This window comes from Varanus komodoensis, unplaced genomic scaffold, assembly GCF_004798865.1.
Source record: "Varanus komodoensis strain SLA01 unplaced genomic scaffold, ASM479886v1 scaffold1, whole genome shotgun sequence".
In the NCBI taxonomy this organism is placed as follows: Eukaryota; Metazoa; Chordata; class Lepidosauria; order Squamata; family Varanidae; genus Varanus; species Varanus komodoensis.
In genome coordinates, this window is record NW_025335268.1 from 85,280,264 (window position 1) to 85,418,477 (window position 138,214).

Sequence of the window (138,214 nt, forward strand, 5' to 3'; positions counted from 1 at the left end):
AACCCTGACTGCTCTTTAGAAGGCCAGATATTTGAGTTTCATCTTCAGTACTTTGGCTACCTAATGAGAAGGAAGGACTCCCTGGAGAAGAGTCTAATGCTGGGAACCATAGATGGCAAAAGAAGAAGGGGACGGCAGAGGATGAGGTGGCTGGATGGAGTCACTGAAGCAGTTGGTGTGAGCTTGGGTGGACTCCGGGAGATGGTGGAGGACAGGAAGGCCTGGAGGAATGTTGTCCATGGGGTCGCGATGGGTCTGACACGACTTCGCGACTAACAACAACAAGGCTAAAGCAAAGATCAGCTTCTGGGAAGAGAGAAGGGGAAAAGAAGAAAAGTACATGGGTAAGATACAGGTGTACGGCCCATCTTTGAATTTCAGGTGAAGAATTATATCTTGAAGAGACTGCCAAATTTCATTCTGGTATCTCATGCCCTGAAAAGGATCACCTTCTATTCCAATATTTCAATCTTCAGAAAAAATAGATTCAATGTTAGTCTGTTTTGCTAGCCATTCTCCTTGGTGAAGCTTCGGAAGAATGCAATTAGTTTTGCATCTTTCCTTGAACCTTTGCAACTGGGGTAGAGTCACACTGTGTTTCCAAATAGATCACATTGTGCTGTCCTAAACATGTACAGTAAACGTTATTTTGAAGAGTCATCATAATACAACCTAAGATTGCACTTTGTTCAGCCAATTCACCTTTCTATGTTTATTTGGAGCTTTCATCCATCCTTGAACATGCAATTATTTCTTGCCCTTTGTTAGGAGGTGACAGATTCCAACTCTCTTGATCCACCATTTCAATTTAATTGAATTATCATCCCATTTCTCTTTGACTTTCAGCTGGTTCTTCAGAAAAGTATGGCTGTATTATTAGTAGTAGTATTAGTAATGATAATTTTCCTGCTATCTCCACTTTCTTACCATTAAGTTTTCATTCTGGCCTCAGCTGTCTTCAATGTGCTGCAATTTAATACAATTGCTTATCTCCTCTTGGCAAAAGAATCAAGTGCTTCGGTCTTTCCTTATTCTTTTCTTGTGCTTTTAGATTATTTTGCTGCTTTTAACACTGTTTCTTTCATTCTTGGTAACTGGGGTTCTCTTTTAGACTGAGTTTATTTGCATTTTTCTGCTCAGTCTGTTAAGGCTTGATCTGTAGAATTTTCAGAGTTATGTTTATTTATTTGTATCCCACCTTTTTGCCACAAGCAGTGCTGAAGGCAGCTAATAAGAATAAAATGCAGATTGGAAACAATAGGCAGTATCCTATTGTGCCCATTGATCTGCGTGACCCGCTCCTTGTGAAGTAGGGCCCTGGAGCTTCTAGAAATAATCTGCAAAGAGCGGAAATGAGCAGGTCAATGCAGCTCACTGTGCACAGGCCCAAAGTTGGTGCTCATCACTACTTCGCCTCAGGACATGGGTCCTGAAGGCCCCCCCCCCCCCTTTGGGACAAGTTTTGGACTGCAGATAAATCAGATTCACAGCCCTATTTAAGTTGCCTCTTTCCTCACTGTTGTATGCATTACTTTTCATTTCTGTAAACAAATTTATCATGTATGGAATATTTAGAATGCCTGATATTCATCAGGGTCATTCGTAGGCTGAAGACAATGTTCAGCATACTTTGGGTGGTGTTCGGCTTGTGCTCAGAGATTTTTCACTTCTGTTTTCCACTTAGAACTTCCTGCATATCCTCTGCCACTCCCCACCCCTCACCAAAAAAAAAAAAAAAAGCCCCTGGCTGAGTTTTTAGTTGTTGTAATCTTTTTTAAAAATGTTCCCTTTAATGGTTCTGAACTGTCTTTGATTACCAATTCAAAGTATGTCAAAGAAATCTAGAACAGTTTCAAATGACTTCATATTCTATGACTCTGGCCTTTTGATTCTGTAGCAAGCAGAGTTGCACAGATTCTGCAGAATTACAGACTGGACTCTCTTTAGCTTTCTCAATTTTACATAAAGTTAGTTGTAGAAAAATATTAAAAATGTAAAAAGATAAAACAGCAATATGCTAACATATGAAAATATATGTAGGGAGATTTGTGCTTTTTCAAAAATGCAAATTTGCAAATAAAAATGTACACAGGTGCAGGATATCGGGAAAAAATCTGATTCCATCCATGAGCAGACAGCAAAACAAAAGGGACCTGTCAGTCTGCAAAATGCAGACAGAACAGATTTAATAAAATCTGTACATTCCTACTGGAAGCTTTCCTGAAGATCCAACTGGACATAAAAGAGAGATATAAATAAATAAATGTACTGTGATGTAATGCATTTAAAAGTGCTATGTTCAATATGCTTCTAAGCAAAAGTTTGAAAAATGAAAAGAGACTTTTCTGCTTTAAAATACTTCTTCTATACATCTGAATCCCTGCTTAAAATGCATGTTTTGCTGCTAGCTTTTTGTTTCATTTTGAGAAAATGTGCAATTCATAACCCCATATCTTTTTGCTACCATTTATTTCTTTTCTCTCCTGTTACCATGATATACTGTGTACAAACTTTCCACAACCCAAATTATTGAAAATTACAGCTACTACACTTGGGAATATTCCTTCTGTAGTGAAAAGGAAAGTAGATTTGGCTGTTCCACATGGTAGCTTATTTGTATTAAAAGCAAGCCCACGGAGCAGAGAGATTTCTCCCCATTAGCACAATTGTGTGTGTGTTTGTTTACTCAGAAGTGTTCAGTGGGGATTAACCCATGGAAGTGTGCATAGGGTTGTAGCAAGGAAAATTAATAAATGGCCTGCTATTTTCAAGGGACCTTTCTTGGTATTTTGGTTCTGGTGCTGGGGTGCTGTTAGCTGTGCAAACAGTACTACACTGACACCTAGTGACATAAACCAAGTAGTACAAGTAATCCTTAGCATAGCATAGGTTCGCACCTCTTGTGTCATGAGCATCCAGAAAGGTGTTTTGGATTACTCCCCCTCCCCCATGGTTACACCCACAAATTTCCTTTCGAAATATCATTTGCATCCAAAGTGCATGTTATTTTAAAGATCATTGTTTGGCAATATATATACACAGCATGATCCTCCCCACCATACCAATGTGGATTTGGGTTGCAGCAAGGGTGAAAGAATTAAAGACACAGTGCCTTCTGAACTTACTCTAGCATGAAGAAGAAAAAAGACACTGTTGCTTGCTACATCTTTAAGAGAAAAAAGGTCCTACAAATCCCAGCATTCCCCAGTATCACTGGTTAGGAAATGCTTAAGTTGTAGGGCTTGTTTCTGTCTAACCATGCATAAGATTACACCCTAAACTACTATGTGTTGGTCTTACATCTCATCAGTGGTTTTCCATGGAACATGGTCAGTTGTTAATTAGCAAACACCACTCAAAGACATTGTGGTGCTTTTTCCATGGGTCTTTAGATCCTGCACAAAATATTGAAGGGGTTCCCATATATTCCAGAATGGGTACAGTTAAAAAGGGGTCTATAGGTTAACCAGAGTAATCAAAAATAACCACATGTATGTTTAAGTTTGACTCATCCATATGTTGCTTTCAAAACAACTCCCATGCACACAAAGAGAATTCTGGTTGAATTTAGATGGTACTTAAGTCATAGCTTTTAAAACTAGAGAATTTCTCTATTACAATGTGCAAAATTTAGCTCTATTTGGTGAGCAGCTGAATGATGCTTGGTTTAACATGTGATCCTGATTCTTTGCATGACCTCTGCTAAAGCTGGGATTTCACAGCCAATGTAAGTTTCCTAACCTCAAAAACAATAACATGGAAAAAAAAACCCTAAAAGATACAGCGCACCAAACTAAAATAGAGAAAATAAATCTAGTTGGACATTTTAACCACTCTGGTCATGCATTCTCTTCCTTTTCCTAATGCTTCCTAGAACAATATTTCTTTTATTTCAAACCAGAAAGATGGAGGGGAGCTCCAAAACCTAAAATTTACTGCTAAGAAGCTCCTGTCTCCAGTAGTTACCTGTCCAAGTTTGATGGCAGGAAGTGCCTGGAGCAAGGCCTCCCCTGGCAAATGCCGCATTGATATGGGCTGATATGGGAAAGGCTACCAAACCAGACCATTCAGAGGTGGATCAGTCAATACTGCAGTTTGAACTGAGTACAGAAAAATGTTGGAAGTCAGGTCTTTAAGCACTTGGCATATTGCTCACAGATGGGTAAGTTACAGATAATAACACTGGAAATCAATTGTTGCCTCGAGGCATTTTTCAAAGGCAGTCTCGTGTGAGCAATCTAACCTGGATGTTACGAGGGCTTAAACAACAGTGGCAGAATTAGCAGGTTTGCGAGGAAGTGATGGCAAATGAGTTAGGGATGGGTGAACAAGCAATGTTGGAGATCATCAAGATTCTCCAGACATTGTCTACCACTTGCCTCAAGCTTGGTTCCTGTTCACATTTGTGATTGCTGTTTGCTCTGCATGAATGGAAAACTGAGCAGTGAACAAACGAGAAATTTCTCCAAATTCCCTCCAACAAACTGAAGCGGGGCTAGTTTGGTTCTACTGGGGAAACTCACACAAATTTAAAAACTTGTACAAATTGAGCATGAGCATGTGTTCAGCAATTTGCAAATATTTTTAGTTACTATAAGCTTGTGCTCAGGAATTCAAAAGGCTCCTGTCTTGGAATGGGATGGGGATGCTCATAACATCCCTAGGTCTAGCACAAGTTCAGACTCCTCCTGAGTTTTTCTCCACTGGGGCTCTAGCAATCATCCCCACCCTTGCATTACCTGAAGCCCCCTTGAATACTAGCTCCCTAGTATACACCTTGTCAATCAGAGAGCAAGCCTCACAGCAGTCACGCCCACCACCCACATCGTTTCCCTTCCCCACAGCTCCTTGTGGACTTCAACACAAGTGAGAAGCGTATCATCAGGGAATTCTCCTACCACCATCAGGAACCCATCAAGCACCTCTGGGCGCCAGGCCAACTTACATGGTCGCCCATTCCTTGTATAACTGTAACTCCCAGCATTCCTGACCATTGCCCAAGGCTGCCCAGCACTAGCTGGAGTTGGAAGTCCAAACTATCTGGAGGGCACTAGGTTGGAAAGTTGGTCTAAGCCTTATTGGCTAACCATTTATCCATGAAAAGAAGGCTGCTGACATGTGCGCCCCCCCCCATGCCCATCACTGGCATCTTTGCCAGCGATGCTGCCAAATCCAGCATAGGCCAGCCATGCAAATATTATCAGCCCATGTTTTCCATGGAGCTGTGAATTCCTGAGCCATGCCTGACAAAAAGGCCTCATTGTGGAAGCTGCAGTAACCTAATTTCAAAAACGTGGGGATCTACAGCACTAGGTCCATCTCTGCCAGCTAAGGCAAGAAGTTAATTGAGCAGTGGAACGGGTGGTACCAAATCTTAATATCTCTCTCATCCATTCACTAAGCCTCAGAGCATCCTTCTCCTGTGGCAACTGAGATCACAGGGGATGAGAAAGATGATGGAGATGTCATGCGCGCCAGGACTTTTCCTGCACTCTCCCACTTCAAGTCCAAGCCTGACTCCTTCTCTGTCCCCCTCTGTGAAAGGACACTCTCACACACTCACATTCATGCATGAGATGTCCAGCTAGGCTAGTCTGATGCAAGGCTTGAAGATGGGCTAGAGATGGCACATGCACCATTACACCAATATGTAACAGGGAGATTTTCATACCCTTCCCTACTCCTATCAGACAAACAAATTATTACCGATCAGACAGATGACTGCCAGTCCAAAAGAAAAAGGAGAAACTGAGCTGTGGGAGGAAGAGTTGTACCAAGAGTTGAGTTCAAACTCAAACATCAACCAGATGAAATCAAACAGCTGGATAGAGCTGGCTCATTAGTTCCGTGCATTAGAAGGTTTCTCTTCTTTCTTTATGTTCTGCAGTTTTTAAGGATAAGTACCTCACAAAAATGCAGCACCATATTGTAGTCTATTGGAATTATTCAAGAATTTTGATATACTCCAGAAGTAACTGGTCTTCTCCCACCCCATCTGTTGTAATATATGAAATGTCAAATAATTTGACTCCTTGATCTAAGCCAAGATTTATAAATGCATATTGAGAGGTAATGGGAATTTATTTGCCAATGGACAGTGCTCCAGTGCCGGGAATAATATGTGGCCATAGCTGATCTTATGCAAAGTCACTGTATGATTAGATTGTTTCCCTATAGAAATATAATCTAATTTCACCTGTTCATTCAGAGTCTGTGTGAGAGAAACAATTTATTTCCAGAGTTACTGACCTGAGGACAGGGTGTAAAGGATAAAATGAAATATCACTCCTGAAATTTTGTTGCAGGTATAGCTATTACCTGTGAACCATGTTACTATCAGATGTTAAAAAGCCTCTTCTGTTAGGTGTTAAATAATTTCTAGGCTTGGCATTTCATATCAATGAATTCAGACTATCAACTGATTTTGTTTGAAATACTGTGCGTTTGGCTAAGATGGCCTGTTGTCTTGTCTGGACCCTGCTGTGGTATTCCAGCATACGTTTGGTTATGAGAAAAAATGATAGAAGATAATTGTCTGTTCTGTTGCTTCCACACTTCACTGTGGTTGCTCTGGTCATCTGAACCTGGCATCATGGTTTCTATGGTTCTGTTATACAGCTACCACAGAAATGTCTGGAAAGAGTAACAGGTGTAGGAGCCACTCTAGCCATCCAATGTGAAATTGAATTTCAGGTGCAGTGGTTGTTTGGGTATTATTATTATTATCCATTACATTTCGATACTACCTATAACCAAAGCTCTCTGGGCAGTTCACACATTAAGTCACCCATCCAGATATCAAGCAGGCCTGACCCTGCTTAGCTTCCAAGATTAGGCAGAATCAGGCACTTCAGGCTAGATGTAAGCTTGTGTTAACAGTAGGAGGACTAAACAAGGAAAGGTAGAAACCACACTAGTATGGAAACCACATGATACCCTGAAAGGCACAATCAGGCAAAAACACCCCCAGATTGCTTGTCTTGACCTGTGAACCCAGGTCTTGCAGCACCTTTCCTTGGTTCCAGCAAGATTCTTTTGTTGCCCTATCTGGAGAAGCTTGAACCTAGGACCTTAGGCGTGCAAAGCATGTTCTCTGTCACAGAGCCGTGCTCTCTCTCATTGACCTGCAGTCAGTTGAGTGATTATGGGAGTTACAGTCTGACACATCTGGAGAACACCAACTCAGAAAAGACTCGGCTAGGTTATACAACCAGGAAAGTTTTAAAAAAAAAGTAACACACATACACAGTCCACCAATGGTTGCTCTTTCATGACTATGGAGCAACAGCTGCCTCCCTTGAGGAAGTATTTCTACAGCTGCGCTTCTCCATCTTTTGCTCCACAATCCAGGATAGCTGTTATGCCAAGGCAAAAGTATATTCAACACCCATAATTTCAGGGATCAAAACCTATATTACACATCATCTAAATATGCCCATTTGATATTTATACGTACAGTAAGTATTGCAGGAAACGTATTCACTTATGTATGTTTCCTGTCTGCTCCTTGAGGGTAAGCATCAGAGGTGAAGAACCTTTTTCACCCAGAGGGCCAAATCCCGTTTCCAACAAGCTTTCAGAGGCTGCCTTCCAAAGGCAAAGGGGACAGGTACAAAAGCAAAAGTGGTGGGGCCAAACACAGCAACACTGCTCAATTTAAAGCTCTTGCGGCTAATAGTTAAGGCTGAGGAAAGCCTTTTCAAGTGTTTAGAATGGAGGAAATGCTGCACAAAAGGTGGCAAGCCATCGCACAATCAGTGCTTGGGGGAAGGATGGTGGATTCTGTGGGGACCAGATTCTACCAGCAAGCCTGAGGTCCCACAATTTCTGTCTAGATTATACTCAGTCTAAACCAAAACACAATGCTAAATGTACATCTTAGATCATGCATAGTGGTCACTAAAAACTCTGCAACATGAGCCTAATGATCTGTCATAAGATATACAACTAATCATGGTCTTTCTATTCCCAAAAAATGGAATAAAAGCCACTCACTTCCAATGTCTGGCCGCAGCTTTTTATCATATTCCCTCAGCAGCTTGTTGAGCAAGTGTGTCACATCGGTGTCGTGTGTTTTTGGAGACATTACCCATTTTTGGTTTGTCGTGAACTCCTCAAAGTCATCCTCTTCAATCTTTCTTGAACTGCATTGGAAAAAGAAATCAATGATATAACATTGAAACATGAAGAAAAACTGAGCATGCCTGCTTTCCTCAGAAATTCAACAGGTATATCAAGGAATCTATTATTTGGGTTTTCCTATTTAATTTCTCTCTCTCTCAAGCTAAGTCTGAGTCACAGATGAAAGTATAATAGAGCACTCTAATGGAAAATAATTGCAGTGTCTCACATCATTACTTCTCACTAGATTATGAATCTGTGCATAAATAAATGCCACCTTTCTTATATTTGGGAAAGAAGGGAGCCTTATAGCTAACGGGGTAGGATAAAAGTCGAATAAATAAATATTTCAGGGTGAAGCCATGCTGCAACTTGTTCATGGTGGAAGCACACATTGCAAATTCCTTACTATGGCTTCCCTAACATGTACAAACGTGTCTCTCACCCAGTCAGAATATTAAAATAGTCAGATCTGTTAATGATTTCCTGATCACCTCACCACATTAAAATTATGATTTATTCTTAGCACTTCAGAATTTAAGTATTTAACATTGGCCAAGGTAAGAAAAGAATTGCATCCTTACATCAAATTGAAGCCAGTTTCTAACTAGCCTGGTTCCTTCTTCAGGCTAAGTCAACACATGCAGCTGCCTGGGGTAAGAAGGAGATTATGGAATGGATGGCACCTTCTCAGATGGTTTTACTGTGGACCAGAGTCCACATTAAGCGGAAGAAGACGTATGCAGCAGGGACTGTGTCGAGGCCAGGCATGGGCAGGTATCTGCTGAAGACCGACAGCTCATCCCAGTGACCAGGCCTCCTGGACTTGTACCTCCTCTCCCCTAGGGCAGCGTCCTGGTTCATCTGCCCTTTGAAGTGAGGTGCAGCTGTTTGTTTGCTGGTCCTCAGCTGTTAAGCAAACAGGTGGTAACAATCATGATCCAGACAAGGAAGAACCAGAGCAGCTGATGGCAGTGCTGCTGGAAAGGTAGACTTGCTCCCTCTCCACTGATCCTGGGACTTCAACATGTGGGGAAGATTTATCTCTTCCTCCCACAGATGCTGTTGGGATCACAGCCTCTAGCACAGAGGCTTAGCAGAAAAAGTTCCCAGTGGCACAGAACTGTGTCTTGCAGGAGAAGGAATAGACCTCCCCCTGCTGTGCACTGCAGTCTCCATAAGAATCAGTCTCTCCCATTAATTAAAGATTCAACCATGTTGCACACTCGGTAAGATCTGTAAATTTGGTCTGACATTTTTATTGCAACGAAACATACTGATACACTTTTTATAAGAAACAAAAAATAATGTCTACAACTACATTATCTGGAACAAAGGGAGAGAGGTACAATATCAGTCTAACATTTTCATAGGGCTCAATTATAGCATAAGCATATTTGATGATCATTTTATATGTTACCCTACATTTTTAAGAAATCCCTGTAGACAGGGAGTTAGCCTGGCAAGCAGTGGCCTAGGTTAGAATCTTTCTCTTTGCTGAGCTCTTTGCAGAGTGTTCCTGGGCCTTGAAAACTGGTATTCTCCATGATGTCTGAAATGACACAAGTCAATTTGACCATAAAATCAAGAAGTTCACCTTATTCTGCTGCATGTGTGCTGACCAGGTGTAAAGAACAGTGAAAACTAAGTTTCATGGAGGAGCAAAGGGCTCTGATAAAGAGTTTCATGACACAACCAAACAGTTACAGTTGGAGAGGGAACTATGGCAGAGTTAAAGGACACCTGCGTTGAAGTGAGAAGGTTTCAGGTTCAGTGCCTGTCATCTCCAGCTAAAATGATCCGCTTGAGGTCTCAAAAGCGACTGCCAGTGAGTGTAGACAATATAGGCTAGGTGAACAAAGGGTAGGCATGAGCTGGTACAAATGGCAGTAGAAGCTACAGCTCCTGGGATACAATTCCAATGTGTTTGTGTGTGTTTTATGAAAGAATAATTAATCTGATTAAGGTGAGGCATACAAAAGAAAAGTGACTTTTTAAGCACAGGAAATTAAAGCAGTCCTAAATTGGCTTGAATATATACTGCAGGGTCAGGGAACATTTGGGGGAACATTCGCACAATTATTTATTTTTTAATTTTGAATTGTTTTAATTCTCATTTTATTGAGTTTTAGTCACATGTTTTCAATAGAATTACTGAGTATATAGTAAATAGTATGCTAGCAAAATGCCCATAAAAACATTCCAGTTATGGGAATCATATCTGGCAACTTAAGAATCTATCCTGGGCACTGCCACAAATTGGCTGCTGTGAGAGGCACAGCAAAGGACCAGGAATGTGCCCAAAAGACCAGTCCTAGGCAGAGCCCCAGCACACCAGATGACACCTCAGAATCCACAGATGTCAGCACCGACAAAAGTGTGACGCACGGAGCCCCTTGCTAGTGCCCCAAAAGCTTTCTAGGGGTGCATTGGTGCCCGGGTCCACCATATTGCCTAGTTCTTGTGTAGTGGCAGTGAGCCCCTAGTGTGGAGATGAAAGGTTACGATCACCAAGAAGGCTGTTCTAAGTGATTACACCAATGAGAACTACCAGGATATGTCTTCTGTGTCCACAATTACACAGCATCCTGAGTTGGCTGATGCATTTCCCCCTCCCAGTTTGTCTACTTCTCCCTCCCTTCCTCCCTCCCTCGAGGCTTTTGGTTTATGCCAGATTTCCTTACTTGTTCTCGTTCCTCATCACATTTGGGAGTTGGATGCAGCACCATTGTATTCACGTGTTACAGTGGCCATTGGACACGAGAGCCACCACCGTTAAATTACAGTTTAGTACCTCTGGGAGATACGAACTCGTAGCTGTCTTTTGTTGCTTGTGGCACTTCGTGGTTCAATTCTGAACCTTGCGTTTCCCCCGCAAATGCTGACACTTAAGATTCGTCAAGGCGCATTAACTGAATTGTCGTCTTTCTGGGGTGAGTTATTAAAGGAAACAAGGAAAATTCCATCTGTAAACAGCTGCAGTCAGTGTAACTCCCCTGAAATAAGGCTGCTTGACCAAATATAGGCTGGTGGAATCCCTGCTTCTCTTCAGCTGTACCATCAGGGCAGGATATTTAGGACCAGCAGGGGCCCCCACAATGAAGCCAGCCTGACTTACTAGGGTAACTTACTTAAGTGACAGGAATATAAATTGCCATTTTAAGAGGACCTTCCCTCTTAACATGCTTGTCCCTAGAGCTTAAAATTGTCTAAATACACCACTGCATCCCTTCTGGCAGATTCCTCTGCAGGAATTGCACTTGTCACAATGTGGAGCTCACTGTACTATGTTTCTATAGTGGAGCCGGCTGGAGCCAGGGGTCAGACTAGATGGCCCAGGAGACCCCTTCTGATTCGCTCTGTTTCTATATACTCCATTCACAACCACATTTCAAGCCATGCAGGCTCCTGTGATTCAGAAAGATGAAACCAAGCACTTGGGAGTTGTCTAGCATTGCCAACACCCTCAGCCATCTTGTGTGCTGGCAGAGGGTTTCCTACAAGTTTCTTTTGTGTAAGCAGACTTGTTGATTTTTCTGGTGAAATGGACAAGTAAATGGACATTAAGTGAAGAAACAAACAAAATATGCTGCAAACACACACACACACACACACACACACAAAAGGGCTGTTAGTCTGAGGCCATGTATGTGAAATAAGTACCACTCTTCATCTGGTATTCCTTCCATATCAAAGTTCAGACTGTACGCTCCTTGAGGAAGAGATATCCTCCTCTTTATACAATCGGAATGCAAGATTTTAAAATTGCTACACTTTTGCAGGGAGGGGTACATTGTGGAGGAAAACAAGCAAATGAGTACCACAAAAGAAACAGATAATGCAAATTATTGCTGCCAAATAATGTTTACACAGGAAAATTCAGTGAAGCATAGCTGGATATGTGTATTCATAATAAATATTTCAAGGTTGTTGCTTTTTTAGATGGCTATGAACTGTCACCAGATTAGACGTGGGTGGGTGAGACAAGAAGATGAGTTAACTCTGCATGCATAAAAGCTATTGGTTCTAGATGGGAAGAAATTGACTTATATTTGTAACTTTTTCTATAAAAAGGAGAAGCTCCTGATTGCATTGGCATTCTTTTCTACTGCAAAAACTAAATGGTTTAAAGTTGGGTTGGGTAACCTGTGTTCCTCCAAATCCCACTGGACTGCAACTCCCATCATCCTTGACCACTAGCAATCCTTGGGTGGGACTGATAGGATCTGGAGGAATGCAGGTCTCCTGGCTTAAAGGAAGCTATGCAGCAGGAAAGGTAAGGTGCTTGATTTTCACTGCAAAAGTATTTGTGATGCAGGTAACCCTGTGACCCTGTAATGAGGGAAAGATTTCTTCTCTGCCTCCTTAGAGCACTTTTGCATTGTACCTGTTCCAGGGAAAGCAGAACATGCATTGCAACTCATCTGCCTTCCAGGCTCCGTCACCCACACTGCAGGTTCTGGGCTTTATTGCACTATCCTCAGTCCACAAATCTGGCTGGGGAGTTTCCTGTAAGAGCACAAATCCCAGGGTCTAAAATCACCTAGTTTAGGAGTGAGCAATTTGTGGCTACTTTGGTCCCTAACTCCTAGCAGTCCTCGAAAGCACAGACTATGGTGATGCAAACTGCAGGCCAAAATATCTGGAAAGGTGCCCACTCCCAGTCCAGTTGCTGCAGCCTGTCTCCAAATGGGGAGCATAGGCAAAGTGTAAAGTGATGCAAATTTGTGCAAGAAATCCTAGCTAAGCATGCATGGGAACTGCAATGGCTGGTAAGAAACCAGGAAAAAGATTTAGGGTCGAGATGAACCCGTCAGTGAAGTCCTCAGCTGGTCAAAATTTGATTTTAGGGGATATTGGGAAAGGAACTGAAAATCCCTGCCTTTACATCAATTTATGAAGTGATCACATTAGGTACACTGCATAGAGTTCTAGCCATCACTTTTTAAAGTGTTGAACAGATTGGAGGGGAAATCTTCCCAACGAAGAAAGGCAAAACTGATTAGGCTTCCTTTAGGGAGGAAAAAAGATGAGAACTGCTGAGGGTGGGATGAGAAAGTAAAGAGAAGATAAAGGTTTATGCAATTATACATGGTGTCCAAAACAGGAAATGGGAAAAAGCACTTTCTCTTATGCTGCATCTCTAAGTCCAACTGAATTCGATGGATCTTATTCTCAGGAAAGTAGCTTTAGGGTTAGAGTGTAATACAAGAACTCCAGGGTCACCACAAAAAATAATGGCAGTACAGTAATGGCAGATGAAAGAAAGTATCTTTTGTACAAATGCACAGTCATGGGATTCACTGGTACAGAATATGGTGATATTGTCCACTACCTTAGATGACTTGGGGGTTAGACAAACCCATGAGGATAGAACAAACCCCACGTTCAAAGGTAATGTAGCTCCTATCAGTGAGGGATGACATGGGAAAAGCATCAGAGGAGTGTTGCTGTCTTCAGATAAGCCTCTGGGGAGATTAAATAGAAGTATTTCCCAATGATATGAGTCAGCTGGACCTGGAAAATGGTTCACTTTACTTCAGATCCAGTCTGACTAGAATAATTTGTTTTCCTTGGTTTTCTTTAGCAAAACTCAAGATCCAGGCACTATCTTGGAGCATACCAATGTGGAGATGGAGGTGTGGATACATACCAGGGAAAACACTGCTGTGTTGTGCTCTCTCTTTTTCCACCTATGTACTCACACATGACACACTCACACCTCCTAGACAGCACTTAATATATCTTCCTGCCTAGAAATCGTAGCCCATTCAGCTAAGTTGAGAGCTTATCTTGCAATGGATCACTGAAGGTTGCAAGAACTCAGTGGTGAAGGAAAGGCACTCTTTGTAGGCTCATAGGAACTCTTCCTATTATTACTGCATCTTGTCTTCAAAAGACATTGAAAGAGAATTGTGGTACCTGGACTCATATGAAGACCCAGAAGAGAAAGGTATGAAGGATATGAGAAAAGCTACTGGCTGGCAGGTCTTCTTATATAGCTGCACACTTGGGCAATGTTGCAACTCGCTGTCTACCATCTTTAATAACCAGATTGCAAGTAACTAGGGCCAATTTTTTAAAATTCCTGGATTTTTGTATCACTGGATCTCAGATATAAGAATCCTGAGATTCAGGGAGGGGAAATTGTGATTCTCTGAATGTTTGGCTTGCAACGCTGATCAGGCTAGGATTGAGGGAACTGTAGACTACTGGCTTAGATAACTAATATGGCCCCTCTATACATGTGATATAACTCAAAATTAATCACAGCTAGTTAAGTGGGGTGAACAGGACAGGATGTTCACCTTATACACCCCACCATGCACTGAATAAAGTATGTGAATTTGGATGGATATGTGCACAATTGCATCACCCCTCCTTTCTTTTGGGGGTATCGGTGGGGATGGATTGCATGAAGCACGCAGATGTGCGGCCCACACCATGCATGACATTGTGGGCTTGGCAGGGAGCACACCCACACTCGCCCATAATGCGTATGGATAGCCATTTCTGGGAAGGACGCAAACTACACGCGGCATCAGTTGGGTGTAGTAAAATCAAATGATGTGAGCTCTGGCCTCCCTTATGGATATTCAGATGGCTGCATAGGACCTTCCTTATCAGAGACAGCATGCTTATGAGTTACAGCTACTGGGAACGCGCAGGTGGATGCCGTTGGAGTCCTGCTCAGCTTGTGGGCTTCTTATTGGTTGGCCAATGAGGGAAGCAGGTCAAGAACTTGATTGCTCTGTGAGCTGACCCAACAGGGCTTTCCTCATGCTGTTATGTGAGCATTGCAGGAACATCCAAGTACATGGAAAGGGCAGTGGATAGGCAAAGTAACTAGTCCAGTTCTCTTGGAATGCTAACTGCGGGATGGAAGTAGCCTTTTCAACAACTGTCACTCCTCCCCTCCCCGCAGAGGAAACATGGTACATCAGTACTCCCTTCCCACAGAAGTATGACCAGACAGTCGGCCACTTCCAGATGTTTCAGGGACTACAACCCTAATCATGGCTGCTTGTCCATGCTGGCTGGGATTTATGGGACTACTAGACCAAAACGTCTGGATGGGCCCAGGTTGCCTTCCCGACATGATGAAAGGTGGGATGCTGGTGGATAAAATCAAAAGATGTATGGGTCGCTTGATTAACAAAATCATAGTCAATCAAATTATTTCAATTGACTGATTAAATTTGCTTATATTTGCATATGACTAACAATAGTTTTGAAGAGGAGGACAACTATGCTGTATTTTTAGATTGTGTGCATGTAGCTGTCATTGTGGCTGCCGTGTAGACACTTTCCCTCCCCATGTGCCAGAATGAAGGGGAGAAGTATCTTCTATATGGTGCCTGATATCTGCAGGTTTTAAAATAAGTGCTAAATTAAAAACAATTAACTTTTTAAAAAACCAATTATCACCCAAGGAACCAAGAATATCTTTTCATTATTAGAAAGGTTCAAATCCAAAATCCAAACCAGCCTTCCCAACCTGGCACTCCCCCCCCCCAGATGTGTCAGACTACAATTTCCAGAGCCTTGACAACCTCCAGATGTGCTGGACAATGGCTCCCATCATCCCCAGCCTTGTAAATTGGAGGGCAATTTTAGATGGGAAGCAGGCATGTTACAATACTGACAGAGGACTTAAAAGTGTGATGGCCATAGAAATGACAGAGTTCCTGCATGTTAAAGTCACTGAGAAAAGGCAGTGAAGGGACACCTTCCTGGTTGCCATAATGTGGTGCGAAGCAGGTTAGCTGGGATCCACTTGCCATTTGCAAGCTGCACTTAAGTAGCGAGCTGCGGCGTCCCTTTGTGACTGGAGGTGGAGGGGCAGGGGACCCCAAGACAACCGAGCCATTCCAGGGGCGCAGATGGATCGATCTCTCCGCTACTCGGAATGGCATTCCGCAATTGACACGGTAACGCTAGCAGAACGGATTGTGACATGCTTATTAAGGCGCTATATCGTTACACGGTAATGCGATTATCAAAGGAAACTATCTCGATGGATAATCTGCGACAAGATATTTAGGCAATCGCTTTGATCGTCCAACGCCACGAGCCTCGCCAGACATCCCAAGTCGGTTGAGGAGACCCAGAAAGCGAGTTAAATAAAGCTAATTGACTTAAGCAGCATCCTCTCAAGCGGCGCCGCGCTGCGCCGCGATCGGGTTCCTTCTGCTTATCCAGACGAGTCTTTCCCTAGCAAGTCGAGCGACCAGCCTTCTCTGCGGCTCTCAAAACGGCGGGCCAGCCAGGGAGGCTTCCAGACGAACAGGGTGTGCTTCGCCGCCACGGAGGCACACGCGCAACGCCACCTGGCCACCCGAGCCGCCTCGGATGGGGAGAGCGGGCGCCGGAACGGCCTGCCTCGATCCTCACCCGGGGGAAGTCAGGAGGAGAAAACTTTCTGCAAAAGCCGGGGCGAGGCGGGGATTCCTGCCGAGGCGGCGGGGTGGGGGCGGCCTGCAGCTGAAAGGCACCGCTCCAGCGCGGGGCAAACGGTGAGCGGTTTCCCCGGCGCTACCCTGGCGAACCTGGAAAGCGGGGAAGCCGAGGTGGGCGGCGGGGAGCAGCCTCCGCGGCGCTAGTCCATCGCGCGGGCATGGCGCGGCGCTAGTCGATTCCACCGTGCTGCCGCAAGAGATCGGGCATATTAATGCACTGGCAGCCGGGTGGAATTGGGGAGACGGCGCACATGTATTTCTCTGAACGCCGTCTTTGGCAGCCAGCCGGGGGCGTTTCTTTTTGACCCAAAGAGTCCAAGAAAGCCTGGGGGGGGAGGGGGGAAGAGGAGGAGGAGGAGGAAGAGTGGGGTGGGGGTTAGAAAAAAAAACAGACTTTAAGGACAGCAGGTGGAACTTACCAGGCTTGGAATACGGACAGGAGGAAGAAACCCACCAGGAGCTTAGCTGACATGATCCGAGCAGCAGACATAAGGAAGGGAAGAAAGTGCGGCAGCCCTGGAGGAAAGGTTGAAGGAGGCTCAAGGATGCCCAGGAAGGGCAGAGGGAAAGCTAAGTTGCGGGGTCGGGGGGCAAGTCACATGCAGACACCTATGAATCTCCAGATCTTGCTTCCACTGTGTCTTTTTTTTTCCTTATTCCCCGTTCTGCGCGCGGCAAGAGATATCCCTTTTTCGGCGCACGTCTCCAAACAGAGCCCCGCGCAGACGAGCCTCCCCGATCCAAGAGGGAGTCAGGCGGATCCGCGGGTCTGACAGGTGGTCCGAGGCGCTCCAGCCCGGCTTCCTCCCCTCCCCCTCCCCCCCGCTCGCGCTCGCTTTTCCAGTGACAGTCAATGGTCTGCGATCACCCAGCCGCTTTCCGTGGTCCGGGGAGGTGCCAGAGCCATGCACCTCGGCTGGTGGGGACTTGCGAGGAGGGAGAGGGGCCACCGGGAGCGAGCGCCCCAGGCGCCGAGCCAAGGAAAAGCCCCGATCCCCGGAGGTGGAGGCCGCCGCCGCCGCCGCACCGGGTCTCCGAGGGAGCAGGGGTCCCTCACCATTGGAGAGCGCCGCCGGGAACCCCGAGCCGGTCAAGGGCCCCGGCGCCGGGCTAGTTGCCGCCAGCCAGCTCTCGCTCCGCCATGCCTCTGCTCCCCTGGGATCAAGCGAGGCGACGGGGCGCGGGGAGAGGGCTGCAGCCCGGGGTTACTCGCCCGCCGGCTGCCACAGCGCCGCCCCACTCAGCGCCGCCGCCCGCCCGCGCGTCGCGGGGCGCCTGTCGCTGCGCTGGGCTCGCTCCTCCTCGCCGGGCGCCCCGCCGCCCCTGCCGCTGCCGCCGCCGCCGCCGCCGCGCCGACCGTCCTGGGGGAGCCGGGCAGCCTCAGCCTCGTCCACATTGCCTTGGGTGTCCTTGCATGCGCGCCGAGGTCTCTGTGCCAACTGCAGAGGAATGGCGAGCGGCGAGCGCGACGGCGCGTGGGGCGGCCCGATCCCCGCCGCCTTTGGCAAGACTTGGCCGTGTAAGATCGGGGGGCGGGGGCGGGGGGGGGGGCGGGGGGACAGGAGATCCTGAACACAGGAGCCCCGCTTTAACCCGAGAGAGCAGCAACAGCATCCGCCCACTACCGGATCCAAGATAGGCTCGCGAAGTTTATATATTTGCAGGCTGCATCCGTCCAGCAGCTACCACGCAGGTAAACGCTGCGAATGAGAAGCGTCCGGGTTTCTAGTCCTTATGAAAGTGGCTTTTGCTAAGGAGAACGGGCTTCCTTCTGACCCATCGCCCCACCAAAATACACGCACATTCCTCAGCTCCCCAAGGAAGTCAAGCGTGGCTGATCCTACTTCCTTCCCTTGGCAACGACAACTGAATCTCTCCAACCCTCTCCCAGCATCTCACAATACTTAGGCAGAAGAATGCAATGCGACGCGAGCGATAGGTGAGGCGATTCCCTACCGAGCCAGGTGTTGCGCTAGCTTCGCGGAGAGGCCGCTCCCGCCCTCGGCACAGAAGCCTGGGGGGGGGGGATTTGGAGGCAGAACTAGTCTGACTTACCCGCAGAAGAGACCTGTAGCAAGCAAGAAGTCTACTCCAAAGGCGGTCTAGTTCCGTCAAATTCCTCCTCGCGGGGCTTCCCGCTCCCACTTCCCCCTTGCCCCCTGCCTTTCAGTCTGCTCTTCTATTAGGGTAAGTGAGAGAAGGGACCTGATTCTGCCCCCCTCCCCATTATGACTTAGTCACTCTTACCTCCTCTTACAGTTTTATCCTGGTTGCCCTGTTGGCTAACTTGTGACTAACTTGGTCCAACTGGATTTAATAGAGAGGTACAAATGAAGGTGTAAACAAACATTACTCCAAGCGATGTCCCATTTCAATTTGATTCTAGAGGAGGTACAAGGTACATGGTCTAGCTCTCAAGAGACCTTTTCCATGCATGGATTGGGGTCTTGCATCTATTCTAGATGATGATGATGATGATGATGATGATGATGATGATGATGATGATGATAGATTTTGGCTACACAGTCAGCTTGCAGCCCTATACACACTCACCTGGGAATAAGCCCTATGGTACTCAATGGAACTTTCTTCTGAATAGGATTGCCTTAACCTTCAGGCCTGTTCTGCACAATAGGAGAAAGAGGTGATAGGATGGGTGGGCTCTGGCTGGGCAGACTGGAGTGTACCACTTCCGATTGCACTTAGGGGAGCATTCAATGCCCCCCCCCCACACACACACATCATCCTTTTCTGCAAATGGAAATCTACCACCTGGGACATTTCCGTCCTGGTGCTCTGCTGGGCTGGTTTTTTTTTTTTTAATGCACTGAGAGGGACGGAGAGGGGAACATTCTGAAATGGGATTGTCCCCCAACAGACTGAGAAGGAACAGTTCATTCTGCCACTGCATTCTGTGGTGTGAGGATGGGGCAGCATCCTTCCAGGTGAGCCAGGACAATAAAGCAGTTCTGGCCCTCATGTTGTGACACAGACTTCTCCCTGCTGGCTGCTGTATGCTGGGTGTCGTATTGCAACACGTCTGGAGGCCACCAGGTTAGGGAAACCTGCTGTAATGGTCTTGTATGCAGCTAATATAACCCAACAGGACATATGAAAAGATAAAATCAAGGCTTATGTGCCAGGTAAGAATAAGTGTGAAGTATTTGTGGGAAAAGTAATATGTTTATCAGGACCAACCAAAAATTAGGTATCAGGGTGAGAGCTGCAGAATGTCATTGATCCCTTTTCCCTCCAAGTTTTGTATTAAAACAAAACACACAGAAAGCAGTGCGTGAGCAAGGTGTCTATGTAGCAGTGGAACTGAAATACTGCTCTTAGAAGGCATTAGAAACTCCATATGCAACATGCTTTGATTCTGGAATGGTGATTCAGGATGTTCTTTGCAAACTGATCAGTTTGTGTCAGGTACTAAGAATCACTGATTGTACCCAAGTATACAGAGACAAGATGCAAATCTCTGTCTCCATCTCTTTATCTCTCTGTCTTTCTCTGTCTCTCTCTGTCTCCCTTTCTCACACAGAACCCTGCAGCCACTCTCTCTCTCTGAGAATTCAAAAGGGAGCATTCTATCTCAGAGTGAGAAATGTTCTTTGTTTTGTCTCCCTATATTTTGGTGTAACTTTTTGCATGGGGCATAAACCTATGAACCTAAAGCACAATCCTATGAACATCTACTAAGAAGTAAGTTCAATTAAATCTAAGGGAACTTAAGATCAGGAAAGGACAGTGACCTCAACGGTTCTGCCACATGCTGCTGATACGAGCTCCACCATTGTCTTTTGACAGCATTTCTTTTTTACTGATAGGCTGCATAGACTACTCTGAGCCTAAGGGAACATTCTATGTAAATCAAAAGCTAGCTAGATCACTAGTCCTAATAAAATATATATTACTCCCCCTCTTTGAATTTTCCCTCTAATACATTTACACAGTTACTTGCAATGTTATTTGTGTGGAAATAAGTAATTAACTGTAAAGCACTGACACTCTTGCATGGAATCTCTACAGGTCAATTTTCAAGGTGCAAACTACCAGGGGAAACATGTTTTTGCCAATTAATCCTCTGCACACTTCAGAGGAAAGCCCACTAAGTTAGTGGGACTATATGCAAGCAAATGCTCATTGAAGTGCAGCTTGCTATCAATAGGAAAGGAGGAAACACACGTCCAGCAGGACATAAGTTTGCTCAGTTTCGGTGGATGCCTTTATTCTTTTAGGGAGGTGAAGGTAGACTGCTCTCCCAGACAGGTCTACCTCCCTTGCCTGAAGTGGGAGGGTGGAGCTTTTCTGTAAAAATGTGACTGAGTGAGTGATTGATTGTAAAATGGATCAGCATCCCCAAAACAAACCTCTGACATGTAGCAGAATTCTATACATGGCTACTCAGAATAAACCTCATGAGTTCAGTGGGACATACTTCCAGGAAATTAGGTATACAATTGCGGCTGTAAGTAATATAAGCTTGTTGGGGAAATCCATATTATAGCTGCTATTCCCGATGCTGGTAAGATATTCAGTAAGTAAATTCTAAAAAGAACAGTGATGAACATCTGTACATTTCTTAACTGATTCAACTTTGTGATGGAAAAAGCAATGCTAAATCTTGTAGGTTCAGCTGAAGTGGAATTCTTCCAACTGCTGTTCCTACATAGGTGACTATTCCCATGGTTACCTCACTGTATTTCATGCAAATTAATAATTACCTTGTATAAAAGCTACATTTGCTCCTCTTGCCAGAAGGAGAATCCAGATGAAACACAGCCGTTCCTGTTGCCCGAGGATTCTAATGCTTGTCTATTTTACATGCTCTGACCAATTTGCCTTGTGCTAATTTGCTTCTCTAAATGTTTGTTTAAATGAAGCATGGATTTCTGCATTGGCTAGATAAGCTCACTGGACAGTGGCTGCCTTGTTTTATATCCATAACTATACGTGTATTGTAAAAGAGATGCACCAGGTAGCATCATTTGACAAATTGTGTTCCAGGGATGCTTTGTGATGAGGCTTTTACTGGGCCGTCTCCCTGCTTCATTCAGAAAATTTTACAGAAGCTCTCGATATTGATGTCTTCAGCTTGTACCCCTTCTGTTTCCTCCAACTGTTCCTTCTGTCTTTCTTTTCCTTACCAGAAAAGGGAAAATAAGTGATCTGCACAATGCCGTTTTATTTTAGTTCTAAGAGGCTTCCATCAGGAAGCACCTGGGCATTCATCTGAATCTGAGGGTTCCCCATGAGCTGAATATACAGGTGTGCTAAAACAGAAGTGAAACAAAGGACAAGCCAGGAATAGCAGACATGGGCTATTTGTGGCCCTTTTGGCCAGCAACTCATGTCAGCTCTAGCCAGAATAGTCAATGGGGAGGGATCACAGGAGTTTAGGGACAAATCAGTGGGAGGGCCACTTGTGGCCCAACCCTGAGCTTGGCTAGGGGTTCAGTGTTGCCCTCCATGTCATCTGGAGTGTGGTTCCCGTGCCAGTCCTTCAAGATCCAGTGCCCAGCAGCGACCCATTTGCAGGCCACTAAGCTCCCAGTGTGGCTTGCAGCAGCCTTCAGTGGGTCCTCCAACCTGGTATTCTTCAGATGGGTTGGACTACAACTCTACTGTCCCATGCTGGCTGGGAATTATGGGAGTTGCAATCCAACACATCTGGAGGGTACCAGGTTGGCCAAGTCTAGTCTTCTGTGACTCAAGTGTCTGCTAACACCTTCCTTTATTGCTAGAAGTAGAAGGAAACCTACCTCAACAGCAAAGTTCTAGCTTTGATGAGGGATGGAGGTGTGCAGTCGCTTTGGACTATGCTACTTGCAGGGGCCTGAGCCCCTTGAGTCCCCCCACGACACTAGCCATCTGGAAAAAAAAAATCCGTGGGGAAGTAATGAGGCACTGCTGTAAATTGTGTGCATGTGTGTGCGCGGAGGTCTTCCTGGAAGAACCAACCTTCAAATACTTTATGGCCAGACATCTTGGCGATTTTCATAGCATGTACTTCTATGGAATATATATATATATATATATTAGAGTTTGTTTATTTTTAGAGTTTATAATTGAGGGTAACATTCTCAATTACAAAATGACTTTCGATTCTTATCAATATGGTTTCTTTGGTTTATTTTTAAACCCTCAAAATAGCACACACAGGATCTAGGAAGGTCTGTTCAGAAAAAGGATCTGGACAGACTATGGAAGTGGGCAGGAGACAACAGGATGGCGTTCAATGTGGATAAGTGCAAGGTCTTGCACTTGGGGCATGGGAATGGGTGTCATAAGAACAGGTTAGGGGACAAGTGGCTGGGGAGCAGCACTTGTGAAAGGGACCTCGCGGTACTGGTTGACTGCAGGCTAAACATGAGTCAGCAGTGTGATGCAGTGGTCAAGAGGGTGAACGCCACCCTTGGTTGCATAGCCAGAAGTGTGGCTTCTAGATCAAGAGAGGTATTACTACCACTCTATACGACTCTGGTGCGCCCACAACTGGAGTATTGTGCTCAGTTTTGGGCCTCTCATTACAGAAAGGATATAGCCAGGTTGGAGTCAGTGCAGCGTAGGGCCACAAGGTTGGTGGCCGGTTTGCAGGGGATGGGGTATGAGGCGAGACTGAGGGAACTGGGTCTCTTCAGCCTGGATAAGAGGAGACTCAGAGGGGACATGTTGGCGACATACAGGTATGTGAGGGGATGTCACATGGAGGTGGGTAGAGACCTGTTCTCTCCTGAAGAGGAAGGCGGGACGCGCTCCAACGGAGCAAAGCTCAGGGAGCCAAGGTCCCATTTGGATGCCAGGATGCACTTCCTGACAGTTAGGACCCCTAGGGTGTGGAATGGCCTAGGGTGTGGAATGAGAGGTTGTTGAGGCCCCATCGGTGAGGGTGTTCAAAGATAGGCTGGACATGCACATGGTGGGCATGTCGTGAGCGGAGCTGGTTGGAGCCGGGGGTCAGACTAGATAGCCCGGGAGACCCCTTCTGACTCGCTCTGTTTCTATGTTTCATTTATGAGCCCTGGACCTCATTAATTTCAGCAAGGTTCCTCTATCATGTGCACCATTAAGCCTGGCCCTGGATTTTTATATGAGGGTATTAAAGTTATTGATATGTTTTCCTTACTAAAGTGTTCATCCTATCTTTTACCTTGAGCCAATTGGTGATTTTGAGCTGAAATTATTTGAGCTGAGACCTTAAAACCCAAACCAGCGCTTCTCTCAGATGTTGAAGCATAAAAGAAATACCTGAGAAAAATGCAAGAGTTGCACTTGACATAGTAAAATAATTAGCTTTTGCTGAATTTACCTCTGTATGTCATACCATTACTTCTTACAAAAAGAAAAATGTTTTTGTCAGGAGTTAGTAAGCTGGTACCCTAGATATGAAAAAAAAAGTGATGGGAAAGACATCAGACAGAATTACATGTATGAGAACAGGATGCCTTCTTCCTTTATCGAACCAGTAACCCCTACCTTTTGCAGTATTTGACATCTGGACAGCTTGAAAGAACAATGGACTGTCTGGCATAACTGTTCTATTGGCCTTTTGGAGAGTCTGCACTAACTTTTCACTATTCCCCTGGCTGGCACAACCAGGGAAGATTTACTGGGCTCCCCCATGTCTCCAAATGATAATTTGGGTGTGTGCGTGGCAGGAGACACAGATTCACTCCATAAATTGGCAACTTGATTTCACATTACTCAAAGATCAAGCTTCCGATGCACAAGAGTCTGTGCTTCTTATGGCAACAAGGAGCAATTGTGCCCGCTGTCCGCGCTTGACTGCAGGATCCTGTTGCAGCTGAACCAAGAAATCTGTCCCTGGAACGCTTTGTTCCTGTTGCATTGGCTCTAGCCGAGCCCATTGCCCCCGACTATGTGGAATTAAGCTCAGAGCAAGCCATGGGAAGTTCTATTTACAGGAGACTAGCCATCGATCTTAAAGCAGCAGCTTTGAGCAGCTCTTTGGAACATTGTCCTTTAATAGAATTTCTGAAATGCCCATCAGGTATGTTTGGAGAGGATAGTCTTTTCTTGTTTATTTGTGATGCTGCAGGGAGAGGGCTGAAACCTCCTCCATTAAGTGAGACAAGCGGAGTATCACACCCCCCCGCCAAACCTGTGCATCACTCAGAATCTCCTCCCTTGTTCGCCCTGAACTCCAACACTGCAGCAAGAACATAAAATATCCTCCACAGAGGCAGTGGCAGGAAATCCACCCAAATCTGTGATGGTGTTTCACAGATATGGAATCACACTATTTTACTGCCATGATGTGATGAACATTCATGAGGAAGTTTGCCTGTCCTGACTGTGTTCCAGTAAGACCCAATCTTAAAACTCATAAATATTAACAATCCAGATGAGGAACTAAAGCAGTATAACTAATTTACCACAGGGGAATGTTTTTACATATTTCTAGAAGTTTGAAAGGATGACCTTCCATACGATGTTTTTCCTCCACATCTCCAAGATGTTATTTGACTACAACTCCCATCACCCTTGGCCAAGCTGACTGAGGGTGATGGGTGTTGCAGTACAACAACAGTTGAGGGCTACTGGTTTCCCACTCCTGCTATAAAGAACACTGGGGCCACAACCATGAAAGCCTTGTCCTCTATCCCCACCTATTTACTCTCTTGAAACAAACGTCTCCCGATCCAGATACCCATAGAGAGAAGGACTGAAAAGGGAATACAGGTGGGATCTAAATCAGGGCAATCTTCCCCAGCTGGTGCCTTCCTGGAGCCTTGTGCTTCCAACTCTTATCAGCTTCATCTCATAGGGCCACTGATTGGGAATGCTGGGAGTTTGAGTCTGAAGTATCTGGAGCTCTACTTTCAGCCCACCCTTATCCTGCTGCATGTGCCTTAGCTGCTCAGGCAATATTGTAGTGTGAAGGAAAGGCTGTAGGAAGGGAATGAGATGGGCCATAGGAAAAAGGTACCCTAACTACAGAAGAGGTGCAACAAAAAGCCTTGTAGCACCCAAACATCTAACAGGAGTGACAAACTTACTACTAGTGTCCTCTTCATTGAAGGTCGTTAGCCCTAGTCCAAGGAAGCAAAAGGAAATGCACTTTCATTACTAATTAAGGTGCTACATGATTCTGTTGATTTTGCTGAAAAAGACCAACACAGCTACCCTGCTCTGAAAGTGGAGAGACGGTGTCCACTGTGGGTTACCTTTGAACATTTCACATGGCTGCTTGAATGCGTGTGCAGGCGCATTGTAGAGAGGAGCAGCAGGATGGAAAAGAGGCAGGAGTAGTCAATGTTTGGTTTAACATTTTCCCTGCAGGCAGCTCTGAAAGAGACTGTGCTACAAAGAAGAGTTAAAGTGAGGGGAAAAGAGAGAACTTTATTAGAGTCTGTAGTGCCAAACATCCCATAATCAGACGGGAGATGTACAGACAAGCTAATGATGAAATTGGTCCTTCATTTTCCATATTCTAGACCAGGCTTTGTCAACAGATAAATCCTGGTCTAGTTGTCACAAAGACTTTCAGAATGCAATTCTTGACTCACTTAACTGTAAGCAAGCTTCATTGAGCTTAATGGAATCACACCCACATTTAGACGAATCAGGTTAAGCTCCTGCTGCTGCTGTTCCATTGTATTTATAGCCTACCTTTACCCTCTTGTGAGGAACCCAAGGTATCTTACAGAACTCCATTTGATCCTAACAACAACCACCACCACCATCACCCTGTGAGGTAGGTTGGACTGACAGTATCTGGCCCAAAGTCAGCCAGGGGGCTTCATGGCTAAGTGAGGACTAGAACACAAATCTCCCAGCTCTGCAGTCCGACACTCTAACAACCATACCACAATGGCTTTCTATATTACAGATATTATCATCGTTGTCATCATCGTTAGTCACAAAGTCGTGTCCGACCCATCATGACCCCATGGACAACAGTCCTCCAGGCCTCCTGTCCTCCACCATCCCCCGGAGTCCACTTAAGCTCACACCCACTGCTTCAGTGACTCCATCCAGCCACCTCATACTCTGCCACCCCCTTCTTCTTTTGCCCTCAATTGTTCCCAGCATTAGACTCTTCTCCAGTGAGTTGTTCCTTCTCATTAGGTGGCCAAAGTATATGAGTTTCATCTTCAGTATCTGGCCTTCTAAAGAGCAGTCAGGGTTGATTTCTTTTAAGATTGACTTTAAGATCATCATCATTAAAACAACATAAAAACCTTTACAAGAATTAAATGAATTTTTGTTGAAAGATTAATGTATCTTTCCATATGTATGTGGAATTCTGATAATGCGGAACAACCTCATCACCAAATTCATTAGAATAAATCTTTGGAATCAATTCATAGTTGTTTTTTTAAAAAAATCAGAGATTACTTTGGTTTTCTGAAGCTCTCAGGCTTTTCCAGTTAACTCATATTTCATTCCAGCTAACTCCAACTGGGAAAGTGAAATAGCCATTTGGGGGTGTGGGTTGGGGGGCAGGTGAAGGGTCTAATGTTTAAGAACAGGTATGTGCTGAGGCACCTTTCTCCGCTTCTCCCTGCCTTAAACCAGCCTGAGAGTCTCTGGAGAGCAAAGCACAAGACAGCACAGAAGAAATGGCTACCACCTTTGGAAAGCATCCACTCACACAGGCAAAGCTATCCTAATTGAGATTGCTGTTGAGGAGTAAGGCCAGCTCACATTACCTAGCAGGAGAAGTACCGGTGTTTTTCTCACTCTTCATTCTGGCAGGCCCTCAATCCCCTGGGCTTTCCAGAGTGCAGCAGAGGGTTCTGATGAAGAAGAGACACAGTCTTGACGTTGCCTCCCGGCTCAGAGGATGAATTCCTGGCAGAACTTCCTTCCTAGGCTCACAAAATGTCAGGTTACAAAACCAGGTGAAGGTCCTTTAACAATCTGGGAGAAGATGGAGTGCACCTGAGCACATGACAAGCCTCTGAGCTGTGTAAGGCTTAAGTTGTGCCAACATCCTCCTAGTGTTCTAGTAGGACAGAAGTTCAGCCAGCAGAACCCACATTATCCGGAGTCCTACTGGCTTTGCACTGAGATCTTGCTACTGACCCTGCAAGCTTCAAGGGATCATAGGACAAGAAATATCAGTTCTTTTTTTCCCATGGTGATTCTTTCTTTCTTTCTTTCTTTCTTTCTTTCTTTCTTTCTTTCTTTCTTTTTTAAATCTCCCCTTTGTTGGGTTAAATGGGGTGATCCCTTTGTCATCTACAGGCCTGTGGAGCTGGAGGTAGGCACCTTTTGGAGGAATGAAGGGGTTTGGTCTACAAGGCTGCCTTTGACTGACCCCCAGAACTAAATTAGGAAAGATGGAGCGACAGAAGGATGGTGAGGAAATCCACAGTGGCTCTTTGGGCTTTAGGTCACCATCCCAGTGCATGTATTTCATGCAGAAGATACTAGTTCAATCCCTGACATTTCTGCTAGGACAAGGAATGACTTCCTAACCCATAACTCTGGGGAGCCAATGCCAGTCAATCACCATACTAGGTCAGATGGACCACTTGCATGGACAGGCAGCCTTGCCTCATCCTCTTTCAATTCTCAGTCACTGATACTGGGAGTTTTCATTTACAAATTTTCCCCTAAAGAAGATGTTCTGCTGGAGATCTTCTCAAGAACTTGCATTCTGAAAGAGTAAACACAAGAAATTACCTGACTAAAATGTATATCTCCTAAATGAGGGTTGTTGTTGTTGTTAGTCGTGAAGTTGTTCTGCAGATGCTTTAGTCCATCTCTCAATCCGGCCAGAATGGCCACTGTTTGGGGATGATGGGAGTTGTAGTCCAACCACATTTGGAGGATGCTATGTTGCCCACTTAAACAGAAAGGCATGAAAGCAAGAGCATATTTTGACAATAGAAAATAATTAGCCTGAAGCCTGAAATGGACAGTTTGAGTCAGAAACAATAGTCACGAATAGTGGGCTCTGCACTAACCAGGGAAGCCCAGATGGCTGCAGTATCTAGGAGTGTTTTACTAGCTTAGGCTGGTGCACCAACCTTGCCTGAGTGATCCATACACTAGTGACATCCAGACCAGTGTATTGTACTGGGTACATTGTCCTTACAATGGTTATACCACACCAGATGCACTGGTCACCAGTGTGTTTCTGAGCCCCACTGAAAGTGCGAGTTTTGATTTCTAAAGCCTTAAATGGCTTGGGTCCAAATTCCTTGAAGGATACCTTCACCCATATCAGCCTGTCCACATTTTAAGATCAGCAAGAGAGGCCCTTCTCATCTCTGGCCCATGAGAGTAATTAGGTGTGTGACCACGCATGAAAAGACCTTCTCTGCAGTTGTCTGACACCTCTGGGTTAGTTGCCACTGGGCTTCTGCCATGGGTCAACACAGCAAGCTTTTAAAAACTCTGCAAACATAAAATTTTATTCCAGCTTTCTCCTGAGAGGTTTGCTCTTGCTCTGACTGTTCTGTGGTGTTTTTATTGCTATTAATATTGTATTATTTATATATGCTTGTTGCTTACCACCTTGAGAGGGCTCCTGCCCTCAGAAGTATCCAAGGCTATTTTAAATAAAATAATTTAAATTATCTTGCTTTTACAAGATCCCACGTACAAGTTATAACTGGATCTCTTTATTTGGCAGTAAAATGACATGACTTACTGTAAACGGCAATTGCACCAGAATCAAAATATAGTGACATATTTTTATACTAATGAGACATGGCAAAATGCCTGGTGTAGACCTTTCTGAAACCAATAGACACTTTTTAGTTGTGTCTCAACAGCTTTAGTTCAAGCTGGCCTTCAATCTCTTTGCAAAAAAATGACAGACATGAAGGAGATCTGCAGCAACTTCTGTTACCCCAGGCTCTGTCAGAAGGTCCTAGGATTGGCTGTTATTCATGCTATTCTTGTAATTATTGCAAGAGTAAGGAACCCAACTCTGGGTCTTTTATGGAGCGTAACTTAAAGGTTCATACATTTCACAATGTGTGCATTTCACAGAGACATTGCTCTCCAACATCCATGAGAACACAAGTTCTGCTGTCAAAGATATACCAGCTTTGGGCTCATTATGTTTCAGTGAAATACATTTTCTTGATTTGAATTTGAAATAGAATCCATTAATTCTGTCTACGATTTTTGCACACAAGAAAGTAAGCAGAGAGAGGGGAGGAAGGAAGGAAAATCCTTAATGGAAAACTCAGATTTCTCCTCTAACAGCACAATCTAAACTTTTTTACTCAGAAGTAAGAACCACTAATTTCCGTGAAGCTTACTCCCAGGTAAGTGATTATAGGACTGCAGCTTGACACATGCTATGACTTGGTTTGCATGAAATGACAAACAATTGTGTTTTTTTGGTTTTCACCATTGTGAGCTTGATGAGTTGTCTGGATCCAGTTATGGTGTATCCCTGTGACTTGCTTTAGGCCTGGATACCACAACAAGAAATTATGACCTGTTGTACAGTTTCTGACACGCTCACCATGATTATCTGTTGTGAAATGTGGATCCATTTTTCTCTTCGTGGTGGTGGTGGTGGTGGTGGTGGTGGTGGTGGGGACAGACACGCCATACAGTTCCATGGAAAGCGTGGCAACAAAAGGGACACTCCAGGCATTTGATCTCCATGACTCACAGCAATCCAGCAACATGTGTTATCGTTTGTTTGGTTCCTAGTACCCATCATCCTGTTTACTTTCTGACCAGAGAAGGTGTGTAAATACACAGAAGGAGAAGAGGTGTGTGATGGAGTTACAGTCAGGAGGAGAAGGAAGGAACACCTACCCCAAAACTTCAGAGGTCTAGTAAGGGAGGCAGCAGAAGTCAATGGGCAAAAGTGAAGAATGAAGGGAATTCTGTTCACAGGGTTTGCTGGGATGCCTGGCATGAGTGAGAGGACAGAGTCAGGGAAGCAAAAAATGATGGAACCAGCTGGGGGTGTGATTGAGTGCCTGGAAGCATTGTGCATTCGGACTTGGAGCCACAGATCCTGATGGAGTGCTTCTCCTGACCCAAATCTACCTGGACATGATGATCAGCATTCAAGGCAACCTTGGAGGCTACCTTGTTAAGGACAAGCTGGTCCCTTTCCTATGTCAGATCGAGACTGCCCTTCTCCACCAAGCATATTAGGGCATTTAAAGCAGCACTTATTGTTTTTGTGGTCTGTATTGTTGTGTATCATTGTGAATGGGCCAGAGAGCTTCAACCATTGGCCATCTAGAAATGAACAAACAACATTAGCTGGTTTATGGGCTTCTCCTTTGCACTGCAGCCCCTCCTGCTTGGACTCTTTGCTGGCTGGGGAGGAAAGTGCTTCTTTCTGAAGTCAAAGGCCTGATCTAGATACGAGCTGGGGAGTGGGGAGGTTAAAGAGAGCTTTAACTCTTTGTTCTCCATCATATCCCTGATCTGGATAGAGTCCTCCACACTTATAATTGACATTATGGGGTAGGAAAGCCCATTCACTCTCTCTTCTCAGTGTGAAGTTTTATCACCGACACAATGTTAGTCCTATGTATTGTAGATCCATTAAACTGAATGGGAATGAAGTTAATGTTGATGAATTTAAAGCTCATTCTTTTCAACAAGTCTACATAGCGCTAACATTGGATAGTATTGGCTGTGTATGTGTACCTGGCTGTGTGTGAATGGATGGGGTGGTGTGTTTGCATCCATGCATGTATCAGAAAGGCTATGGGGAGACTGTGCCTACCTTTTGGCTCCAGACACACCCACTTTGGTCTCCATGGATCTTCTCAGGCTGGACCCCGCTATGCACACTTACTTGGGAACCAGTCTCCCTGGACACAGTGGGACTCACTTCCAAGTAGACTTGCACTGGGTTGAGTTGATAGCAACTATCAGCCATCATAATTAGCTGACACAAACATGCTGCAGCTCCTGGGGCTTCATGAGCTTTTTCAGAATAAATGCTATTAGCACAATTAGACTGAATCGCCATTCCTAGTTACCTGGTGGTAAGCCTCATTGAAATCAATGAGACATACCTTTTCAGTAAACGTGTAAGATAGAGCTCTTGCTATTCCACTGGAAATTTATTCTGAGTAAGCTATAATTAATTCCAAAAGTATGGATTAATATATATGTCTTGATTGTAAGAGACATATTTCTGTACAATAATGTGAACAAGTATTCCTAATACATTAAGGCATATATGTTCAATAACTATCAGGGCAATTCTGCGTATATTTACTCAGAAGTAATTCCCATTGTGTTCAGTGGAACTTACTCACTTGAAATTGCCACCTAAGTTTCATGATTCATTCCTTTACAAAATACAGCCTTTAGATTTGTATTTGATAATATTACAATGAATTAATTTTGTTTCATTTTTCAATTGTATTTTTGTGTTAATTATAACTCAGAATCAAGAATATTTTAGCTGACTCTTTAAAAAGGTGTATAAGAACTGAATTAAGAGTTTCTAGAGGAAGCTTCAAACAAACTGGGTCTTTGTAATATTAGCATATAGGCTAATCATATTTCTGATTATCCTATTCTACGGAAAAAGTACATACATGCCCACACATGCCTCCAGTTAATTTAAAGGCTAATTAATTTTTAAAATCTCTGTCGCATGGCTAAAACATCTAATTGCTTACATTGGCTTATGTTTAATTTTCTAGATTTTAAGCAAACAGCTACAAAGGCTGTTGAAATAATCATACTGGTTGATCCTACACACACTTGACCCATAGATAAATCAAGTCAAATCCTTGACATATAATTGAACTTCTTGTTGAAGTAAGGATTCAGAACCAGAGAGGGGTTGTTTTTGCAGGTACCATTATTAATCCTGAAAGTATAAGCTATAGTTGAGAAAAACACACTCACAAAAGCTACCTAGAATCTGCTGACTCTCAAGGAATCCCATTTCCTTCAGTGCAACTTCTCTAGGACATGTGATTTGAGGCTTAAAGCAAAATAACTGAGAAAGGAATAGAAAGATACAGCAATCAGCCTTTGCTTTAGCAATAAACTCTTTCTCCTCCAGTCTTAGGACATTTTATTAAATGTTTGGAACTGACCTTGCATTGTGCCATACTGCAATTTCAGTAGACTATCTACTGGTGCAGAGCTTAGTAGATGATATCTATATACAGAAGTACTGTAAACAGATTCTTTGGTTATTTCCATTTTCGTGTTGCTCTGCCTAGAGAGTTCTGGGCAAGTTACAACAGTTTATTTTATTTATTCATTTATTAAAACATTTTTATGCCGCCCCATTCGCCGAAGCCTTGGGGCGGCTTACAACATAGATAAACAATAAGTTAAAATATCCATATAAAATAATCTTAATTAAAACACACATTATAAAATAAGCCGCCCTGGCCAGATAAAATTCAATTGTATTTAGCATTTAAAATGTTGCTTAAATAAAGAGGTCTTAGCCTGGCGCCGAAAAACAAATAACGACGGCGCCAGGCGGACCTCTCTGGGGAGCGCATTCCATAACTTAGGCGCCACCGCTGAGAAAGCCCTCCTCCGAGTAGCCACCCTCCTAATTTCTCTCACGGAGGGCTCCCGGAGAAGGGCCTCTCCCGCCGATCTCAGGGGGCGACTGGGCAAATATGGATGTAAGCGCTCCTTCAGGTAACCAGGACCCAAGCTGTTTAGGGCTTTATAGGTCATTACCAACACCTTGAATTGGGCCCGGACTTCAATGGGGAGCCAGTGAAGCTGACGGAGAACTGGAGTCATGTGAACATAACGTCCAGTCCCCGTCAGCAGCCTGGCAGCTCTATTCTGAACCAATTGAAGTATCCAGACCGTCTTCAAGGGTAGCCCCACGTAGAGCGCGTTACAGAAGTCAAGACGGGAAGTCACCAGCGCATGAGTCACTGTTGCAAGGCAGTCGTACTCCAGGTAGGGGCGCAGCTGATGAATCAGCCGAAGCTGGAGGAAAGCGCTGGAGTTGTAAAGGGACTTGCAGAACAATCCTATGCATGGTTATTTGGAAGTACATCCCAGGGGTTTCAGTATGCCTGACTTTTAGTAAAGCTGTTTAGGACTACAGCCTTTCAAAGCAATCTTGCATTCTCAGAAAACTGGAGACAGGGAGGGAGACACCGAAACATCAGCCTGGGAGAGGAAGAAACATCCACAGCTCGGAATCTTCTAAGCCAGGCATGCCCACTGCATCTCTGGGAACTTGGCCAGCCTGAATCCCATCCAAAATCCAGGCATGTGCTAGTGATGACAATCACATAGTGGGGAGCACAATCAACCAGACAGCATGAGCATGTCTGAGGGAACCCTGACATGCAACTTTCTGTGAAGGCACAAATCAGGACTGCTTGTGCAAATCCAGAGAGTTTCCATCTTTCCCCATTGCCATTGTTGATTGATGGATAACCAGTGCAGTTGCAGAGACACCCAAATGCTTTCAGGAGTACTGTCCAAATACTTGTAGAAGAAAACATGCTAAATAAACACTGTATCAGAGACCCCAATCTGGGCTTCCGGAGTTCCCAACAAAGTCATCCTCCCTTTTCCTCAGCCACCAATAATTTAGTAGTTTCCCAAACTTATGTGCAGTTTTTCCCCATTCTAAAAGTTGATATATTTCTCAGGTTTAGTTACTGGCAAGTTTAATCTAATTTATGCCAGTATTTGGGGCCTGGCCCCTTCTCCTTTTGGCTCAGTTGACTACTGGAAGTTCCCAAGAGTTTCTGGGAAATTGTATCTGGCCCTTTAGCTGAAAAAGGGCCAGCATCCCTGATTTATCATAAAAAGAAGCCTTGCATAACAAGTTTTATAAATCTTGTCAGCTGCCTGGGACATCTCAGCCCTAAGATTCCAGAACATGGAAAAGAATTCCTAGATGCACAAGAATCACAGACTTCTGTTTGTGGAAACCTATGGATATATTGAGAGAGAGTTGATCCAAGATATTTTGCTGAGGTTAAGGGCATGTCCCACCACTATTTCATGTAAAGAACCCAAACTGGCAGTTCAGTCTTCCTTTAACATTGGTGAAGAGACTGGAGCCCCAACCATTGAAGAATGGAGAAATAGATTAGCTGAATATGCAGGGATGGCAAAGCTAACTAATTATGTAAGCATAAGATCTTAGAGGAATTTAATGACAAATGGAGATTTTATTGTGCTTAGCATGATTAATGGAAGTTCAAGGAAGTTTGGGAAAAAGGGGAAAGCATTAGAATTTGAACTGGTAAGAAAATCTGTTGATGTATAGAATAATGATTCTATTTTGTCTTTTGCAAACTCTCACAGGGCGTGGGAAGATATGAAGAGAGTTGGTTCTGGGGGCTGCAGTATATGGGCTGTGTTTGTTTGTAATTCCCTTGGCAACTTTGTTTATTCTGTCCATTTTACTTTGTTCTGTTTATGTTAGTCTTTCTTTTGTTCTGTATTTTTATGTAATTATAATTAATAAAAAAATTAAAAATGGAGAAGAAAGAGCACCATCTAACAACTGAGGACAGCAGGCTTGTGGGGTTTTTTTTGGGGGGGGGCTGCCCAGGGTCAGCCATTGTGACACCCATAGCCGTGTGTTCTAACAAGTTGCTGTTGTTCCCCATCCCTCAGTGTTTGCTACCTAAAGTGGTCACTTACACATTTCCAAAAAAAGAGAGTCCCAAACTAGACACACTTTTACATACAGTTTGCAAACTTTCAATGTGCAGATGAAAATGTAGAAATATTTACCAAAATCTAAATAGTTATAAAATATATAGAAACAGAGCAAGTCAGAAGGGGTCTCCCAGGCCCTCTAGTCTGACTCCCGGCTCCAGCCGGCTCCACTCACGACATGCCCACCATGTGCATGTCCAGCCTGTCCTTGAACACCTGCACCGATGGGGCCTCCACAACCTCTCGTGGAAGCCCATTCCACACCCTTGGGGTCCTAACTGTCCGGAAGTGCTTCCTGGCATCCAAATGGAACCTTGGCTCCCTGAGCTTTGCTCCGTTGGAGCACGTCCCGCCTTCCTCTGCAGGGGAGGACAAGTCTCTACCCAGCTCTATGTGACATCCCCTCACATACCTGTATGTCGCCAACATGTCCCCTCTGAGTCTCCTCTTCTCATATATCACTAAGGTGGGAGAACAGAGTGACCAGGCAACCCAGGTGACCAGGGTTCTTCCTCTCTAAACTGGGCTGCCCATCAAATGGAGGGGTATCCCCTGTTAAATAGCACACCTGGCCACTTTGCCTGCTCTGCTTGATTGTACAACCAGAGCTGTATGACTATCATCCATGTGGCTAGTTTTGTGGATATGCCTATTCCTACTGTTCGTTGGGGGAAAAGAATCTGAGCATCTTCTCAAACATCTCCAGAAGTGAGAGCATTGGTTATGTGGTCAGGACAACACCCTCCACCACAAGAGTGGCTCATGAAGGCATCAAGTTGGAAGGGGTCATTTAAGCCATTGAGTCCAACTCCTTGCCCTGTGCAGGATTTCAGATTAAAGCACCCCTGGCAGACAGCTGCCCAGTCTCCACTTGACTAGCTGCAGCAAGAAAGAGGATTCCACCTCCCTAGGCTGTTGGCTTCCTTGTTGATTGTTCCGACAGCAAGAATTTCTTGATATTCAGGCGAAGTTTGCCTTCCTTTAACTTAGCCTACTCTTGGATGATAGGGAACAGGTTGTGCTCGTCTTTCGTATGACAATGCTTTAGGTACTTGAAAAGCGCTGTCATCTCATCCCTCAGTCTTGTGAAGGCTACACACATCCCATTCCCTTCAATATTTCCTCACAGGACTGTGTTTTTAGTCCCCTGATATTGCCCTTCTCTGAACTCATGCCAATTTATCTGAATCCCTTTTACACTGCAGGCTCAGTGAAATTCCAAGGTTCACTGAAGTGACAAAATCTTTGGGGAATAAAACCCCTCTATGGAGGAGCCCCCTCCCCTGCTCCACTGCCTAATGAGGACTTTACATACTCAGTGCTTAGACCCCTATGTGTGGGGCACATGGGAAAGAAATTGGGAGGGAGGGGAAACAGAATGGTGTATCCCGAACAAGGGCTGCAATGTTTCTTCTTGTAGCTTAACCTGAAATACAGTATGCTTCAAAAAGATGACACATTACAACTGACTATCAAATGTATTTTTTAATTTAAACGTTAAGATAAAATTACAAAAACTACTGAAGCAATGAATCTATGCAGGAAAAAAGGTTGAAAATAACTCAGATTACATTTGCAGCCTGATCCTAGACATAATTACACAGAAGTAAATCCTACTTAATTCAATGCAGCTCACTCTCAGGTAAAGTTGCATAGACAAGGCAAGCCTACACATGTCTACCCAGATGTAAAGCACAGAATTCAGAAGTGTGCAGCATTCTCCACCCTCATGCTGTCCAGATGTTTCAGATGACAACCCCTGCCAGCCCCAGCTTGCATGGCCAATGGTCAGGGATGCTGGGAGCTGTAGTCCAAAACATCTGGAGGCCACTGGGTTGATGTGTAGGATTTCAGGCTTAGTTATTCACCAGTGAAGCAAAAACATATTGTCAGCAATAGAAGTTTTCAAAAGGCATGATATCCAACAAAACACCAATAAAGTCACTGGAAACGGTGGACTTTGATGAAAGAGAAATTATCTTTGTGTTTAAGTTGTGCCTTTTATTTACTGGGAACATGAAATCATTATCTAAGAGGCCTTTTCCTCTCTCTGGAGGAGACATTCTAAACATGTTCATGTTGCCCTACTGAAAATGAATAGCCACTGCTTTACTTGGCATAGTTGGTTCTATTCTACACTTAAAAGGTAATCACATGCAATACATGTCTTGGTTTTTAGACAACAATGATTTCAGTGGAGAGGGGAATTTAAACAAAGGTATTATTTCCCTGAAAGGCAAAAATCCTGTCCACCCTAATGAGTACATAGGTAGCAGCCTTAGTATTCAAGTAATCAATGGGCCAGATTCTCAGCAAGTGAAAATGAACACAGCTCCATGAAAATCCTACCTATTCTCACAGTGGATGAGAATCCAGGCCAAGATGATCATGTATGCAAAAAGAGAATTCAGCCAGGAGTGTTTGCCTGTGCAAGTTCTCCTGAAATGGGGTCGGACACAAACACAGGTAAAGCTCCTGTAGCTCTCCTGTTAAGGTGGAACTCTGCGTAAGGAATTCACAGGTAAGTAGCGTCGGCTGTGGCTAAAGATGGCCAAAATCCCTGCTCTCTGTATGATTTTGGTTTCCATGTGCTATCAGGATGGAAAGCAATGACCTGTTTTGCCAGTATTTCGGCCTACCTGTATGCGGAGATCTGCCAAACCCACACATGCTGTTTGCGCAGCGAGCAAATTTGTATGCATCAGGAATGAGAACCCGATTCTTGGAGAGTCGAGAGGGCTGCCATCATTTGATTGAGTCGCACTTTTCTTTCTGCTCCTCTCTTTGTGTAACTGCAGACTTCTTGAATCAAAATAACCTTCTGGAACTATTAGTAGTCAAACTTTTTTTCTGCCACAGGCCTTGAATGCCTTAGAGCAGGGGTAGGCATCTGGTACCCTCCTTACATTTTCTCACAACTCCATACAACATGGTCAGGGATTGTGGAACTTGTATTCTATACACAAGTGCCTTCCAGACATTTGACCGCAACACCCAGGGGTGTACTCACTTTTGTTGCCAACAGTTTAGACACTGATGGCTGTGTGTTATTTTGAGGGGACAGCAAATTTACACTGTTATACAAGCTGTACACTCACTATACATTGTAGCAGTGTCATTTCTTCAGGGTTGTCACATGAAAAGATGTATTTACAAAATGTGAGGGGTGTACTCACTTCTGTGATATACTGTAATTCCGTGTCAATGGTCCTGCTAGATCGGAATTCTGAGAGCTGTGATGCAAATGCCTCTGAAAGCCACCTGGTTGGGGAAGGCTAGTCTAACTCATTTGGAAGGCACCAGTTTACCTCTCTTGCCTTAGACTGTAAAAAAGGTCTTAGGTGTCATTGAGCTGCTGATTACAGTTTGTGCTGTTTTTGTGTGTTATGTCAATGTAATGCTGTGTAATAATAATAATAATAATACTGTTTTATTGCTATTGAGTTGGTTGGCAGTTGCTTGTTTTTCTGTATTATCGGGTGTCTGTAGGGAGACATTTCAGTTTGAGCATGTACAGCAAAGGGGAGAAAGAAAAATTTCAGATCGGAAAGATAAATAGCACAACTAGGTTGTGCTTCCTGATTACTATGTAAACTAGCTAGACTATTATCTTCCTTTATAGCTAGATGATTAAATTAGATATGACTTCCTTATAATGGATACTGTTTGAGCTTGTTGTAGAATTTGGAATTCCATAATAGAGATCAGAATAGTCTTGACGGGAAGCTGTGGGGTGCTTGTGGACACCCTGTGGGAGTGAAGAAAAGAGTAACTCAGACATGGGTGAACTGAATTTGGGGAAGGTAATCACAAATACTAGGCATCTGGGGAAGGTAATCAAAATAACTCAGAGCTCTTTCTGGCCATGCTGTCAACGCTATTGGAGTTAGTCTGCTTTTGGTGGCACATTCCAGATGGCACAGCCTTTCCCTGCCTTCACTGAAGAATGGGATGGTGGCCTTTTTAAAATGTGCACTTCAGGTGTAACAGCATATTAAGGCCACCACTTCTAAGCCCCTAAGTGCCCGTCTCTGAAGATGCCTGAGCCTTCTCTAGCTAGGAGGTAGCCAGTCAATCCATAGCATGTCTGATTCTTCCAGACAGATTGTTAAAGTGCCAAAGGCATATGCTGTGAGTAAGAGCATATGATTTATGGATAGAAATGAGATACTACAGCTGGAAATCTAAAACCTGCACATGTCCACTATGTGAAGAAAACAAGGGTTAACTCAACATGCATGTACATTGCTCAATACCGCATGATTCAGGGTTATCACCTGAAGCTGATCTACAAGTTACACTCACCACAGGGCTTTGTATCCCCCACAGTCAATTTTCCACAGGTAGCGATAATATTTGGCAGCACTCGTTATGAATCAACGTAAGTGGAGCAGCCATGCTGGCGGCTTGTACACTGCAAAGACTGCTAGATAGTATAGCTGTGTGTGTGTGCGCGCGTGTGTGTGTGTAAAACCTGCCACAAGAACGTGGCCCAGTTTTTTTGAGATTTGCAGCTGAAACTGTAGATTAGCTCCACTTAAAAGTTCTGCAGTATGAGACGATGCATGGAAAAAAGAAAACTACACCTGTGATAGTTGATCAATGATTATCTCGCACAACCAGTTCATCAAGGGAAAAGTACAAATCTGTGGTCTGCCACTAATCCAAAAGCCTGCTAGTGGGCAGACATATCTGAAAGGTGTTGCAAATCCAGTTGCCTGTGTAGGTTCTGTTCCTGTCAGGTTCCGATTCCTAGCCGGACCACTCCAGAACTGGCAAACTCTGAAATGGTTTGATTGAACGTCTTGCAACTGCAGATTCCCAGTCTCCACCTCTTTGCATGACTGTACATTCAAAGTATAAAAAACTGCAGATATGCAATATGCTCAAACAGTTAAAAAATATACCCTATTTCATTTGTAAACTATCAATGCAAGATATTCAGCTGTACAGAAGCCATGTTTCTCCTGGTCTTCAGCTGTCCTAGAAAGACTGATGTCTGCTGACATTAATGTAATTGTTGGAAACATCTCTGAGGTTACATGTAGAAACAATCAAGGCAAGAATAAATTTTGTACATATTGTTAAACATGCAAAAACTTCCTGAAGAATATTGCCCAAAGGTCAAAAGTCTTTTGGAACCTCAGATTCTCCTTGGTAGCATTTGTTTTTGCAAGTATGGCTAACACTTGATCATGAAGTTCTCCTGTTTATTTTGGAGAAGCAGCACCTTTAATAACAGGTTCCCTGTTCAAATACGTGGCCCAATAAACTAAGTTAAAAGTTCCAAACAGGACTGGGAAAACTATTCGGGACATCTTGTCAATCTTACTGATGCTGTTATAGGTCTTTTTGTTTTCAGCAGGTTTCTCAACGGGTTTTGCTGGAACAGGTGCTGAGTTAGAGATGACTGAAGGGCTGGAGTCTTTTGGTATGCTTAATGTAGGGGTCGTCTTTCCAATGTTGTAAGTGTTCATGGATTTGTTTGCCAGTAATTCACGCTCTTTTTTCTGTAAAACAATGGAAAACCAAAACACTAGGGTATCTCTCTCTCTGTCATGACTGAGATATTAATAAACAATTTGAGTTTTGCAGAAAGTCACTGCAAAATCTGTATTACTTATTTACACTTTAGCATCGCTTTGATCACATGAGGCACAATTTAAATGGTGCTACTTTGCTAAATGGATAAATTTACTTTCTTCTAATGCACTGATGAATCTAATCCCCACTATGTCTGGAAAGCTGGTCTGGATTTATGAAACAGACACAACAACCCCAGCTTCCATAAAGACATATTCAAAAATATGGGTCAAATCAGTGTTTTATCACATCATTCTGGCTGTATGGATATAGATCTTTCAAAGCAAAACTAATTGATCTCAACTCACTTCAGAGAACTTGGAGGATTTAGCTTAGCACTTAGATCCAGAATTAAAGAAGATTTTCTCCTTTAGTACTCCTTTTGCTTGGAATTCCCCCACCTCCAATACAGAGGTGAAAACACATTTCCCTTCCTTCAAACCCCATTCAAAGTCAATTGCTTTAGTCAAGACTTTAGTCAAGCCCCTTAGGCATTTTCCTTAACTGAAGCAAAGCCTAAGAACATGCTACTGCATTTGTTGGACTTCTTATCTTTCCTTAATATCTCTCTCCAATTCCAAAGTTTACATTTATATTGTAAACTCATTGAGGGCAGGGAATCATCTTCTGTTTATGCTCCTTTGTACCTGCCATGTACCTGATGGTACAATACAAACAAGGAATAATAATAAAGTCTGTCCTGTTATATGTATCTTTAAGTTCACTGACCATAACACCCAAGAAGCAGGTTGCAACATTTTTTATTGGTTGGTATAAACCAGATGTGCAGAACCTCTTTCAGTCTAATGGTAAAATTTCATTTCAGAGAAGCTCTTTGGGACCACATTCCAGTGGTGAGATTAATGATCTTACTGGCAATATGGAAGCCATGGGAAATAGCACTTCAACATTTTAGAATGGTAGGAGAAGAATGTACCAAAGCTGGGAAACTACCAAAGGGCTGGGCATGGGGAAAAGAAGGTGAGACAAGGCCAGCCTGGCACTACTGGAAGCCTGAATTTGGTTCCTGGGCCTGAGGTTCTGCATCCCTAATGGTAACAAACAAGCACCTCACTGGAGTCAGTAGCTACGCATTGCAGGAATTAGTCCTAGATTAAAATGCACATTACTGCAGTGCTTGATCAACACCTCAGATATGTAGAGACGGATTTAGCAATCTGCTTAAAGAAAACTTATCTATCTATATTGTGATTTATATCCTGCCTTTTTCCCCAAAGGGCTAAAGGCAGCTTACATCATCTCTCCTCCTCCATCTTATCCCCACAACAGCAACCCTGTGAGGTAGGTTGGGCTGAGAGTCTGTGACTGGCCTGAAGGCACCCAGTTGGCTCCATGGCTGAGCGGGGACTAGAACCCGGATCGTCTGAGTCCCAGTCCCATGCTCTCAACCACTACGCCACACTGGCTACTTGTGGCATTCCATGTTCTGGGCCACTGGGCAAAGCAATACCATCCAACTAATGGAAAAAGGAAAATATGTTGTAAGGATCCCATTTTCTTTTCTTTTTAATAATGTAGCACAATTAAATAATTTCCTGAAAAAAGAACTCTACCTGCCCTACTACAACCAGATCTTTTGGTCCAGACCAGGGTGCAGCAAGATTACAACCTAACCAAACTTTGATCCCAGCTAATTAACTTTTAAGACTGATTATCCCTGTGAAATCAATAGGATAGCACTTTGGTTATATAAGACTCCCACTTCCAATTGAATGTGCAAAATCACAGGAATTTTCTATCATGAGTGCTTGCACAAGAGGATTTCTCGCTGGATTATGTCCACTGAATTTCCAAGCAAGCTAATAAATTCTTCCTCATTTCCCTTCCCACCACTACCAATGCAGCTCAGCAATTATTAGATGAGCTTCAGTTACTGAGGCCCAAGGATGTGGGCAAGATGCCTGGGCTTCCAAGGAAGGTGGTGGAGGCCCCATCAGTGAGGATGTTCAAGGCAAGATTGGACAACCACATGTTGGGGATTACATGAGCAGAGTCGGGTGGAGCCGGGGGTCAGACTAGATGGCCCAGGAGTCCCCTTCTGACTCGCCTTGTTTCTATGTTTCAAGTCCCGCCTTCCACATGTGTGCTCAGCTCTTGCCCTTCATGGCTTATTAGATCAGACCAGGAAAGGATTTCTACTTGGGACCAGGAGGCTGTGAATGCCTCCTTGAGAGAGGGAGTCAATTAAACCACTCATGAAAAAGCCCAACCAGGACCCAGAGGATTTTAATAACTATAGTCCAGTGGCCAACATCCTATTCCTGGGCAAGGTGCTTGAGTGGGTGGTAGCTGAACAGCTCCAGGCACTCTTGAATGAAATGGACTATCTGGATCCATCTCGATCAGGATTCAGGCTCGGTATCGGAACAGAAACTGCCTTGGTTGCCCTGTGGGTGGACCTCTTCAAGGAGAAAGATGGGGAAGTGCAATCCTGTTGATCCTCCTGGACTTCTCAGCATCTTTTGAGACCATCAACCATGGTATCCTTCTGGATAGGCTGCCTGGGCTAGTGCATTGCAGTGGTTCCGCTCCTTGATCAGACAATTCCTGAAGATGGTGCTGGGGGATTATTGTTCTATGCCATGGCAGTTCTGCCCTGGGGTACTGCAGGGTTCTATTTTATCCCTATGCTATTTAACATCTATATGAAACTGCTGGGAGAGGTCATCCAGAGGTATGGGCTGAGGTGTCATCAATATGCAGATGACACTCACAGCTACTGCTTTTTTTATTTTCACTCATTCAGTGGCCAATCTGATTCAGTATCTGGACGTGGCAAGGGACTGGATGAGTGCCAACAAACTGAGACTCCATCTGGATGAGGCAAAGGTGCTGTTGGTGGGTGAGCAATTTGTCCAGTTGGGTGTTATCCAACCTGTTCTGGATGGGCTACACTCCCCCCAGAGTACAAGGTTCATAGTTTGGGGAGTGTTCCTTGCCCAGGATTGCCACTTGAGACACAAGCAGACGCAGGGGAATGGAGCACTTTTTATCAGCTTAAGATAAACTACACCTCTATCTGGACAGAAGAAGTCAAACTCCCTCCCTCTGCTAACCTCTCATCTGGATCACTGCAATGCACTGTACGTGGGGCTGCCACTGAAAATGGCCTGGGAACTTCAACAGATCCAAAACAGGGCAGCACGATTATTAATTGAAACTGCCTCACAAGAACACCTTATGCCAATCCTCTTCCAGCTACACTGGCTGTAGATTGAAGTCCAGACCCAATTCAAAATGCTTGTACTAACAGTTATATCCCTAAACAGCTTGGGACCAGGTAACCTGAAGAAAAACCTCCTACCCAGAACGTGAGGTCATCTTCCAGGGTCCTGTCCTGGGGCCCCCTTCCAAATGAAGTGAGGCAAGTGGCTACTGGGGGAGGGCCTTTTTGGTTGTGGTCTCATAGTTTTGGGACGGGCTCCCCAAAGAGGTGCATCTGGTGCCGACTTTGTATTTTTTGGTGCCAGCTGAAGACCTTTTTATTTTTGCAGCATTTTAACCATTTAACTTTGTTTTGATATATTCCATTTTATTCTGAATCACTGCTGTGCTTCTATCTGAATAACACAGCTGTCCCCTTTTAAATTGTTTTTTAAACCTTTAATTTTAACGTTAACTTTAGCAAGACACGCTCGCCTATTGGGTGGTATAAAATCAAATCAATCAACAAACATTTTAGCTCTTCAAAGATATATAACATCCACCTTCTTTTTTGCAGCCTCCAAAGCCTTCTTGCCATCCCAGGCCCAGCTTCTTTTGGTAAAATAGTTGACCGTAGCAAATTCAATCAGTGCAGAAAATACAAAGGCATAGCACACCGCTATGAACCAGTCCATGGCAGTGGCATAGGCCACTTTTGGTAGAGAGTTGCGGGCACTGATGCTTAGTGTCGTCATTGTAAGCACAGTAGTGACGCCTTTGGAAAGGAACGGGAAGAAAGCAAGGCAATGGTTAGAATCCTCAAATGATTTTACAGCTGATTTAGCCTGAACACTTTCTAAAGCAGGGGCCAGCACAGATCTGACCCAACACAGTCTTTCTGGGACCTTCTCCTTCACCCTTTCTCCTGTTGCTACATTTCCAGGAGAAGTGCAATTGTGCTTGCTACCAAGACAATCATACGTCTGAGTGGGAAACTTCTGGAATGCTGGCAAATCACTATGCTGGCAAATCTGGCAGCAGAGTGCTACTCCTGATGCATTTGGAGAGGACAGGATGTGACCCCCAGAACTTGTCCATCCCTGATTTCAAGTAAGCATTCACTATAAATTACTAACAGTTCCTTTGAAAGCATCAGACGCTGGGAGTTTTCAAAATATTCTATTATATTCAAATTTGAAAAGTGCTAAGGGTGAAAAAAGCTAGAAACTGGGGCTGTCATTAGTACATGGATATTATCAGTATCTACATTATGTACTGTTTTTTTAAATCATACAAAGGAAAAGTCCTTCATGGGGAGGAAATGTGTGTCACTTTACATAACTTAAATTCATCAAAAGCAGCAGGCATCAGTGATTCATTCAAGCAGGATACTGTGGTGATTGAGTTGACCTCACAATTAATGACAAGACCCAACCAGTAACATGAACAGGGGCATAAATGGCTGAATACTTAGTAATGCAGTACTCCGTCACAGCCACCTCTGAGGTTCTACCTCCCAAATTCGGTGATCAAAAGTGCATGCAGGGAGAAAGCTAGACTGGGGGGGACTAGGAGATAAAGCATTAGATGACCTTTGGGGAGAGCATACATAGTGGGGAACATGTGGGGAGTAAGAATTAAGCTCCCCTTTTATTGATTGAGGTGAAGGATAAAATTATGCCCCCTCCCCATTCAGAAACCAACTGGACTGGTACTTGAATATTACTGTGGCGATGGAACTGCATCCTCAGCAATGCCCAAGAACGGCCTGAGGAGCACAGGACAGGTTGTTCGACATGCACCAAGTTCTTACACACTTGGCTCCCATTCCCCAAACACCAGCATCTGCTACCTGAGAAAAGGACCTTGCTCTGCCTTACTGGGAGGGCCAGCCCTGCCTTAGCATCATGGGGGAAACAGGACGCTCAGAAGCGCCAAGAGTAAAGGATACTTGATGACAACAGCAAAAGTAGAAAGCAGTGAAATACTTACCAAAGACTGTTCTAGCAGGGACAGATTCTCTATTTAACCAAAATGATACTTGAGACAAGATCACAGTCATGATGCATGGAAGATAAGTCTGGATGACGAAATAACCAATCTTTCTTTTCAGGTGGAAATGTGCTCTCATTATAGTGTATTCACCTAAGGGAAGAAAGGAGACACTCCTTAGCAATAAAAGCAAAGTATCACTTCATCATATGTAATTTCTGTCTGCTTAGCAGTTCCTGCACAGGGCACTTAAGCCATGCTGGAGTGGCTCCAACCGAGGACATGTAGTTTGTCCTCATCATCAGTATGCTGGAAAGTGTCTGCAGACTCAAGATTGAGACATAAAATCCACAACCACAATTTCCTGCTCAAGAGAAAGACGGCTTGAAGTTCGTTTGGGACTCTCTTGTTACAACTTGGTCTTGGCTCCAAGTTTCACAAGGCTTCCACACTAGAGGTTCCAACTGCTTTTGTCCACAGCTGGTAGTCCGGGTCTGTCTGCCCATGACCGCAGCCACGTCACATTACGACCCCACATGGAGGCTGTGGGAAAATTCTTTTGCATACAAGGTTATGCGGCAACTGCAATGTGGAGCACTTACGACATGAAACTGCGCAGCCTCAGGAAGGTAAGCCAATCAGCACTACTGCGGAGTTGCCCCACTGGGTGTGGCGGACCACAGGTGGTTCCATTTGCTATGTTGCCCTTTATCATCATTGCCACACAGAAGCATTTTACTCACTCCCATTTAAGAAACCATGTTCCAGTCTGGAGAATAAATGATTGCACACCTGTCCAGCTTGTGGGCTTCCTGCAAGGATGTGGTTTATTCATTTATTTACTTAACACATTTGTATACTGCCACATTAGCACATAGGGTTCTCTGGGCTGTTCACAATTCAAAATACATAAAAGCAATTCAAAATAGATAAAAACAATTCAAAATAATAAAGCATCATAAAAAAGCCAATACAATAATGGATTTGGTGACAACAGTATAAAAATAACTCTAGCACGAAGGAGATCTTAATAACCTGGTTAAACAACTATCCATTAAGAATATTTCTTGAAAGGTCTTTCCCTGGTGCTTAAAGGAAAGCCAGGATGGCACCAGGTACACCTGACCCTCATGTGAATAGTACACTGAATTAGATGCACTCCTCACCTGATTTAGCATGGTGGTTCTTACGTTCTTATGAAAAGGTCCAATCACTTTCACAGAATTTCATGGACACACTTTTCACTGTCTGTTCCATACAGTTTTAAACACCGTGATTTGAAGCAGCCTAGTGTCCAATTATTGCATTCCGGTAACATTAGCAATTACATAATCAAGACCGCAATCTTATGTATTCTTACTTCAGTGTGACCTTCTAAATAATCATGAATAGTATTGCACTGTAATTTGATGATGGTATAGCATTAAATCCATCTCAAATGGTCCTATATTGGGCTATTTCTATTACAAAGAATATTTTCAATCAAGCTCAGCCAACTTTACAGATAATTTGCACTAGACTGGAGCCAGGGTGGCGTAGTGGTTAAGAGCATGGGACTGGAACTCGGACGATCTGGGTTCTAGTCCCCGCTCAGCCATGGAGCCATCTGGGTGACTTTGGGCCAGTCACAGACTCTCAGCCCAACCTACCTCACAGGGTTGCTGTTGTGGGGATAAGATGGAGGAGGAGAGATCATGTAAGCTGCCTTGAGCCCTTTGCAGGAAAAAGGCAGGATATAAATCAAAATAAATAAATCAATAGATCTTAGTACTCTAGGGCTGCAGAACTGTTTTGACATGGTGCACATGATGCACATGACGACAGGGAGCATGGTCCTGCCCTGGCATTTTTCTGTGCACTCGGAGAAGGCAGGGAACTGTGTCTGGAGACAGCTCAGTCCACTTGAGTTCCGAGTGAACAGCAGGGATAGGGCAGCTGAACATCAAGGCTTGCCTGAAGTCACACTCTAGATACCGATTCATGGTGCCTACACTCATGTGGCATCTCTGCAGAAACAGCATTCAACCTAAGACATGCTATTTAGCTCCCATGAAAAAATGGATCAAAACAGCATATTTATTGTAAGGAAAATGTTGGTGGAAAGGCCCATATGCTGGATCTATATGATTCCCTGGGTTTGTGTAGGGTTTAAGTCACATCTCCATTAAAACAAAGCTGGATTTTCATGAATGATTGAATAAACAAATGAGCAAGCACGAAAATAGGGCCAAGAACAAGTTTCTCCATATCAAAGTATGCAGACTTCCCAAAACTGATTGTCACTGGCAACCTTCCATGAAACTTCTGCTTGAGTAGGGCACTTCCCAGCTAAAGGGATATCCAGCAACTGTACCAAACAAGGGCTAGCTAAATCTAGGCACCCCAATCCAAGTAAGGTGATCCAGGTGCAAAAGCAGCCTTCTATAGAATGTACATCCCATTGAAAGCAACGGTGCAGATAGGCAGCATCCATATTTGGATGCACATCTGAATGTACAATGAATTTGCTTCAAGTCCTGATTCAGGAAATGAAAAACAGGCAACAGCGCTCCCCTATGCCATTTGCACATCTTTGCGGCCGAGTCACAGCACTAATATGGAATGGGAAGAGAAATTTTTTTAAAAGGGTCTAGAACTTTACTTTTTTGCCCTCTCTTTTTTTCTTCATGGATTATCCCCATGGTTTTAAAATTAAAACAAGTGCATTTCTAATTTGTCATTTTTAAGGTGGGAGTGTAACAGCAACAGTAGCAACAACCCAAAGTGTAAGCAAAATACATAATAAACAAAGTTCTTCCATGGATTTTCACTTATTTTCTTATCTTAGGGCTCTGTAGAAACAAAGAACATCTTAGAAATCCATTCACAACTAACCCCGATTACAGGCCTCCTGCAAGCTTGATGAAGTCCAGAAAATCCATAGCTGACTGATGCTTTCCCTGTGCAAAATCGGATTTTTGTATTTTGCTAATCCCTGGTTACAATCTGCGTCCTGCCCTTTGTGATGCGCCCTGCACTCAGAACCCAGCCTGGCCAGATATAACCTGGGACTTTAGCAGCAAGAAGAGGGGAAAAATAAAACGCCAACTTTTGATGCTGAGAATCGGTCAAAAGCATCTTAGGACACCTCAGTGTTGCTGATTCCTGGACACAAACTTTGGAATTCCTGTGGAGAAGCTGCTTGTTAGTTGAGGCCGAGTGAGAAAGCAGGATCCGAAAGCCCTGCCGACAGGTGCGTGGCAGCCTGGAGCACCTGCCGCTCGCTTTGGGTTGTCGCCTTGCTTGGAGAAGGTGCTGGGCACAATTCTAGGAGATGCCTCGGCACACTATCTGGATCTTTCTCCTGGTCATTCTGAAGGCGAGGGGCGAGCTGCCTTTCATTGCAGAAAACAATGCAGCAATGATGGTGAACTGGTAAGAGACTCTTCAGTGTTGCTCTTGGTTGGTGTTGTTTATCTGGCTAACCTCCCTCCCTCCCTGCACCGCACTGCCACATGGAGTATTGTTGCTTTAATTACTAACTTCTGCAATTGTTTCCTCCCCAACCCCGCTCCCCCCAGCAATACTGCGGCTTTGATTTCTGAATTCGAGCGTTCTTGTTCGGTGGAGACTGAATGTGTACATGCTGTGAAATATTAAAATAAAAAAATCGTAGCTGATCGTCCTAAGACAATTTTAAGATTTGCATCGCATGCTGCAAGATGGCCTGCACCCCCCGCCCCCGCCGTTTAACTTTTGAGAATGTCGAGGCTTGGAAAACAGCCAGCCGAGATCTCTGGGGGGTTCACGATTAAAAGAGCCTGCTTGTTCTGTTGCTGATGGAACGGAGACAACTTGAAAAGCGGCCGCCCCCCTTTTCCAAACCCTTTGTGCGCGCGCGCGCGTGGGGGGGGGCGTGCCTCTGCTTCTTCGGAACCTCTTAACGACCCCCGCGGCTCGAGGGAGCAAGCAGCTCGCCCCCCCCCCCGCACGCGCGCCCCAGCCTCGAATGCGCCCGGGAGCACGGCGGGGGGCGCCCCGCGTCGGTCAGCGGGCCTCTCCGCAGGGGGAAGGGCGCTGCGGGCACCCCCGGCCTGCGCCCCGGGCCAGCGCCTGCGCTTCTCCCAGCGGCGCCTTCCCGCTCCTTAGCAAAAGTCCAGCGAAGGCGTTACGTAACCCGCCGGCGCTTCTTGTGTCTGCATCCCCACGTGACTGCTGGGCCTGGTCCAGCCCCGCTTCTTCCCCCACCCGCCTCCTCTAGGAGCGCCCCCGCAAAGGCAAAGCAACGTCGCCCTGACGTGGAAAGCCTGAACCCAGGCCGACTCACGTGGGTGGCTGGGCCGGGATTAAAGCTTCTTTGGTTCCCTAATGCTGCCACATCTGGCGCCTCCACTTCCAATTATGGAGGAAATGGAAATCCTTCGCGTTAGCGCCTCTTTTCCAGCCACGTGCTCCTTCCTCCGCCCCCGCACTCAGGACGCACTGCAAAGCCAGGCAACAGCTGCCACCTTCTCTCCTCTTCCCGCCCCGCTTTCATCAAGCAAATCATTTTAAAGCTCGGAGAGGGAGAAATCATCAAACGCGTGTGGGCGCTTCTGTGCTTCCTTTCGGGAAAGAAGCCAGCGCCGGCTCCGCTTTTGCAAAGGCAGACCTCCTCCCTCCCTCGTCCCCGAGTCGCCTTCGGAGTTGAGGCAAGGTCTTGGGCATCTCTCCACCATGGAAAGTGGCACTGCTGCTCCCAAGCGGGAGATGCTCGCCTTGAATGGCTGCACCATCACAGGGGTACAGCTTTTGAGGCTCCTCCTATTTCTGGCGAGGAGTCTCCATCAAAGAAAAAAGATGGGGCAAGTGTAATCGGTACACCCTACCCTAACTTGTCCCCGCTTCGCTTAGTGGACATATATTCCCGAAAAAAACGAAACAGATGTTTTTTAGTTTGGATCACACCAGTATCTGTAGCTGCCTATGGGTACATAGCCAAGCTCATACTACATCATGCGCACTAAATGACCAGGAAAAACAATGGCTTCATGCAAGCATGTCTCCAAGGAGGGATGCAGGCATACTATCTGTTTCTCTCCCATGGAAAAGCCTCACCTAAGTGAGTTTACACTTCAGGTCTACTGATCTTACAGGACACCTTTAGAAAACCACATGGATCATTGCAGCTGTGATGCGTGCCACGAACATTTCTTCACATGACCTCCCAGCACACCACCCCATGCTTTCCAGTTGGAGCAAATGACTCTTTGCCAGCCACAGGGAAACAAAAATACATTGAGCATGTGCATTAAATTCAAGCCCCATTATAACATAGGAAGAATGTGAATCTGCGTTTCCTGCTTTCCTTAGGAATAAGCACCATTTCATCAGAGAAGAGAGTCATGTATTTTAAAAGAAAACACAGAACGAGCACCTGCAACCATATGCACACTTGGATTGCAGTCCCAACTATGCTTTAAGAAAGAACACTGCAGGGACTAGCATCAGCCTCCATGCTTCCAGAGCACCCTCACCAAGGGAGGGGCTGGCACTAAGCTTTTCCATAATGTTCTACCAACACCTACCATTCTCTGGATGGTCATCTGGTGTCCATCCTGGGCTGTGAGTCTTGGACTTGGTCCCTGTGATTATTCCCTAATTGCACCATTGCTTTAAATTTCAGAAGAATGTGTAATCCAAGCAGAGTTGTGCATCTGAATACGTACATGTGTGATGACCCAATTCTCCCCCCCCCTCCCCACTCTTTGTAATGTGAAATACCATACTGGGCCATCATGCCTACAGGTCTTCAGTGCAGTGACCCTGAACAAATTCCTTTAGGAAGGGAGATTGAGAATGCATAGATACCTCTACCATGTTGACTTTATCCCTGGTCTATAAGGGTATGAATCATAATCTAACTCACAGCTGGTGGCAAGGATGGAGGTGGGTACTGAAACCTCATTCATTCATTCATTCATTCGATTTATATCCTGCCTTTTCCCCCAAAGGGGTCAAGGCAGCTTACATCATTCTTCTCCTCCATCTTATCCCAACAACAACAACAACGACCCTGTGAGGTAGGTTGGGCTAAGAGTCTGTGACTGGCCCGAAGTCACCCAATTGGCTCCATGGTTGAGCGGGGACTAGAACCCGGATCGTCGGGTCTACTGAGTCCCAGTCCCATGCTCTTAACCACTACACCACACTGGCTCTCTTGAATGGGGGAAATGCTAATTTACATAGGTTCTACCCTCCCCCTCATTCTCTGTGTGTCTTTAAAGGACCCTGATCCCTACTTGAAAAAAGGGGGCATACTGACCGGGGAAGGGGGGCATTTGATTCCAGGAAAAACCTCAGGTAGCTTGGGGCAGCAGGAGATGGAGCATATGTGGGCAAAATGCCAGCTATTCCAGTAAGATCAGATGCAACTGTGCATCAGCATCCCTGTACCTTTATTTCTGCATAGAGAGCAGGATGATGGGGCAGATGGCCTTCCAGAGATCTGAGGTGTCAACTGAAAGGTTTGTGGCTCTAGCTCTATTGGCTGCTTCCTAACATGACCTCTGTTGGGTGGCTGGTCTCACACAATTGTATGGTCCACACCCTGGTTCTGTAACATCCAGGCAGGACTTGTACGGGCAAATGGCCCATACTGGATCAAACACCATGCACAGAATTTCTGTATCACATTTTCTTGTTTCACTTTCTTTCCAATGGACTCTCTTCAAACAGTCCCTTGCGACTGATCCAGTTGTGAGTGATCAAAACAATGCATGTGCATCTATCAATCAGCCCAATTAGAACTTCCTTTCCATTCCCCACTCAAATATTGATGAAACAACTTGAAAAAAATTGTGCTTTTGCTTTACTTACTGCAGCTACAAAAAGCAGAAGCTTAAAAGTGCAACCCAAACAGTGGTACACTGAAAAGGTGCGAGAAAGTCTGGAAGTATCTTGAAGGGAATCGTAACCTTTTCTGGGGAGCCACTGTGGGATAAAAGAGCCTACCATCCCTCCTCACCTGTGCTTGTAGTGATATTTTCAGAATCTACACTTTGTCCCATCAGGTGATACTGGTTAAGCCTTGAACCATCTTCGGCTACTACAACAGATGCTGCCGGGGTGTGAGTCCACACATAAATCACTTCAGAATTGGGATAAGCATCTGGGGAAAGAAGAAAATGCAACAAAATAAGCCTATTAGTTCATTTCCATATCCTGGAATGTTACATGGCAGGCAAAACTTAATTGCACCAAGGCTGAGCTCCAGAGCTTTGGGGACAAGCTCGTTTCAGTGTCAAAACAGTCTTGGGGCATGGGGAGTATTGATGAAAGGGAAGGATGTGCAGGGTGACCAAAGAGAAAGTTCAGATCTTTTAGGGCAGGGTGCTCAGACCTTGTGTTTCCCTCTTTGGAAATGAAGTAGTGATGATTAATACTGGTGTACAAATGCCCATGTACCGTGGACATACATAGACTTTTGTGTTCCTGAGTTTTCAGGAATCATAAGAATATTTCCAAATTTCATTTTTTCCTTTGTCCTGTAAGGGTCAGTGAATATAATATTTTAACAATTTCCAGTGTTCTCACAAGCTTGCTATAGAATGCATTTGTTCATATGTAAGGTGCCATACGGTGTTCTTCATGGGTGAAAATGGGAAATGCTGAATTCTACAGCCATTCATTTAGCTCAATCTGGAGCCTTCCAGATGTGTTAAGAGTACAACTCTGATCAGCACTAGTCAGCATGGACAATAGTGAGCAACGCTGGAAGGTGTAGTCCAAAACATCTGGAGAGCACCAGGTTAGGGAAGGCTGATTTAGTCAATGCTTACAAGCATCTCTAATAATTTCAAAATTCCTGCACAGAATTTCCCATAGAAAGCAATAAGTAGATTGAAGCATTTGAATGGAGCCAGTTATGCATATATAGGCCCTTGTCAGAGTGGCAATGCTCTCTCATTCAGAGAGGAAATCCTCTCTAACAGCACTTTTGGCCCAGAGGCTGAATCCCAGTTCAGATAGGTGCTTGGGAGGTACATTCTAGTAGTGGGCAAGGCCAAAGTCAAAGGTGAAAGAGTCAAAATTTAAAATAAACCAGCTTATTTTAACTTAAAGATCTTACTGCCAGTAGCTAAACCTTGGGAGAGGCATTCTGACCTTTCAGAATGAAGAAAAACACTGCACAAACACCAAGACACGACCAAACCATTAGTGGCTGATGGCTGGAGAAGAGGGTCTGGCCAGGAAAGCCAAATTTGGCCCCAAAGCCTAAAGTTTTGCCCTCCTGTTCTACACTGACTGGCAGAAACTGTGCAGGGTTTCATACAGGGCTTCCCCATCCCTACTGGAAGATGCTACGGTTGGACCTCAGCCCTTTTGCATTCAAAGCATGTGCAGCCCTGCAGAGCTACAGCCTTTATGGAGCTGGCCCTGCCATTAGGCAAATGAGGCAAGTAACTCCAGTAACCCATGCTGGGAGGAAGCCTCTGGCATTTGCTCCCAGCTGGAAGCCAGGGCTGTGCGTTCCATATTCAGAAGTTGGCTGCTGCATATGGAATTGAGGATAAAGGTAGCACATCTGGCAGCGAAATGTCTTGAGATGCCTTGAGCCCTATCCCATTCTATGTATGTTTTGCAAATAAAATGATCTGAGTGAAAACTCCGCTCAATATGCAGCCATTTATGTTGGGTTCTTTCTACATATGAACAGCTATAGGACTCTCCTGCTCTCCGCTGCAGTTTTGTCTAAAGTAAGAGTGGATGCATATTTAGGTCCAGAAAGATTTCAGCAATGTAAGGAACAGTTATAGGGCAAGCATAACTTGTTACATCCCATGAAGCAAATTTGACCATCCAGATGTGCTAGCCCAAGAACAATTATTCTTTGTTCTTGGGCTAGCATATCTTTGATAAGAACATCCATGATGCTAAACATACATTCTTGAGTAACATGTACACACATATGGTCCTGTAAATGGTTCCCTCCAATTATAAGTATTCTGCTGATGACCCAAGATCTGAATGCAATGCACTTTCCTGCAGAATAAAGTACTAAGAGGAAAATAGAACAGAGTCAAACTGGGAAAAAACATTCCCTCATCATAAAGCTCCAAACTAGAACCAAACCCAAATGCATAGGACAAGACTGCTAAACTGGAAATAAGGGAACAATAACCACATCCTCTCCCAGAGAAGCGGCACGGGAACAGTTATTTCCCAAGGAGGAGGAGAATGGCTTGCCAAATTAAACTTTGCAAATTGTCAGGGAAAATAAAATTTCTGAAACAACCATTTTTTTGTCTAACTGTTTAGCCTTGTCAAAATGTATGATAGTTTTACAATTGCCAAAGTCAAGCAATATTCAGAAATAACACACAGTAAAATTAAATTCACGAAGTAAATATTTTTGGATTCAATGAGACTTAGTGCCAGGTATATAAGTCAATGGGATTACAATAGTAGACAGCAAATCAGATGCAACATGTGTGGTCTTAGACCTTATTCTTAACTATTTTTCTTGATGTCATGAGATCTGAAAGCTTGTGTTGGTCTTCTCTCAAGAGAAATGTGGATGCCATTGAAGGGTGCCTTTAGATATCCTTTGGTCAACTATTGCAAGATTCTATGGATGCTTATCTCCGAATGACTGTCTACATCACACCTTTCAGATTAGTTTCCATTACCATATTTGAATGGCATGGGGGGGTATTTTTACAAGGGGCTCCTTTGTTTAGAATTTGTGCTTACAAACTTGGAGGCTAGAAGTGAAATGCATTATTATAACAAGAAATGGAATAAGGATCAAAATGGCCTCTCCTCCAGTGAATGCAACATTCAGCTTATTAAATTCTATGTTATTTGGCACAATCCTCAAAATGTTGCCTAAATCAACATTTTGCTGACATGCACATTTATTTAAATTCAATTGATGATTAATTAGCTAAAATTTTTAATCCATGTTACTTTAAAGAGGATATTTATGTACTGACTATTTGGGAATTGCTCTGTGATATCTCTTCCTTGGAAGGAAAAGTAAATATGAATGAAGCAAGTTCGCTGATCACTGATTCTGGGGAGCGGCAAGTGGGTCCTTAACCCCACACTGAAGATTTTACAGGAGGTTTTCGGCTACAATCAGAGTTCACTTAGTTCCACATGCACACCTGCCATTTACTGCTGCCACCCTAGTTTGTTCGGCGTGCTCTGAATGTTGCATATGCAGTTTTCCTTACAGTTGCACTGTGACATGGATTTCTGGCTGCACAGTTTGTTATTATTATGCATCCTGATACGGCTTGGAATTACACTGCATCATTGAAATTGTAGTCCAGCTGCCGTTTTCATGTCGAATTATAATCCTAGGGTTTATTTCCTTGCAGTTATTTTTCCACCCAACTTTATTTGAGTAAGAGGCTTGGAATAAACAAAACATACAAAACTGGTATTGCAAGGATGCCTGATTCTTACTCCAACACTGATCTCAGTTACTACTCCAACACTGGGTGAACATGACATTAGCCAAGCAAAAGTATTTCAGCTTTTGGTAATATTGCCTACAATTTCAGAACAATATACCAGTTTTACTTATTTTGCTCTGATTTCCACTACTGATGCAATTAGACCTTCTAATGTGGCTTTAACAACCCAGGATTGGCTTGCCAGAACATCTCTGTAATGAGTTTTACTTGCTCTGTGATGGTTCATCTGCTTCCAAGTCCTCTTTCCCCCTTTGCTCATTGACGTTAATATTTATAGCAGAATATTTAGTTTTAGATGCAACATTTGATCTGGAATGAATCTGAAAATTGATTTTGAACTGTGCTTTGATGGTGGCTGCATAATTGTCTCTCAAAGGAAAGGAGGAAGAATCCCTTATTTCAGCTGCTATTGTTTTTCTTTTGTGTGCCTTCCTGTTAGACTTGTCAACTTCTTGTCACTATAAATCCTGCTTTGAAAAGGACCACAATGGCTGAACATTGTAACTGGACTATTTTGAAGTAAAATCTTTAGAAACTGAAAACATCTTGGGAGGTCCTTGATAGACTGGAGCTCTTGTAAGCAAGACAACAGAATGTTGACTCAAAAATCAAACATAGGATGGTTAGCTAATTTGACAAAGCTGAGTATATTTCACGTAGTGTCTGCAGCAAACGCCTGGGTGTTGTATACAATCTAGTGTGCATGAGGTGGAGAAGTCAGAGGCTGCATACAATGTCTACAAAGTATGCAAATATAAGTGTAATGTTTATTTATTTATTTAGCAAATTTCTATGCCGCCCCGTTCGCCGAAGCCTCGGGGAGGCTCACAAAACTATCAATTAAAATATTGTACAATAAAAATATAAAACATGCCTTCATGTTAAGGCATGAGCTCAAATATCTACAAGAATTGTTTTTGTAAAGTTTTTCTTTCTTACAGTACTATGCATAGCCTGATGCATGCTTTGAATAAAAACGTTGGTGGAAGGGACCAGAGGATTGGTCAGTGCAACTACCAGCCACCCAATGGCGTGCCAGCCAGTGCTCCAGAGGTCCCAGTTAAGCAGTGGAGACTGGTGAGAGACCTTCCTGATGGTGGTGACCAGAGATGTGGGATCGCTATCTTGTGAACTTTTAGAGACCGAAATTCTCCTAAGCTTTGGGGGGATGCTATGCCTGCTGCTGCACGTTATTGCCTGCATTAGTGTTATCACTGTTATTCAGATTTCTTATTCCTCTCAGTGGCTCTTTTATTGATTTAGTGCCTTGCATTTAAACCAACCGTTTTAGCATTTTCCCTGGGCTGCCTTGGAAGCATTTATGCTAAAAGGTGGAATATGCATCTTTAACATAATGAATAGACATTCTTCCTAAATATGCCTAAGAGTGCAAGATCTCATACACACAACTTCATGCCCATAACTGCTGCTCAGGTGGTATGACAAAGTCATGTGCATTTATATAATGTGAGAACCACACAGCTTGGCAAATTTCCTCATTTTTGGAAATTAGGGCCAGGAAAATAATTCTTCGCTTGCTACAAAGGCCCTCCTTTCCCCTTTCTACAAAAGGTGTAGGAAAGCAAATGTCCCATTTCTTGAGTGGGTGGCGTACCTTATGCCTCATATCCAACCAGGGGATTTGCAGTGTTAGGACTCCAGTGTTTCTAAGAGTGCACACATTAGTGTGGGCGATTTACCTGTTTTCTTAAGAACCAGTGATTATGTGCCCAGACAGCCTGATTTACACCACGCTTCCAGTGCACCAGTGTTTAAAGATGCAGCGGTAGCTGTACTTGTATGTACTTGCTATGGGGAATTTTGATGTAAGACCGATGTGAACTGAAATAACAGGAGAGGGAGTCAATGCTTTTCATCAACATTTATATCCAATGCAAAAAGCATGTCCACCTTTGGCCAATTACTTGGTCCCTCAAAAGTGGATGGAAATGTTTAAAAAGGGCAGTGTGGGTTACCTTGGCAACATGTTCCACCTCCTCTCTGAGGGAAAAGCACTGCTTTAATTGGTTTCTGTGATGCCATCATGCAGCCCAATCTGACTGTTCATATGATGTCATCACATTTGCTCGGTGATCCCTGATTGTGTGGCTCACCCATGAAAGATGGGATCCCAGAGGGACAAAAGGCAACAAAGCAGAACTAGAGGGAGAAAAAGAAGAGCTGCAAATCTCTGAAAAACAGCTGGTGGGGGGGGGGAGTACTGTTTGAGAGAGAGAGATACTGCGAACCAAACTTGATTTCCAAAATTGTGGTGAAATTTGGTATACCCTTATTTTGTATATGCTTTGTGAAACATGATATTGAAAATCTTAACGCTGCTCTTGCAACTATGTTTGACATTTTGCTCCCACTCCAAAATGCTTCTCCTTTCACACCAGGGGGTTCAAAATTGCATACTTGGGAAGTGGCATATGCTGTGCAATGTCATGCTAACTCATCCTGAGTGCCTACTTTGTTGAATTAAAAGCTTTATTTTTGCCCTAAAACAATAGCTTTCTCCTCTTTATGACTGTTGTGCAGCACTAAAGAGGGCCAGAGTTCAATAAGATGAGATTTTAAATAACCTAAACACATGTCTGAATGGAGGTAAAAGCTGGGTACAGTATCATCTACTAAGGCGGCAACTTTTCCACTTGCCTTTTCCAGTGTGTGAGCATAAAAAGCTAAGATCACTGTTCTCACTGAATGGATCATGTATAATGTGTAAAAACAGCACTTTTGGAAGAGAGGACTACTATCCTGTTTGGAGCACAAACATTTCAAACTCTTTGCAGTTACAATGCAAATCAACACTTTTGAAAGAGAAATAAAACTGGGGTATGGCATAAGACAACAAAGAATGCTTTAAAGCACTACAAACAGGATAATATTTTGCTACATTCAAGTTTCGATTTGCAGTTCTGGAAATGTAATTGATGGGGGCTGAGGAAACATGATCTTTATTTAGCAAACACCAATGCTTTATTTCAAGCTTGCTCTACATTAACCCCAAAGCTTTAGTTTAACTGCAAGTGTAAGCACTGAAAAGTTTGAATGGATTTGACATCAGGCCCACTGGGCAGGATCCTGAACATGGTAGAGGATTTTCTACCTGTATGTGTGGACATTTCAGCTCCTCTTCCTCTGGATGTGCCCCTCTAACACCCTCCAAGACCAGAGGCATTTTGGAATGGCATCCATGAAGTGACAAAGGCTGCCACAAAAGGCAAGGTAACCTCTGCCCTATTCACTTTATTCATGGAGGGGTATTTTGGCCCGTTAATGTCTGAGCTGTCAGTGAATGCCACCTTGAGCGCCATTTTTCTTGGTACAAAGGCAAGGTACAAACCAAATCAGTCAATGCCACGTTTTTGAACAAATGTCAGGCTGGGTTTAAAAAAACAAGAAAAAAACAAGGCAAGAATGCTACTGATACATCAGATGAATATGGATCAGGCTGCAGTATTCTAAACCCAAGAGCGAACACTTATTTCTGAATATACCAATGAAGCAGAAATTTAAGGCTGATCTTAATGGATTTTCCCCCACATCCATAGATGAATGGATTCCCCCCCCCCCCACACACACACATCTGTACTGGAATTCAAGCAGCCTACGCTGTAATGTGGGTTGCACCAGATAGGTTCAAGGATTTAGTCTTCAAAACCCATCATGTCTTCATGGAACAATTCTTTATGTTTCAGAACAAGGAAGCTGCTATGACAACTTTTCTATGCATGTGGCTTTTGTGTGTCCTGTGCTTAGATGGGCTTATTATACTATGCTTTCTATAGACAAGGCTTTTAGACTGAATCTTTAAGAGTGCCTCAGCATTTGCTTTCAATAGCCTGCCTACAGCATCCCATGTGCTGCGCTGCTGCTTGCAGTTGGCCAGAAATAAGTGAAAACCAGGTCTGGGAGTATAAGTAGGCTACAAGCTCATTCTTTTACAGCCCTTTTCAATCCTAGAACAAGTACATTCGAGAGGCTGGGAGGGCAAAAAAAGGCCATATTTTCTACAAACTTTGCACAGCCGAAGTGCTGGCTTGACTTCTGGTTCCTCAAAAGCCTGAGTGTTGCGCCAGAGTGAAACCCTACATCTGACTTTTCAAAGGGGTTAAGCATGGTCTCGAATCCAGCAGGTGTACCCAGTCTCAGTCCCCATGGCATGTCCACACGCATATCCTTGGGGTGTCATGCTGCCCTTTTTCTTTTCTTACCTGCAACAGTGGAGGCATGACAACCCAACCCATAGATAAGGCAAAAACTTGCTCATCCTCAGCCAGTCCAGATGGCTTGAAAAATTCTTCCCATCTTCCAAACGGATTTTCAGCTAAAGCCAGGGGTAAATCTGATCCTAGAAGGTGCGTGAATGAGCTGTGTTGCCTCGTCTGGCCAACACAGGCTGGCTCACACGTAACAAGGCCTCATACAGACCTTGGCAAATCTCACTGTCAGGCTCTGGTGAGACCAGAGCAAACCTGATGATGTGGATCATTTTAAATAAGTGGCCAGAGATCTGGGGTAACAAAGAGACTGGAGAAGAATTCTCTTGATAGCACTACAGCTGGCAAGAGAAACCTCAAGCATTCTCATACTAGCATTGGGCAGGGCGTGTGCGTGTGTGCGTGCACAAGAGATGTGATGGGAGGTGTGTTTGTGGTACTATCTGTTGCAGCTTTCGGGAACAAAAAATGTGTGTAGTTCTGTGCTAAACAAAGACAGAGATATGGCCCTCTCAAATTCCTGTTATTCCCAAACAGTAATTTGAATGGGATGGCCATTTCTCTGCTAAGATGCCAGACTTTCGATTCACAGGAAATCTACCAGCAGGAAGAAGGAATGTAAATGGACTCCAGTGGAAATAGTTCTGTGAGGGGTTTTAGGCCTCCAAAATTAAAGCAGCCAGCTCTTCTAATCTGAAGCTATTGAGTCAATCAAAAGAAAGGCTGAGTGCAAACATTATTGCATTCAAAAACACACCTTGGGAGATCATACAATAAAACAAGTGCATCATTTAATTTAAATGACAACACGGATACAGGATATCACCTATCCATTAACAGGCTCAGGGTGGACATCAGCAGTTGTTTTCTAATTTTGAAATAGGATCTCTGAAATAGTCTCTCCGGAACAGCTGTGGAACAAGGAATCTCATTAAGGTTTAAATTGAGCAAAAAAAGAAAAGAAAAGATGCTACCATTCAGTGAGTTCTAATACTTTGATAATGAACTGCTGGCATTAGCAAGGAAGAAGAAAGTTGCCACATTCTGTGGCCTCTTAAATAGTCGCAGCTAGTGAAATGAATGAAGCTGTTTTTTCCTATGAACATTTCCTCCAGGGAGGTAAAGCCAGAAGGAGGCTGGGACAGTGGTCATGATAGGCCTTTCCTAAACACTGTCTTGAAGCTGGTATGCCCTTGCCTGGTGGCTAGAAATAAATTAGTAATAGTAGTAATGATAGCAAATGTATTATAATTATTTGAATTGATTACAATAATTGCAAACTACTGCACATTAGAAAACACAGGTTAAGAAACAACACAGAGCTCTACTTGTGTGTTTACAATATAAATAATACAGTTTTAGAGGACATAAACTTTGTTTAGGGCCATGTTTCCATTTAGTAAGCAATGGTCCCTGAAGGTCCCTTACAACTTCTCTCTGGTTAGCCTTATTCCCTTTCTCAGTCAGTCCTCAAACTGCCTGGCTCCTTCTAGAAAATAGTTTCAGGTAACATTAATGCTTGTTTTGATGACTTTCCTCTCAAGATTTGTGTTTTCATTTAATATTTTTCCTTCCTTTTGTGTTTGCATGTGTTTTACTTTATATGGATAACTATAGGAAGCAACAACTGACGATGTTTGACAAGCGATGGCCAAACATCTTCTACAAAGAATTCTGGGACATGCTCAGGCTTTATCCTAGATATGTCTGGGATTGTGCTGCCACTGCTTCACAGTCACCAGCTTTCCCTGCAGCTGCTTTTCCCCATCACTCTGCCTCCCTGCCTTTCTCCAAAAGCATTTTCAAGCAACAGCTGCATTTTCCAAACTAATTTGGGCACAGAACACTTTTGGGCCTGAGCTGTATTAACAGAACCCATCAATGCTAGTCCAGGGACTGTGGAGTCTATGGAAAGTCTCCAGAGTAAAGGAGATTGCAAAAAAATTGAGGTTAGATTAGATCAGAACCCTAAAAATTACAGGGCCTTGAGCTGTCCCAAGCCCTTATCCCTTAAGGGGTCACAAAGACTAGATCTGCAACCAGCCCCTAGAAATAAATTTAGAGAGATACAAACAGAACCCAGAAATGAAAGCTAAACAATGAGACAAACATGGTCCTCTCCATTGCCTTCCACCATTACCTATAGATAAGATCCTGGCTCGGCTCCAGTCTTGGTTCACTGTAAAGCTATATCCTGAGTTTTGGCCATGTGATGGAGATGCTCTGCTTTGATTGCACTGTGTGTCCTCAAGGTCACCTATTATGGTCTGCAGAAGGCCGGGGGCTTTTCTGCCTTCCTCTTTCAGCTTGCATTCCACTAAGGTTTTTTTTTTTAATGCATGCATAATTTTATATTAACATTGCAGAAGGAAAAATCACTAACGCTGAAACCTTCTAACAGAGACCCTATTCACGTTGCATGGAAAGCAGAGTTCTGCAGGATGCAGTTTGGGTTATAATAAAAGACAATCTCATCCATGATCGGAATACCACTGAGGTGATGCATAGTCAAGACCTATTAAAACTCTCCACATGGCAATTAATGTATGACTTGAGCACTGCACATATACTTGCCCTGTGCTATCTATCAAAGTAGGCTAATAGGTTACTTCTATCAGATAAAAAGAGTGTTAATGACTATCACCACACCTAAAACTATACCTATGAAACCAAAGGGATTATTTATAGATCTACAAAATATCAGCAACAGTTTCTTTCAAACTCTGTTTAAACTAAGCTGGAAGACAGCATGAATAAAATGAAGAAAGGTACAAGCTCAGAAATTATACAGAACTCTCGATCAGGGATACCCGTAAAGGATCCTGGCACTTCCATCATGCTATATCCGTGGAAGCTGAATGGATTAAAGACAACAGCCACTTTATTTTTTAACATTACATCATTCCTCAAGCCTGATATAGCAGTAGGTATCTAAATTCCAGATTGTTTCTTTGCCCAGAAAATGTGACCAAGTTACATAATTTGGAAGGTGTGTTTCATACAAAAATCTTCCCTGCTGGAGATTTTTTAAGCCTTCAGACAAGAGTACAGAAAGCGACAAAACTTCAGTCATTGCAAAATACCTGAAAAAGTACCACACTGGCAAATCACTGGCAAACCTTAGCAAATTTGTCTTGGAGTGAAGGGAATACAATACCATTAACATTATGTGCAAAATGAATTTAGGTGCTAAGTTAATTGTCCTGGCAGGGGGCTCTTTCTCTGGTTTAGACATTTGTTCAGTAGACCAAAGAAGTGGGGTGAAATCTTCATTCTGATGTTGTCTGTTTGGCAGCACTTGCAGGAAAGTCAGTTAACCTCTTCCTGCTCCCAACAGCTTGTTTGTATGAAATCATAATCTTATTTACCTGCTTCTACTGAGTTGCTCAAAAGTCCTACAGAATACCTATTGGGTCATTGGGGAAACCAAAGCAGAGAGGGAAGGTACATTATTGTTACTCTACCAGACTCCACCAGACTGGTGAGGAAAGGAAAGGAAAGGAAAAGATAGCTAAAGATAATATGGACAATGGACCCCTGAAACCTAACAGAGGACTTTGCTAGTGTACTATTCCCAAATCAGCAACAGCACTAGATAGCAGACAATAGCTTAGTTTCTGTTGTGGCACTTGTGTAAAGTTGTACAGATTTCTTCACTATAAAGGAAGGAAAGGCAGTTAAGGGGCAACAGTGAAGGGCAACCTAGAAAGGAAATGTCCTACATCTCCCAAGCATTCCTCATCCAACAGTGATGGCTGGAGAACAGTGAGAGTCATAGCACACTTTTTGCATAAACTTATACATGTTAGAGTTGTAGGAGCCCTCCCCACCCCATGCCTTAAATCTTTGTTAGAAAAAAGTTCATGATAATGATTAGGCTGCATTGATAAAACAATGGACCTATACAAGCTACCACTTAATTTTTTGCTTTGTTTATTTTCTAACACCAAATTGGTAGCAACTGCTTATCCTTAAGCTGCCGTCTCTGTCTATTCATAACTTCAAAGAAATTCATCCTTTAAAAATATGGCATATTTTATGATGTTGTTGTTTTGACATGCCATCAAGTCACCTCCAACTTATGGTAGCCCTATAAATGAAGTCCCTTTTAGGAATCCAGCTTGAACATCAGGCATTTCTTATTCTAAATAGGGTAACATCCTTTGATGCAACACCTTAAGCATCACTTGGCTTGCACAGAAAATTATTACAATGCTTTAGGGTAGCAACCCTATATTAGTTGCACTCCTTAGCATTATCTTTCTTGGGGACTGGAATATATATGAAAAATTTCCAGCCTATGGGCCATGGTTTTGTTTTCTATATTTGTTGGCATATTCTTGTTATAGTTTGGACCAATTCATTCTTTGCCATTTGGAATAGTCCTGTTGGTGCTTTTTCCCCCCTTCCAAGGGCTTTCAGAACAGCTTTCCCTTTGCTTTCTAATATTTCAGCTCTTCCTCAAATGACTCCTCCTCAAAAAAAAAATTGTCATCTTTTTATCTCTTCTGTATATTGTTTCTACTTTCTCTTAATTTTCTCTTGGTCAGATAGCATGTTCCCATGCTGTTCTTTCAGCATTCCTAATCTAGGTTTGAATTTCCCTATGATTTCCTGGATCTTCTGGAAAAGGACTCATGTTTTTCCTCTTTTGTTGTTTTCTTCTATTTCTTTGCACTGGTCATTGTAATAGTTGTTTTTGTCTCTATGTTAGAGTTGCTGAAAAGTTGCAACCAGAATTCTCATACTATTTTTGTCACCTTCTGCTTTTGCTTTTTGCTTCTTAGTGATTGCGACTTTTCTTTAACTTCAGGAAGTGGTTTCCTCCTTTCTTCCTTAATAATGTCTCTTGTTTCAGTCCACAGTTCTTCTAGTTCATGGTCGATTGGATTCAGTAATGCAAATCTGTTCCTTATGTGGGCTTTAAATTCCTCAGGAATTTATTTAAGTTGTATTAAAGAGGCGGTAATCAGGCCTTTCCTGAAGAAGGTATCCCTGGATCCAGAGATGGCCGCCAGATATAGACTGATGGCCAACATCCCATTTTTGGGCAAGGTGTTGGAACGGGTAGTGGCAGGACAACTCCAAGCACTCTTGGATGAAACTGATTATCTGGACCCATTTCAGTCCAGCTTCAGACCCGGGTATGGTACTGAATCTGCCTTGGTCACCCTGTATGATGGCCTGTGCAGGGAAAGAGACAGGGGGAGTGCGTCCCTGTTGGTCCTCCTGGACCTCTCAGCGGCTTTTGATACCATTGACCATGGTATCCTTCTGGACAGGCTGGCAGGATTGGGAGTAGGAGGCACGGCTCGACGGCCGATTCCAGAAGGTGGTGCTGGGGGATTTTGGTTCTGCGCCATGGCAGCTCTGCCATGGAGTACCACAGGGTTCCATCTTGTCCCCCTTGCTATTTAATATCTACATGAAACTGCTGGGAGAGGTCATCAGGAGGTTTGGGCTGTGGAATCATCAGTATGCTGATGACACCCAGCTCTACCTCTCGTTCTCCACCAATCCAGGTGAGGCAGTGGCTGTGCTGAACCGGTGCCTGGCCAAGGTAATGGGCTGGATGAGGGCCAAAAAAACTGAAACTTAATCCAGACAAGATGGAAGTCCTGTTGGTGGGTGCATCGAGCTCCTGGGTAGGTGGCCTGGACCTTGTCCTGGATGGGGTTGCACTCCCTCTAAAGGACAGGGTCTGCAGCTTGGGATGCTCCTCGACCCGGAGCTGTCCTTGGAAGCTCAAGTGACTGTGGTGGCGAGGAGCGCTTTCCATCAGCTTCGGCTAATCTATCAGCTGCGTCCCTACCAGAAGGAAGACTGCCTAACGACAGTGACACATGCATTGGCTACTTCCCGGTTGGATTTCTGTAATGCGCTCTACGTGGGGCTGCCCCTGAAAACAGTCCAGATACTTCAGATGGTGCAAAACAGAGCAGCCAGGTTGCTGACGGGGACTGGGCATTATTCTCATATAACCCCAGTCCTCTACCAGTTTCACTGGCTTCCCATCGAAGTCCGGGCTCAGTTCAAGGTGCTGGTTATTACCTATAAAGCCCTAAACGGCTTGGGACCTGGATACCTGAAGGAACGCCTTCTTCCATATTTGCCGTCCCGCCCCTTGAGATTGACAGCAGACGCTCTCCTCCAGGAACCCTCTGTGAAAGATATTAGGAGCCAAAGTACCTGGAGGGCTTTCTCTGCGGTGGTGCCACATTTATGAAATGTGCTCCCCAGAGAGGTCCACCTGGCGCCGTCATTATTTGTTTTTCAGCACCAGGTTAAGACCTTTTTATTCCAGAGGTATTTTAATAAGTTTTAAGATTGTTTTTCTATGTTTTTAATTGCAGCCAGTGTGGGTCAGGGATTTTATTTATGCTATTACATTGTAAGCCATCCTGAGGCTTTTTTGCGATTAGGACGGCATATAAATATTTTAAATTAATTAATTAATTAATAAGTTATTTAAGGCTCTAGCTTCTGCTAGCGATCGTTTTCAGCTTTGCTCTGATTTTTTTTCTATTAAGAGTTCATTGGCACTACCAGAATTTCGACCATCCTTCCTGGAACTGGCCCTCTCCTGTTCATCAGCCTTCTTCCCATGTTTGGCCCTTGGGAAGCAAACTAAGCCAAGAGAAATTCTGCGAACACCCACAGAACTCTGGTCACACAACGAACAGCCTTCTTCTGCAGCACATGCAGTACAAACAAAAGCTGGCAGTCACATGCCACTTGCACTTCCTGGAGGACACCCATACAAACACTTGGTGCGCTGGCCAGTAAATTGGAATCATGACTGCAAGAAAGCAGGCTGGAGTTTGGGTAGCCAAGCCCAGGGAATCTGACATATCCCCACGCCAAAACATGCAACCTTGTCACACATCACTAGTCACTGCCACAAGCCACTTCTGGCCTTGTTTTGGCAGTAAGAATACAACTGATCCATCTTCTAATTCCAATTATGTAGACTGATTTCTGTATTGGTCATCTGGTGATGTCCATGTGCACAGTCGTCTGATGTGCTGCATGAACTATGTATTTGCAACAAAGAGATTGTTGGTGTCACAGAATCCTGAGTAATCATCCGACTTTGTTTCAGTTCCCTGTGCCAAATTCTCTAACAACATCTGATTCTGCTTTGTTTCCTACTTCCACCTTACAGTCACCTATGATTATTCTGGTGTGTTAGCAACTCCTTCTTGGACACTTCCATAAGGCTTTTCAACTTCTTTTTCAGCATCTGTTGTTGGAGAGCAGACTTGATTGATGCTTGTCTTGACAGGTGTTTCAAGAATTCCGATTGATAGGATTCAGTCAGACACGGCACTGTAGTCCCTTATTGACTGTGCTACGTCTTGCCTAAGTATCGGAGCCACTCCATCTCTTCTGCATTTGTTATTTCCAAAGTAAAACACTTTGTGCTTGTCTGATTGGAAATGTCCCATTCCAGTCTACTTTAGGTCGCTCACACCAGGTACTGTGATGCTTAACCATTCCATTCCCTGTTTGTCTTGAGTTTCCAATTTGTCTTGAGTCATACTTCTCAAGTACCATGTTCCAGTTGCATGCATTGTGCAGGATCTGGCTTCCTTTCACTTCTCTGCATGCCAGCCACTAGACTGCCTTTCTGTTTTGCTCTAGTTGTGTCATTAGCAGCAGCGCTATTTGTACTTGTCCTTTGCTCTTCCCCAGTGGCTAATTGAGTGCCTTCCAGCCTGAAAACTCCCATTTTCTGGCATTTCTTGTTTCATTTTGGCTTGTTTCATCATAGGGTTTTCAAGTAAATTCAGAAATGTTTTAGCAGTGCCTTCCTCTGCAGGATAGGTGCATGTCACTGCTTTTGTTTGTGAAAGATCTCCCACCAGTGTCATCCTCGACTGCACTTGCTGCCAGTAGCTGCTCTCCAGAATATCCATTCTCTTCTGCTGATGCGACCTTTTGTCCTGAAGATGATGGATGCCTCTTAGACTGGTGTCTCCGCTTTGACCATTCTGCCTTAGGTGACCCTTGCTAGAGCCCAGCCTAGGGAGAGTCTGGCCTCCTGGCAGCACAGCTCTTGTCTTCCCTGACTCTCTCAACAACCCGCCCCCCCCCCCCGCACATTATGTTAAAGTATGCGTGCGAGAGGGAATGATTCATGATAAGAGATGTATAACTAAAATTATGCAGAAACAAAAGCAGGCTTGGGAGGCAATGTTTATCCCCCTCTCTCATAATCAGAGTTCTCAGATAAAACTGAATGGTGTGAGATTCCAAAGAGGCAAGGGAAATTCCTGGTTTCACACACTGCACTGCTATCAGCTTCCACAAGATGTGCTGATGGCCACCCAACAAGGGTGAAAACCGACCTTACTTTTAAGCAGCTATGGATGTAGCAACTACAGTATGTCTTCTTTTCATTTTTTTGCTCTAGAGCAGGTACAAAGGAGCTGATCTGGATTGTAAAGCCCCCCTCCAGTCCTCAGATAGGGTCCCTGTCTGATCCAAGACCCTGCACCTTCTCTAGAGTCAAAATGAAAACAAACCTCTAGCCGAAAGACTGTGCATTTAAAGTAAGGTCCGGTATGGCCCTTAGATGACTTCAGAGGAGGATTATATAATTTCATGGATGATAAAGCTATGAGAGGTCGCTGGCCGCAATCACTGCTATATACCCCCTCCAGCCTCTGCGTACCAGCTAGGGGTGACAGCAGTAGAGGGGTACGGTGCATGTGTCCTCCTTGTGGGTTTCCCATAGGTGTCTCTTTGGCCACTGTGAGAAACATAAAAGGAGCCATGCTGGAGCAGAGGAAGGGTCCCGCTCATCCGGCATCCTCCTTGCCAGGGGTCCACAGGGGCCCACGAGAAGGAACTGAGTGCTGCAGCCTACCGCTCCCCATGCTCCCTGCAGCTGGTGTGCAGAAGCATTCTGCCGAACCAGACAGGCCTTTCCTTAACTAACCTGGAAGGGAATGCTTGTTTATCACAAGCACGCTGCCTAAAGAGCACAGTGTGCCAGGACGTGACTACCCACTTGTTTGTTCTTGCCTGCCATGTTTGTATCTGCTTTTCCTTCTGCCTTGTGTTGTCTTCTTGTGTTCCTTTGATCTTGCATTATCTGCTTTCTGCCTGCTCATCCACTGACTGCCTCATCTCCACCTCTCCACAAACTGCTCAGCTCTTGTTATTTCAGAACTGGTCTCCATAATATTCCACCCACCTTCCATGGTATATGAAAAATAAAAAAGACTTTCACTGGGAAGAAAATGGGTGGGTGGGCAGAGAAGAGAGAAATGGAAGGCTCAAGGGTGCTGCTCTGTCAGGCTTGATAGAACATCTCACCTATTTTGCATCAGAGCATGGGACACCTGAAGGGATGAATTCAATACAAATCCATCATACTGTGGTTGGGAAGAAACATTTAGGCTTTCAAGGCATGGGGTGCCTGATGAGCAAAGCCAAAGTTGAGCTGCTGGCTGTCTATCACTTAGCATGCAGTGATTCCATTTATGCTGATGTGCTTCGTATTTTACAAAGAGCAAAGGAATTCATAAGGCAGATGGAGTGTTTTAACTTGCTCTTCTAGAGTTTGGGATTGCCTAAGAAGCCAAACAGGGAATACTGCTGCATGCAAAGTGGCTCGGAGACTAGACATATTGAGATAGATCTGAAAGAGGACCTGCAGGGGCTGAAAAGGAAACACAGTTTTGAGATAGGGACATAATACATCAGTTGATTGGAGTTGGAGGAGCACTGGAAGAAAGAATGATGTTAGCGTCATCTTAGGTATCTCTTCATAAATTAAATGCTCATTGTGAGCAAGAGACCAGATAAACTGGTGCTTTCAAAACACCACTGTGCATCTGGATTCATTCTAAGAACTGGCACTAAGAGTCTAATCATCTTTAGTGCAGGATCTTGGGGAAATGGCCTTTATGGATTAGAAAACAGGTGGAGAACCAGAGTCCGGGGGCCAAATACAGCCCTCCTGGAGTATCCCGAAGGCCATGCGCCCTTCCCCAGGGCCTATCCCCTTTCTCCTGACTGCTCCTTTGGTGTTTTCCTGGTTTTTGTGAAGTTTTGCCCCCATTTGAAATAGCTGAAAGGCATCTTCTAAGCCTTAGCTATTAGCATTAAGAGCTTTAAGTCCCCAAGAGCGTTTCCAAATTGGAATTTGGCATTCAGGCTGAAAGAGGTTGGATGTCTCTGCTTTAGAAGAACAGCATCTCTATTACTGCAAAATTGCTAACCCCTTCTCCAGGGGATCTGTTGGCCACATATAGGTACGTGAGGGGGTGTCACACAGAGGTGGGTAGAGACCTGTTCTCCCCTGCAGAGAAAGGCAGGATGCGCTCCAAAGGAGCCAACACAAGGAACCAAGGTTCAATCTGGATGCCGGGAAGTACTTCCTGACCCCCAGGGTATGGAATGGGCTTCCACAGGAGGTGGTTGAAGCCCCATTGGTGAGGGTGTTCAAGGATAGGCTAGACATGCACATGGTAGGCATGTCATGAGTGGAGCCGACTGGAGCTGGGGGTCAGACTAGATGGCCTGGGAGGCCTCTTCTGACTTGCTCTGTTTCTATGTTTCCACATGTTGAGCAAGAAGGCAGGACTTCTCATTGCACTGAAAAGGCAATGAGGCTAGGTCACCTGTTTTGAACCATGCTCCACTGCAGAAGCTCCTAGTCACAGATTATTTTTCTGTAGTGCACATTTTTCTGAACATTAAGGGCTGCAGCTTTTACACACAGGATCCCCTTCCCACAGCTGCCAGGAGAGGCACATGTTCCCACCAGGAATAACCACAGACCAGGTATGCATTGATTCTACTGAGATAAGAGAAAACTTTCAGGCCCGCTATCTCACAGTCAGCACAACACAGGTGGATTATGCATTTTTGACCTTACTGCACAGATAAAAAGGAGAAGGAGTCCCTTTAGGTTAGATCATATTTTACCCAGAAGCATATCATGGGACAGACAGGTCAGTCCAGGCTCACAGTTGTGCTTTTCTGTGAGAAGCAGCAACTTCAATTTGAGGACGCTGCTGCCAATTAATCAGATGTGCACATGTTTATATAAGAATCTGGAAAGTATTGTAAGGAGTAGCCTTTCTGAGTATTGAAAAGATCAGCACCTGCTATAGTACTTGGCTGATTTGGAATCTGACCAGCCAGGCAGAACCTGAAAGTGTTGGCTTTAGGGCATGGATATTTTGGAGCCAGGCTCAGATTCTCATCCCAGTTATGAAGCTCACTTGGGGAAAGGCTTAGTGCATAAGGTTCTTATAAGGATCAAATTGGCAAATGTGCCACCTACATAGTGATAAAAGGAATTGTATCACCAAGGAAGAGGACAAAAGGATTCATCCATTTTTCATAACTTTGCATGATCAACTGTATATGTATAGGAACATATACATTTAGAAATAATAATGATAATTTCAATACAAACAAAGATACATACAAAAACAGATAAACAAGCAAAACAGTGATCACTGTGCTAGATCATGAGGAAGAAAAAAGATCTATTGACAGACAATTCCTTTAGGTCCAGCAACTTTCCACAAAAATCTACCAGTTCTCCAGAGCCCTTTACTAGGCTTAGAGGTGCAACACCTACTAGTGTCAAATTCATTCAGGGGGCACAATCATGTGGGTGAAGCCAGTGCAAAGGAGCCTCATTTGCTCTCCACTTGCTCTTAATCATGGAGTCATAAAAACCAAATAGAGCTTCTGTGTGGGAAGTGCCAGGATTCAAGCCAGGGAGCAGGTGTAGCTTTTAACTGCTATATAGCAGAAAAGCAATCGAGCAGCGGCTTTTTATCTTCCTCGAGTCTCTTCATCCTCCACATTCTTTCATCCTGCAAACAGTGCTTTTGCTTTTGCCATAAAAGAGACAGGAAGTGGGGGGGAGGGGTAACCGGGTCTAAAGGACATGTAGGTCAGCTGCATTCTCTTTTATTGCTGCTGCGGATATGTGGAAAGGCTATGCATTGTCTCCATGTTGTGACTGGACCATTCTCTCTGTGTGTCCTTTCAGTTGTTTGTATCCATTTTGATGCATGTTGCCTATTTACATGCCCAAAATCCTGACCTGGCTCAGCATTGCCCCTACAGCTCTCAACCCCTGTCCTTTACATATGAACTTATACCTTAGATTATGCATACCATATGGAAGGAATTCAACTTGCACCATGTTTCTGAGAAAAAGGCACATTGTGGGTTTCTGGAAATCTATTGAAAAGCTATGGGGGTTGCATAGAACAATATAGCAGAGTACAAATGAAAATATGTGCTAACCTAATTTGAGACTTAATGGAATCATCATTTTGTCATAAATATAACCCGCCACCCCCTGCATGCACATGATCTCACAGCCACACACACCAGCGTGCAGCTTTGCATTTGCCTTCTACTGAATCAGTGTGCCACGCAGTGGTTCTCTCATTAGGAAATAAAATGTGGAGGGATAATGCGCAGGAGTTGCAAGCAGAAACGGAGGAATCTTGGCAGTGTGCGGCGCATGTGCCAACGGCAACCTATCCAGCCCCCAAGCAAGCCTTTGCTTGTGGCTCACAGCACAACAACTGTTAGCTCGGCTCACTTTTGATGAGGTCATTTCACCCCTCTGGACACTAGCTAGAAAGTCATCACAGTCTACACAGCGAGTGGGACTTGCCAGTGAGTTTATTGCCCTCAGGGTTGTAAAACATCAGCCAAGGAAGGGGACAGATGGAGCAGGCTCTTTCAAGTCCAGTTCACTTCCACATGTGCTCACTCTATGTCTGCAGCATTCTACTGCCACATTAATGTGTGATTTACAAAAACTCACATAAAGCCAACGTTTAAATGCTTATATAAATAGATATTTTAAAATTATTTAAATGATTTTTTTCTCCAGACAAGCATTCCTAGACATGTTTTCTTTCAAAACACACATTTCTAAATGCATGTAAACCTGTGTGCAGGTGCTGAACTGAAACTGAATCACAACATTTGGAGACCTGCCACACACACTGGATAGGTGAGCTTCAGGCTGCATGGAAGATGAGGAGGAGCAGGTCAAGTATCTTTGCATCAGAATTCAGAAAGATTAATTTCTTCAAGCATCCTAGATCTGAACCATAAAATCTCCACTCCTGTGCTAGACCAAATGGAGATGTATGAAGAGCAGCCGAATAGAGATTTTTTGCCAATAAGTTGCCCTGACTGAACACAAAAGCCCCATAAAAATATTGTTCCTATATCTTACTCAAGGGAATGAAATACTTACAGCTTCCAAATTTTAATGGACAAGCATGGGCATCCATGGGAAAGTCTTCGAGCTGCATGGGACATTCAGCAGAGATGGTCAATCTAGCAGAAAGAAAAAGAGATTGAATTCAAATCTTTCTTTTGATCCAACACTTTATTCCTATACCATATGCACAGAATCATTTGTTTATTCCCTTGATTTCTAGGTTACCAAGAGAATCTTTAATAATTTCTTGATGATAGTTAGTGTTCTTGTCATTCATCTCAATTAACCTCTTCCTTGCTGTCTTGATTTTTAACTGGTTCTAACAACTTTGGGAGACTGTCCCAGCACTGATGTAAGCCATGCCCCAAAATGCTTGTGAAGTCAAGGGGAAAGGAACTGATTTCCCTTTGCCTACAAGTCCTAAAGACACAGCAGTAGCATTGAGTCGTGTTATCCTGGTACTGTGACAATGTTGGATACTGCTCAAAGAGGGAACTGCATATTACTTTTCCTCATCAAAATGTTTTAGGTAAAATTCTGACATTTTGCAAAGCATCAGTCCTACCAGGTAAAAAAACCCAGCATTTTGAATGGTGCCCAGATAATAAAGAGCACAGTTGTTAAGAAGACAAAGGCCCTGTTGGATCTGTCCATTTTCTCCCACGTTCTGATCACACAGTGGCTAACACTGGCTTCTTGCTCCAGGAAAACCCATGAATGTTGCAAGAAACTGCAAGCTAAGCCAATGTTGCATGATCAGACATTTCGACTGTACTGTAGTTACTGCATGGGGGAGTGTGTTTGTGTAACTGAGTGTGAGGCAGAATAGAGAGAGAAAGAGAGAAAGCATTATTTCTGTGCCTAACTGAATACATTTTACTTTTCAGTAACAATGCAAGCCATTACGAATGTGTGAATAAACCAGGAAAGTCAGTATGACTGCTGTACTGTCAGTGTGAAAAGAATCTCCTCTATTGCTCCTTGTGCTGCTTTGAGCTTCACGGAAGGGACAGCGCCCTGAACTGAAAGATGAGTTCAGGGTAATATGTCCAGCCCCTCAACCAAGCCAATCTATGTTTGTCCTACTTATAGCAGACCAATTGAAAAGAATGAAATGCGTATCTCTTCTGTGGGTGATCAAGAGAAGGTTTAGTTTTGCCTGAGCATGGAGCAGAGCACACATCAGAGTCGCCATGATGTCGCCACCCATAAACAACCTCCCACATGATGACTGACTGTCCGGCTGGAACTCGATCTTGTGATGGCCAAACGCAGGATGCTAATTTGGTGTGGAAACAAGCTGAGATCATCAGCAGTGTGCTGCTGGCTTATGAATCTTGGCTCATTTGGGAGCAATGACCAGGGCTCAGGCATCACAGTAAGCTGTGTCTTCCTGGTCAGTTTTAATTGCTTGCATGGAGGACAACATGCCTGGACTGGCTGTGTGCACCAGCGAGCTCCGCATTCCCGTTAAACCAAGAATCCTGTGAACAAGGTCAATGATACATTGTTTAACTTCCAAAATTCTGCCCGTTCTGCCAGGATTTAGCATCTATATCTGCCTGCCTTAATGTGATGCCATCCAGATGTTTTGACTACAATCCCTATCAGCCTCAGTCAGCAGGTCAGGAGATGGGAGTTGCAGAGAATATAAAGAGGGCACCAGGTTAAAGGTGGCTGGTCCATGCTTTGCCTACCCATGCACAGCATTACATGTGATTTAATACTGTGAAAGAAGCCTTAAGTACAGCTTCAGCTTCTGTACAAGTTTGACCAAGGGAAGAAATTCTGAAAGATGGCATTTGGACAGAGTTATGGTTCATGTAGTTCAAAGGCAAATTATCATGAGGTCAGAAACTACGCATTCATTCTCTCCCCCCCCCCCGCCCCCGAGACACCTAGCTACTTAAATTTAACAACAGAGTTGGGCTTATTTATTAATTTAGGAAAGCACTATATCCAGGGTTTTGCTAAAGGAAAATGCATATGTTATGGAATAAAACATTAGAGACACAACTCCAACTTTCTCTCACTGAATTTGGTGAGACCTACACATGCTTACCCTGAATTAACAAACACAGTAGCGTGTTTCCAGGAGTTTAAACTGGAGTGATAAACTTGTCATTCTCCAGTTTTGCACCTTTAAGGCAAAAAACTGTAAAAGGAACACAGCCAATGAAACGCTCAAAAGTCGCCAAATAGTTTTTTCATGTTTTAGTGGCTGCTCATATTTTGTGCACGCTCTTCTAATCTCATTTCCCTGCTTTGCTCTTGGCCAGCGTTCCTTCTTACACCTTAAGGGCTTCCACCTGGCCAAGCTTGCTTAGGCCTCCTTTGAGGAAGTGCGCAGCACCTGTTGGACTATAGCTATCCTGCCTCTCTTCTGGCTTTTCCCCATCTTTGCTCCAGAGTTCCTTTCTAGGCTGCCCAGGAGCACGGCCATGCCACAAGCACTCTGAATTCTGTATTTGGAGCTCCAGCGCCTTTCTTTCTCATAACCATAGTCTGTGCAAGTTTCCATACTTAGAAAAAGCGATCCTTCCTCCTTTGCTACTGCAGGACAGTGATGAGGCTTAATTACTATTTGTATGTGCTGTGTACTTTTGACAAGTGCTTTCAACACCCTCAAACAGCAGTAGCTGCATGTGGGCAAAGTCTTATTTTTACTAGGGCTAGCAGGTGTCTCCTTCAGTACGGTGGGTAATTTATCACTGTCATTGTGGCAGACTTTTGCTATGAGAGCTGAGCCAAATCCTGTAGTCCTGGGGTAGCCAAAGCACAGCCGATGGACACCACGATGCCCCCGGATATCACTCTTGGCACCCACCAGGTTCCCTGACCAGCCGTGATTTCTGTTTGATTGTTTAAGATGCTTCTAATTCAAAACAAGAAACTAGCCGTGAGGCTCAGATGCTGCAAAGCAAAGTGCCTGTCTGTACTTCCATCTGTACTTCCAAGGATGCCTGTGGGCCCCAGGTGGCTTTCTTGGCCAAGCTGCTTGTCCCTGAGCCTCAGCCATCTGTGCAGAAAATATGGGGTTTTTCAAAAAGTGAGTTTGCCTTTTGGAGTTCCTACACCAACTCTGCCTTGTGCTTGTTCTTGAGAGTTATTTTGTGTTTAGTCACAGCAATCTGCCTTTTGAGAAATGGATGTGTCCACCAAGACAAAAAGGTTGGAAAACTCTGCTTTATCTTACTGATGTAGAAAGAGCACACCAAGGCCCTACAAAACCACAAGAACTGGCTGCAAACCACATACAGGAAGACTAAAAGAAAAGGAGTCCATGAAACACATGGAGCACACCAGTCAGGGCAAAATTATATGAAAGCAGCTTCCTTATGCTGAATTCCCCTTCTGAAACATGTAGCAGTAGAACATTTCCCATAAGGTCCTGCTGCCATCACATATTCTCCCAGCTCCTCTCACCATCACTGGCTGCCATTGGCTCACATAAGAAGCCACCCTCCCTGAAACCCCCGTGTGGGTAGAGTTTCTTAAAGGACCATGAGCCCTGTTCTTCTTTTGCTGCCAGCTGTCCTAAATCAAAATATTCTATACAATGGAATGCATGCAAATGCACAGATACTAATCTGTTTGCTAAATTCCTGGATCTGCTTCTGAATCTCATTGGTTTGTTGTTACAACTCTTGGCCAGTACGAAAAGCGTACCATCTGGAAGGATGCATTTTGGAACGTAAGAAGGGCTGTGCTGGATCAGAGAAAGGCCTTGCTGGCCCAGCACACAGTGGGCCTCTAGATACCTTTGCGGAGCCCACATGATGGATGCGTACACTCTCCTGCTCAAGTTCCCCGGCAAGTGGTATACTGAGGCATACTGCCTCCATACGAGAGGCGATGCATAGCCGTCACGACAACTAGTCAGTCATGACTGGTTGATCTGTAGCCTGCCTTCCATTAGGACAAATGGCGCCCAGGTGCCTTGCAGTCATAAAGAACCTTGATTAACACAACAATAAAACAAACACAACTTGATAGCATTGTCTTCCATGAATGTGCTCAGGCCATCCCTTTAAAGCCCACAACTTGCATGACCTTTGTTGAGAGGCTACTACAAAATCCTTAGAGCAGCCCAGGAGGGGCTGCTACCCTTCCTATGAAGAAGGAAAGCTGTGCATTCATTGTAGTCACACAACCATCAACGATCGCTTCTGCAAATCATTTGCTGCACACTACATTTATGCAGGGCCAGCAGCAGACTGCAGCCAATAACTAGTCATTGGTGTCTGCAGATGGTCAAATCAGTGAGGTGAGTGGGGATTCTTCTTGAGGGAAAGATTTCCATGAAAAACATGCACTGGGCAACATCCCATGTCCGTGCTCTGCTAGCGGAAGCAACTGCCAGCACGACAGGGAGTGAGCATGATGTCCAGCTAAAATGTGGAGTGTGTTGTACTACAGCATTTAAGGAGTGATCCTATGGCTGCTCAGCAGAGGCCCTGAGGCAGCATATGTGGGGTCATGGGACCTTTCGGTGGGGGGAACCGCTCTGCTCTTAAAGCTCCAATCTTGGAGTCTTTATTTTCATTCTTTTCTGATGTTGGAGCTCTCTCCCGGACCTTCCCAACCATTGATCCTCTAAGGTCTGAACACTGACCTTGTAAGCAGGTGGGAAATGGCTACTTTGGAGTGTGCTAGTGGGAAGGAGAGCAACTAAGAATCAGTGGGATCCAAAGGCTTATCAGTCCTAAACCATGTCCCTGACCTGTGAAAACATTTACAGCAGCTTTGAGCCAGACTAAACTGGGGTGGGCAGCAGCGGGGGGGGGGGGATTTTGAGCAAAAATGCAGGCAGCCCTATCTCCCTGCTACTTCTGTCCTGTTGGCTCCTGCCGATAAAGCATAACTTGGAGTTGAGTCTGACATGTGGGGCTCTGCTGCAGATCTTAGGATTGTTTCCTTGAACCCCATTGTTGCATTTTGCCTATTCCTGAAGACCTGTTGGAGAGTATGCATAATGCCCAGATAATGTGCAATATTCAGTCAAGATATGCACATTCCCCAAGGTCTATTAGAGATTATGCATAACATTTCAAAAAAGTGTCCTGTTTATTAACAGATACTATACATATCCTGCAGAAGATCTGAGGAATTTTGCTCTCACACACCCTTGACTAGGTAACAGTCAGACTCTGGGAATTTTACTGGAAATGTTTTCAATTCAAAATGTACTAGAAAATCCAACTTCCTAGTCAAAACTAGAACAAAATTTGCTGTTCTATGGAACAACACATGCTCACCACAAGTCTAAGATGAATGTGATGCATTAGACACTGATGTGACAACATTTCTAGCTCCTACAATTACTCTTTGATATTTTATCATAAATGGCCTCCAATTCTCATGGTTTCACCATTAAGGAAGCAGGCTTCAGAACATATGGTTTATCAGTTCAGTCCTACTACTCATTTCCACTGCAGCACAGGAGTATCCCAGGAAAAGTTCCCTGCCTTTTCCAAGGGCCTTTTCCGATAGCATCTGATGTGGACTCCTTTGCCAAACAAGCAGAGGCAGCAGCAAAGATGGCATGCCTTCCAGTTACAACTCTACGATGACTCCATTGAACTGAATGGACCTACTTCCATGATCATACATACAGCACTGGCTTGGGTTGTATGGCCCATACAACCCATGCTAAAAAACCCACAGTCCCATGTTCAAAAGACCACTTCATCATCTCCTGCCTGCCATAGACACTAAATATTAATAATCAAGATATAAAAGTCATATTGTGCAGTACATCTTTCTTCTGTTCTGTCTCTGAATTTGTGATAAAGATGAGCTCAGTCCTTACTCCTCACAAGCCTGAACATTGTTTCCAAGAACAAATTTAGTGCATAAACACATTCATGGAACTAGTTTTATTTCAAGCTTTTTTATGTTTCCTCCCATGTGGGCCTTCTCATTCTCTTTCTCAGAGATTGCATCAGGTACTATCAAAAGACTAATAACAAAGCTGGACCCAAAACCTGCTGATTAAAGAAAAGAGCTTCAGCGGAAGCAGCTCTCGATGGGAATAATAATGGCTGTGCTTATTAAAGCGCAGCTGGGCGAGTCACCATTAGAATCTACAAGGGATTATACAGCTGTGCAGGGAAAACATCTGGCATGCTAGTTTGTCTTCGAAAAGAACAGACCAGATTTAAAATTAAGATAAGGTTTGGTTTGCTTGTTTTTTAAGGGAATAAAAGCTATCCCATGGTACAGGAGCACTAAAAATAGCTCCTTAATTCCACACTAATGCATGCTCATAGCCAGTAAACACTACAATGCCTATCCCTTTTCTATGAAATGTGTTGAGAGAGTCTAAACTGAGGCACACCTGACTCTGTACATTATGTGTACAGACGGACAGACATGAAGCAAACTAAGCAAGCCTTAATGGAATATATTTTTCTATTAATAGAGGACCCAGTCAGTGTGACCAAAGGCAAGGCTGTGCTGCCATCAAGTGGGTATCTTCCTTATTACACTCCATTTCAACCAGCTTGATCAAATTGAATTGCTGGGGCATTTTTATTTGAACCTGGCATGGAATGCTTGGCTATTTGCTTGCAGAGTTAGACCGTTGTCTGCTACTGCAAGAAAAAAGGCAGTTGAGTTGGTGCTCCATTGGAGAGAACTTTTGTGTGGATTGTACGATAGGACCAAGGGAAAGCTGATGAGAAACTGAATCGCTAAGCCCTCAAAATTAAGTTATTTCCTCTTTGCCCATCTCACCCCTGCCAAAGGCATTTTCAAAGTGTCCTGAGAGAACCGGTGGAAGCAGAAAAGGGTCCACTTGTGAAACCAGAGCCAGTGTCACGTAGTAGTTAAGAACTTGGGACAGGGACTCAGACGACCTGGGTTCTAGTCCCCGCTCAGCCATGGAGCCAACTGGGTGACTTTGGGCCAGTCACAGACTCTCAACCCAACCTACCTCACGGGGTTGTTGTTGTGGGGTTAAGATGGAGGAGGAGAATGATGTAAGCCACCTTGAGTTCTTCAAAAGAAAAAAGGTGAGATATAAATCTAAGAAATACATAATAATATAGAGCGCAACTATATCCCTGTCCTTTGGCAAATTCCGAGATAATTGGGCCAGAGATTATTTAAAGCTCATCCAAGCATTACTTTGCTTCTTCATTCTGTAGCTCAATGAGTTATAATCTTTTCCTTTTATATTGCGAAAGAAAATTGCAAAGAAAGAAGTTGTCTTTCAAAGAAAGAAAATTACAAAGAAAATTGTATTGCAAAGTTCTACATATTCATTCTTGACCTAAATGTAAATTTAAAATGTTCTTTATACAGAACATTTTTAACATCTTCCTTCTCAGTTTCATTTCTTGTATCTTATATAAATCTATCATAACGGACAAGAAGCATATCTTTATTACCAGCACCCCGTGTGTGTACACTCATGTAAAACTATACAATATTCTGACACTGTAGCTATATAGCTATACAATACTCTGCTGCTTCACACCAATCAGACAGAGGGCTGTTAGACTCGCACACATCTCACTCTCTGCGAAAGGAGCTCCTTCTAAATTTAGCTGCAGGCAATGCTTCCCTCTAGGGGCAAAAATGAAATACACAATCGTAAACTCATGTTACCTATCTATATTACCTGTATTAGCAACCAAACTAATACTTCCATCTAGTTGAAAATGTAGCTTATTAATGTTCACTAGATAACTAAATATGGGTCAGTTCTCTAGTTAAATCAAATTCTCAATTCACTCATAAACATATTTGTTTTCCATAGACTTCTTTTTTTAATGATTTATGTTGGAGTTCTCTCTTTTTCTCTATCTCATACTAAAAGCAGCCATAGCTTGATTCACATGTGCTTTGTGAAAATGACCAATGCTGCTGCATCAAGAGGGCTTGCATTTATCATCATAGGTGCAACATCGTGGGTGGAACATCCATAGCCCCCCAACATGGCATTTTCAAAGGACTCAGCCCTCGCATCCCGCACCACATCTCTGAGAGCTATGCAGCCCAATCCTAAACAAATCTGAGGATGACTGAGTGACTTACTTTGCCTAAGGCAGTTCTTTAATTTGCAGAGCTGGCAGAGGAACCCTAAGAAGGATGCACAGGCCTAAAGGCCACGTGGTCAGTTCTCTCAACTATAGGGAGATGCCTTGTATTTCTACTTCACTAAAAGTTAAATTTACACATGCAAATTGCTGTTCACTTTTATCTCGGTATGGGTGTATTTTATTCAGTGTTTCCTCTTGTTTGGCAATGTGTAAGTGAGCACCCTAGCTGATCTCAAGACGGAAAGGATTGTAGAAGAAAATCTCGGTTTAGAATTGCTGTATGTTTGTTCTGTCTCCAAACCTCAGCTCCTAAAGCAGGCTGCCAGGTCTAAATTAGACACAACATCATTCTCATCTTGAGGTCCTGTATGCCAGATTTTAAAAATAAATAAATAAATAAATAAATAAATAAATAAATACCTAGTCAGGATAACGGATGGGTAACTGGGTCAAAAACATCGGTGGGCAGGAGGACTTTAAGCCTTGATCCAAACTGGAGGCCCTTGGATGCTTTCTCCCCATGTTGTGTGCCTGCCTTTGGATCAGGAACTAAAGCCCTTCCTGTTGGTTTTCTTCACTGTCCAGCTTTCATACTCACACATAGTGACTGAGAATACAATCGGACAATACTGGCCTTGTCCCCCAATGAAACCCCCTACACTTGTTGATCTCTTCTAGTTCCTTCATTGCTGCCCACCCACTTCTCAGTCTTCCTTAAATTCCTTGGCGACACTCTCCCTCTGGACTGGTGAATGAGCCAAGGTATGTGAAATCTTTCACAAATTCAATTTATCCGTTGCTGACAATACAGTTCTGTCATTCTTGTGTACGTTCTCTTAACATTCAGCTGCACTCTTCCCTCTGCACTTTCATCTTCATCAGGAGTTTTTTCAATTCATTCCTGCTAGACTTGGGACTAGTGGAATCCCCCACTCCTGTATTCACAGACTGCCTGTGAAAAAAGTCAAGCCAAGAGGAAGTCTGCAAATGCACACACAGTTAAGGTTGTGCAACCTTTTTCTGTGTCAAGTGCACCAGTGCAAAGGCTAAGCAGGGCATCCCATTTCCATCTCTTAAATTTCCACGCCATCATGTTTATTTTGCTTTTCTCTTGTCTAAATATATCAGCCCAATCAGCTTTTCTTCACTGGGCACATACAACATGAGTTAAGACTTCCCTCTGGGGAAGCTGGCAAAGTTAAGATTTCCTGCTTCAGGGAATGGAAACTGGGCAACAGAACCAGCACCTAGTACTGGCATTAGGGATGTTTTGCCAGTTCTGTTCATCCGAATTTCCTGTTCTTCAGCTCTTGCAGCTTTGAATACTCCTCACTTGTTTCCGAAGCAGAGGCGATGCAGTAGGGATTCTCCGCTGCTCCATTTCTCATTTTCAGACTTTGTATAGAGTACTGGCCACGGACAGCTTGCCAGTGCTTTCAGCTCCTTCTGTTCACTTGTATCTTTCTTGATGTGATTGTACACATCCCTGCATTGGTCTTTCCATCTTATACCATGTTTTGCTGATCAGCATGTGCACTTGGGCATATTGATAAAATACTACAAGACGAGAAGACGCGGAATCAGCAAGTTTTGATGGGATTGTGCACACCACTGCATCAATATTACCATGTTCTGCTGGTCCCAGTGTGCATGGGCCTGTTGATAAAATACTGCGAAACAAAAGGAGGAGGAGGGAGTGGAGGAGGATGCAAGAAGGAAGAATCTTGATGTGATTGTGCACTTCACTGGATCAGTACTTGTATCCTGTATGGTGTTTTGCTCATGCACACTTGAACATTGAGAAAACACTGAAGAAAATCCCTGATACATAACTGATATTAAGAGTCTTTCGTGTGTCTTTCAATGAGTGCATTGATAGGGCATTGCATGTTTTAATGCAATCGTATGATCAGTTAAACCCAGGTTTGCTTTTATGCAGGGTTTTAAAGAGATTCAGCTATGTCCATCATTAATGTTGGGTTGAGGGGGAAGGAAGTGAAGAAATGCAACTAAACTGACAAGAGGGGGCAAGCTGCATGTGCTTCAAGCCTGCAAATTAAAGATGCATCTTTTGTTTTCCATTCTGTTTCATCAGGGCTTTGCTGCCCATACAGTCTCCGTCAGATTTCACGAGTACACCTACAGTTGCTGCAGCTCTTAAGTCTCACCGCAGACCTCCTGGCACTTCTCTGCTAAGATGCTCAATGCACCACTTTAGGAAACACTCATTTAACAGATCAGATTGTGCTAAAAGACAACAGACATCATCAGCAGGCAACCTTCGGGTATCCTTGCTGTGCTGTACCACTTCACACATCAAATGGGAGATCAAATATTTGAACGCATTCCTGAAAATGAACCGCTCCTGGCTGAGCTCATTTTGAACAAGCTGCAATATTTTATATGCATCATTCCATACTTCCTTCAGTCCACAGGCTGGATCAAAGTGGTCCCAAAACAAGTCTGCAGGATCCATGATTCCAAACATTCCCAGCCAGTCAGGAGTGTCCAGAGAGTGGTCCAGGTTGGCAGCCAAAGGTCTAGGAATCTGGCAGGTCCAGTAGAACAAGGTGAAACAAGGTGAAAGAGTTTAAATACTTTTTTGCAACAGCAGCAGCAATATAGCTTCACCTGGGCTAATTTTAGCTGATTGTGAGGCAGTACAGCTGGTTAATCAGGTCAGCATGTTGTCTTCACAGGAAGCCCCAAATTGTGCCTTCCACCGGAACTTCTGCTGCTCACATCCGATCCCTTGCAATGCAGCAGGGCCAATAGTCTCAGGCTCTGACTGCTGCATCTGAGGAGGTTCAGGGATGCCCCAGGAGGAACCAAGTGGCTCTTCTGAGTGCTCCAAGGAAAGGCTGTCAGCCAAAGCCTCCAGTTCTCTGCCTGGCTCTGCTGGGAACTGCAGTTCTGGCTCTCCTGTTCTTCTTCATCAGGTGAATCTCCCTGCAGGTAGGAGAGGACACTTCCCAACTCACAGTTGCTGACTGCACCTTCAGGGTTCATGCAGTCTGCGGAATGATCAGCAGGAATGCCTGATGCTATTCCTTTCATCTGCTCTTTTATTCTGATGCCATATAATTGGACTAATAATGTTAAGCCTGCACCTATCCACCTCCACTTGTTCAAGAGTGGACACATGCTGTGGTTCTCACCCTCCTCTCTGGCGTTTCAGCTAAGAACCCCAAGCTGCCCTCTTCTTCCACTTCTGATTCAGACCCTGAGGACACACTCTTGGAAGACTATATTTTAGGAGAAGTGGACCTACCACTTTCATCCTTATTGTTGCCTCAGCCAGAGTGGGAGGCAGGTAATTAGCAGGCTGCAACAGGGAAAGGAACAAAGGAAGAAAGAACAAAGGAAGAGTGATTCTGGGAGCCTCTTAGCAGCTGACCTGTGGCTGCTGGGCTGTGGTATCTCAGCATGCAGCCAACTGTGGTGCTGGGCTGGCTGAACATACTCATTCCACGGACACCACCAGTGGCACGGCAGTCAGTTCTGGAGCTCATCATGTCAAAGCCCAAGCAAAATTGATAGTCACAATCCCAGGCAAGAGAAGGATCCTGCTTTTCTATCATGTATTCTAAGAGGAGTTAAGCCTCTGAATGAACATTCCATCATTCAGCCCAGACATTGAAAACAAAGCACTCAGAAAGTCTCACAGTTATACTTGCATGGCATGGCTACCATCTTAGACAAGAGTCACCTGGGAATAAGCTCCTTCAAGCCTGGTGATGCACATTTCTGCCTGCATAGGTCCAACTCTACCTTGAGCTCCAACAAACAAAGTTCAGTCAAGATAAAAAGCCTCTCTTGGCTTTTAATTAGAAACAGATATTACCAGTGCCACTTGCTATATCACAGAGTCATTCCTGCTCCTCAACCTTACCTTCAACCTCTGGGACTGGTGCTTCACCCCAACAGCCATTCACCTTGCAGGAGCAACCAATCCCCTGGCTGATATATTCAGTAGGTCAGGAGCATCCCCACTTGAGTAGAAACTTCACACAGAGGTCGTCAAAACAATATTCAAGAAATGGGAATGCTTGGAATTCCAAGTGCCACCATTTCGGTATCAGTGTGGGTCACAATTCTATTTTTCTTGGAAATGCCTTCCTTGTGCACTGATGGTTGTGCCTAAGTTGCATTTTCCCTCCATTTCTAAGGATCCTAAAGGTGGTGAACAAGATCTGTATCTTGATCACTTCTTGGTGACTCAAACAATCACCATTTGCACCACTCTTCCTATTCTCCAAGCACACATTCTTCCACTTTTCTTACAGACCAGACCTTATTTCAATGAACAACAGAAGGATCCAAAATCCAGATCGCCACAGAGAATACTCAAAATTCTCTGCTGCAGTCTACTAGCAGTACTCATGGCCTCTGACAAACCATCTACTTATATTTCTTATGCAGCAAAGTGGAAAAGGTTTCAGGCAAAAGTTCTAGCAGCCCAGCATCCTGAGACATAGCAGTAATTCTGGACTTCTTCCTATTGCTTAAAACAAAAGGCCTAGCCATCTCCTCTATCAGAATATACCTGCCAGCAACATAGAACTACCACAAGATGATGGCATAACTATGTCTTCTCAAACCTTCATGAAGGTCCAGAAGCACCTTGATAAGCTATAGCCTTTAACCATGGTCCCAAATCCGCTCTGCAGTCTCTGTGTGGTATGTATTCAGCAACTAAACCTTCAAACTTGCCAGGACTCTCCATTTCTAATTTTGAAAACCACATTCCCAGTCACCATACCCTCTACACAAACCCCGGCCCTACAATATGATCTGCCTTAACTTTCACAGGTACAAGGTGGCCCTCAGACCCAATTGTTCATTTTTACCTAAAGCTGTATCTCGATTTCACTTAAACCACACATAATTCTGTTAGTTTTTCTCCCTCATCCATGTCCCAGCTGGCATCTAGACTCCATTCTCTCAGCATACACAGCGCCCTCCCCTTCTGCGTTGATAGGATTTCATCTTTTAGGAAGACCACCCCCTCTTTGTTTCCCACTCTGGACAACACTATTCAAGAGGTTCTATTTTGTATGTTACTTATTTTGTATGCTCCTGGTTTTTAATTGTTTTGCATGCTACTTGTTTGTATGTCAACTTTTCATGCCTTACATTCAGTAACAGTTTTTATGTCTTACATTCAGTTTTTGCTGTAAACCACTTTGGCCATTATAAATAAATGAATAAATAAATAGGAATGCAACCCATCTTGAAAAGATTACATGTAAGGTGCTAGCATGAAGGGAAATTCTCCATCAAGGGAAAGGGAAATTGGATCCAGCCCCTGCGTAATTATTTTAGTAATTCTCTAGCTTCTTCTGTTCTGATTTACCATGCACAATAGAAAAACCCATTCAGCTATTCTGCATCTCAGAGCAAGGAGGGTCCATCAACCTTTGGGTTCTCTCTTGTCCTGAAAAGAGTCCCGGAGTTATCCTCCTCTGCATCCTACCTCTATTACACTGACAGCCAGAGTTGGGGCTGGTTCCTGGTTCTTAAGGATCCTTGGGCCAGTCCCCTCAAACAGCTCCTTCCTTCCATTCTTACCATCTACTCTTGCTCCTCACACTCTTTCTCATCCTTGCTACTACTTGCTTGCTTGACAGGCAGGGAGTCAGTGAGCAAGCCAGCAGACGCATCTCCTGCTTCCTTTCTCCTTGCCCATGCCATTGTCCAGGCCAGAGCAAGAAGCAAGTGAACAAGCAGGTTCAAGTGGTGAGGAGGTGGGGCTCTCTTGTCAATGGCACTGCTGGGCTCTGGGCTGTCAGCAGGAACCTAGCCATCACTTCCACCAGCCCTGGACAGAGTATTCACAGGCAATGTCTTGATTTTTGATTGAGATGCTTTTCTTCTATATGAACAAAGATTTTGGAAATCAAAAACTGGAGTCTGGAGTGAAACCAAAGCAGAAAGTTTTAAAGCAAGTCTAATGCTTCAGTTTCCTTTGAAGCTACCTTATTATTCCCTCTACCTCCTGCCATGCACTTTTCAGTATATCTAACTTCATTTGTTCAGGCCTTATTAGCCACCAATGTACTCACAAAAGGATAATCCACAGGAAGGAGACCAGGAAGGAACTGGGAATGGGCATGGGTTACGAGGTCATGCAATCACCACATTCCTGTAATGGTTTTAGCTGGCTTTATTCTTTGTTATTCTTTTAATTCTGCACATGCGTTAATGTGTATCTTTCAAACGAGAGTCCTTTTGTATCTTTCTGTTCTTCGGACAAAGGAGTCGGGCTCTGGAGGGCTCCCTGATGGGACCACGGCTCGGTTGGCTTGGCTGAATATAGGCATGGGTGGACCAAAAGAAGTGCTGAGATGCCCATGTCCTGGTGCTGTTCCAGTGCTGCAATATGAGCCACTGCCACAGTGAAGGGAACCTGGAAGGAGGCAGACCCAGGAGGCTGTGGGGAAAGGGGAGGAGCTTCAGGAGCCCTAACGCAGGATCCAGAGTGGCCCGAAGTCCCAGAACACATGTGAGGATACAGAGGGGACCTTACCGGGATCCTCTGGCCCATGGCTTCCAAACCTTTTTCACACCGAGGGCTGGATTCCATTTTGGAGAAGCTTTCAGGGGCCACATCTGAGTGGCAGGCAAAGGAGTCCGCAAAAGGGTTACGGCCAAAACTAGCCGCTTAGAGCTCTCGACTGAGGACAGCAAGCCTGTGAGGCAGGTTGGGCTGAGAGTGAGCAACTAGCCCAAGGTCACCCAGTGAGCTTAATGGGCGAGTGGAGACTGGAACCTGCATCTCTTGAGCCCAAGCCTAGCGCTCTGTCCAGGCCACACTGGCTCTCAATATCTTTAGGGGTGAGATCCAAGGCAGGGAAGGCCCGAAACATGCCAGCAGTGACTTGACATAGCCATGGAATGCTGACTGACTGTTGGAGGAAGCAAAGGAAAATCAGGGGCATGGGAATGCTGTGGCCAAGGAGGGCACAGCTGGAAGAATGAAAACTGCACTTGTCTCCTGCAAAATTTGCTATGACTCCCATCAGAACTTTGTAGTACTTAACAATTGCATGGTGCTTCCATCTGAACACTTGGAAGCACCGTGCAACTGTTAAGTACTATAAAGTGTGTCACAGGCATTATCTTTCTGCAATCCCTGTAAAAGATCTCCCATGTCAGTATTATTAGGGGTGGGAGAAAGAGAGAAGCTTGCTTTAGGGCTGCCTAGTAAGTTTCTGCCAGAGGCAACATTTGAACTGGAGCCTTCCGGATTTGTACCTCAGTCTCTTCGTCATGACCCAACACCGGTTCCTTTGGAGCCATTACTGGTGATAAGCAACCTCCCAGGGAGGAATGGGATGCAGCAGCACAGGAAAATTCTGAGTGAGCCAAGAACAAACCACTGGAATTTGAGTTCCACTCATTGTGACTTGAGGAGGGAGGAGGAGAGCTTGCAGTTTGCCACCATTGTCAATCACTCCACTTCTCCCCAACCATCCTTTGAACTTTTGCCCATGGGATCCGGCTTTCAATGCAAATTTTATTTCTTCGTTAATTTGATATTACTGAATATTTATTTGCAATGAGAATCAAAATAATCAGGCCATGTGGGAGCTTATGCTCCACCATCGCCAACACTGATGTCACTGCAGTGCCACTGCATTTCTTTCCGAAATTGCTAGATCAGAAGAGAACCAGGTCCCTGAAAGGTCTGGCTCCTGTCAAACTCATGAAGACTAAAATGAAGCTCTCACTCAATTGGGAACAAGTGCCTGCTAAAATCATGCTTTTCCCTACACCAGCTACAGCTTTAGCCTTAAGTCCTCTTTAATTAAATTAGGATGGCAAAAACAAACAAGCAAGTTCTGTGCTTTGATTGTTTAAGATGTACCAAACCAGTGACAGATCCAGCCATCAGGCATCCAGCTTAGATCAAAATCAGCAGATTAGCTTTGAATACTTATGCTAGCAACATATCCATCTGCTTGAGCAAAGAAAGAAAAAGGTCTGAATCATTTGCTCTTCAGAGAATATCTTTTTTAAAAGCAGCATTGTTCAAAAGCTGCACGTTAATTGCTACTTGTATATCGTGATTAGGCTTCCCACTTTCCTTTGATATTTCTCATAAATATGTGTAAGAGATTTTTCCTTGACTCACTTGGGAAGACTCACGGGGCTTGGCAAAGGAGGACCAAATGAGGCTCAGAAGGGGTCTCACCTCAAGTGGCAGCCTCACCTCATTGTGTAGAGAAGGGTCCCATCATCCTCAAGGCGCAGGAGCTTGTTGGGAGTGGTCATGTTGTGGGCAATGGATTTTTTCCCATTATGGAAGAATGTGTCTGGAGTCCAGATCTTACTGGCCAGGAGGTTGTTCAGAGGCAGACGTTGCATCGGGCCTTTAAACCGAAGCCTTTCATCTTTCCAGCTTTGTCGGAAAAAAACATCAATGGTATATTCCTGGTATAAAATAAAGAGAAGGTAGAGATGTAGTTCATAGGAATGGATCAGACCTCACATTCACTCAAAGGACAAAAGCAGGAGATATTTAGAGTATGTGGGCCAAAACAGATACGTATTACTTGAAACCTGCATTTAGCAGATATGACTTTGGCTCATTTTAACTCCCCAGTAGATGTTGGGGGGGGGGGGGGGGGGGGGGGGCTGATCTGGATCCTAAAAAGCCCTAACCTTCCACACTAGGGTCCCAATCTAAATGAGGAAGCCTGTGCCTAACGTAAAAGTGAGGACAAAAGGCAAAACTCTTGCACACAGATTTTAAATAATGTCTGTTTTGGCCTTCAGAGTGGCACTTACCATTTCAGTGTCTGACACAGGACCAAAACTGGTGACATAGATGTCTGTTTTCACCTCAGTTATTCTTTCTACAGCAAAAGAAATACAGACAGTAAATCAACCATGGTTGTATCAGTTCTCAGAAGTGACGAGGAAGCAACTAATTTTATAGCAATAATGAAGTTGAGGGGTGTCCAAAGAAGAGTCTGCAACCTACACTCCTTAGCTTAATTTCAAAAACTCTCCACAAGCAATCTGTTCAGCACCAAGGAAGGGGTCACAGCTGAGAGGGGCCATGACTCTGTTAAGGAGCACATGCTTTTCATTTAGACATTCCCAGGCTCAAGCCCTAGGATCTCCACGCAGGACTGGGAAAGCTGTCCGAAACTCCAGAGTGCCTCTGTCAATCATTGTCAACAATGCCAGACTGGATGGACCAATGGCTCAAGCCAGCCTCCTAGGTTCCAATGACCTCTAGTAGGAGTGATCCACCCCTCATCCCCAATCAGCCTGCTCAGTAGAGAAGAGGAAGAGGAGAGATGGAGGGTAAAGTTGGTGATAGGAATGTATGAGAGGGGAGTGGGGTGGCCCTACACACTTTGGCTCTGTTCTTGCCCATGCCTCACTTTAACCACGTCAGTGCACAGCCATTGACAGATTACCCCTTGGGGGAAAAACCTGAACCCTAACCCCATCCCTGCTGTGGAAGCTGCTGTAGAAACATCCTCGCTACTGTCATGCCAAGCCGTGCTTCCATCCACCAGTGGTATCCTGTCTGTCTTGGTAAATGCTATAAAATGTCTGAGCAATTACCATATCCAGGTGGGGCCATCAAGAGCAGGCCTGACTGGTCACCTGCTGAAGTCCCCCAGGAAGGCCCTCTGGACCTTCTGCTCTTCACCACTACAACCTGCCTGTTTACCTGCCTCCTTCTCTGGTGTAGACAATGCTGAGGAGGAGGAGGAACCGATGCAGGTATTTGCTCACTGGCTGGCTGCCTCTCAAGCAAGCAAGCAAGCAAGCAAGCAAGCAAGCAGCAGCACGGATGAAGACGAGGATGAGTTCCTAGGATGCAAATGGTGACAATGGTTGTGCAAAGATAAGTCAGGGAGCCCACTGCGGCTGTTTGATCTAAGGGCCTTCAAAAACCTGGAATTGGCACTAGCTGGTGCTAACTACAGCACTAAACGTGTTTTGGTGCTCAATGTATGTCACAAAAGTATAGAAATAAGTGGCAGTAGAAAAGCAGCCTACAAGAGCAGTGCAGGGGAAGTCCTGCACGGCACAGGGAGTAAGTGCCTGTTTCTTGGCACGGGACTGGGCCCAAGCATCTGTATGCCTTTGTGTGTACACTACTTCCACAGATGGGCGATGTCTCTGCGCATAAAAGTGGGCCGACAAGGAGTCGTCCCCTTCACTGAAATAAATAAATCATGGATAACTGAAATAGACGGGATAGCTTTATAGGCCAGGTGCCTGTGCACCTGTATTAGTGCCCAGTTCCTATGAATCACTGAAGTGTCGATGCTTTGATTTTAAAGTAATCTCTTCGCATTGCTTTGAAAAAAACTTGAATGGTAAAATTAAAACATGTTGCAGCATGCAATTTCACAAGGTAGTTGCATTTAGAAGCATTGGTACGGTTCTACTCTTAACTATCAATTCATGTCTCTCTGACCTACAGTCCTTCAATCAAGGTTTGGCACATCTTTTTCAGCACAAATTAGAGTTCCCCCTGGCCCTATTCATTCTGGCTTCATAGAATGGCAGCTTAAAAATAAATGTGGGGCCATGAAGATAAAGAGAAATTTCACCAATGATTTCAATGCAGTTCAGTAATATGGCTAAAGCTGGCCAATTTTACACCACAACATTTTGCCAGCCAAAATAAAATCTTGTACATCTTTAGAAACTGTGGGGGCACTTGACTATTCCTATAGTTGAGAGAAATGTAATATTCATTGGTTCACACCATATTGCCACTGTCAGATACCTAGATAACGGATCTGCCTGCTGTACCATTTTGTGATGCAAGTGATAGCACACAATTAACTGAAGCAGATGGGTGGCATGCTCAATGTTTCCTTCCAGATATGAAAGGAAAGAACCTCTCCTACAGATAAGTACTCTTTAGCATTTATGAATTAAAATTAGAAGCACACTTCACTCATTCATACTAGAATAGGACAGTATGTGTGGGTGTGTGCGCATGCACACTCACATTTATTTATTTATACTGTGATTTATATCCTGTCTTTTTCCTACAAAGGGCTCAAGGCAGCTTACATCTCCTCCTCCATCTTATCCCCACAACAACAGCCCTGTGAGGTAGGTTGGGCTGAGAGCCTGTGACTGGCCCAAAGTCACCCAGTTGGCTCCATGGCTGAGTGGGGACTAGAACCCAGATCCTCTGAGTCCCAGTCCCATGCTCTTAACCACCACACCACACTGGCCTATTTATCTATCTGTCTGTCTGTCTGTCTGTCTGTCTATCTATCTATCTACAATATTTTTAGAACAACTTTTAGGACCAAACACTCACAGTGCAGCACAAAAGGTGGAAATATCCATCAATAACAATAATAAAGATAAACAGACACAATGATGTAATACCAACAGTTCAGTTAAGGACAAGACCTCAGTAGATCTGTAGTATGCGTGTATGTATAGCAAGTGGGTAAGAAGATGGAGGCCAGAAGTTGGATGCTCCCACCTTCTGATGTATCGGTAGAAAAACTTGTACCCACTAGACAATTTGGAATACAACTTCAATATCCAGTGCTCATTGCTCATGCTGAGTGGGGCTAATAAGAGGTATGCTTTAAAATATTTGGAAGATGTCAGGATACCCACCTGTGATGCAGGTGGCTATCAAGAACAGGGCCTTCTCCATGGTGGCACCTTGTTAGTGGAGCTCTCTCAGTATGTCTAACCAACTAGTACTTATTTCAGTGGATGGTAAGCACCAACTAAAAATATTTGGTTACCAAGGCATTAAGTGGTCCTTAAATGCTGTATTTAGTTGGTCTCTGATAGGTTATGGCTGGCACCATTTTATTATTTTGTTCCATTTTTAGAAATATTATTTTAAATCCTATGAGCATGATCTGTCCCATGGATATCTGAGGCTTTCAGGGGACACCAATAGAATCTGATGGAGTTTGGTCAAGTAGACAAAGTAAAAACACAAAGCAGATAAAATCCAGTCAGTGCTGGTAAGTCAAGGTGCAGCAGGCAACGCTAAGGTAGAAATCATGTTATGCAGAGAGCAGATCTTAAATAGCTCCAAGTAAGCTGTTTTAGCTAAATTCTCTCCATTGTGGGGAATGAAAAGGTGTTGTCTTGCTGATGAACTAATGCCAAAGATTAGGGATGCTGACAAAACCTAAAGCATGGTCAGCTTGGTTCTCTGTACCCCTCTAGAGGACGTAACTGGTCTGTTAAGGCGCCCTCACCTAATTTAACTGTCAGTGCTTTTTGAAAGGCTGGGACGAAGATCCTTCTGCCAAAGTAGCACCCTCTGAATCAGATGAAGATGAGAGAGCAGCTCCCTCTGCCAGAAAGGTACTGAATAAGGCACTGACCAGCCATCTTTCCCCTGTAGAAGTAGCCTGAACTTCAGCCTGGTGCATCCCTTGAAGCACAATGAAATACCTGAGGTCCAAGGTCCATGAAAGAGGGGATCTCAGTAGCCACGGGAGGATGCAGATCTCCCTCTACATCCATGGCTATGGAAGTCCATGGACAGAGAGGGAGAGCCATCCTTTCAAGGCTTCTCACTGATGGAAGCCTCTGCTTTCTTGGAGCTCCACCACTGGGTGTTCCAAGGGCAAAAAGGACATGTCCTATCAGCACAAGCACACCCAAGCCTTGGATGGAGTCGCTCCTTCACTGTGGATTCACCCTCCCCAGCCCTCTTTGGGATGGGCTTGAAGTCTTCCTTGAACATTTGTATTAAAGATGGGCTATAAATATTGGATACAATCAAGCAAATGTTACTGCTTGAGGCTTAGATGCCGAGAGCCAGTGCAATGGTTAGCAGGCCAGAGTGAAGGCCCGGGGAATTCAGGTTCCAGTCTTCACTCAGCCAGGAAGCTCACTGGGTGCCTTTGGGTCAGTCACTCCACCAAACCATTTCCCACTCTCCCATCTCCTTGATAGGTCAATGAACACACACACACACACACGGTGAGGAGAGGAGGGGAGGGGATCTGCCTTTTCCATGACTGTCCTGAGCATAGTGTGACACATTACAAGTCTCTGGACAGGGACTTCAACTCTGACTTTAAAACCTTTTAACATGCAAAAAGAAAAGGGGGACAAAGAGTTATGGGGGGAGAGTTCTGCTCCCCCTTGACCAAGTTCAGGCTCATCCCCTGTTGCAGGGCTGGGGGATGTTTTTCAGCCTGAGAGGTGAACTGGTGTTAAGCAAGCACATCATGGGCTGCCAGGCAGCAATGGAGAGACTCCCCCCCCATCTGCTGAAATGTGTCCCCAGCATGATTGCCCAAGCCCCATTCTCTCTCTCAATAACTCCTATACACACCAACTCCCTTATGTATAGTCATGTCAGCCCTCTGCTGCAAGAAAACTTCCGAGGAGCCACCACTGGTATCAGTCAGGTATTGTTTAAAGCCTACATGAAGCAGGAAAAGTCAGAGCAACAAAGGATCAGCTGGTCCTTCTCTCCTCGCCACAAATGTTCCCCTTTTACAAGCCTCCATCAGCACCAAGGGGAGTTTGAGTTTTTGCTTTGAGTTTTTGCTTTGCATGCAGCATGGAGGAGTTTCACTCCACCAATGAGAGGTACAGGAAGGAGCAGAGGTCTTCCCTGTCCCTGCCTTACTGGGAGAAAACTGCATGTTGTATTAAGTTTTCTTCCAGAAACCATTCATTCATTCATTCAAAACATTTCTGATCCCTCTCCACTCCATTCAATAGATTCTCAGGCAGTGGCAGCAACTACAAGCACTAAAGTATCTACAGCTGGCCCTCCACATTTGCGGGGTTAGGGTCACAAGACCCCCATGAAAATGAAAAAACTGCAAATATCTCGAGAGAAAAACCGTGAATATCTCTAGAGTCTCTGTGCCCACTGAGAGACAAAGCACATGAGTGAGGCTGGGTAGGACTGAGACAATGCGCATGGCATCCCCAAATAGAGTGTGCAGACCGCAGTTCTTTAGTGCACTGAAACTCAGAAATAACCAAATCCATGAAAGTTCAACCTGTGAAAGACAAGGTTTGACTGTACATCAAAACATCTAAAATATGCAATAAAACCATAATACGAACAATAAAATAGTCATAATTAAATCCATACTAAAGGTCAAAGCATTTTAAAAATCAGACTGCCTGGCATAATAATTATAATTTCATATGGCATTTGAAAATATTTAATGGGGGTTCCAAGCACATCTCATTGGGAAGGACATTCCAGAACTGGGGTGCCACCACTGAAAAGATACCCTGCTTTCCTGTTACACAATAAGATGTATACTTGTAGGAACATGTAGCCTACCTCCCAGGCCTGGGCGAAGCCTGTTATCATACCCATCCAGCAGGCCATCCAGAATCCTGGTGAATATCGTGATGTTATCATTGGTATCATATTTCCCTGAAGCTGTTGGCATTTGTGAGAAGCTGTTAAAAGGGCGAAAGTTGGAGACAACATCAATAAAGATTGGGAGACTTGACAGAGAAGAACTTTTGAAGGAGGAGTGAAGAAAAATGTAATTTTAAGAGAAATCTTTTACACAGGGAGTAAGCTATTTAAGAGTGGCTTACTCCCTGTGTAAAAGATTTCTGCCTTCATCATACATTTTCACCTAGCTGCTTTCACATCATCCCCCCCACCACCCTCCACATACACCTTTACTTAATTCAGGGGTGGGGAGCCTCTTTCAACTCAAGGGTTCAATGCAATGTCAAGGAAGTGCCTGGGGACCACATTCCAGTGGCAAGCAGGGCTAAAGGCAAAAGACCAAAAGTATCAGCCTGCTTTTTCTGTCAGTAACCAGCCTTAGGAGAGGCATTTCAGACGGTTAGAATGGGGGGTGGGGAGGCATTCAGATGAATGAATGGTAGTTGGGAGTATGGCCATCTAACTTACCCCCTGTTACCATCATGAGAAACCACAGAATCCTAGAGTTGGTAGTGATCTCAAAGGTCATTAAATTCTGCAATCCCCATCAGTGTAGGAGCTCTGCTGGTACAGCATACCTGACAGGTGGCCATGAACACATGCCTTAAAAACCCACTACCTCATATCAACCAGAATAGTTTTCCTAATGTTTTGTTGAAATCCCTTTTCTTCTGTTTTGAAACTGGTTCAGGTCTTACCCTCTGGAACATCTGATGAGTTCCATCTTCTATGTGATAGCTTTTCAGATATTTGAAGATAGGCAGCATATCACATGTTAATCCCCCTTTCTCTGTGCTAAAGAATTTTGACAAATCTTTGCACTCTAAGGCCTTCTCCATGCAATTTGCTTCCTTTACCCCTTCAATTTTGAACACCTTTCCTGCTGAAATACACCTCTCTACTTATTCATCTTGTCATCTATAAAGTGCAGATGAGATGCTAACTTCTTTGTTGACAGTAATATTTTGAATGGCAAGTGTGGCTCACATGACTGAATGTTCTTCCCTAGACACAGAAATCTAGCATGCCAGGGACAGAGCTAGGCTAAAGAAACCTTCTCTATGATGTACTAATGCTCTGTGTGAAGGGTAGATATTATATGGAGCAAACGCAATCATATGAACCCACATATGCAGTTTAAAATGATGCATTTGCAAGAAAATAAGAAGAGTTGTGTTGGACCTGACCAAAGTAAGACCTATCAAGTCCAACATTCAGTGGTTAACCAGATGTTTTTGAAGTAGCCACATACAGAACGAGGTTCCTGCTTGTGTTCCCTAGCAAGGAGTGTACAGAGGGTACATATTGTCTCTGATATGGAAGGTAACATATAGACATCATGAATAGTAGCCATCAATAGCAAGATCTCTATGCATTTCTCTAACACACTGTTAAAGACATCCAAGTTGGGTTATCATCATGAAATCTCATGGTACTGAATTGCATTGCTTCACTATACACTGTGTAAAGAAGTACTTCATTTTATCTATCCTGAATCTCTCATTATTCAGCTCTGTTGGATATTCCCAGGTTCTAGTATTATGAGAGGGGAAGAATGACTCCTTTAAGATTGTACATGACAAACCACTGCCACCATCACCACCAGCATGTATGTAAAGTCAAAACTGGTTTCTTTTTGTTGGTTGGTTTTGTTTTTGGTTGGTTTGTTTTATGCCCCACTGTGACAGCCTGTCTCTTTTTAATCTCTATAGGATAAGTCCCCTTCTTCATGCAGAATGATTAAAAGAAAACCAACACTTTTCTGGTTGCTTGATTTCCCATCAAGTCATACCATGTGTTTTTTAGGCTCCCCACCGCTGTCCCTGCACTTTCTTCTCTCCTGCTACACTCATGCCTGCCTAGCAGGGCCAGCTATTCCATAAAGCAGAGTGAGGCAACCAGCTCAGGCAGCAGATGCCAGGTGACAGCAATAGTAGCATCCCGTCTGTCACTCCCGAATTCCCTGGTTGTTCTCCTGCATTGGAGGACTCAACTTAATATGCCATACAATGTCCCTTGTTCACTTAAACTAGCTTGTAGCTTCGGGTGTAGTGGATGATGCTACCATGAGCCAGTCTTGAAGTAAGATTCCACTGCCAGTCCAACTGGCTTCTGTGTGTGGAATGTGAAAGGGCTGCCATCTTGTCCTTCCCCTCAAGAAGCAGAATGTCTTAGGTAGCACTGCTGGTTAGTCACAAGACTCTGAGTCAAGTAAATGGGAAAAAGGCATTGCCCTAACTTAAAGATTAGCAGCCTCTATATCAAAGGAGTTGCTTCCTAAATTGCTGCTGCTTGCCATCAACAATCCATGCTAATGAAGTTGCACCCATAGGGTCAAATTCTGACATCAGCTACACAAAGTTTCTAACACAATTTTAATCCAGCAGTAGAGCAAAAATAGTATATACTATTGAAGCATACACTGAGCAAAACCATACTAGAAGTCAGGTTTTCAGACTACCAACCCCATATAGCCATTCCTAAAATAGACAAGAAACGTGGCATCTGGGCTGGAGTAGGAAATAGGACATGCCGAATAGCTGTTGCAGGCACATCACCAGCATAAATATTAGCCCTCTTAATTACAAGCAAATGAGAATGGCAAGTATCCAGATTGGCAGCACTATGTATAACATGATGCCCCAAGTAATATTATGGTAAATATCCAATAAGTTAAAAAGAAGCCCTGTTATCAGAAAAGAACTACCACAATATATAGGAATATAAGTCAGAGCTTCTGTCACGTTAAACAAGGATGTTGAGACTCAGGCTTAGAAGCCAAATCGGGGCCTTCTGCAGTCTCCAGATGATCAAGCTTCCATTTCAACATCACCAGATAAATCATGCTTCCCTACCCTCTGCAATGGTTTCCTGGCTTTTGCAGTTTATTTCCCCATTCTAAAAAAATGAAATGTCCCTCTTGCAGTCACAGGCAGTAAGAGCAGCAAGATAAAAAATGCGAGGGCTTGGGCCCTTCTCCCTTCCCCCCACTATTGGAATTCACCACCACCCTTACCAAAAATAGAATTCAGCTGAAAGAAGTTTGACATCTCTTCATTAAAAGATGCTCAAGAGACCCGTACACCAATGTTCTAACTGCTTACTTCAGATCAATATATGAATGGAGACCTCCCCTTACCTTTGTCATTTCTGGCCTGTCCTGTTAGACCTTCCTCTTTCCAGTTCCCCTTTCTCCTTCTAGCTGCCTGTGGACCACTCCCTTTTTCCTTGACCCCTTGCCTTCTTAGGCCTTTACCTTCTCTTTTCCTGCGTGTCTCCTCCTTTTACCCCCCTTTCCTTGTTTCCTTTGCTGCTTGTTCTCCCTCTATCACATGTGTTGACCAGGCAACAGAAGTCAGAGATGCTTAGAATCAGAGCAGCTTCTTAGAATGATCCTTCTATCTTCCCCGCCTTTCTATGGCGAGAAGGCAGCAAACGATTCTTCCACATTTGATAGGGTACAGATATAGATGCCACTTGCACATGGATGCATAGAAGAACATTTGGTCTGCCTTTTCTAAGGGATCATTCTTAGAAAGCTGTATTTTACACACACACACACACACACCAATATTAACATAGTTTAATAGTTTTTTCCCCAGTTTATGTTTTTGTTTCATTTTGTTCAAATTGTATACAAAATACAAAAAAAAAAAAAAAAGTGGGGCAGCTCAGCCAGTCACTGACAGAAAGCTCATCTTGGCCACGAAATCTCTGATAGCACTCCGATACTTGATCCCTATTGCTGGGTTCAGTGGTTGAAGCCTTGCTAGTCTCTATACTCTTTAGCGATTGTCTCCTTGGGGTGAACAGTCATTCTACCAGGAGCAGATACAAGCATAAAAGAACTTTATGTATGCTTGAAAAATAGAGCTCCTAACCTTAAGGAATACCGCAATTGTATGTTGATCTTTAATTCTTGTCTCCCTGAAAGCAATCTAAAAAATTCCTTCTGGCCATTATGTATGTTTGAAAGGGCTAAAGTCTAGAAACGTATTTAGAACTGCAGAAGCAGCAAGCCAAGTAAGCTCAGACTAGTGAGAAAAGCAACTAACGTTTTTACTGTTTGCCTAGTGAGGCTGAAACATGGAAGGAGCTGAAACCTTTTGAGCAATTTTTCTTCTCTAAGGGCAGTAAAAGGATACCATCAAGTCTTTCCCCTCAATGGATTGAAAAAAAAATGAAATTGTACTTTAAGGAACATTAAGACTAAGAAATGCTCATGATTCTTGTCAAATGCAAGCCTCTCCCGCTCCTGGTATTCTCTAGAAGCAATTACATCCTAGTTATGTAATATAATATAAGTACCTAGAGCACTACATTGTAAAACTATCTGAAAACAAGGAATCCAAGGAGCTATTTGGAAAGACAAGTCTGCGCTGTTTGGTACATGGCCAGCTGACATGTTCTGGAAATGTGCCAGTGAGTTTTCCTTTATTCCACAAACTATTAATGCTTCATAGAGCTTTGGTGCAATTTCTATTTAAAGCTGCCTATAAAGAAAAAAACTTGGGGGGGGGTGTTGGAGAGAGAAAAGGGAAAACTTGGAGTCTGAAATATATTTCCAGTAATTTCTAAAGGCTAATTTTGTATCATGTGCAAAGCATGCCATCAAATAACTCACAGAATATCAGCAAGTTACCTCTCTCTCTCACACACACATACAACTGCTCATATGATCTGACAGGCTGTGAACCAAATAGTGACTGAGACAGTGAAACTGAAAATGCCAAATGACTTAGCTTTCTGTGAGTGCTGTGAGCCCTCTCCCACCCTGATATCAGATTTTATTCTGATGGACATTTTTGATGGTCTCAGTGAAACTGAACTGATTGTACTATTGGATTGTTTTGGCAAGAGGCACAACTGCTTGATTCAGCACATATTTACCTGTGCAAAAGGTTTGCTGTTAGCATTTTTAATTTTGCAAGCTTCTCCAATATCAGAAAGCGAGCTCAGCACCCATAATTGCTCCATGTATTCTGTTGGCTACCATGAGCAGTTGGGTAAAAGTGTCTGAGATAAATGTAGCACTCTTGTGAATGGGCACTTAGGAAAACAAGCCAGCTAAGGAAAATTAAGCTCCTCTGTTTACATATAGACTGCACTGATGGCTATTCTGAAGCTTCAGTTCTTTATAATTAAAGAAGTTAAAGTATTAAAGATAGTTTCCAGTTGGTAAGTTAAAAAAATGCTACTGGGAAAATCCATTCTGGGCCTCCTTATAGTTTCTTACACACAAAAACATTATTGTGGAACACTTTCTATGAAACTCGCATGTAGATCAGCATCTTTGATCCTGATAATGTTAAATGTGTATTTCTCCGACATACACCCTGTAGCCCACAGTGTGATAGTACCATTGTACATGACACAAAATCCTTGTATATACACAGAGAAGTACCTCTACAAAGGAAAGAGATCTGGTGTTACATCAATCTTCCCCAGTTTGGTGCTTTGCACAACCTGGAGACTTCTAGATGTATTGGGCAACAACTCTCAGCATTCCCAACCATTGACCATGCTGTCTGGGTTTGATGGAATCTGGAATCCAAGATATTTGGAGGGCACCAGGTTGAGGAAGGCTGTTCCAGCTACTGTACCAGAGTGGTATATATATACTCGTGTTTCCCATCTCTTTCAATCATATATTCCATCAGCAAAATCAATTATCTGAGCACTGTCCTTTACATTGCCAAACAGCAATGCACACAAAGGGTACCAGTATGTTTACATGAGGACCTGCAGTTTGCAGAAGTATAAAAAATAATTAGGGAAAAAGATTCTAATCTCCCACCCAGCCAAAATGAGCATGCTCCATGGCTGTCGAACTCTGATTTTGAGGGCATGGTGAAAACCAGGGGAGAGGAAGAGGGAACGGAGTGGGGTGCTTGGAAGAGGGACAGTTCTACACTGCAAATATTGGTACAGGTTCCACATATGCCTTCCTGTTCCACAAGTTCAACAATGTTGAAAGACAAAAGGGACATTGTTTTATTGAATGGCATGGTGGCACTTAGGCACTGCCAAAAAACAGCAGAAAAGAGAACACAATTTGCATTACATGTTACATATATTAGTCATGTGTATGTAGATGCAAATTTAGAAATAATTACTATAATCTAAATAGAAATAAAATAAAACTCAGCATAGTGGGGAATACAGTGACCAAATGACCTGTGTGTCTGCTTGCCCAGCTGCTAAGTTTGGATGGCCAACTTGAAGTTCCCTGCTTGCCTTCCTTATGGCTCTTTTATCTTTTAATAAACTCTTCAGATAGAGGATAACTTCAGAGGGCTGTCCTCTATAAAATAGGACCCATGATAATGGGTTTGAGCAAAGCAATAATTTTCTTCAGATCAGAAAAAAAAATCATGGCTCTAAATAAAATTTAGAAGACTAAATTTTTAGAAGACTAAAGACTAAAGGAGCCTTTTCCAACCAGAGTTTTGGACTACAATTCCCAGAAATCCTGGCTATTGGCTAGGTAGGAGGATGATGGGAACTGAAATTCAAAATGTTCAAAGGACACGGGGTGATTTAGAGCCCATAAATGTCCCATGGAGAAGAATCCTGTATCTACAATTCTTCCATTCATTTAATTATTTTGGTTTCAAGTTAAATGTAGACCCTGAAACAATTTATCATCATTATGTACATCTGCTATTATTGTGGCATTGTATATACCACACTCCTAGAAAGAAGGATTTAACTTGCTACAGGAAATCCACATTTCTATGTTTCTCTTTTCTCAGAAACATTTCCAGAATTCTCTGCAGATTACTTTTAATAGTTTGTTCCCTATGTAAATGTGTTCCTTGATTTCTGCACTGAGGCAAAGCAAAAGACATAGATGCAATATGGTAGAGTATCTTCTTAAAGAGGCAGTATGCCTTGAGGCAGGCAGGTTTTAAGAAAGTTGAAAGTCACAGAGAAGCATTGCTTCTCATGGTATACACATATATTTCTTCTGCCCTACTAAATAAGTTTTAGTAGGTTTTTAAAACAATTCAAAAACCTGAGAAATCCTTTTCAATAGTAGGAAAAATGGACTGTGCACACTTCATGAGCACTCAGTGAAAATGGAAGATTATGATCTAAATGTTCCTCTCGATCATGCAGGTAACTTTTCTTCACTTTCATGTATTCTTGCCTAGGACAGATATAATGATGATGATGGACAGAGTTAACAGTTATGCAGCTGGCAAGATTTGGAAAGTGAGTGGGTAGGGAACCTGCACTGCTGACATGTGCTCATCCTCATCAAAATAAGAATTTCAGGAGAAACTAAACCTTTCCTCCTTGTGTTTGTGTAAAAACTGGCTCTGCTGTGGAATCTTTTTCAGCCTAAGGGCCAAAATCAATTTCAGAGAAACACTTGGGCTATTGCATCCCAATGGTGAGAAGAGCCAAATGGTGAAGGGTCGAAATACCAAAAAAGCAAGCAAGCTTGATGTGATTACTCTCCATAACTAAGAATACTACCCAAGGCTGTCCCAGAATTAGTGCTAGTACCATAATAAACGGATGCTTGCACAACCCAACTAGCACAGTGGGGAAATGGCGGTATAATGGCAATAAAGGGGGTGGCTTCTTCAAAAAAACTTGACACATGTGGGCTTTGAGATTCTGCAGAAGGCTACACAGGAAATAAAGGAGCGTGGAGAAAAGGAAAGGAAAAAGTCTGGTTGCTGCTGAAGCTGTGAAACCTGCATGTAGCCCTGGTCTTGTGCAGAAGGCTTGGAGACAGTGGCAGCTGGTGGTGTGGACATGCTGGGCTTTATTCAGGAAAATAAGGGTGCTCTCCATGGTTCTGAACACGACCCTGTGCCCAGAATCAGCTAAGCACTCTGGATAGCGCCTTGAAAACTCAGACAGATGTCTGGCTTACACTCACTGCTCCTCTGACATTGGAACCCGTTGCATCCACCGACTACGGACATTCAAGCAGGGTGAAAGAACTAATGGAACAAAAAGGATAATGCTGTCTCTCCACCTCATGGCCAGAGCAGATTTCAAAAGTAGTGGCTCACCAGCATTTTACTCCCGGCATCCCCACACATCATCATCATCATCATCATCATCACTGCAACTTTTATAGTACACATTGCACATTATTATGGAACTTTTCCTCAATGACTAATGAAGATACATGAATAATTGTTGGTATGATAGCTATATAATAATGAAACTTAACGTCAATTTAACGTGAAAGGCACTTTCTCCACTGGTGAAGCTTTAACTAGAAACCAGCATTCCAGCAATCAGTCATTTGAAACACTGGCATTTTTCAAGTTTACAATGAACACTGTTTCCAAATGATTTATTCATTTCCAGAATTGATATTTTATTGCTCCTCCTTTGCCAATAAAAGCAAGCCTGGTAGCTTGCAAAGAATTTAGCTGCACAGCACCCTAGGAAGTGAAGAGGCCTCTGTTTTCTATGGTGACTGGGGAGGGGGATGAAAACATATATTCAATCACTTACAGGATATTGGATTTTAGTTTGCTACTTTTACAAGATATACCATAAAACAAAAAGTAATCACAGACATGGCAACAGTATCTGTCAAATGGTCACACTGAAAATGCTGCTTAAAATTATTGGGCCAAGCCTTATGAAGATCTCGTATATGGTATTCCTGAGGATTCCCCCAACATTTCACAAGCTAGTAACTAAACTGCAGCTAAACGAGGATGGAATTTCATTGCTGTATTACACACTTTTCCATACTCCCCACTCCACATGAGCATCTGAATAGGCTACAAGCAACATTGCAGCAAATTATGAACTTTATTCCTGCAATTGATTATGGAGGGGGGAGGCAGTTGTTGGCAAGTTTTACCGAATTAAAAACGATTTTGCTAAACTTGAAGGACAAAATGGCATAATGCAGAATGGCTGCCTGTTCTCTGCAGGGATGCTCTAGTTCTCATAATACCACTTATTACATTTCGTTGAAAAAGCTTTGTCAGGAAATCATACAAGAGGGAGAATTTTACTAGTTCTGGTCCTTCAATTCAGTATTCTGTAGAATCAGGTAACTAGGTTGGAAGCGGTGCATCATTTAACATGTCCACTTGTGAAAAGGCACTGCATGTTTACAGTGCTGCATAAAACAGCCTGCACAAGGTTTAATATCCTAGAAGTTGTTGAATTGCAAGTAGGATTAAATTAACTGCCATGGAGTGTCCAGGAGGAAATTTTTCAGATGTTTTGAACTTTGACACTGCCAGCATGGCCAGTAGATTGGAATACTGAGAGCTGAAGTCCAAAAAATCTGGAGATAAAAGGAAATCAAAGTCGGTTCTTTGAATATCAACACAGCTTCCCTGAATCCTGCACCACACAGGCTGCTGGTCAGAAGCAGGTAAAGACACTACAAGCACTATCCAGAATGCTTTTGATCCCAGGTGACCCTGGAGAGCCAACTGCATGCCTCTTCTGGTTCTAAAGCTCTCAGATGTGCTGCATCCCATCACTCTAGAAACCTGTTGTTATGGTCAATATACCACCCCAGTTTCTTTTCCACTCCTAACACTACAGCTTAATAAGCACACCAACAAAGGAATGCATATTCTAACACTGAAGTGCTTACAGGAAGCTCGGGCGGCGTATGGCAACAATGCAAGCTGAATGGGAAGCATAAGTAATCTGCATTTCCTCTTTCTGCACCTTCCCCAACTTGTGTCCAGGTGCTACTCAACATGTAAACAACCCACACTTCACGAGCAATGAAACTAAAGTCCTTTATTGCTACTTGTCTACAAGATTTACAGCTCTATAGATAAGCTCTTCTGTTGAGGTCTTTGGAATGCAGATGTTAATCCTCTAATGGTGTCTTCTCACATGGGACTAGCCCTCCTGGTCACGCCTTTCTTCCCTCTGGCGTAACAAGCTCTGCCTTTGCTCTTATCTTCTAAGAATTCTATGATTGGTCACTAGAGAAAAGTCTATTACGTCCCCTGTGTCTCCTGTGTCATGTTCAGGAAGCGTCAGTAGGAGGAGGGACAGCCCGCTCTGACTCCTTCCAGTAGAACTCCTAGTGTCTTTTCCCTCGGGGCTCTCTTGCTTTGATGTGGGCTCGGGTGTTTGCTCAATGGGCAGGGAGTCAGTGGGAGGTGCAGCTATCTGCTCAGCCACCCCCAAGCTAGGTTGCGCAGTTGGCTTTTGGATACAGGGTCCTAAGCACAAGACCTCCTCGTGAGCTGCTGTCTCTGTCGGGGCTTCAGGCATGACAACTTGCTTCCTCCAACTTGCATTTCTCTTTGTTAGGCAAGACGCGGCAGCCCTATTTCTCATGGGACAGGGAAGCCAAAAAACATAAATGTTTGCTTTTTATTCGCCTCCCACCTTCCCTGCCACATCCTTATCATGCCCAGATCTGTTGTGAGGTTAGAATGCTTCTGCCTAATTGTTGTTTAATTACTTTACATCCCAGCAGTTTTAAACCAACTGTTCCTCATCCAATGGCCAGACTAAACCTTGTTATCTCTCTTTGTCAGCAAACCTCTTTACATTTTGTCCCTGGCTAAATATGCCTGCAATGTCAATTTGTGAATACCCTGCTCAGTATGCCAATGAAGATGGCCAACAACAAAACTCTGGACAGGATGTGAACTGTGAAGCAGCAGGGCTTCTTTTGTTTTCTTGTATCGACCACCCTGGATGAAAGCAGAGATAGAGGACAGGTCTACTATTCACCCTACAAACATGCAAACCATGTACCAGCTTAACTGTCCTGCCTTTCCCCAAAGAATCCTGGGAAATGTTGTAGAGGGAGGGTGCCAAGAAGTGTCTACAAGAGATTCCTCTAACCTTCTGCACAGAACTAAGTTCTCAGAATTCACTTGACAAACCAAATGACTATTAAACCTGCCATATGATCATATGCAGGCATACAATGGGATGACTCCTGGCCAATGCCTTGTCCTTTGTGCTGGGCTTAATAAGCCTGTTGTTGTTCCTCTGACAAAAGCCTCAGATACGAAGGATGTGGTTGGCTTCAGCCTCTTCTGGACATTCTGATTCCTGGAACCTTCCGGGGCATCCCCCACCACTTTTCTTTCTGCTCCTGCCATACCTCTTCCCTCCTGGCTCCCTGAACTACAAGACTTCCCACCTTAGCAACGTAGCCAACTCTCCTGGTTACCCAGGCAACCAGATCAACAAGTGGCTTTCTGCTGAGATGAGTGATCATATCATATACATCCAGGTTGCCCCAGCAACCCAATACCTGCTTTGGGTTTCTTAGCCATGATGCTTTTTCCATTAAGGTCTACTATGCATTCCTACTGAGATAATAATGTCTAGGCATCTGCCTTCTGTTTAATCCACTTTCACTTAGCTCTGTGACTTCAGCAGCTGAAAAGCCGAGGATGGACCAGACACAATGAAAAGATCTCCCTTCTTTGAAGTCTAGATGGTGAGATCCAAATGTTTGCAATATCTGGCTTTGTTATCTGAAATCCAAAATTTGGCTGATTTTACACTGTTACACTATTTCATTAAATATGATTTCTACCAACCTTCAAGGAAATTATGATTATGTTTAGGAGTGAAAACATCTATGATATATTTCTTGGTAAAGTTGGCATTCTTACTAACGAGGGTTACACCATCAATGGCAAAAAGACTGGAACAACTAAGAATGTAGAAACTCTGAAATATTTTTTAAAATTATTATTCTAAGTGGTTTCCTTTATACCTTACAACTGAGATATTCCCTAATGAGTTTGTGAAAATTGTGGGTTAGAAAAGAGTTAAAATGTCTTATTTCCCAAATACAATAGCAGGATTGAAACGAATAAGAACTAGTAACATTTAGTTGTTAGGAAACACTTCAGAACTTTTTGTGTCAACTGACTGCCAAATTCCAGGCATGTATGCTTGGAAATAGACTCCATTGTTAATCATCTTTTCCCCAAGCATATTAAGTTTGATTCGGTGATTCCTATATTTTAACTGAAAGACTACAGCTCAGAAAAGGCATCTTTCTTAAGACCAACTAAGGAGCTTCAGAAGTACAAATTAATTTTTGAAAGGCTGGTTGGAGGATTTCAGGAATACTCTTCCAAAACAGGATACCGGATTGAGAAAGGTTGCAATAAAGTGTTGAATGAAAGGCTCAGTCCTCAGAATTTTAAAAAATGACTGTATTTCCCATACTTTTAAAGACTTAGTGGGAAGGCAAAGAAGTTAATTCTAGTGTTCGGTGTTACAATAGCATTTTTACTTTATTATTTCTACTTTCTTCCTCTTGAAATCTATTGGGAATCTTGCTGCCAGATGATTTATAGAGTAATGCTGACTTTTCTTATCACACTCAAGTACAACACAAACCTGACTTGTGCAGGCACTTGCCTGCTCAGCCCACAAATCAATTAGTTTGTTCAACTCTTTGGATCAAATACTTGAGAAATCCCCATGGCATGATTTTTTTTTAAGGAACAGTCAAGTAGCCCAATTCTGATTCTGTCCTTCAAGCTTCCATGCCTCTGCACTTCCAGATGACCTTCCCTAAGGAGAGAAAAAGCCCCACACTGAGGAAGATCAAGGGGAAGGCCAGGCAACAGGAGGCCGGAGACCATGTGGGTTGCAGCCAAGGCCCGTCCTGCTACAGGACAGGTTGCACATCATGGGCCATTTGCGGCTGCTCTCCTGCATCTCTTCTTCCTCTGCATCAGTGGATGCACTTGTGAAGTCATCAAGGCAGGACTTTGGGGCACACAGTTCCAGGGTCCTGGGGAGCAAGAGGTCCTCAAATGCAGCAGTAATCATGCCAAATTTGGGTATGTGCAGTAATACACATTACTGTCTGAGAAAAAGGAACATGTAGAAAAAGGACCTTCTGGATCTTTGTCTGAAATTAAAACAGACCTAATTGTACTAATGCAGAAAGCTACATAGGGTGTAGGGTAAGAAACAATTTTTGCATTGGTCAAGCATGAAGTGGGAACAAGGTAAAACTCAAAAGGGGCAATCCATTTGGCAATGGGGGCGGCATATTTTTAGTAGTCCCCCCCACTCCACATCTGACAACTTGTCTCTTGCTTTATCTCAGAACATCCTGATATACGAGGTTCATAGGGTTAGTATTTCACAGATGGGAAAACTGAGGAAAGTGCTTTGCTCAAATGCAGTCCAGGTCTCTGCACAACCAACATTTTGACATTGATATGACATCAGATGATTAGATGTTTGGGTGTGCGTTATGGTTTTCCCTTTTGGACAATTTATGGTTTTATGTTTACTTTTAAAAAATAAAGTATTTTAAACATGTGAAAGTTTAATAAAAAGTAATTAAAAATAAATTTGTGGCAACTTACCCAAACTTACTGGCTAAACTCATGGAAATGCAGAGCAGAAAGCAGTTTTTGATCATGATAAAACCAGAGAACATCCCATTGTCCATTCCCAGTGAAATTATTAATAGAAGCAGCTGACTTTGCAGGGGTATATCTTTGCCACCTTTGTTCTGAAGCTGCAGCAGACAAGGGAGGCAGAAATACACGTAAGTGTTAAGACATGAAACAGGTCAGACACCAAGCAATTACACAGTGCACCATTGTCCAGCCCTCAGGGGACCCTAACCCTAACTCTCCAATAACCCCAAATTCATTAAGAAGTTACACAAGGTCCTCTGAGCATCTTTCTTTACATGAAGGATGCACAAATGAATTCAGATCTCCTGATCGGCTTGTACAACGAGGTTCCCAGCATACTGGGCATCTGTAAGGATTGCAGCTAATTTCGATAATGAAATTCCTTTCCAAAGATGTACTGATATAAATGGTCTATCTGTTCCCTGATTCTTCTCAAATCAGTCTGGATAATAAGAAGTCCGCATTTTTCTGATTGGAACATTTGTTAAAAACACATGTATAAAAACAACAAGGTATGTAGTTAGCACCTATTGCCTTTTATGTCTTTTTTCATGTCCTGTGATGCATACATAGAGTACATATGTGTGTGCTCCCAAATGGAATCACTCTTTTATTTTACTGTTTTAAACACACACACACACACACACACACACACACACACACACGACGCAAGCTTATATAAACTGAAATTCGAGTGCCCTCAGTCAAACAAAGGCCTCATATGTTTCAAGGCACCTTCACAACACATGTAAGCAGTAAGAGGCTTGTGGGGCTGGCAGGAAAACAATACCTGCATGTAGAACTGGCCTGCATCGCTTGGATGGTTGCCCGCCTGCGTGATCCCAAAAACTAAGTGGCTATATCCGAGGGAAGTCCTTCCCTGATGGAGACAGACAGGTGATAGAGAGTTGATGGACAGACAGAGAGAGGTAGGTAGGCAGGCAGAGAGGAGGCCAAGGCAAGCGAGGTGTCTTTCAAGGCAGTGCCCTCTGGCTCCTCGTCTACCTGGCTCTGGCAAGAAGGTGCACTCGGTCTAGGAATGCCGCACACTCTGCCCACAGAAGTACGCGAGTGTGTGCGCGCGCGCTTGTGTGGGTGGGTGTGTGGCAGCCATCGATCCCCAGAAATATGCAGGTGCCAACACAACACCGTCAGGGAATGCTGCGGCCTTTCCTAGAAGCAATTGAACAAACAAGCAAGCAAACTTAGGTGCGGGCGGAGGAAAGCAGCTCCCTGAGCCGAGGGGGATCCTCTCCTCGGCACTTCCCGGCGCTATCCCGCCTTCAAGAGCTGGCCTCGTGCGGGGGCACTCGTGCCGCACACACACGCACCCCCGCGCGCGCGCACTCACACGCACACGCACTCTCCCACGCCGCTCCACCGGCCTCGGCCCCCGCTCGCCTCCCTCGCCCGGCCGGAGAGAGAGGGCACTGCGGAGCCGCAGCCGCCTGTTACCTCCCGCAGCAGCTTCCCTTCCGCGGCTCGCCGTCGCCTCCCCTGCCGCCCGCCGGGCTCCGTCCCAAGAAGACCGCCGTGCCCGCAGAGCCGCGCACGCGGCCGCGGCGTCCGGCGCCTTCGGGCGCCCTGCGGCTGTGGCGGCGCCGCTCCTAGCGCGCCACGCGCCGCGCGCTGCAATGAAGCCGGCCCGGCGCCCGGCTCGCCTGCGCCCGGCCTCCCTCCGCCGCTGCCCCCGCCGCGCACGCACAAGTCCGGCAAACTCCTGCAAGAGGGGCGAAGTGCCGCTTGCCGCCGCCGCCGCCGCCGCCCATCGCCCCGGCCGCCCCGCCGCCGCCGCCGCCGCCTGCCCGCGCAGACTTCGGAAGCAGCAGGAAGCCAGACGGCCGCCCGCCTGCCTCGCCACCCGCAGCTCCGGCGCCGGATCACCAGGACCGGAGGCTGGGGCAGCGCGCTGTGCGCCAACACTGACGAGAGCCCTTGGAGTCGCCAGGCCAACCAGCCAAGTTGGCCTTTGGGCAACCTGCTGTGGCCTCTTTCGTCCTCTCTTCCCCCCGCCCGCGGCGCCGGGTACGTTGCCTCCAGCGGAGGACAGCCGCTCGGCTCTTCACGCGCTCCTGTCTCCTCTTCTGAGGTCGGTCAGTCCTCTCCCCCCACGTCGATCCCACGACGACTTAATGCACCCGGACTAGGAAAACCCGAGCAGCTTACCGATTGCTGGGGAGCAAGCACCTCTGTGTGGATTTCGCCTTCGTCGCCGTCGATCTCTTTAGCCCGGGCTGTTGCCCAGAAAATCCAGGCTGCTGAGAATCCAACTTGATGCCCCGAAAAGAAACGTATGGGGGAAAGCTCCAGCTGTTAAGATCCAAGCGACTTTCTAAGGCTGTGCAGCGATCTCCTTCCTCGCTTTCTTTCTTCTCTGACACCCCTAGCCTTCTTTCCCCAGTATCCTCCACATGGCTTCTCCTAAGCATGACGGCTGCCAAGCAGCTGTGCGCCAGCAGAGGCCGCTGCACGCATGGCAGAAATAGCCCATATTAATCACTGCGTCCCTTCCTCGGCGTAGGAGAGCTCAGGACTGCTAGCCAAGCGCTTCTGCAACGGGCTTGTTTCTAGGAAGGGGGATTCCCAAGGCTTGCGCTGTCGACGACCGAACTGGGAGGAAGGCCTCGTTTAGCTGGCCCGCACTGAGATCGCTTCTCTGCATTGGCTGGACTGGGGATTTTCAGAACTTTGGGGAAACATGGCTGCACCTGGGCATACGCAGACTGAGCTGTCATTATATAACGATAGTGGGTACCTTTCCCAGACTGCCCAATAGTTCTTGTTTGCCACCATGAAGCTCAGGGCTGCGTCTTTTCTGTTTGCACTGAGAAATGTGCCAGACATGGAGGCTTCTGAGTAAACCTGCTTTCGTCGATGATCCATGGTCATCCTTAGCATGGGTAGCCACACAATACACCTTTGCAAGCCTATAGTCCTTCACGTGTGCGCAGAAAATATGGTGCACATAGACAAAAACAGTGCAATATGTGAAAAAGCCCTGAGGCAGAGATGCAGAATAGTGAAGGGGATGTAAGAAGACTGTGTAACTCTTTGATGACAAAGGATGTGTTTGCCCATGGCTTTACTGAATTGGGCTTTAACTTCTCCCATGACACTTGTGGGGCAGGAGGGGGGTGAGGAGAGGCCATGCCTGGGGGGGAAGCACTAGGCACACCACTGCAGGGTTGCAGGATAGAGGAAAAGAAAAAGGGTTGGTCGTACAATAGAGATAGGGGCTTCAGTGAAAGAAACCCCGAACTCAGTGGCTCTGATGAGACAAAGAACAACCCCAGTAATGTTCAGCTAGAAAAGAATTCTATATGATAAGGTTACCTCCAGATTTCTGATCCTAAAGACACAGTTCCAAATATTTTACTAAGAAATCCCATTGAAGTTAGGAAGATTGCATCAGAATAAATGTTTAAGGTTCTGAGATACCCTTATATGCATGTTTCCCAGTTTGGTTTCTTCTCACCATCCCCTGCAGCCATAGGGAAAAGATTGCTGCCTTTAAAAGGGAAGTGCCCAACATTAAAGCATGCTTTGCAGTGCATTGGTCTGATCAGTGTCGTTGGTTCTTCCTTTCCAGCCATGGCAACAGGGCTTAATTCATCATCCAAACATGAAGCATGATTTTAGTCCCATAAAGAGGGGTGCAGAGACAAAAGAACGTAAAAATGGGGGAAGTCAGGCCTTACAGCATTTGAAGTTTTAAAAGGTGCGCATGCAGAGAGTCTATTTCCTTCCTCAGCCTGTCCTTTGATATTAGAAGACACTCTAGCTCAGTGATGCAGATTTCTTAGAGGTGAGTGTGGAGGAATAATGCCTTCCATATCCCGGCCACTCTTCTCTCCTTTGGAAGTACCAGTGCAACACCTCCCAGCTATTATCCTCCTTGTGACTCCCCATTCCTTGATCAAGGAAGGTTTGGCCTCCTTGTTCCCTCAGGCATCCTGTGTTGCTCCTTAATGTGCTGTCTGCAGCAGCTCTCCCCAGAGGGCATGCCGATTGGCCATGGTGGTGAGGTTGGGGAAGGCTGCCCTGAAATATATAAGTAGGTGGCAAAATGTGTGAAGGCCTATATGCTGGAGCTGGAAGCTCTCAGAAAGAGGCTATCCATGATAGAGAAGGGCTGTAGCTTAGCAGCAGAACATTCTTTCAACGCACAAGGTCACAGGTAGGACTGGAAAAAAACTCAGCCTGAAATCCTCCAGGCCAAAAAGTCCAGCCCAAATAGTCGAGCCTCCTCCTACCTGGTGCCCTACTAAGCTAAAAGGACCACTGGTCTGACCTGATCTAAGATGGATGACTCTGGTGTTAAGAATTTCTGTGTAGAACGCTATGATGGCTCATGTGATTTGGGGCCAATAGTTGTAGTCTGAGATGGTAGAGTCCTTCCAAGAAAGCACCACCTCACTCTCTTGCTTGAAGATGCCTCCACATACACAGGGAATCCTGTCATATGTCAAAATCATCCTTTCATCCAATGGTAGTTTGGTTATTGAGCAAATTCTGAGCAACTTGGCAATGCTCATCAGGTGTTTTACTAGTTAAAATTCACACTTCCCCTGAAAATGTGAATAGTAAGAGACACATAACTTTCAGAATGGTGCAGAGTTTTAATGTCTAATGCAATCTCAAACATACGCACTAAGGAATTAACCCCACTGAATAAGCATGCACAGGAGTTAGCTTTAAGTGTGGGAAAGAAATTTCAGAAAGTGCTTTTTTATTTTTCCTTCTCCAGCATGACCAATTGCATTGGCTAAAAATCCCCTGCTCTCTAGGACTATTACCTTACAAGAGCCCTGTCCTCCACTCCATTTGTTATCCTAGTGGGTAGCTTAATAGGTGAGGTGCATCTATACCACTTCATTTGTAGTAAGCAGAGATTAAATGAGTTGAAAGAAAGAAAGAGCTGTCCTCTTTGCAGTACCCATGTCCTCTGGCCACTTCATCATGATCTCCCCTGTGACTGCCAAGGTAATCTCTTTGTAGACAGCCTGTCTATCTGTCCCAAGGAAAGTTGACTGATGAATATTATCCCTCACACACTAGCTACAGGATTCAGGCTGTGCCATTTTCTCCTTCTTAGGGCTAAACGAACTTCACTTTGATGGTTCTGCATCTTAGAGTTGTCATTTACTGTTCTGTTTTGTTGTTTTCTTCTGCTAACAGAAACAGGGAGTCAATCTAAGAAATGCTACCATTTGCTCTATCAGCTCAGCTATCCTAACTATCTAAAACTTGTGGAGAGATTTTTTTCCCCCTGATACATTTTATAATGCAATCCTGTTGTGTCTGCTCAGAAGTAAGCCACACTGAGATTCATCAAATCCCATGCGTCTTATTGCCAAGTAAGTGGATACTGGATCACAGCTCTAATGTAATACTTGACGCCAAATAAATTGTCATTCACATAAGAAAGTGCAGTAGTTTTGAACAGAAAGTATCTTGCTTATGTTGCATAATCAGAAGACATTCTAAAACAATAATGCTACAAATCTGTGCAATACACACACACTGTCCGCCAAAGCCTGGCAGTACATGAAATTCATGTTCACAATATGAAGTGAAATGAAACAGTAGAGAGAGGGAGAGAGAGAGAAGCAAACTGATTTATTGCTATTTTTTAAGGCAATGTGAGAACTTTTCTTAGGAGTAGGAACTAAGCCAAGCATATGGATGGAATAAAAAGTCACAAAATAAGCATAGTTTACAACCCAATTTTGCCATCTTCAGGGAAAGCTCATACTGGTAGGGTGTGTGAGGAGAATACTTCAAATGATGAGTTACAGTCAGTAGCACAGTTTTCTTTCCTACTTCCCTGTACTATTACATAATTGCCTAAAGTGATAGGAGAGAATTCAGAAAGTAGCTGACCCAGGATAACAGTTTCACACATTCATGTGACAAAGTGATAGTTGCAATTACTGAGTCAAAAGCATAATCACCAACCTGGTTTTGAAACTCGTCAGTACCAATTGTTTTGTCATCTATCTCTTGGCTTCTAGTTGATCTGTGAATGCACCATTAGTGTGCTGCAAAGTGATGGTGGGTACAGGTTGCAAGCACTGTAAGCAGGTGACTTCAGACTGACAGTGGGGTATTAATGCACAGTAATTTAAAGTTGGCTCAGATTTACTTTTATTGGGCCAGTTATGTTGATAAATTGGCAAATTCCTATGTTACTCAAAACTCTCTCCAGGCCCCAAAGAGGCAGATAATAAAAGCATCGTATTCAGTCTGATCTGCCTTTCTTTCACACTAACAAGGAAAACACTTTTGAACTTATTAATTACAGCATAGCTTTCTATGTTGCAAAGTACCTGGCCAAAATAAACAGATGAGAATATCATTTCAGCCTTTAATGAGGCTTTCCTTCTTTTTATAGATGTATATCAGAGCTTTTATTTTATCCTAGATTTCTAATGTAGGTTAAGTAAGCATCAAGATGAGATAGCATTTTTAAAAAATCATCATTAAATAAAAATTGCAAATAAGGACACTGGCCTAGAATTTTTGTTTTAAATTGGACGACAGCCCCATTGTCTAGTTCCAAGCTCCAGTTTCAACTTTGATCTAGTCCAACATCTACTTCTTTTAATGTGTCAGATCTTTTCCTCAGAGCACATGGTTGAAATGAATATTCATTCAAGCAAATCAGGAGAGAAATCATTAGCAAGGAAATGGATGGCAGTCTAACGTCAAGGAGCCTGTCAATTTTTTTAACTTCTCGAAAGAAAATGGAAAAGTGCATCCCACTGCAAAAGAGAACATTTGATAAATATCAATTTAATTTTAGGAAATTGTGCTTGCCGTGAGAAATACCAGCTTACAGGCACACAATGCTAAATCCCATCTGTTCAGTCAGCACTTTCCTACTGTTATTTAGGAGGATGTGTGACGCATTGCTGTATGCGGTTAGTAACCATTAGAGGGTCCCATTGTTCCATAGAACCCGGTGCTAAACAGAACAGGATTCTCTACATAGCAGACCTGCTGCTGAAACCAAGAAGGGTTTTTGAACTGATGGTGGAGCACTTACTCTGCCTAAAGCCCTGATGGTCTGTTCTGTGCTGCGGTCTTTGGGATCTGCGTAGGTGTGCCTGTCTCTCTATAACGGTGACAATACATAAGCAAAAGACAAAAAAGCTGTTTATCAATGACAAAAATACGACATGCATTTCACTGGATAACATCCAATTATCATTTCCAATCCTAGATCTAAAATGCATATTCTGGCTTTTGTTTAGGCACTTATGACTTGTTATTTGTTGCTCAGGGAGGAGGGGAAAATGCAAGGCTTAGGGAAAAACATTTCATACATTAAACACATGCACGTAAATGAGAGATTACAATCCCTGGATGGCTTTGACCTATTGGTTCTAAGCAGTATATGCTAAACTCCCATTATGTTTCAGTGGTTGCATTTTAAAGTAGCTGATGATGGCTATTTTGTCATGATGTAATGGATTTGCAGATGTTTTATTCATACTGGGTGTACACTTGGAAAAGCAATAGTTTTCAAACTATTTTCTCCAGCCTAGGGTGGTCAGCCGCATAGGAGAAGGGCTATTTTAACTTTGATCAGTTTGTAAATAAAAGCATGTCAACAGGTGCAGCTTCTCTCACCTGCCCAAGATGTTGCAAAGGTGAAAAAAGTTGTTCCAATGGAAATTCACTCTTTTATCCAGCGATTGAAGGCACAGGAACTCTATCCCTTCCAAATGGTCATTCCACCTTTCTCTCCCCTTTGACTCCATAATTTGATCCTGCAAAACAGGGGTGGCAAACTTCTAGCCTTCCAGATGTTATTGGATTCCCATCAGCTTTGGTCAACAAAGCCAATGGTGAGAGCTGATAGCAGCTGCGCTCCAACAAACATAACTTGCCCATGCCTCTGCAGATGTTACTCAAAACACTTGCTAGCTCCAGAAACTTCTAAGGCCGGGGTAGACAATTTGGGGTGTTCTGAGGGCCAAGTTCCACCCCACAGGGGGTCACACTTCTGCTGCCACTGCTGTTGTACCACCACCAAATTGCTGCAAAGACTCAAAAGGAAATAATTATGTTAAACAATAGAAAATGGGCTCTTCTGAATCTCTGTAGCAGTTTGTCCCTCTCTGTAGCAACTTAAATTTCAACAGCAGCCACTGATTATTTTTGCTGCTACCACCGGCATGGTCGAACCGGGGGCCACCCTTGGGGCTGAGTGAGGCCATGTTTATCCCATTGCTCTTGCGCTGTTTCATGCATAGACTCCCCAGCTTTGCGGATTTGTGAGTTTCAGTATACTTCTTCCCAGACTGGTAGAATGCAGTACATCAGTTTGCCACCCTAGTGCACTCTAGACACAGCCATGACCAGAAGGGCTGGGAGTTGTCATCTGAAACATCTGGAGGTGACCTGTCCAGATTGCAGTAGACTGGTACAGTCTCCTCTCAGGAATGAGGAGGGCCTTTTCTGCAGCTGCTCCCCATATCTGGAATGCTCTCCCCAAGGAGATTTGCCTGCTGCTTTCCTTACTTTCTCTTTGGAGCCAGGCAAAGAACTTCCTTTAAACAATATATTTTAATAACTAATTGCCATATGGCCTTGGTTTTGTATTTCTGCTTGTATTTCATTGTTATTTTATTTTAATGTGTTGTTATTGGTTTTTATTGTGTTTTATCATGTAATTGTGAGCAGTCCAGAGATTCTGTGGCAGAACTGGATGGCATACAAATGCTTTAAATAAATACATAATAAATAAATATCCAAAGGCTGTGGATACTGAGCTGATGGTTGCCCCCTTTTTCTTGGCCCAAGAACAGTCTGAGACAGAGAAATTCAAGAAGTATGGTGTTTCCTATTGTAATGCATGAGGAAAAGCTCTACCTGTGTCCACCTGGACAGTAAGATCACAGAGCAGGTAAAGTTCTGGTAGCCCTACAAGAGTTTTAGCCCCTGGTAGCCCTTTAGGTGCACAGTTGGCGAGCCCGTGAGTTTGCTGGACAGTTTTTCTCTATCCCTGCAGCATTGCTTTGAGCTTTTCTGAGAAAGCACCACATAAATCAAAACTGAAAAAAACTGGACTGTCCAGCTATTGTTAAACTACAAATCCCATAATCTCAGATCATTTCCTATGTTTTCTGTGGCTGATGGAAGGTGAAATCTAACAACTTGGGAAAGACCATATATTCTCATTCCAGAGACAAAGATTTTAAATCTTTATTATTGATTTGTTTGCTTATTTATTATATTGATATCCCATCTTTCTTCCTGTAAAGAACTGAAGGCAGCTTACCTGAGCCACCTCTCCATTTTATCCTCACAACAATCCCGCTGAGGACTAAAACCTGGGTGCTCTCCTGACTCCTAATCCAATATTAGCGAACCACTACTCCATACTGGCTCCCAGTAAATACACGGAGGTGCATTGCAAAGGAATGTATTCCAGAGCTAGTGCTCTTTCATTTAACTGTTCCTCATAAGCAAGAGCTGGCGTTGCTGTTTTAATTTTTGACAGATGTGTTCAACACCTTCAGCAGCTACATAATAGTAGGAAGTTCAGTAGCGTGTGCTGCATTTGTCATCCCTGCAGCTCATGCTGAGGAAATTGCATGCACTGAATCACGTGCAGGGCTGTGTGTTCAAACCATCAGCCTCCTGCATTTGCAGGGGGTTTTTTGCATCGCAGGCAAGCTCCTGCCACTCATGCACCCTCCGGCCAGGTCCTCGAAGGAAAAGGGCCGAGGTGCGTTTCATTAGAACTGCTTTTCTCAACTCGGAGACACACTGGGGCTCCACCCATGTGCCCAGCATTGGTGTGCAGGAGGCCTGCCCATGTGCACATCCAGCCGCTTCACACCCCCTGGAAAGTGCAATGTGGTCGCCACAATGAACTAACTGCAGGGGGGAAATCTGCCCCGCTCTGCTCACTCAGCACAAACCAACAGAAGGAATGTTTGCAGCACGGACAGAGGCTTAGCCACCAGCCCATGCACACAGATGAAGCTACTGTGAAGAGCACAGAAGTGCTGATTTTAAAAGAACAACCATCCCTGGCAACTCAGCAGGATTCATCCATGATCCGGATTTCAGTAGCCATGTACTCCTGAAAGTGGAGGTAGAATCAGGGGATGCTTTTGCTCCTCCTCCTCCTCCTCCTCCTCCTCCTCCTACTACTACTACTACTTCATATAAATTAGCACATTACCTTATACTGAATTTCAGTTTCATCTACTCAGGCTGTAACCTTGTCCCTGTTTACCTGCTCCCACCCCTATACTTACAAAACAATGTGTGTCTAGCAGCTGTATGTTTGTTGGTTTTTCTTAGGGTGGGTTTTCCTTAGGGTGGGTGCAGATGTCCTGAATGAGATCTGCATGCACCCTTATCCCACAAGCTAGGGTCCCAATCCCTTCTAGCTAAAATCCTGAATTCATCCCAAGATGCCCTGCACCCAGTCTAGAGTAAAAATGCAGCAAATCCATAACAGATATGGCTGCTGGATGCCTGTTTGAGCCCTCAGGTGGGACTGCAGTTGTTCAAGGGGGCAGCCATTGGTCTGAAGGCCCTCTGTTGGGCCCCCAGGGCACACCAGCAGCCCCTGTGGCTCCCTAGTCCTGCAGCGAGAGAGAACGGTAGCTTAGCAATCACAAAACAATTGAAAGAAAAAGCCTGAAGACAGCTTCTTTTCGAGCGGCATTCCTTTCTCTTGCTGTGATCTTTGGCAAGTGGGCCCAACTCTACTAAAGCTTGGAAAACCTGGGTCCCTCTTGCCATGTGGTTTCCTCTGAGTGCTACCCCCACCTGAGCTGAATGAGACATTTTGCCACTGCAAGCGAAGACCAAATGCTTCTTTCCCTCCACAGTTCCAGGTACAGAAGTTGACTTGGCTGGAAGACGGATCTTAACTGGTCTTAGCTCAGTGCTGGTGATTCCACTGGAGGCACCAGCCTGTCTTAGGGGATACAGGGCAGGCTGTGTGCTACATGCCACTGTCTTCTGCAATACCGCAGTGCCATTTCCTCTATGCCCAGGACGATTCTCCTTCAAGCTAAAGGCCGACGTTCATTCCGGGGTGTCTCTACAAGCCCCACCTCTACAAATAAGCCAGTTCCCAGGGGCCTGCTCCATGCTTACTCACAATGTGTGTTGGGCTGCTCGGTTACTAACACCCTCTTGAGGCATTCAGAAAGAGTGAAACTTAGTGCATGAAGATCAAGAACTCTGCAGCAACCCGTCACCTTGCTTTCCTCACCTGGTGGAGAAGAGAAAAAGCCACCTATAACTACTGAAGCCCTCCAGACACTGGAAGATCTGCTCTTCAGACTGTCACCATCCATGAATTGAAGACAACCAACATGATAAAGGAAGCTGAGAGTCTGGAGTGTCCCTTCTTTTCATGCATTGATTCTAAGCCTTTTCTGAGTGTCTGAATGGGACTTAGCTCTCCCAGGTTTCAGACAGGTGTCTCTTCTCCATGTGCTATCCAAGTCCCTTTTAGGTGCAGAAATTGTTTCCCACAAAAGGGCTTCTGCATGTGTTTAAAGGCAGCTTTTTAATCACAGAAAGTAGGAGCTGATGAATGCGGAGGGTCCTGCCAAAATACTCTATTGCTAGATTCTAAGGATAACTGAAATAATGGTGACAGGAGTAGCTCAATGTTCATCTGAGGGTTGTTGCTGAACATCTCTAACAGGAGTCCACTATACACATGGCCCACTACAGAGTCATTCTTTGTTATTGCTCCTTTTCAGCTGTTTAAAACATTTAATTTTTTATGATTTTATGATATTTTAATGCATTTTATTGTCTGTGTTCTGGATTGCTGTAAACTGCACACAGAGAGCTTCAGCTGTGGGGCAGTATAGAAACAAGCAAAGAAAGAGATATGATTCCTCAAAACTTCAGTTTGATTAGCTCTGTGTTTTGATGGCCGGGAAGTCTTAGTTAAACTTCTCGTGTTGCTTTGGATCCTATGCCTTTGTTTAGGTGTTGCTCGGTAAACTCAGTACTGGACACAGAATGCAACTGTTTCTTATGTCTGCTGCTGATCAGCACTGCAAGCTAATAGTGATTGGTGACCAGAAATATTTCTACTGATGGGATGCTCTGTGTAAGCTCTAATGTTGACCTGCCATCCTGCCTTTAGCTGCAGCTGGGAAAAAACAGAACAAATAACCTTTGGAAAACTGCAGAGGCATTTGTTTTAAATTCTTGCTACAGAGCATTCCCTCTGCATTTATTGGCATATGTTATGCTGAAATAAATGTACTCTGCAGTTCCAAATTCCACTGAGGCTGCACACATTGGACCACTATAATTAATGCTGTTTAGGGGGAAAAGAGTTTTCAAACTGATCAATCTATAATTACCTATCGAAACAGGATTTCCCCCCTCTTCCCATAAGCTTTCCTAGTGAGGTTGTAACTTAAGGCCATGTGTTATTTTGGTCTAGCTACTTATTTGAGAGAAGAGCGTTTGAAGATGCATATAGGAAATGAATAATGATGACACATGTGCTTGATACTTCTTTAGCTGAAGAAATTGAAATTTGCTACACAGCATCATGTTTATTGGGATATTATTTTAAATAAACTGATTAGGGGGTTGAATTCTGCAAATTTAGGTGGGACACTGTGGGAGACCTGCAAGCTATTTTTGCTGCCCAGACTAAGCTCCTGCCGTGAGTCACATTGCAGAGGGCAAAATGCAGTCCATACAGAACAGAAGGTTTTGAAAAAGGAAAAGACACTCATTTGCTGGCAACATTCAGAAGTAAACATGGGCTTTTTGGCACTCTGTAGCCACAGCTTCCCTTTCATTTCATTTCATCTTGCTAAAGATGTGTGTGTGTGTGTGTGTGTGTGTGTGTGTGTGTGTGTGTAATACCAGGCTCAGTAGGGTTCACCCATGTTACCCACCTTGTCTGTAAAATCCCAGTCAGCCACTATAAAGATTGGAGAAATCCTTCACTGCATAGATCGGAGAAAAGCCCCAGTCCCAATACTTACTTTCATCCTTCGCATGTGTGACAAGTTATGTGACACACGGCTTCTTTATGCTTTTTTCCCAAGGTGGACAACTGGAGGTCCAAATGACAATTTTAGGGCTAGATTTGGCCTAGGCGTACCAGTGGCTCACTACCTGATATCTCCTAATGTGTAAATATACATTTATTGCTCACACTGTAGGTTGAAATGCCAGTATAGCATTTGTAAGCTTTAGATGGCCAAAAGCAAGATAGTCTGTGGACAGGAAGAATTACTCCTGTTGTAATTTCTCTTGACCCGCTCTTGGATGCTCACCCTACTGTGGTAAGATGGTTTGAAAGGGTCAGAGAAGCTGAGAGCAATGCTGTCAGGAGACCAGATTCACACAATAGGCTGGTATCTTGACAGGATCACCCAAAGCAGAATGGTCAAAGGTGAGAATCCAGACTAAGATGCCCTAACCCTCTCCAGGAGTAAAGCTCAGTCTATGCTTTATAGAATACAGCAAAGCCTTTGCCTGTGTGGGTCATGAGAAGCTATGAGTGGTCCTGAAAGAAATGGGTGTGCCTATGCACTTGATTGTCCTGATGCATAACCTGTATTGTGGACGAGCAGCTACTGCAAGGGTGAAATGTGGAGAAACAGAATGGTTTCCTAGAGGCAAGGGTATAATTCATCTCCCTACAATCCATACACAGAACATATTATAAGGAAAGCTGGGTTAGAATCAGAGGGAGGAGTAAAAATTGGTGGAAGACACATTAATAATTTAAGGGTCAGATTGTCAATTCAGAATTACACTTAATTTTGCAACTGAATTATCTAATGAGTGTGAACATCAAAAGGAGGTAAGCAACAAAAATACCAAAGAGTCACATGAACAGAAGTGAAATTTATCTTCGCTCATTTTGTCAGCCTTCAGAGGGATTCCATTTTCTTGCTGGTTGCCTGTTTCATGCTCAGCAGCAATGTGAACAAGCCAGAATAATTCATAGCTGCAGAAACTGCAAAAAGCCATGGTTTAAACAAGCCAGACTTCATATATGAACAACAACCCAACAAATCAGATTTCAATCAACTACTCCATGACTTAGTGTTACAAGTGAATCAGGAGATTATTGGGCCTTGAAATACTGCTGAAGCACAGAAGAGGATTTCTCTCTCTCTATTTCTTGTTCACTCTCTCATTCTCTTTAAAAAAAAAAAAATATCTGTATCAGCTCAATAGGGAGGATTCATAAGCAAAGAAGAATAATCAGTCTAATGGAGGTGTGGCTTAGAAGATTGGGAACCTTTGTCATTCTATGTAGATCTAGCCCCTACTGCTAGGCAAAGAGAGTGAGGAACCCTACCCAGCAAATGCTGCAGTGGGAACAGTGGAAGTCCCTCAAGTTACTCCTCTAAAGTCCCTGGGATATTCCCCAGGTATGGTGGTGTATGCTGCCCCACGGCCAGTGTTAGAGTAAGATTCAGCTGCTGGACCAGAATGGAAGGCTCTGTGTTGCTCTTTGCCCAAGACAGTTAATGTGACCCTGAATTGATGGCAGTCTTTCCCAACCTGCTGACCTCCAGATGTGTGGCAACACAGCTCCCATCATCCTTAGTTAGCATGACAAAAGGCATGCTGGGAGCTGCAATCTCATAAATATGGAAGACTTCAGATTGAAGACAGCTTTCCGATGGCCAGCAAAGTTTTGCCTTTAAGACTTTTCACCTGGGGAATGATAACAATGTTGGAATGACACCCTCCTCTTGGATTCTTCTACAGTGGATGCTCTGTACATTGTACACTTGCTAAACGGCCTCGTTGCTGGAAGTTTGAGCCTCAATCTCAGTCTTGGAAACTTGCTGAAAGCCCTGTAACATGAAAAATGAGTAACTGGGTTTGGATGCCTTGACAAACCCCACTCCATGGCTTACAAACAAAGGGGGCTTGCCAAGTTGTAACCAGGGGTTGTTCAAAGTGGCTTATATGCCCACCAGGGAGACTTTATAACTCCGGCCCAAGGCTACTAGGGTTTAGAAGCCATCCCAGGGGTTGTGGTGTGAACCTAGAACAACAACCTAGATGACAGAGCAACCCTGACTGCAGAAAGAGGGGATACCTCAGTGCTCTTGTGGTTGCTCTTGGAGCGCTATGGGAGGACCGGTGGTGAAGCAGGTAAAGATGGGGTACATTCTACCCACAAGCTACCCAATTCTTTGTCAGGTGTATCAGGGGTTAGACTGCAACACTTCAGCTTAGCATATTGTGCAAACCTGCCCAATATCTCTGAACAGAGAAGTGCAAAATTCCTCCAAAATATTTTCCTAGGTTTTGGCAAACCTGATATAGAAGGTAGGACCTTGAAAAATTTCTTTGCATTTTGCCTTAGATTAAGTTCAGGGATCGGTTTATCTATCCGAATTAGTTACCCATCTTTTCTCTGGATTCCTCGAGTGTTGGCGACATTCTCATCCAGTCTATTCTGTCTGAGTTGCTCAGCTCAGTTGCTAAACAGCTCTCTGGGCGAGCTGGAAGTGGCCTTGGGACTGGCAGAGGTAAATCAAGCCTCCGTTTTGGAAAAACAAAGAAAATTACTATACATGGAACATACTGGTGTGCCTAAGGAAGAAAGAATGAAAAGAAAAACAGTGACATAAGATACCTAAGTTAACAAGGTACACGGCTAAAACTGTAGTGTCTTAGTGACTTTCAGAATAAGTGATTTGACTAACTTAAGAACACTCTTCACTTTTAGTAGGACTGCCTCTCGGCTTTCAACATATTAAATCACCATCAGTTCCACAAATGGCTCCATTGTGATGAGGATGTCAGTGCAAATCACCGTTGCTCTTCTTGCAGATTTCAGAGCTTAAAGGGAATCTCAAGGGCTTTTCCCATTCTTGCTGTAACAGTATTCCTTGCAAGAACAGCTATTTTTTTAATTTTTACTTTCCCTTGAGAGAAGCAATATTGTTGGCTTGCTGGAACTCATATTATTATATTCTAATACTCTGACCATTCTCCGGTCACCTCTGAAATTGCTACTGTCTTGTTTTTTCTGCCTCTGCTTCTGGTACATAATCATTATCACTACCTAGTCTGGTTTCTGGAAAATTCCAGGGTTTCTAGCTGGGGAGCAGAGTTTTCACCTTTTGGCTTCCTCTGACAACTGCATACAGTGGTACCTCAGCTCACGAACGCCTCCGTTCACAACCAAATTGGGTCGCGAACAAAAATTTCATAAAAATTTTGACTCAGGTCGTGAACTCCACATTGGGTGGCAATTGTGACTGTGGCCATCTCCCTACCCCCAAGTGGGGAGATGGCCGCGATTGTGCTGGGGGCGGGGGGGGGGAGATGGCTGAGATTGCACCCGTCTTTCCTGCACAAGTGCAACTGCGATCTCAGCCATCTCCCCACCCCAGTACAATCATGCCTGTCTCCCCCCCAAGCACACCCGTGTTCACACCCGTCTCTTCCCCCCAGCATGCCTGCGTTCTTGCCCGTTTCTCCCCCCCACACACACTTGTGATTGTGCCCATCTCCCCCCCCCCACCACCACCCTGGGATGACAGGCATGTGCAGGGATGATGGATGCAATCGCGGTCATGTGGGGGGGGGGGGCGGGAAGATGGCCTCACTCATGCTCGGGGGGTAGGGGAGATGGCCACAATCTTTGTTGTTCTTTGTCACTTTGTTTCACATTTTTCTGATAAAAAAAATAGTTACAGAACGAATTTACATTGAACCTTATGGGGAAATTTAACTTGGCTCACAACCAATTTGGGTCATGACCAGAGTCCTGGAACGGGTTAAGTTCGTGAGCCAAGGTACCACTATATTTTAATCTTTTATTGTAGCTAATGGCCAACTCTGAGAAGGCAACTTGGATTGAATGGATTGCAAGGACTCTTGTAGCTATGGAAAATCTAAGAGAGCCATTCCAAAAATTAAGAATCTATTCCCCAAATTCCAAGAGGAAGACTTGTTCCCTTCTATACCTCTGCAGGAATTATTCCAGAAATAATCCCTAAGAGGCAAATGTTCCACCATTCTCATGGCGGATTAAGATGCTGGACAGTCATCAAGAAAATCTAGCTGATGGAAATGTTTTGTGCCTGTTGCCTGTGCACATGCATTAGAATGTCCATTAAGATATAATAAATTCTACACTTTTTCCTTTGGGAATTTTTTATCTCTTCTAAATATTTCCTGTATTTTAGCATTATTTTGAGGCCTTGCAAATGCTACAAAAAACAACACAGGCAGCAGAAGAAAAAAATCAGCTTCTTAACTTTGCAGCAAATCAGGTGCAGGTGAACCAGCCCTTTTTTTTTTTTTTGGATTAGGCATCAGTGGCTACTGGATATCTGGATATTTCACAGCTGAAGGCACTATCATGCACTAGCAAATGGAGCTGGCTTTGCATGGATTAGAACAGCTGTTAGTCTGATACAACTAACCCTTTGAACAAAGTTATGTAGCTGTCACAGCTGGGCATACTGGGTCCTTCCCACCTGAAGTTGGGCTGGGCACTGGCACTGTTAGGCATGGCTCCTGCCAAGTTACACCCTATAGCTCCTGGAGGGAGAGGTCTGTCCACTCTATTCCCTTATTGATGTTGCCCCACGACAGGAGAAGAGCAATAATGTCTAGTGATTTGATTGTGTGCACAGTCTCTCTCTCTCTCTCTCTCTCTCTCTCTCTCTCTCTCTCTCTCTCTCTCTCTGTGTGTGTGTGTGTGTGGGTGTGGGTGTGGGTGTGTGTGTGAGAGAGAGAGGGAGAGAGAGAGAGGGAGAGAGAAAGTTAGAGCAGGGCCAGAGATGGAACCTTTGACTTGCATATGCTAGAAGAGAATCATAGAGTTGCAGAGTTGGAATTGGCCAGAGAGCCATCAGGTCAGGGTTCCCAGCAAAGCCATCCTTCTTGGTTGGTTGCCCAGATAGATGAATGCACCTGTACAAATGCAAGTGAAGTCAACAAGATGGCTCTTGGGCTGAGCAACTCTCCTGCCAGATGTAAAGAGCTATTCACACTCCAGAACTAAATGGAAGTAGCCCCTCCATCCATTTACACTGATGATGCTGTGCCCTGCAGAAACCTTTTGTACCAAGGTATCTCTCAATCATACTCCATGACTATACAGTCTTGGTGGATGTGTTAGAAATGCTGCTGATGTGTTTGATATTAATAAATGTATTGCACCTACAGGGTTTGTTGGAAGCCAATAAAGAGAAAGAAAAACACATAGCTTGGAATCATATGTATTATTTACATGATTTATTAGATAGCTTTCCAAATGGATCAAGGCAATATGCAACAATTCAATAAAACAAGCATATTAAAAACGACCTTTAAAAATTAAAACATGAAATGCTATGTGCAGCAAAAGTCAATAATGTAAACTTTTAGAGGAAGTATACAAAAAAAATCCAGTATCTCCCACAACAAAATATATATACCCTTGGCTCTTCATTCCTTATATGCAGGATTATTTTCAGTCAACTTATAGCAAGTAAGCCAAACATTTATGAAAAAGGACTCTTCTTCAACAGCAATACATTTGATTTCCATCCTTTTTACAATCCTGTTTGTATAGGAACAGGTATATATGAAGACTGTAGAAGTACTACAACATTAGAAGTACTGAAGTTCAGTGACTAGATGTTCTCCAAGCAATGTTTTTAATAATATTTTCACTATTGTTTAATTGGCATTCCTTCTAAGAGGAGGGGAAGATGCTTTCCAATGGGGCAAAGCTCAGGGAACCAAGGTTCAATTGGGATACCAGGAAGTGTTGGTGATGGTGTTCAAGGATAGACTGGACATGTACATGGTAGGCCTGTCATGAGTGGAGCTGGCTGAAGCTGGGAGTCAGAGCTGGCTGAAGCTGGGTCCAGGGGTTCTCTTCTAACTTGCTCTCTTTCTATGTTTCTAAATCAGGGATGGACCCCTCATAGGCTTGATAAAGTCCATGGAAGCTCCTTATTAGGACCACAATTTTTTCCGTAGCCTTACCCCTACCCCACCACAGCAAGAACAATGCTTCATCTCCTATTTGTAGCTAATCAGAGATAGATGCTTTCACCCGCTTCAGCACGTGAACAAAGGACCCTTTTCCTAATGCTTAACAAAGGGAAACACTTTTCTCTGATCAGCTGTTGACAGGAGATAAGAGCTAAGGCAGAGAGGTGGGGCAAAGGAAGCAGGAAAAGACCTTGCTGAGCGACTCAGCCCAAGCCTGCTGAAGCTTTTCCTGTACCACTGAGCAGTCAGGTGGAGGCTTGCTTTCCTTTGTGACCTTTGTGACTTCTGAACAGAAATGCTACTTGCAGTCCTGCCTAGTGTTTCTTCTCAGCCTTGCCTGCAGAGACAAGACCTGCTTATCTCTGAGTAAATACGCTTCCTTTTGTACAGGTAATGAGAGAGGCTGGCTTTGCCTGTGGTCTGGGCACTCCTGGAAGGCATCCCTGTGGTAAATCCTCAGACCATGATGGGACTGGGTTGGCTCACCATGACTCATTCTGAGTCATTAGGCCATGGCAAGGTTGGCTTCCAGGGGCGCCTACTCACACAGGCCACCCCACTCAAGGATGACACCAGGCCATCTGAACCAGCCTGTGAGGGTTGTTTAACCCTCATACAACCCACATTTGCTGAGTCTGCATGTCAAGAGGAGCCCCAGCCAGAGGCGGGATATTCAGGATTGTGTCTGCACAGGTCCCATGAGCACCACAGCCTGAAGTGTCTGATCGTGTGTACAGCCCAGAAAATAAACAAGCATCCACCAACGGACTGCAGGTCTTTGGGCAGTATTTTCTCTCCTAAGGGTACATATCCCATGAAGGTTGCTAAGACTTCACAGTACTTGGGGGAGAGGCAGTGTTCTTTCATTAGATATATAGATATTCAAACTAAGTTTTTCTTTATTTTTTAAAATAATTGTTTTGAATCATATTTGTGTGTGTGCGTGTGGGGGAATAAAAAAATCTTAATAAATAAGTAAAGACTATCAAGCTGACTGAATATGTCCTTGGAGTAGAAGATGGTTCATTATATTCAGGCCTAAAAATTGTGGTTATCTCCCCAGCATTGCAGTCCAACACATTCTCCCCTCAGAGGGCACCAGATTGAAGAAGGCTGATTTTGTCCAGTTGTAGGTCACATAATCACATATGCAATTCTGTAAACTCTAACTGACTGTCCTTCTGAGTTACTTCTCAAAGTGTTTTCTAATTTGTCCAGCCAGAAGCACTTAGCTTCACTCTACAATTTCTCCTCACTCCAACCCTTGTTGATATGGACACAGTGCTGAGCTGGAAAATCTCTTTATCTGAAGCTCTTAGAGTTCCCTAAGGAAACCAACACATTCTACACAGCTGAACTCCACTTAATTGGGAAGAAAAACATGCTTATGGTCACTGAAATTTTGTTCTTTGTGTACCTTGCAGATACCTCCCCTGCCCCTATACTTGCCTGCAAACTAATTGCAGGACACTTCCATCACTCTCAGTTCAACACTTGAGCATTAAGATAGAAGTCTGGGAAATATTCTGGGAAAAGGCATGTCTGTCTTTTCCTAGTCTATCTCTGCAATGCCCGTAAATCGCCTATAGCCAGGGCCTTTTCTGCAGCAGCCCCACAGTGCCAGAATACATTTCCACTGGAGTCCACCATGCTGCAACATCACAAGCTTTTGAAGAGGCCTTGAAATTCTAGTATTTTACTCTGCCCTCTCTGATATGATTCTTTCTTTTGATGCTTTTTGTTGTGTTCTCCCTGTTTTATCATGTTTTAATTGCTTTTAATATTGTGCTCGTTTTATATGTTTTATTGCTGCATGTCACCTGTCACAAACAATAGTAAAACTCAAAATCCGGGTTAACACTTGCAAGGATGGTCCGTTAATTATGCTGCCATTCCAGCAGGCGATATCACTGCTGCTTTGAAAAAAAGGGCTTGAGCTGCAGTTCCAGCATCCACATGTCCCTTCGGTGCTTAACCCCTAAGAAAAGAGTTATGGGAGTAGAGATAGTAAAACATGAGGCATTTCACCCTCTTTCTGTTTCTACTGCCCTCCAAAGCACTCACAACAGTGTACATGGATGTCCGCCTCCCATTATTATTTTTTTGAAAAAGTTTTATTCTTAATAAACCTAACAAAAAGGAAACTAAATCATCAATCATCAAAAACATCAGACCTACTGGGTCAGCCCCCCAAAGTTTTCTTTTTATGTTAAACTATAAACATATTTAAATCAATGCATAGTCCCGTTTCTCTAGCCAATAATAAAAAGAGTCCCAGGTTTGATAGAAGCCTGTATCTCCTTTCTCCTTCATAGACAAAGTCAATCTGTCCATTTCGGCACAGTCCAAGATCTTTTTTAGAATCAGTTCATCGGTAGGTGGCTCTTCACTCTTCCAATGTTGGGCAAAGGCAATCCTCGCCGCAGTAGTTACATGCAGAGTCAAATACATTGCTTGTTTACCAACATCATCAGGTACAATGCCTAATAAGAAAACTTCAGGTTTAAATGTTAGAGGTTTTTGTAACATTTCCTCAAGCCATTTGTGTATTTTATCCAATACTTTTTTGCCTTATCACAGGTCCACCACATATGATAAAAAGTACCCCATTTGTGTTTACATTTCCAACATCCATTTGACATATTTGGAAACATCTTAGCTAACCTATTTGGCATTTATAATACCATCTATAAAACATTTTATACAGGTTTTCTTTGTATGAGGTTGCTAATGTTACTTTAATATTTCTTTCCCACAGCTTTTGCCATTTCTCAAACTCAATATCATATCCAAAGTTTTGTGCCCACGTTCTCATAGTTTCCTTAACCTGTTCATCTTCCATTCTCCTATCCAGTAGGAAGTTATACAATCTTTTAATCATTTTCTCATCTGATTTAAGAATCACGTGGTCAAATGCTGTTCGCTTCTTATAAAAGTCCACCTCCCATTTTTATCCTCACAATAAAACCTGTATGAAGGTGAGGTTGTGAGATCCTGATTGGTCCATTGGGTGGGGATTTGAACTCAGATTTCTCCTGCCCTGAGCCCTCTGACTACTCCACAACACTAGTGCTGCACTGCATTGACACCCAGGAAGGTAAGTCACGAGGAATGGGAGCAGAGCTAAAGGGTATTTCTGGCTTGCCTGGAACCAACATGCAGCCGGGGAAAGACAGTGGGGTGCACCTGAAATGGGATCTCTACAAGACAGGGATTCTGTGGGTTGGTGCTTCTCAAGGCCAGGTATTAGGTGGAATTTTCTGGATGGGGTAGCCTTCCCCAGGAAGGAGCAGGCACTTAGTCCACACTGTCACAAGAGGCCCAAGTGGCCTCAGCGGCAAGGGACGCCTGTCCCCGTCTTTGGCTGACTTGCTAGCTGCGGCTGTGCTTGGCCTCAGTGCCCTGTGTTCTGGTAACAACCCAGACAGACTCCTGCAATGCACAGTCAGTGTGGATCTCTGCCATTTTGCCTGTCTTCTGCTCTCAGATAGGGTGGAGCCTGCTAGCCCTCTGCCAAAATTAGAGATTCAGCTGGGATGTACAGGTTGTGTTACATCCATTCTGTCTGTTTTCCACAGATGGTCTGATTTTTTAATTTCATCACCAGCTCACAGATAGCATCAGATTTTTAAAACTGGAATTCCATTCTCCTTGCACGAATTTGCATTAGCACTAATGTGAGTTAACTAATGTGCATTGCACATGTAATGCAAACTAGTGCAAATCCACCACCACCCAGGTAAAAAAAAACATGTCTGCAAGTCCAAAGAATCCATATGACTTAGGAAAAACTGCAGAATACACAGGTTGGATTCATAAAATTACTAAGGTACTTGAATCTGCTGCAAATGACTTTAACATTCTACACTGGCAAGTCACTTGGCTTTTGACCAGGGTGTGCAGGAAGCCAGCATCTTGTCCTTCTCCTCAAACAGCAAAATGAGGGTGGTCCTGAGGACAAACCTACATGCCCTGCTCCCACTGGCAAATCTCTCTAAATTCATGCCTATGTGGCAGTATATGCTTGGAAACATGCACATATCAATTCACATGCTTTAACGGAACATGGTGAGTGAACTTTTAATGTATCAGCTTGAACCCTAAAGAACCAGATGGCTGGTCTGAACCTTTTGGCTGTAGCAGCTGCTTTGAATTCAGCTGGACTTCTGCCAGTACCCTGCTGTCCCATGACAAGGTTGTCCAGGGGGAGTAAACTTATGGTCTCTCAGGAGGGCAGCAGCTGAAACTAAGAACTGTTGGCAGAGAGAGGAAGTTCAGAGTGGCAGCAGCAGTGAAAGAGACTCACTTAAATGATGCTAGTCGGTCAGAGTTTTCCTTACCGACCATTTTTGCCGTTGTCATTGGAGCAGTGAAAGCATCAGGAACTGGGGGTAGACTCCAAACAGGATTGAGAAATAAGGGCTAGAGTCAGTTACATGGCTCTGAGGCATGCTAGCATGCTATAATCTGGGTTAAACCAAGAAATAAAATAATCTAGGGCCTTTTGCTTTGCTTTTTATTGGGTGTTGCCCAAATATACAGATTTGACTCATTTATGTTCCACCTTTTATTATGTTCCACTCACCCCACAGACATGGCGATTTATGAATGAAACAATAATAAGAGCAAAAGCATGACAGGATTTTTAGAAGGGTTTTTTCTCTTATATTTCAGAAGGACAAAGATCAGCAGACTGAACAAAATTCTGACTAAAAATGCATCCAGCAGTCAGGCTGAAGGAAATCCTCTTTTAACCTCATGAGCCCCGATCTGAGGCCTTTGGCATAGCTATCATCACCACAGAATGCAATTGCACATAACAAACGCATAACAGCATGTGTGCACACACACACAAGCAGGACCCACGTGTCCCGTGACATGAATCAGCATGTTTCCAAATAGGGATGCTCAGAGCTTCTGAGATAACCCTTTGCTGTTTGAGTGCCTTTGGTGGGAACTCAGATCTCCCCCTTTTTAATTTGCAAGGTTGTTCCCAAATATGTCACACTGATCATTTTGTGACAGCATGTCAGACTGTGTTTACTGCCGTAGTTATGGAACTAGAAAATGTGGGAGGGTAAGCCTATCTGGGGATGTAATGAAGCATCATTGTACATTATAATATCACAGGCACATGTAAGTTATGCATTAGAATTACTTAAATGCACACTGAATGCTTACTGTGCCTCAAATAAATACATCTTTAAAAAAGAAAAAAAGGTCTTGTTTTATACAGAATCACAAAAACTATAAACTCCTCATACATAAACATTTCAGACAAGCTGCACTCAGCAACATACGTTATGCCTTAGAGAGATCTGCAAATCCGTATTAAAGCAAAACCACCTCACTCTTATTTCAGCCATTTTCAGCGATAATTCAGTCACACTGCCAGTATAATTTTAATGTCCTGAAAGTCTTGCACATAACTTGAATATTTTACTTTGGCAATTGCAAGGGTTTATTCCCCCAGATGGGTCTCTGGATTTCAAAACCAATCAGTGTCCTTCTGTTGTAAAAGAACGGAGTGTTTGCTTGAAAGAGTATCACCACAGAGCTGGCACTGATCCTGTTAAACACAAGTAGCATCGAATATGCATAGATGATTCCTTGGTGCAAGTGTCAAGTACCCTCCATCTAAGTCTATAGTGGATTGTAGCCATGCTCTACAGACTCTGGGATATTCTGCAGCAATACTGAGCCAGCGGAAGAGATGAGATGGTTTCAACTTTATTTATTTACTGAGTTGATCTCACCGATTAGGTTAAATCTGGGATTGAGCCTGATCAATGGAAAGCAGGGGCTGGCTGACTCCTTTGTTCTGAAGAAACCCCTGTGACTGAGCATTTGGGTGATGAAGAGGTCATTCTATAATTTCATTGACTGATTGACTTGGTAAATGTACCAAGTGCCCCATAGCACAAGGCTTCCTTAAATGCAAACTTGAAATAGTTGAATGAGAAAAGGATACAAACAGTTAAGCAGTAAATTTGCAAGAGCAGCAGGCTGTAGCCAGCAGATAAAAATTTATGGAAGACATATACATCAACCACAATAAACACAGAAAAGAGTCAGCATGCATGGTTTGAGGTTCAGCTGTGGGAAACTGAAGCTGATTCTGAGTCTGCTACTCGGTTGTCTGCACATTCTTTTTAAAAACAATCTTCATTGGGCAAAGAATACAAGCAAATGAATACAAGCATGGGAAGGGCATTCCTAGTATAAGTCAACATGGTCTCTCAGATCACTGACTGCCTGACTTTTTATTTTCTTTCCATTGTTTAAGTTCAATTTAGAAATTAAGCAAAACACAGCAAAACCAGCATACAATCTGCATAACTAAAACTTAGGCAGCAATTTAAAAACTAACAAGAACAAAGCAAACAATCATATATCATGTGTTTTGCTTGGTTAAGTTTCCACTACATATATTTAACTATATTGCTGAAATGTTCGTGTGTTTTTCAGGAAAGAGCCATGCATGATATTGTCATCATCTTTATTAGTAGTATATTTATATCCCACCTCTTTCCAGAGACTGGGACTCTAGGCAGCATGCAACATTAAAATTACACAATTAAAACATTCAAAAGTGTACAGAAAGTTAAAAATACAATTGAATCAACTACATATTAAAATTAAAACACTGCACAGCTTAAAACAGTTTAAAATAGAAACAGTAAGATTAACCCTTGAGAAGGAACAACTCACTGGAGAAAACCCTGATGCTGCGAACGATTGAGGGCAAAAGAAGAAGGGGACGGCAGAGGATGAGGTGGCTAGAGGGAGTCAGTGGGTGTGAGCTTGGATGGTGGAGGGCAGGAGAGCCTGGAGGACTGTTGCCCATGGGGTCGTGATGGGTTGGGCACAACTCTGCGACTAACAACAACAACAACCCAGTGCGAACTCATGGGCCATTCCCAAATGTCTTCAGGAATAATAATTAAAAAAAAACAAAACAAACCGTTTCAGCCTGCTTAGAACACTATGACAGGGAAGGTGCCAGCCTGGAAAGGGTGTTCCAGAGCCTTGGGGCAGCCACCAAGAAGGCCCTCTTGCAGTTCCCACCCAGCATGCCAATGTCGGTGGTGAGACCAAGAAAAGGGTTTCCCCAGGACAGGCTCATAAGGGAAAATATGGGGTATGTGTTTCAGAAGTTGCAAGACTTCTCTTTGGTGTATGAAGGCTGGGATATTTCAGTCCTGAAGATCCATCATCCTGGTTGTCATGAATGCCCATAAGATTTATCTCCTTTTACCTTCAAAGAATGGGGGGAGAAATCATCTGATGGTGGAAAGATCTGCACAGGGAGATTTAATGGGAAGCACTCCTTTATATAGCCAAGTTCCAAAACTGTTTCAGGCTTTATAAGACATAATGAACACTTCCAATTGCATCTGGAAATGTATGGTGTCAATCAGTGTTTAAGTAGTTGGAAAACATTTCCTTTAAAGCCAGACCCACTTAGTAACTTAGCAGGTGTATTTTGCATCCCATACATAATGTTTAACACTGGTTCAGTCTAGAAGTTAGCAGGACATACATAATCTCAGGTGTGCATTGGCAAACCTCCCAGAAACAGGTGGGCTTAATATGGATCTCGGGTATGAGTTTTGTGCTGCTGTTGTTCTTTAATTGAAGTACATCTTCTGTCCATTTTTCTACACATAAACAAATGAAGAAACAAATAAAGGGAAAGAACAGCCTTTTGATCAACAGTGGTCATGTTTCACTGTTACCCACATTCAAAGAATTAGCAGCACTTACATGAGTGCATAATTCTTACCAAGTAAATATCCAAGAGATTAGATTGAAAAACTATTTGATTCTGTAGAAATAGAAATATCTGTAGGAATCCTATGGTACATCTTGTTATTTGTTGTTACATACTGTCAGGTTATGGCAAGCCTATGAATAAATGCCCCCTGAAACTCACTGTCCTTGACAGCCCTGCTCAGTTCTTGAAAACTCAAGGCTGTGGCTTCTTTTATGGAATTGATCCATCTCCAGTTTGGTCCTCCTTTTCTTCTGTCATCAACTTTTCCTGCCTTCTTCTGCCTTCAACTTCTTCTGCCTTCAATACGAAGACAACTTTTTGTCTTCTTCTCTGAACACATTGTTAAGGATTCTAGCAAACACAGGAGTTATGTTGGCCTAATTCACCACATAAAATACAGTAAGTTTCTTTTCTTACATTTATTTTTACTTTCACTCGTTCCTTGCGGGATATTCTTCCCCAGAAAACTTTCCTTGAGAGCTCCGACTTCAGTAGTGCCGCCACTGTACTCCCTCTCTTGATGTGTTTTCTACTGGTGACATTTTTGTGTCTCCTTCTGCCTTATGCAGTGGTGCAGTGAGGTATTTCTTGAAACCACACAGCAATACAGTGAGTTCCAGTCCCACGTTGTATAAGTGAGGGAAATGATCATAGCGCTAGCTTGTACAGACATGTGCTTAATAAACTTAAAAAATTAAGAAAGCCAAAGTAAGGCGGTATTTGCTCTTTTTCTCATATGTTGACTCAGCTCCTAACCTAAAGGGATATTTCAGCAATGTTAGTACTTGTTTAAAGAGATGCTTGTGCTAGAAGACATACTTAATGCAGAGGAAGATTTCATAGCAGAGATTTCAGGAAAATTTAAGGCAACCCCTCTCTGCTCCCACGCTCATACATATCAACACAAACTGCAACACTTAATCAGTGGGGCTGCAGTAAATGCCAGAGCTGTGGAACGCATCAGTTGCAAATCTCGGTATATACTGTATCACTCTGATTGGGCTGACAAGGCTGGGTGGGAAGTGTAACAATCCACTGTAGTCCCAGAGGGCAGCAAATCGTATAATGTGCTGTCAAGCACAACTGGATGAGACAGGCGTGGTTTGAGACAGTGTATCTCATTTAGGGTTGGTCATAGAATCGTTGTAATGTATGGCTGTGAAAGCTGGACCATCAGGAAGGCTGAGTGCCAAAGAATTGATGTCTTTGAATTGCGCTGCTAGAGAAGACTCCTGAGAGACCCTTGGACTGCAAAGAGATCAAACCAGTCAATCTTAAAAGAAATCAACTCTGACTGCTCTTTAGAAGGCCAGATACTGAAGATGAAACTCAAATACTTTGGCCACCTAATGAGAAGGAAGCACTCACTGGAGAAGACCCTGATGCTGGGAACGATTGACGGCAAAAAGAGAAGGGGATGGCAGAGGCTGAAGTGGCTGGATGGGGTCACTGGAGTGGTGGGTGTGGACTCCAAGGGATGGTGGAGAACAGAAGAGCCTGGAGGAATGTTGTCCATGGGGTCGAGGCCTCCATTTTTGAGGCCTTGTGGAGAACGGGTGAAGTTCCAGAGGACTGGAGGGTGGCATCAGTGGTCCCAAGTTTCAGAAAGGGTAGTAGAAGGGACATGGGGAATTATAGACCTGTTAGTCTTACGTCCATTGTAGGAAAAACAATTGAAAGGCTCATAATAGAGAGAGATCAAGTGATGCTAGATAGGGAAGGGAGGCTGACAGTCACACAACATGGCTTCCGCAAAAACAGGTCCTGCCAGACAAACCTTGT

At 43.9% G+C, this 138,214-nt stretch overlaps 2 protein-coding genes across 2 annotated transcripts in view; both read right to left on the minus strand.

Moving 5' to 3' along the window:
* GABRG3 (gamma-aminobutyric acid type A receptor subunit gamma3) overlaps positions 1-17,052 on the minus strand; it is a 325,098-nt gene extending 308,046 nt beyond the window's left edge. The window contains exons 1-2 of the mRNA XM_044449822.1: positions 17,000-17,052; positions 7,996-8,144 (exon numbers count right to left, since the gene is read on the minus strand). Coding sequence (XP_044305757.1) covers positions 7,996-8,144; positions 17,000-17,052 — 202 coding nt within the window. The remainder of the gene's footprint in view (positions 1-7,995; positions 8,145-16,999) is intronic.
* A 23,332-nt stretch (positions 17,053-40,384) lies between these two features.
* GABRA5 (gamma-aminobutyric acid type A receptor subunit alpha5) lies at positions 40,385-109,688 on the minus strand. The gene is made up of 9 exons (XM_044449835.1): positions 109,603-109,688; positions 96,152-96,273; positions 90,652-90,719; positions 90,074-90,294; positions 73,844-73,926; positions 52,900-53,043; positions 45,915-46,067; positions 44,486-44,697; positions 40,385-40,684 (listed from the first exon to the last, which is right to left on the minus strand). Exons 1-9 carry the CDS (start codon positions 109,686-109,688, stop codon positions 40,385-40,387), a joined length of 1,389 nt encoding a protein of 462 aa, XP_044305770.1.
* Positions 109,689-138,214: the final 28,526 nt, after the last annotated feature.

What these genes read in the sequence shown, in the direction of transcription:
- GABRA5 (XM_044449835.1), bottom strand. Translation starts at nt 109,688, where the DNA reads ATGGACAATGGGATGTTCTCTGGTTTTATCATGATCAAAAACTGCTTT. An exon ending in ACCCTTCTCTACACAATGAG is followed by an intron (nt 73,927 to 90,073) that starts GTGAGGCTGCCA and finishes TCTTTCTGCTAG; the next exon opens with ATTGACCATCTCTGCTGAAT. An exon ending in CCCTGCTAGAACAGTCTTTG is followed by an intron (nt 44,698 to 45,914) that starts GTAAGTATTTCA and finishes TCCTTTCCAAAG; the next exon opens with GCGTCACTACTGTGCTTACA.